The sequence below is a fragment of the Thermobia domestica genome, chromosome 9, assembly GCF_964235325.1.
Source record: "Thermobia domestica chromosome 9, izTheDome1.hap1.1, whole genome shotgun sequence".
Taxonomy (NCBI): Eukaryota; Metazoa; Arthropoda; class Insecta; order Zygentoma; family Lepismatidae; genus Thermobia; species Thermobia domestica.
In genome coordinates, this window is record NC_137462.1 from 162,701,277 (window position 1) to 162,845,455 (window position 144,179).

General features: G+C 34.6%; 2 protein-coding genes and 1 long non-coding RNA gene across 4 annotated transcripts; 1 reads left to right on the plus strand and 2 right to left on the minus strand.

Moving 5' to 3' along the window:
* The first annotated feature begins 5,107 nt into the window (after nt 1-5,107).
* Nucleotides 5,108-53,366, plus strand: Aven (Apoptosis and caspase activation inhibitor). 2 transcript variants are annotated; one of them, XM_081772108.1, is made up of 6 exons: nt 5,108-5,231; nt 19,894-20,402; nt 26,271-26,428; nt 29,946-30,621; nt 41,656-41,819; nt 49,371-53,366. In XM_081772108.1, the coding sequence occupies exons 2-5, from the start codon at nt 19,910-19,912 to the stop codon at nt 41,760-41,762; spliced, it is 1,434 nt and encodes a 477-aa protein (XP_081628234.1). In that variant the 5' UTR covers nt 5,108-5,231; nt 19,894-19,909; the 3' UTR covers nt 41,763-41,819; nt 49,371-53,366. The 2 variants fall into 2 exon arrangements, with proteins under 2 accessions (XP_081628234.1, XP_081628233.1); XM_081772107.1 differs by having other exon boundaries at nt 49,686-53,366.
* LOC145661071 (uncharacterized) lies at nt 7,068-12,463 on the minus strand. The gene is made up of 2 exons (XM_081726512.1): nt 11,962-12,463; nt 7,068-7,159 (listed from the first exon to the last, which is right to left on the minus strand). The coding sequence occupies exons 1-2, from the start codon at nt 12,461-12,463 to the stop codon at nt 7,068-7,070; spliced, it is 594 nt and encodes a 197-aa protein (XP_081582638.1).
* Nucleotides 53,367-63,772: 10,406 nt separating the features above from the next.
* Nucleotides 63,773-119,171, minus strand: LOC145694194 (uncharacterized). Its single transcript, XR_014132956.1, has 3 exons — nt 118,846-119,171; nt 74,719-74,899; nt 63,773-64,194 (listed from the first exon to the last, which is right to left on the minus strand). It is a non-coding gene; the product is annotated as an uncharacterized LOC145694194 (long non-coding RNA).
* Between the last annotated feature and the right edge of the window lie 25,008 nt (nt 119,172-144,179).

Below are 144,179 nucleotides of genomic sequence, written 5' to 3' on the forward strand. Positions count from 1 at the left end.
GGTTTGAAGTCATTGATTCAGAATCCCCAAAACAGTAATTCAGATCCCTGTTTACAATAACATTCGATTTCAATATCTGTTAAACTATGAAAAATTGTAATATATCCGGAACATTGACATAGACTAAATAATAATTTATGTGTTAAAATGGGTTTGTTCATTTGCGATATTTTAATTTTGGAATTCAGGTGTCTACAATATTGAATACTAAAAATAACAAGTAATAAGAGATGTAGTGGTCTCTTATCACATATTTCGCATGACACATTGTCGTGCTGTGGTCAGCCAGCCTATTTTGAAGACTGGCAGCGTTCGAAGATCCAGTCTGTTGTTTCCCCATCCTTGGATTAGGTTGCCCTCATGCACGATGTGCATCTTCAAGTGTGTGCCTTGACCTTGTTTCTCCTTGGCGATGAAACCCCTATACTCCTATACTTTCACAAGAGGCGTGGGATATGCCCAATACGCGGCCAGACCAAAGTGCTAAGTGCCTACAATTAACTACTAGTCGAGTCGATCCTGCTAGTCAGATCCTTTCATACTATGCACACATGATGCTCGAGCATTATTAGACAAACTGACTTCCCACCTGTTCAAGCACTAGCTATTGCATCCCACGGTTTGACTACATCCCGAAAGAGTCCAACCCAATCTGAGAGTCCCAGGCATGCCAAAGGGGCTCTTGATCATTCCCAACCCTAGCTAATTCTATTGTTCAATGGTAACTGCTTTATCAAAGAGGAACCGCGAAAATATTGAGATATTCCAGTATCGCAAGCCGGAACCAACAGTACGTGTTAAGTCACTACTTGAGTTTGATGCCATTCTCTTATCCGAAAGCTTCTTCCCTTTTACTGAGATGGGAAACCTTAACCAGATACCTGGAATCGGCACGTTTCCCCAGTCGCCGTTGTTCAGTGAAATTACTAGATAATAGCAAAACATGTCAGAATTCTTATAATCAGACGTAAGATATTGAGTTGTGAAGATGAATGAACTTTCCGCAAAATTGTGATGCATTTAGAATTTCATTTTGATAAAAGGCAAGTGTTGCGCAGGCGTGGTACGGTGTTTTTGGGAGACATGCATTAAATCCAAAAATGGTTCAGTCGCTTTCGTTACAGAGATTTCGATGTCTAAAATTTCCTTGCAGCGTGCGACCAATCATTGAGAAAGACGATATTCTGACAAAAATCGAGCAAGAACTGGGGTATAGGCAGTCATGACAACGCCAATGGCCTAAACATCCAACGCCAGATACTAATCATTTGGAGAATGCTGGTTAGAAAAAGAAGATCGACGCTTGAGTGCTGTAAAATACAAAAAACGGAAAGTTGATGGTTGTCGCTATACTTTCGAATGTAAAATGTTAATTCTCGTCTCGATTTTGTTTTTTTGTTTTAGAAACGAGATGAGAAATTCCTCTTCTCGTGGGCAACATTTAACAAAATCGAAATATTCTTGTCAGATGTCATGTTTCTGCTTGTAAAGGTATAACCTGAGCTATAATAAGCTCCTAGCCTTTAATCTTCTACGAAATTATTTATTTTTATTATTATTATTATTATTATTATTATTATTATTATTATTATTATTATTATTATTATTATTATTATTATTATTATATTATTATTATTATTATTATTATTATATTATTACTATTATTATTCCTGAAGATTTGATAGTTCAAGTATTGAAGCACGAGTCTTCAAATATCTGAATATAATAAAATGTGTGTCATCGCCGATCAATTGCCATCAAAAATCCTAAAGTAAAAAAAAAAAGTACTTAACTGAAGGGGATTCGATCCGAGAACCTCCAAATTATTGGTCGAGCGCCTTGACCACTGAACCACGATCACTATGCGGTAACTGATTCGTCTTTAGTCTGGTTACGTTAGGTTTCTTTGCCTCCGGTTGCAAAGTTTTACGTTATTTTTCTTCGTTTCAGAACGTCTTTCGTATTTCTTTTATGATGATATGATATAAGTCAATAATCTTCGTCATAGTTTATATTAATAACTTGAGTTGTTCTCAAATCTTTGGTTCACAAGTTTGCTTCTCCTCCAAGCGAAACTACAGATATGACAGATTTAACTCTTGATACTCTGCATTTGTTTCAAAGCAGTCGCCATTACCTGATCAATGAGATCTGTCCGCCACGATACAACATGATAGTGTATAGAATAAACGAAGTTCAATACTACATTTCGGTTTCGTTTTAGGAAAAGTTCACTAACATGTTTTGTTTGTTTACTTTTAGTCTTCCTGCTGTCTTAGGCACTCAATTATTTTGCATAGGATTTTACAGAATCCAATCATGGGCTATCGTAAATGAATCAAGTGATGACCAAAGTAAATCAGACACTGTGGTTCTTACCTTGTAACAATTCATAGCGTATATGGACAAAATCCTGCGAAACATCATCGAGAAAAAATCCCGAGGGTCAAAATCTCAACTGGCTAAAGCTCGCAGGCCGAAATCTCGAGTTTCTGTCAAAATTAATAATAATAGGCCTACATGGAGAAGAATTGGAAAATTCTGAATTTGAACATGAGAAACGAAAAAAAATTACGGTTCAAACTAAATGGATATATAACCTAAAACAAATCCAAATTAGGAAAAATATTATTCATTGAATCCATTTGAGTTAAAGTATTTCTTGAGAGTGAAGTATGAATCCCACTGGTTGTCCAATATTTATGTAAAAAAAATCTAGTATATCACGAATTCCTTAAGTTAAAAGAAACCATCTGAATTCCTCATTAAAATAGGTGGAAAAATGTCCCAGAGTCTTAGAAAATTCAGCTTTCGAAGGAAAAAATCGGTTTATTCTCCACATTGAAATTGACGTTGTTTGTCATCATCGCCTGAAAACGGTTGAACAATTTTAAACGAAATTTTTTTCTACTGCACCATCCAGGGATTTTTTTTTAATTACAGAAAGACAAAGTTTTTTTTTTTTTTTTTGTTAAATATGTCTGAATTGAGAATATTTCCTGTCTATTATGAAGAGATAAAATAATACATTAGTAGCATCTTGAGGGAAAGGGAGGAGGCAGAAGACTGTCTCCAGTATCTGTGATATAGAGGAATCTGTAATAATTCGTATAATTTTATGGGACAAAACAACTGTGTCAATATTACTTAGATGTCCATTAATGGAGGTTTATATATATATAGGGTGTAGCAAAAGCCCATCACCATAAGCCAAGTTTGTTATGTCAGGAGATCTGATAAAAATGTAAAAGGAGCAATTTGCTGCAAATGAAGTGTTCGATCTAAATATTAGGATTTTTCAAATTGGACCAGCAGTTTTGGCTCTAAATTGGTAGTCGCCACAATGGAAATTGAAAATGCGATGTTAGTCATAGTGTTGTAATGTTTACACACGAATTCGGAGATAATTGATTTGTCTCTCGTTTTATAAATTCTTTCATATAGCCTATGGCCATAATACCGTTTTGGTTTATTTGTCACTTTGAAATAGAGGTGCGTTGAGTTTTCTTCAATACATACCGAAGATGATAACTGTTTTCCCTGTTATACTTCCTACGTGCGAGAAAAGTTTCATCTACTTCCACGGTTCTTCAGGGTTCTCCTATTTGTATGTTTTTAAAGAGTAGGCTAATTTTTAAAAAGAGCTCTTTCTTGATTTTGACTCTTGGAAGAGGGGGAGTGTTCTAGAACTTTGGCTCTTTTAGTTTCGTGTTGTAGAGCCATGTATTACACTGGTATAAAACAATGAATTCAGCCCTTTTTGTTTCAATTTGGTACTACGTTTCAGCCCACTCCAGAGTTAGGACTGTGGCAGCACTGGTTGTTCTTTTGTAACAGTGATGCCAATTGAAGGGAAATTTCCCTTGGTGCAGGGAAATTTTGAGTACATTTTAGAGAAAAGGGAAAAAGGGAAATTGCTTGTAATCTCTCAATATTGCAGGGAAATTTGAACCTCTCTTCAATCATTTATAGATTGAATGTATTTACGTATCTGATTAATCTCATTAAAATTCAGTATATATTCAACGTTGTATTTATTCCAAACATAATCCGTTGCACATATTTCATATAAATTCTCACAAGTTATCTTGCTTTGCATTCGTTAATATTTATCAACATTACACATCGATCAATATATTCAGTTAAATTCGGAACATTACAACAATGCTTATTTAAAATCTTTTATAAAAATTAATCTTCCTCTTGTTGAATTAAATGCAATGCAATAAGATTAAATATTTCTCAATTAAATTATCACTCCAACTATTATAACAGTTTGGTTTTCCCAATCAGAAGATATTTTTCCCAACCAGAAAATTGATTATGAAGAGGATTAATCGAAGTAAGAGAAGAAAATCTGCGTGTCGTGAATGTAAATATGTATATATGGGCGAATACTGGGTCATTAGTATGTGTGTGTTTGTGTAAGTTTACAAATTTTCTGGTAACTGTGCGCACACAATTATAAATTCTTAAGAATTCCGCATCTCTGAACTCTGTATTGTGCTTACGAACATTCCAAAGCTTACGAACATTCGTGTACAGCCAAAGACAGTAGCAGCTAGAGTTTTCTTTGTAACTGTTCGTATTCGTTTCAGTAAATATGGGAGTTCTGTTCTTAAGTAAGTACATGCCAAATATATACTTAATATTTTCTTTGTACCTTAGGTTACATTAATATTAAAATCTATCATGATATCTAGGATAAAAAATTAAATTTACATAATATTTATTTTATATTCTTTATGATTTATTTAGGCTGTCCGTCCTGACCGAGGTATTTATAGGGTTTTTCCACAGTCACACCAGGCAAATGCAGATATTGCACCTTTAACATAGGTCCTACCCTACACCTTTCCATATTCTTCCCCCTCCTCTATCGCGACGCCTTAGATACCTAAACAACAAATCAAGTTCAAATTTTGCGTAAGCTCAAAGGAAGGCTGTCAGGTATCTGCTTGTATGTGGTTATAAGATTGGGGTGAGGGGTGGAAGCAAAAACGATTAAAAATATGTTTACTAAATACAGTACTTGAACGGTTTGGATGAAGGGAAATTTTGTCCGGAAAAGGGAAATTCTGAAGCTTGTGAAGGGAAAACGGTTCTGAAGGAATTGGCATCACTGTTTTGTAACTTCCGAAGAGAAGGAAGGAAAATACCTTGAACCTGAACCTGTAAAAGAGGATGAAGAGGTGTAGTCTGTAAGCTTATTCTGATTTGAAGAATACGAGGTAATAAGAAAATTTAAGTAGTAACTGATATAAATACTTGAGAAGAAACTGTATACAAGGATTTGTAATGTTTCCAATCTAGTAATAACGCTAAGTTTATCTATAAAAATAGACCTTGCACTGTTACATATTCCTTGTGGGTTCAGAGACCTACGTGTAGATCAGTATAAAAAAAAAAAAAAAAATGAGCAGAAGGGGTCCAGCTATATTTTCTAATATATGTTAAATTAAATTTCGGTAGTTTCTGTTCTCATTAGGTAAGGTTAGGTTACTTTTTGTTAGATTACATTAATGTAGGAGTCCGGCATAATTTTTGAAAAATGATAGAACTTCGCTTATTTCCATTATTATTACGTTAGTTGAGGTAAATTCAGATTGGCGTGCAGTTTTACTATACGGATCCTTAGTATAAGTAGTAGTAGGAGTAGGGATAGTGGTAACAGTAGAAGTAGGAACGGGTTAGAAGCCTAGCAGTGGCTCCTTGGGTTCTGTTCTTGACATTAAATGGGCAAATTAAAAACTGCACCCAGATTAGTTTTGGTTAGGTTATCTGTTAGGTTAGGTTAGATTTGATTAAGTCTAAGTGCTATTCAACCGAGGGTACGCGAAGGTGTTTCTAGGGTACATATTCCTAAAATGAGCATATTTCCAATATTGCATTATCATAGTTCGAGAATTTTTCCTTCCAGTGGTTTCTCTGCATTAACATCAATAAAATGGAACACACAAATTTCTTGAATCCAGAATCAGCTCTGATTCTCGCACGCTTGAAGATTCGACCAAGAATCGAGGAGTTGGCGTCCCGGAAACAAGCTCAGTCATTTCATTAACAGGTTACTTCTAGCTTTTGAATTTTTAACATTTTCTTAGTGTGCGAATTATCAAGGAAAATAAGGGGAAAATCCCCCTCAGTAGAACTGGATGTCTCCCGTATGCTCTGAAGTTCCCATGTTAATTTTTTTCGGATGTGCATTTTATCCCCCTGTAAATAGTCTTTTGAGTAACACACTTGATTGTCCTTTTTTTGGGTTCTGTTTTTAATCAAAAGATGTGTATTGAGTTTATAAGTTCTTTTCGATTTAAATTTTTTTAAACAGCTTCGGAGGTATACAATTGGTGGCGCACTGTGTTTAGGAATACGCGAGGAAAAAAGGTTGAAAAGCACTGGTCTAAGTACTTTCATTTCTCCCCTAAATTTTGCATTTTTTTATACGTACTTCTGGCCCCGTCTGCTAAACATTTACCGAATAAAATAAAAAGTACTAGTTCACCATGAAGGAAACTAAAAATTATTTCGTGCTATCCTATTTTAATAGGATAGCGTTAATAGTACATTGAATGCTTTCATCAGAAAATTCACTGTTATTGCATTAGAATGTATTTCTTAAAGAAGCTACATTTCTGGGTCAATTTCGTGCATACTCACTTTAGGATGGCTGTATGTTTTGTATATAAATCTAGCGTTCGAACATATGCCATAAAAATAACGGGCTAAGTTCCGTTAAGCCCCGTCGCGATAAATGAAAATCAGCAAAATTTACTGGGAAGAATTGGTGACTGGATGTTGTAGAATTATAGAATAAGAATAGGATTGAAATTAGGGTCCATTTATGAGTAATGGATAAGAGTGCACTTTGTGCAGAACATTCCTAAGAATCAATACTTAAACGAGCCCTGCGAGGCTTCTAAACCCCTTCCCTCGCTCAGCTAAGTTTTGTGAAATAATTAACACTGAAGATCTTATATTCACAAGATTGATGGTGAAATTAAAATATACCAAGATTGATGGTGAATATTGGTGATAGTGAAAACAGATCTATTTTGCTATGGCGGACGTTAATCCGTAAGGTTAACCCATTGTGGAGGAGCTATATTGAGAAAATGACGCATATCTGGTGAGCTGTGATTTAACGCTGTTTTGCCTTGTGCTGTTAAATACAGACAACGAGGAAAATGTACAAAAATTGTGCGAAGTACACGAATTAATGAATGTAATGAGGTCTGTGCTATATAAAGTATCTCTCCATTTTCCTCCTTTATCCGTATACCAACCGTCGCTGACGCGCCTGCTTCCTACGATGTATCTCCTAGCGATCGCTCGGCCTCCACTGCTTCGTCCCTGCTCCGACTCCGCTAGATAGCATTTGTGCTGTATAGTGGCCACCTAGCACATAAGTTGATTCGTATTTTATACTCATCTTCACGAAAAAGATCTGTACAAGTAATGCAATACGTACATTAAAAAAACCTTTTCTGCATATCGTGCTAAAGGAAGATATTCCGTGAATGCGTTCCCTCTTCCTCCCAAATAGGATAGTGCTGTGAACGAAACGTAACATAACCTAACAACCAGAACTTGACAATGCCTTCGGCGGGCGATTTGCAATTTTTGATCAGTTACTTTTGTTTATTAGTTGGCGTGGCTTAACAGAATAAATGCTAAAAAATATCTTTGCGAAAAGCGCAATCAACCTGTGCTAGGTAGCCACTAAAGTCCACGAAAGCTATCTAACCGACTTAGGACAGGACAAAGCTGGTTGTCCCACGCGAGGGATGCGTTGCTAATACTAATAAGAATATGAACGTCAGTGGTTGAAAACTAAGCACTGGACTACGACATACCGTATCGTGCGCTAACCAATGCGCTACGCAATATACTTCCTGACTGGGTACGCATATTTACTCTTGATATCGGTACTAGCTGTTTTATATATATATACTGTTTATAATATAAAGTTAAAAATATACTTAAGTCAGAAGTAATTACTTTGTCACTATCTTAAATCGTGCATATTAAACACCAAAGTCAAGACGAATCTACCTCAACACCGATATCTACTACAGAATTAGATCACTTAAGCCAAGCAAAGTTAATAAGAGGAACAATAAGATACTTCTCGGTTAACCATTAGTGTGCCTGTATACAGTTGCCAATAAATATAATGCTTTTTTGTTAAAAATTAGTGCCTCAATATCTTAAAAGCTTCGGAAGCCAGAGTTAGAAAAACCCAAATCGTTTGGGCTCATGTTTCTTTTTTTGTTTTAATTATTATTAAGTTTGTTTGGGGCAAATATGTATCATGACAACATGGTCGCTATACAATGGTACGTTGTATATTTGTGGGTCATAAGGTATTTTAAATGTGTACTAGGCTGGCTGATTATACTATTAGAAGAAGAGAAAGAAACAGATATAGTGTGTTGTTATAATGTTAATATATAAAGATATAAAAATTGTTTTAAAAAATGAGATTGTGAATAGGAGGTTGTCAGGACAACCAAGAAATAAATAAAACTATTCAGTTTTGTATAGAGGTAGACATCTTGAAGGATAAGTGGGTAACGTAATGTACACTTCTGAATTTTGATTATTAAATGAATTGTGAAAATAGATAAAAAATGTATGTTGTAGAGGCTCAGAAAATAAAAGTGCATCGTTCGAAGAATAGTAAAACGAGCACCATTGAGCCTCACATTAATTTTACAATTGGGGGCGCGGTGGCTCAGTGGTAGAGTGTTCACCTCCGGTGCTTGGGGTCCCCGGTTCGATCCTAGCTCGCGCCTTGTGAACTTCGTGGTGGACAAACACCGTGCTCGTGGGTTCTCCCGTTTCCTCCCACTTTCTTCATTCCACCATTTCACTCATCTCTCATCATCACCGTCTCCTTTAGCCTAACCGGCATAAACGTGGGACGTAAAACTTAAAGATTTCATTTTATAATTTTACAATTTTAAGAAATGGACAAGCAATACCCAGAAATATAATGAGTACGACGAATAGTGAAGCGACGGATATCCAATCTATCCAGACCGAAAGGAATCCAGAGAACTTGATGGATATTTTAACACAGATATCACAACAAATTAAGGATCAAGCTCAGGAACAAGCTCAACGTAGTGATCAACAGTTTGAGAAATTAGACAAAAAAATGAATCTACAGTTCGAACAGTTAGAAAAATAATGAATCTACAAGCTCAAAAGTTTGACGAGAAGCTAGAGCAGTTGCAGAAACGCAACGACGGTAAATGGGACCAAATACAAGAACAATTAAATCAGGTGATGAAATAGATAGTGCAGAGATTCCACGAGGTCCAGGACTCAGTAGGCATTATAGGAACCACGGAGAAAGCAAACTTTGAATCTACGTTAGTGGAATTTACGGAGTTTTCACAAAAGCATACTGCCGTGTTGGTTGAAACAGACTGTCCTAACTTTTCCTCTCAGTCGCATACTTTTGATTGTCTTATGGATGCTGCGTGTAATGGTGATTTCGGTATGCATCAAAGTGTGAAAAGTTACGACCGTTTTCGTTTAGTGAATGCTATTGATTGCTTGTATTCACAATATATTCAACATGATATTAATCCTGTGGTTCATGTAGCAGGAGGTAACTTGATACCAATATTCGTGAAATGCAGAAAGAAAACGTGTGTTCCTATTAGTGCTTGTGTTGATTGGTCGATTGAATTGAATCTGTTGAATTGTTCATTCAACGAAAAGATCAAAATGATGTTAGTAAACAATCCGATGATGTTTTCACAGAACTTGATGCAGTACATTGACTTTAATAATTTAAGCTTGATATTGCAAAGTTTTGAAAATCCATCAATGGTGCAATACAGTGCTAGCTTGAATCAAACTAACCTTCGAAATCACGTTCGAAGTGTCCATGTGAGACTAAAGTGTGATCCCAATGTAAAAGGTGATGTTAAATCCATATGTACCGGTAATGTAACCGAGCCTAACTACAGAAGAAACAGTAACCATGGCAGGACAGATTACCGTGGATGTCATGTAAAGGATAAATACAGAACTATCAGGAGGCACGATATTTCACCTCCAGTAAAACGAAGAAGAACTGAACCTAATTTGGCTGATAATACAACTCAATCACAACCGAAATAATACGATTTTTCAGAAACGCAGATGGCAGGAATTACAGTAATACAAGTAAGAAACAAAGAACTGTAGATGTAAATAACGCGCAAGACTGTATTCCGGTTTATGGCTTTCAATGCAGCCTATACAAATTCATTGGTCATGTAACTTAGACTGGGATTCCGATGTTCGAAAAGACCGTATTCAAGTGATTTTGCTTTAAATAACGTTATAGCTTTGTTTCTTATTCGTACCTTATTTGAGTTCTATAAAGTTAATGTAAATGATACATAACAGATAGCATTTTGTTCTAAAAGAGAAAAACAAAGTATTTTATGGATATGTAACTTGAATATGTAATTTGGTTTAATGTATTTTATTTTATGTTATTTAATCTTTGAGTTCATGTCTATGATCGCAGTTACTCAATTTATGTCAACAAATGTCTTAATGTTATGTTCTGATTATTATCGATATTTCAATCTTAATCTATATTTTGTTTAACTATATCTTATATCCGATCATTCTACGTGCGATGAACAACTATATGAATATCATATACATCTTTTTCAAAACCTTCTCCATGATGCCTAAGTAAATAATTATTAACTTGTAACAAGCAGTTAATGTACCTGAAAAAGGACTTAAATAACTTACAAATCAAATTTCGAATGTGCCTTATCGTCGTTGAAATGTATAAATAAATAAAGGTGATGATAAACAAACAAAACACAATCCTGACCAGAGCAGAATGAAATAAACAAATAAAACACAGTTCTGACCAGAGCAGAATAAAATATATTAAAAACTATACTTACAATGTGTTACAGTTTCAAAGGCCTAACGTCCTCTTCATGAGACACAAACACTCATGAGAAAAGACAGGTGACAGCAGATCTTATATACACGAGAAAGTGAAAGGCCACGCCCTTTCTTCTCTCATTGGTCGGAGGGAACCAATGAGGATAAAGGCAATTCCGCGCCAACAGAAAAATATAACGAGCCCTTTCACTTTTCCTAACAGTTCTTTAAACAGATGACATACAAAGAAAAGTAAATAACAAATAGAAAAATAAATAGCTAAATATATATATATAATATAATATAATATTTTTAAACAAATAAATATTAATAGCCTATATGCACTTTTCTTGTTCCTTTTCTATCACATCCAACAATTTCTCCCATTGCTCGTGTATATTCATAGCGCTTGTCCAATTCATTAAGTTCTCTTGTTCTCTTTATTCTTCTAGCCTCTTTCCACTTTCTAATAATCATCCTGTTCTTTCTCTCTAAACCCCTAGCCTCCTCCCAGTCTATTTTGTGTCCCGTTTCCTTCACATGTTTGTATATAGCGTTATTATCTCTTTTCAGTCTAACATCATCCTTATGTTGTTTTAATCTGTCCATAAGCCTTTCCCTGTCTCCCCTATGTATTTCATGTCAAATTCACTACACTTCACTTCATATATTACTCCTTCTTCCTGCTCCTCTATATGATTTTCCTTTTCTTCCTTATGCACTTCAACAAAGTTTCTCCTCCTTTTCTATAAGTCTTCACACCACCTTTTCTTAATAACTTCTTCAGCACTTCGGTCTTTTCGCCTATGCTCTGAATTCCATACCACTTCTCGTCTTCCTCTTCTTTCCTATTCATATTATCTTCTTTTCTCTTTCTCCTAAACTGTTCTATCCTATATCCATTATTGTTCAGTTGTTTGTAGAATTTTTCCAAATCTTTTTTCTTTCCCTCTTCCTCGCTGTTGATGTTGTCTATCTTCCTTTCCATGTTCCTAATGAAATTCTTTTTAGTTGCTTTGTCTATGTTACTTCTCCAGTGGCAATAAGTACCTGCCCAACACGGTTTCTGATACCAACTGGTAGTCACTTTCTCACCTTGTTTCTCTATCTTCATATCCATGAAATTGATAGAGTTATTTTCTTCAACTTCTAATTCTAACCTTATGCCTTTCTCTTGGTCTTCTATACTTTCAACATATTTCTCCAGCTGATTTCTATTCCCTGCCCATATTCCTAAACAATCATCAACATACCTGCAAAAGAACATTAACTTTCCTCCTGCTTGTTCTGTCACTTTTTTCTCCCACTTGTTCATTACTATTTCCGCTAGAACTGGACTCAGCTTGGATCCAATGCTTAAAACTTCTTTTATCTTCACTAGTCTTTCTCCAATTGTGCAATAGCTATTTTCCCACAAAATCTTAAGCGCTCTTATGACTTTCTCTTTTTTCCACTGACGTATAACTTTCCCTTCCACCTCCTCTTCTATTGTCTTTATGACATAATCCCTTCTTATACTGGTGAACATGGCTTTAACATCTACACTAAACATTAACACCTTCTCCTGATTCCACTTAATCTCATCTATCCTTTTCCTCAATTCTTCCGTGTTCTACACTCTGCATGTCTTTTGTCCTTCTCTGATGTGATGATAAAGTTTAAAATAAATATTATAATAAGTATGATAATAATATTGTTATAAAATTAAATATGATATCATCGTCACTTGCCGCAGCTGAGAAGCTTCCATGCTCCACGGTCCTCCGCTAACTTCTTCGTCTTCGCGTATGATCTTTCTGTTTTTATATCATCCATTAATTGTAGTCTCCTTCGCCCCTCCCTCTCTTTCCCGCCACCATGCCCTCTAGGACGTCCCTCATGATCTCTTCTTAGACAATGTCCCAATCAGTTTCTCTTCCTCTTCCTAATAATATCTAAAAGTGTTCTTTTCTCACCCACCATTTCGAACACACACTCATTCGTTTTCCGCTCGACCCAACTAATTCTTTCCATTCTTCTCCACACCCACATTTCGAAGGCTTCCAGTCGATTTTCATCACCTTTACGTAATGTCCACGTTTCTGCCCCATACAGTACAACACTCCACACGAAGCATTTTATGAGTCTTTTTCTCAACTCTTTATTCAAGGTCCCACAAAACAGACTTTTCTTCCTCCTAAAGGCTTCTTTCGCCATTCCTATCCTTGCTTTTATTTCACGTTCGCACTTCATGTTATTACTAAGAATACTACCCAGATATCGAAAACTATTCACTTGTTCTATTTTCTCCCCTCCTACTTTTATATTTGACACCGACCCCTTCGTTCCAATCACCATGGCTTTTGTCTTTCTAACATTTATTTTCATCCATATTCTTCAAAGCCCTTTCTCATTTTTTCTAACATTTTATTGATTTTCTTTTCAGATTCTGCAACAAGCGCCATATCGTCTGCAAATCTTATGCATCTAATCATTCTACCTCCTACGGAAATGCCATCATCATCATTTAGGCTCTTTTTCACTCTCTTCTAGATAGACATTAAATAGTGTTGGAGAGAGGCAGCATCCTTGTCGAACTCCCCTTCCAATTGCACTCTCTTCCGTCAGTTCTTCCCTATCCTAACACACACTTGTTGGTTCATGTATAAGTTTCTTATGAATCTTCTATCTTTCCATTCCAACCCTATCTTCGTTAGAACTCCCAACAATAATTTCCAATTCACGCGGTCAAAAGCCTTTTCTAGATCAATAAATATAACATACACCTCTTTCCCTTTTTCTATAAATCTTTCACTGATCGCCCTTAATAATCCAATTGCATCTCTTGTGCCCTTGCCTCTTCTGAACCCGAACTGCTCCTCCTCAACTTCTTTATTTGTTCTTTCATATAACCTTCTGTTCAGTATTCGGAGCAGAATTTTAGCTGCATGAGATATGAGACTAATAGTTCTAAAATCCTCACATCCCTTTGGGTTCGATTTCTTAGCCATCGGTATCATGATCGTTTTCAGAAAGTCTTTTGGCCATTCTCCTGTTTCATATATTTCATTGCATAGTCGGAACAATTCTTCCTTCCCTTGTCTCCTATATTTTTAATGAGTTCGATTGGTATGTTATCTATTCCGGTTGCCATTCCATTCCTAATCTCAGATATAGCCTTTTCAAACTCATCCCTAAGAATACTAAATCCTTTATCATCCTCGCCTACTTCATTTTCTACTTCAACATTTAGGCTGTACGGTCTATGCCTACTCTCGTATAAGTCTTCAACGTATTCTTTCCACCTTCCTATGACCTCATTTCTCTCGCTGACTTCCATATCATATATATATCATATACATATAAATATGATATATATGTATAATTATATGAATTGTAATTTTCAAGTATACGAGATGCATTCGAAAACTCGAATGATTAACATGTAAAAGTAAACGGTCCAGAATTCTTTTTCTTTTTATTGGGTAAATAAATAAAGAGAAAAGTCCGTCGAGCGCCATAATATACAACGGTACGTTGTATATTTGTGGGTCATAAGGTATTTTAAATATGTTCTAGGCTGGCTGATTATACTATTAGAAGAAGAGAAAGAAACAGATATAGTGTGTTGTTATAATGTTAATATATAAAGATATAAAAATTGTTTTAAAAAATGATTGTGAATAGGAGGTTGTCAGGACAACCAAGAAATAAAGCTATTCAGTTTTGTATGTAGGTAGACATCTTGAAGGATAAGTGTGTAACGTTATGTACACTTCTGAATCTTGATTATTAAATGAATTGTGAAAATAGAAAATAGATGTTGTAGAGGCTCAATAATTGTTAAAAAAAAAAAAAAAAAAAAAAAACAGTTATTCGTTATAGCTATAAGCTACAACAATTTCTTGTTCACTAATAGATAGACTTCAAGATTTTCCTTTTTTTTTTTTTTCGTTTTTATTCCAATAGTTGAATTTTGTTTTCTGTAGTGTTCAGCGTTTGTTTGTACATTGAAGTTTAGCGTTCCTTTCCAGCACGGAGATCATATGAATCGTGGAACTACAGTTCGCAGTTAAACACGAGCTATTGTAATGTGTTCAAATTTCAATGCACTTTCACTGGAGATCGAACCGTATAGACAGGGTCGTTTAGAGAAAACGTCCAGTGCTTAGAAATCAATGTCAGAGGATGAATCGAATGGAATACTCTTCTTGTTCCAGGATCAAAATTTTAAGTAGCAAGATATGAAATATTTTATAAATCATTGAAGAGAACATGGTCGTGGAGGCACTGTTTGCGAAATGTACACCATTTAATTGTAAGTTCGTGCACAACCAAGTAAAAACGTTCAGTGATTTATAAGTCACTAACTGCTAGAGATAAGGATGAATTAAAAACTGAGGTAGAAAATTATTAAAACGTTCATTGAATTGAGTGCAGCTTGCCCCAAAAACCCTCCTATCATGCCATCCAAAGTCTAAGGTATTTAATTTGATACGTTATTGAAAGATCATGGAAAATAAACAACTTCTATAGGAAAAAGTTTCTCGTGAATGACACCGTTTATGAAATGACCGCCATTTAGTTATGAGTTTTCTGTGCCCATTTCGTAAACGGTATCCCAAATGGAAAACTTTTTTCCTGTAGAAAATTTGTTTATTTTCCATGTTCTTTTCCTCTTGGTCTTTAGATAGGGGGACCTGTGGCACAAGCCGAGTACCCCTTTCGATGCATCCTCTGACCTTTTTTATCTTTTTATCTCCAATTGTTTGTGATTTATAAGCACTAATCGTTTATCTTAAACATCCTATATATATCGAGTGTATCCAAAGTACAAAGCCATAGACCAATTCAGTTGTGAGTAAACTTACGGAAAAATGGGAAGAGAGAAAAGTTGTTGGAAATGGTAGTTTTGAATGTAAAATGATTGAATTTTCCCATCGCACTAGCCGTTTGGTCTCCACACTGGTAAGGCGCCTTATGTTAAATGATAAAGGACCGTTTCCAGTTCAGCAGACTGTTCGAACGGAACATAAGGACACTCAAAAATGACACGGGGAACGTGCACATTCGTTATGTGAGGTAACGTAGAACAGTCGAATCCGTTTCTCAACAATGCTATATTGTTGGCATGATGAGGTCCAAGCAAACAACTTGCTAAACTCGCAAAGTTGAATGTTTATTTAACATAGAGTGCCTTGCCATTGTGGTGACCAAACGGCTGGTGCGGTTGGAAAAAGTCCACCATTTTAGATTGAAAAACTTCCGTTTACTGATAACTAAGTTGGCCTTATGGACCCATGTTTGTGTCTTGAGTCTAAAAGGGCCAATGTCACTTTTTGGCAGAAATGAGGTACTCTTCAATTTTAACGTCTATAAATGGATGTTCTCTTGTTCAAGAAGAGCAAATGTCAACACGAAATAGTTTGGAATGTATATAATTCGCATTAACATTTGCTTTTCTTGCACAAGAACATATCCATGTAAAGGCGATAAAATCTGACAAACATCTCATTTTTGCCAAAAGGTGACATTGGCCCTTTTAGATCAAAAGAAAGGATTGATAAGTTTTAAAAGTTAACTAGCAGATTGAAATTACAATATTTAAATCATGGTTTGCAAATGACAAACTCAGCTACATATTTATTACATATGATGTTTTTGTATTGTAGAAATAGTGTTTACTATCTGTTCTTCTGTTGTATGGTTTGGAGCTCATTATCCTTTTCTGCACCTAGGCCATATGAGACATGGACTTATGTCATAGGATGGGATCAAAACTTTACGCAATCTCATATCGAATCCAGGTCTCCCACCCAAGCGTTCCATACGTTAACCATTATAGCCACGAAAAAACTCTGGTATTTTTTAAGATACTAAATAATACGCTGGTAAAGGTAGTTAATAAATACGTTAAAAATGTGTATATTAAGATCTACAGGGTGTTTCAAAACAACACCGACAACGTTTGGGAGGTGATTCCAGACACCAAGATAAGACAATAAGTATAGACCAACTTGGGTGCACAAATGCTTCCTTTCGGAGTTATAGACTGCCAAAATCGTAAAAAATTGAACTTTGAAAGTCCATAGCTCCAAAACTATGGGACCTACCGTAGTCGGGTCAGGACTTTACTTAGGAACTAATTTGTGCTCTATCCAAAAATCCATGTTTCAAAATCTTGCGGTACTTCCGTAACAGTTTTTATAGATGAAGTTTGGCTACAGGCATATAATTTGAAGTACTCACCAACTACCTCTATAAAAATTGTTGCGGAAGTACCTCTGGATTCTGAAACATGAATATTTGGATAGGGTACATACTTGACCCGACTACGGTAGGTCCCATAGTTTTCGAGCATGATTTCGGCAGCCTATAACTCCGAAAGGAAGCATATGTGCATCCAAGTTGGTCTATACTTTTTGTCTTATTTTGATGTCAGAAATCAGCTCCCAAATGTTATCGGTGTTGTTTTGAAACACCCTTTATAATAATTAGCGCTTAAAAATATTTATCTTTTGCAAGTTGCAGTAGTGTACGCTGAATTTCGTCACGGAGAGGGAAGATTCAAGATCCCAATTTAATCTAGTTTCTGGTATTTGTATACATATCTTTTTTTTTTTTTTTTGTACATAATATTTTGTCCAACGGAAGTGTTACAACCCTGACCCCTCCCCCGTGCGTGCGCCACTGGTAAACCCTTCACTTTCATTGCTACCAATGGTGACCAATATAGATAGGTTTCACAATTATCAAATGATTTTTTTTTCTGTTTTTCTGAACACAGTTTAGCTTAGGGTGACAAGGTTTGGAATAAACTTTTTTTTTTCTCAGAAACAATATACTGATTTCATATACTCAAACGCTCAAAAGCTCTCTTCCTCTGATGTAGTGTCTAGCGCACGCCTTAGATTCACGTGGTTTCTGGTTCGATTCCCGGTGAGATTGCATTAAAATTTGAACCCATTACTGTAGTTTGTATTCCACCGTAAGGCAGAGGTCCACATCTCATATAGTTTCTGTGCAGAAAAAGAACGGGAAGCTTCAATAAACAAACGCTGAGTACCAGTGAAGCACGGAATTTAACCAATAAAATGAAAAAATGGAAAGAAAAAAATAAAATCGTAAAAAAGTCTTTATGTACCAACGGGATTGCCTGGTTTAAACAAATATTAAAATAATTAATAAATTTAAAAACAAAATCCATAAATCTTTTGAACTTCACAGTGACGTTTCCTCATAACACAAACCATCTAGAAAATCTTTTCTCACACATTACAAACCCAGGAAAGATTAATGTGAGTTATTGAAATCAAACATATTTTCTGCGCATGTATAAATATGAATCGTTCAAAGCCAAAGTGAATTCAAATTATTTGGTATATTTATTCACTTTTTTTTTTTTTTTTTTTTTTTTGATAAGCAAATTAATTAAGTTGCTGTATTAATGATACAATGAACTAATTTGGATTAAATTAGATCCTCTGTACTCTTTTAAGATTGTCCATTTATTTTAATAACGTGTATAACTTTATTCAGTGATTTAAGGTGTGTATCTTTGTGTCCTTCAGAAATGATTCTTAAAATAGTCATATGCAACATCAGTACATATTAATTATCTTCAGTGGATAAATCGGTAGATTTGTCGCTTTTGTAATCAAGGGGTTCCAGTTCGAGTGCAGATGGAAGATAATTTCTCTCGGGTGCAAACGGAGTAGTAGTTCGGATCCCTCTGCAAGCTTAGGGTTCCTAGATTTTTTTAGAGAGAAAAAAAAGGAAGATCTTAGCACTTGTAGAGGAAAAACTGTAGATATGTGATATTGAGAATTTACATTTAACAAACGTATATGGTTTCAGGTACTAACGATTTTGATCATAAACTATGTAAATTTCATTAAAACCAATTGCAACACATAAAAATAAAAATATTACAAAATCCGGTGGGTGATCATATGCTTAGAATTCCACGTTAAACTTCAAATTCTCGTCTCGTATAACTTCGGTGTCCAAAGAAACGCTACAATTAAATCCAACCAACCAATCAAGTATATTACAGAAATCTTCATTGCCTTTTAGCTGTGTATTAATGAGGACTACGTCCTCATCCTTTTTTATACGTTCATAAATATTTGAAGGACATAATCGAAATTCAGAAGCAATTGGAGTTCTGTTTTTATTAATTTAAAGTAACTCCTGTTCTTGACAACATATCACTTGACCGATCGAAAATGCGATATGATCGAGGCGATGTTGATAAACAAAGGCTGAGATCTTAAAACCAAATCATTCTTAATCATAAGGTTGGCGTTCCGGGTAGATAGGAGGTGAAAACGGAACCTGTTGGATTTTCTCTCTGAAGACTAAGTTAGATCGTATGGGTTGCGTTGCTAACCACATTAACGAAATCGTATAAAAACATTTCAAAAATGTCCAGAACTAACGTCTTTTGTTATTAAAGACCGGAAGAAATTGTTTTACTGGAAAAGTAAAATCCTATAACTTAAACTGTGCAAGAAAAATGCAAAATTTACGGGAACAATGTAATATTTAGAAACCTATTTAAGATCTAGGTTCCTTCTTCATAATCTTGTTGTTGCAAGGACGTTAAGGCCAAACAAACTTATATTTATCTGTATGTAATCTAGGTAATAAACCAAATTATTTTAAAAAAAATATCTTCCAAACCTGTGTAATTGTTGTAAATTATGATAATGATGATGTCTTCTTATTTAAATCACATTTCAGTACTCTCCCCCCTCTTCCAAGAAACGTAAGAGAGTCTGATAGAAACAATTAAACCCGGAAAAACTTACATGGACCAGGTGGGTTAGGGTTTTTCGTAAACCCTGCCCTGTAGCTTGCGTAAATACTAATGATAGTGATTTCTCTCTTATGACTAATGTCATAATGTCACATATATGTCAATCGACTCTTAATACTAAGCATTTATTGCGCTGTTGCTATAATAATAGTAATAAGTTTTTAATTTGTCTCCTTTTTAAGGTTGTGATTAAACCCAATGAGACCAGATAAGAGGAAATCTCAGAGACAAAAACAGAAATCTGCAACACCGTCGAAGGAGGACGCTCAAACTGAGAATGAACCCACAGATAATTGCAATACGTCCGCCACCTCACCAGTCGTAGCTGATACGACTCCCAAAGGCCAGCGAGAAATAAGGAGGGATAGACGAAGAGATCCGAGAACAGGTTCAGGTTCTAAGAGCGTTCAACAGGAAAGCCCTCCGAAACAAGTTGAGCCAGCAAAACAAATCGAAACAGGAAAAGTTGAAGCTCAAAATAAACAGGGGAAAGAAGAAATTATTAATGACCCAGAGAGGTTTAGTCATCTTCGAAGAGAGACTGAAACATATAATACTAAGAAGAATTATTCTAAGAGGCAGATATTTAGCAATTGGGAGAAATATGAAGAGCCTAAATTACCTTCTGATGATGAAGAGGAGTCAGGGAGGGGAGCCAATTTTTTTGAACTTCTCCAAGCTCCTATGTCACGTGAGTATATTTTTCTTGGACGATATTAAGTTTATTTCCGATGAATATTATTATTAATGTATATAAAAGAAAAATAAAAGTGACTTAGTCATCAACGCTTAGGTCACATTATTGTAGCCAGAAACGTGAAATTCGGTTAGAAAACTTCTTTCATCATAAAACCGAGGAATAAGAAAGGATTTTTGAAATATGTACCCAGGTTTGTTTTTGCTACGAATAGGATGTCTCACGAATCCCTGAAGTTAGGGTGATGTAACTTCATATGAATAATTCATGAAAAATAAGGAAACAACGTTTTGGAAAATTCCACTCCTTAAGGGGAAAAGGAACAGTTTCTGCGTTCGTATTCAGAAAATGACGAATGTGAGGATTTGGTTAAATTGTACATGTAAAGTTGGTATATGAAATCTTCATTAGAAACAAACGAAAACTTGTTGCAGCGTTTTCGAAAATTTCTAATAGGGGCTATTTCTGCAATATTTAAATTTTGATTTTATATTCATTATACCTTATTTTTTCTGTACAAGAAACAGGCATTTCTGCCCAACTCTCAAAAGGTTGTATCTGGTCAGATTGCACGGTTGAACTGATAATGATGTGTGGTCAGTGTATCGATTCTCTGCGTCATTAATTCACAGTTTGTTGCTTCTTCTACCAAGTAGCTGTCGAATTATCTGTCAGCACTCACTAAAAGTTGAACCCGGACCATACCTGGTAACCGTTCCGATGCGTGTGATTTTTTAGTATTGGAGAAATAATCAATTATAAGTACTTCATGGCGAGTTCTTCAATATTGTCAAATGGAACTTGAAGAGTTTGGTTTTTATTGTACATCGTATTTCCACGGTAAATTCATTAGAGCAGTGACAGATAACTTTTATTTTTGTACCACTCAATTTGAACTGACCTTTATGTTTGGGACAACCTGTATCATATTTGGAGAGAGCAATTAATAAGTTTTGATGTATTGTACGTATATTACTTTGCCTTGGTCATGCCATTCTATCTGGATTGAATAGTGTTTATTGCCATTTCCGGATTCATCAGTAGAAAATTACTGAATTGAACATTAGGGAAGCCACTTCTGAATAGAATCCAAATCATTAATCATTGCCTTACGCGAAGAGCTGGAAGGACTAAACATAATCAAGATGGGAGGTATATACTACTCACTTTTAAGTATGGTATAGCATTTATCGAAAAGTCAATAGTCATAATCAGGGTTGAAAAAATCACGATTTTTTTTTTTTTTTTTTGTTTGTTTAAAAAATGTTGATATTTTAAATTTAAATCTATTTTCTTTTAAATCACTTGCACCTAATATATTTAAAGTTAATATAAATTAAATGATAAGTACTAGTAAACTGGTAACTCTTTTAGCTTCTATTTTTCCAACTGGTAAACTACGGGGGTGTCAGGTTGCTTTTATCACGTTATGTTACAATAAAAACGAAATCGAATGTTTCCTGTTAGATATGTTATTTTTTTCCAAGATGTTTCAGCAGTACATTGTTAATCTTCCATCATATAAGAGTGGGTGATTGCAGTGATCCTCAGAATTCACAGTAATTGGACGAAAGAAAGATAATTATGATAATCGTAGTACGTATTTCTTTTTAAGCATGTTAATCAGCAAAGACCAAAGTAAAATATGCGTGTGTAGAATCAGCTACTATTTTGCAAACTGGAAAAAATCTACGTAATTAGTAGGTTTTTTTAATTTTTTAAAATATGTAAATTGAATGCAGTTGTTTTATACTCCTTTCATTATAACTTTCTCATAATGAATAGCAATCTTTTGCTTTAAAATTGTAAAATTATTCAAAATAACTTGCATATTAGCATGAATTGTATGAATATAAATATGTGATTTCAAGTTATCTGTACTCAGTATGGCAAAAACAATACTTTTCCATACTTCTTCCTATTTATATTATTAACAGCTAGCTGAAATGACCGTTCTTAGCACAGGAAGAAGGTTTATGGAAAACTTTAATCCTCTTTATTACTCCTCTAGGATTCGTATTTAAATTGAAATTGAAAGATAGATACCCAATTCGACCCAGTTACTAACTGTCTTCTAAAAGTCCATTCAAATGATGCGGTCGTTAGTGTTTGCGAAAACTCCCCCCACCCCCCACCACCACCACACACACTTAGAATACGAATTTCAGTCCAAATGTAGAGCTAATGATGCATACTCAGGTCAACCAAAGTTATATGTAAAAATTCATTTAAAACGTTTCAATCGTGTCCTCATTATTTTTCGTTATTTTCGGAATACAAATAGGAAGTTCAAATATCACAGAAATCATTTCTGGAGGCAAAATTTTGGAAAACCTGAGACTTTTTCAAATTATTTTTAAGAGGAATTTTATAAAATGAGTTCCGTCTACCTGACTTGAAGGGTTCGTGAGAAACATGTTTTTGCCGTGAATTTTAAACTTCACCCCCCTTAGGGTATGCGGTTTGGTGAAAAGTGACAAGATAAAAACCATGCTTTAGCGAATTGCTAACTACGCTCAAAAATTCAATGCAAACAGCTGACTCGTTTTCCCGTGATGATGAAACAGACAACGTCAATGTTATTTTTATATATATTGAGAACAACATAGAAATTATCCAGGAGCACGTGGCCACTTAGTTATAATGAGGAGATTATATACGAAGTTTCATCTTTCGAACAAGAGAGGCTCGTGACATACTTATTTTATTTTCGAAATTCATTTTAAGCTTGCTCTTCCACTCCCTTTAGACTACACATTTTCATGAAATAACATTAAAATTTGTTCAGTCCAAATGCTATGTTAAAAACTTGATTTCAAACGGTTTAGCCGTTTTCCCTTAATGATGAAATAGAAAACATCAATTGTTGAATATAGAGGAAAAGAATTATAGAAAATTTCCTCTTCCCCCTTAGAAGCGAAATGTTCGAAAACGCTGGGATGGATGTCTTATTTTTAATAAAGTGTTTATATACCAAATTTCATTTTACGAACTTGATGGACTCCTGACACACACTGTTTTTGGCGGGAAATTTGATTTTCCTTCTATCTTAGGATGCACACTGTAATCAGTGAAATGATAAAAACCAGTTTGAGTAGGAACGTTCAAAAATCCACTTGAAATGGTTCAGCCCATTATATGTAATTAAACGTTCCAGTTATGTAAATAGGCTATGGTGTGTATGTCACGGTATGTACAATTGTGAACAACAATTGAATGTTAAATGGATTCAAGCTTTCTTCTCAAGTCTCCTGTACAATACGAAATTATTGAATTGGTACATTGTCAAAGTTCTTGGCCCATTAACTGTAATCTGAGGAACTTTATACTTTGCTTAAGCTTCATTATTAAGATCCTACCATTATACAGATTAAGATGCGAATTTCAGACACATTCGATCAGTGTTCTAGAATGATTAGAAATATCATATGCTATTTCTGTTTTAAGCAAAATAAGTTTGATTTAAATCATTTTTTTTTTAATCATTTGATTTAAATCAATGAACCCTGGCTCATAATTACTGCCTCATAGAAAATAATTTCATTGTATAGGAATGAAAACCAAATACAATTTTTCATTTATCCGAATGCAGGTTTATTGTTGCTTTCCCATAGTTCATTCTACCTTTCAAAACTGTTACTCTGCTTTCAGATTAAGTATAGTGGTTATGTTGGTCTACAAGTATTTATTTCTCGATTTTTGAAAATTTCCCTCTGTGTTATGGTGGTGTGAGTAACTGAATTTCAGTTGAATGAATATGAATATATATTTAGAATTTATTATGGACAGCTTTTTGTTTTCTTCTTTTCCTGAATGCACCTACATCAAAGAAATACGAGACAGCTAAATGTAAAGCTTGTGATATATTCAAAATCAGTCTGACTTTCAAAATTCCACCACAAAGATAATACACGTTTCATCATTCCAGTAATTGTGAATCTTCTGACCTCTTTCGAATTTCTGAATAGAGCCACTGTTAAGTTTCTGTGTATCAGAAACTCTTTCTTAATAATTCTTTCGATCCAAATCAAAAATTACCGATACTCCCGCAAAGCGTCTACCAGTTCCAGAAGACAATCCGACAGAACATATTCACACGGTTTCCATGTATCCCATAAATATCGATGGAACAAAGAAGACTTGAAGCAGGCATGGGAAAAAATTACATAGCAGAAAAGAGTAAAAACTTTATCTCGCAACACCAAAAGAGAACTCTCTAAACATTTCATCAAATAGAGGAGTGAAGAAGTAGGAAGAAGGGAAAGAAAAGTGAAAGAACAGAAAATAACTGAAGCATCCAGACAGGAGTTCATGTCGAAATGAAAGATCACATGAAAATATTGTCAGGCTGGAAGTAGAATGTTTAGTTGAGGAAGATATATCAAACAGAACGTAGAAGGAAGGTTAAATGAATATTTAAAAAAATACTCTATTATTCATATAGGGAAAAGTAATCGACAAATAAAAGTGAAAATTTGTGAAGAATTTAATAAAAGTATGTATTATGAAGAACAATGAAAATAGTGGAAGACAATATAGAACGAAAAAATGTAGGAAAAGCTGGTGAAACAAGGATAAAATAGATGTATAAGAAACAGAGGAATGTTATGAAGTAGGGCATTATAGACAGTTAAGACCAGGCATATGGTTCGTGGAGAGGATGGTAGCGTAAGTGTCTTCTCATCTCATTCTGAGTTAATATAGAAGAATCTGGAGGAAAGAATTTGTAGAATATCTATGTAGAAAGTATGGTCAAATGGACTGTTGTTATCGGTTGTGTCTTCTGGGGTAGATGTTTAAGCATTACAGGGGCGCTGATGTTGGTGTGGAACAAAAATGGAGCTGAAAAATTCGCCAATATCGAAGGGGTTCATTAAATAATGTAAATCATATTGAAATAAGAATGTTTTAAGGTGAAATTGCTGTCGAGCATAGACAAGTTTTACATCTGTATTTCTGGTATTCGATGGAAGTATTGGTTGTTTCAGTGAAGCAGTTCTTGTAATGAAGGTGTGACTATTGGTGAGCCTTCGATAAACGATTTTGGTGGTCGGACATCGTCCTACCATATCTCACATTTGATCAATTGGGTTAAATCTGAAGACCTAGAAGACCACGGTAGAAGCTGTAGACGGAATAGAGCATGCTAGGTTCCCTTGCGGCATGGAAAGGTGCGTTATCGTGCTGTAAGATGAGGTCTTAGAAAGTAGGAGGTCGGACAGAATTGACCACGTCACAATGTACGACTCATTAGTCGTACTCCCCTGAATGAGGACCAGATGGAAGCAGGATATGTAGCTTGTTGTTCCTTATACTACAATGCCAAGTTTGGATTCTGTATGATTTGTACTGGTGGTCCCCTTTCTGTCAATTAAGGGGTGCTTTTAATTCTTCTGTATAGGCGCTCTCCGGAACATCGAAAAAGCACTAGGGGTTGTATGTTTCTAATAACTTTGTTTTTTCCATTGTGTACACCACCGATGGACCACTGAGACGTCACAGCTCACGAGAGCGGCTGTTCTACGAGTACCCTGTCTCTAACAGTCCCAATATATGGCCATGCTCTAAGTCACGCAATTGCACAATAGGCGTTCGCTGGAGTCGTACTGGAATGACTGGCACAGACTGTAACACAGCGGATTTATACACACATGTACACTCTTTGTATTGTCTAACGACCTTTAAAAGATTTCGGGTTTATATCTAAAATTTTGAGTTGCCTTAGTGGGACCAAAAATAAGAAACAAATCACACGATCAGTTTCTTATAAAGTGATTATATTTTAAAACAGAGTAAACTATTGTATTTTCTGTACTAACCTAAGTGCTGTTAATATCTTCTTTGTCTACGTTCTTTTTTCAGAGGGAGGACATTTTAGGTTTAAATCCGAAAAGTCATGGGAAGATAACCCAGCAGCTTTATATAGCGAATATTTCTCACTTGATTTGAAGCTCCTCTCGGATGGACTGGCGTGTATTCCTTTCTATAGAAGACTGAACTTACCTGAGACATATTTCACCGTAAGTATCGATTTATGAAATCCCATTCACACCCTTTTAAAGTGTATTGCATTCGTAATAGATAGACTTATTTCATTTTGTGAAGATAATTGGTCACATGCCAAAATGCTTCAACTCCAGCGGAATTATGAAATCAAAATATTTTTAACTAGAAGATATCACTATAGTGGTTTTGTTGTTGTTGTTGCTTGACCGTTTTTATTTAATTTTTAAGTGTTTTCTCTATACTATTGTCATATTCATTGCCACCACAAAACAAACGGCCCGTTTGTGAGTGGTGGCCGTTTCTGTTGAGCTCTGCGTGCCAATTAGTGACTTTATAGAAGTAGCATAAACTTATATATCACAGCACTGAATTATTCAAAAACATTACAACAATGAAACGAACAGCATTTTCTTCAGCACAGCATGAAAGGCCTTAATTGAGTCTTAATAGGTGAAATTTAACATACTTCACTTTTTAAAGATGAAGTTTATAATGAAGAGGTAAAATATCGAAGTTTATATTTTTTAAATTATAATTAGGATTTTGTATGAAGTGAAATCGGTTATTTCTTTCGCTTATCATATAAACTCGTGATTCCTTCTATAGAAAGGAATGTATTTTCAGTGTAGTAACGCAACATGACTGCATCCCCAAGTAATACACAATTGGACACTTTAGAGCCTTTTCACTGTTCTTTAGTTTTATTTATTTATTATTATTATTCACTCTTTCTCCCTACTTCTTCTTTGCTATCTGATAAAGTGCTTCAGCGAAAGCTCTTTAATTTGTGCGGTAGTGTTTTTCGTGTTGCTGGTATTTTTTTCCGTAGCCGATTTGGGATTCTTGTGTGCCAACCAAATATTAGAATTAACGTAAATTAATTAGAAGTCCGATATAACTTCTGGAGGACATGGTTTACTTCCTCGTTATAACCTAACCATTGTATATAGCAGTGTGATCGTAGAAGTGACAAAAATCAATCTGACCCGTTTCTCCTTTGGTATACATGGTTCATAGTCAACTAGTGAGTGTGGGGAAAGCGAATCTAACGGTAGAATTGTGCTGTAGAACAGCTTTTTGTATAATTTTTACTATTTTAGCTTTCAAAAGTAAATTTTTATTTAGAAAACTACGGTATTCCTTATTGAGAGACATTCTTTTCCCCGCGGTATATTGAGTCGCGTTATATCACGTTTTTACTGTATAATATCCTCAGAACAAGCCAACTCTCAGTTACATAAATATCTTTTATCTTTGTAAGTTTATTAACTTCTACAAAATATGTCTCATCCCACCGGGTTTCTTAAAAAAAATTGGTTCATTTGCCTTAGGAATATCATACTTGTTATTAAAATTCATGTCTTGAAAATATTAAAATGACTTAATTGAGCATACTGAAAAGCCATAGACACCTACGTATAGTCGTTACTAATAAGAGGCGCAGTATTTCACGTAATCCAACTAAGAGTACTCAGGTTATTTAAAAAACAAAGTGCTTTATGAATCTGCCATAGGAATGCGTTACTATAAGAATAAAAGAGATAATTTATTTCTGATATTTTATTTTCTTTGTTTAGTTTCTAATCATATTCCATTTGAAAATATTTAAGGGGGGCGCGGTGGCTCAGTGGTAGAGCGTTCACCTCCGGTGCTTGGGTTCCCTGGTTCGATCCCAGCTCGCGTCGTGTGGACTTTGTTTTGGACAAACAACGTGCTCGTGGGTTTTCTCGGGGTTCTCCCGTTTCCTCCCATTTTCTTCATTCCACCATTTCACTCATCTCTCATCATCACCGTCTCCTTTAGCCTAACCGGCATAAACACGGGACGTAAAACTTAGAGATTTCATTTCATTTTTGAAAATGCTTGATTAGGTTACTCGAAGTATTGTGCCTTTTCAGTAGCATGTTAATAATTAATGGTCTTGATCATTTATTACTTTTAAAGTAATGTTATTTCGATATTTTTAAATTGATAACAAAGACAAGAAGTGTTGTGTGCATGATCAAACCTGAAATATTGGCATAATTAATAGTAGTTAAATAGTGAATCTGGAGTATATTAATAATATCCTATGTTCTTGTCCTTTCGAACAAACAAGCTGTCGGTACTCACCACGCGTCAAAATCCATACGGGTGGAAGAAATTAGCAGGTGCTGTTATCTATTAATCGTATTACTTTTTAAATGTATATAGTATAGTTTTGTTCCAGTTTTCAAATAGAAATTGAAACTCAGAAAATCATAAACAAAACAAACAATAATAATAATAAAAAAAAATGACCAGAGAAAAACAGTTTTTTGAAAATTTCATTAAATATGCGCACCTTCGCTAAACTATCAGAGAAGAACCATGTGAAATGGCGAAATTGGAACAAGACATTGGACATCGGCGACCCCCTTCCCTCCTCCTCTACTTCCCACACATGCACACCGATAGACAATTCTGCCATTCAATCATTGTGGAGTACCTGTCAAAGATATCGAGTGCAATAGAAGGGTCGCCAAGTGTAAATTAGTTTCTCGAAGCGCTGATCTTGTACTTTCAGGGAACAGTTCAACCTTTCATGAACCATATGATTCTCGCGTTCAGCAAGGTTATCTGTCACCATAGTTTTCCACCCTTGGGCGCCCTCGTCGTACATGTCATTAAACTCTCTGCAGTAGTCATGCGCACAGCCATCACTTATAAAATTCTCGCTGTACTCCTTAGAAGAGATAGAGTGGGTCGTGGATCAACAAGACGCGACCCATTGCGACCCACCATCCACCGTGAGACATTCTGACCCACCATGACCCACTACAGTCCACCAATCCACTCTGCTCAGTGCATTGTACACAGCATCTTCTGAACACTGGTGAATTTGTATACGTTTTACTTTCAAAGTCTCCATTTTTCTTCCTTCTTCATTTGTTTGTATTTACTTACCTGAGATGAGTATATCTATGTGAAAAAAGAAATTCAGGCACTTTTGGGTATTGACTCGGATTAGTGATGATTTCACAGACTTGTTTTATTACAAGTGTAAATTCTTAAGTCAGTGGAGAGGAGGGCGTTGATGACGATGGGTTTTGATAGGTGGTAGGTCATGCTGGGTTAGAGTAAATCGCGGTGGGTGGATCGTGGGTCAAGTTTTCATTGACCCACGCCATCTATGCTCGTTACTTATACGACAATGAATTGCGGCTGTATTATGCTCTTTTGCCTGGAACAACCGAATTATAACATGTAATTCATAGTTGGCAGGCGCTTCGATTGCATTTGATATGTTTTCGAACTCGCTAATTTACAATGATTGGATGGAAGAGTCTCTGTATCAAATGGGGAGAAGACTACGTCCAATGAACAACTTTGTCTTGGTTCTCTGATGGCATGATGGATTTAATATATATATATATATATATATATATATATATATATATATATATATATATTCCTCATACCTATTTTTTATTTTTGTTTTTAAAGCATTATAATTAGTTAAGGACAGTGTATCATCTGGGTCTTATTTTATATCGTCGTTGTCTGTTTCAGTATGGTGAATTGGAGAGAATGGACGAGGCTGCTAAAGCTAGTACGAGAAACTACAAACCCACTAGAAAGACAGCTCAAGAAAAGAAAGAGATTGACAAATTAAATTCTAAAATTATTAGTATTTTATCTTATAAAGAGGAAAAAAGTGACGAAAATACTAAATCTGATCAAGAACAATCAACAATAAACGCCAAGCTAACGTTAGATATCAATAATGAAGAAGGCGATGAACCAGTTGAAAATACATTTGTAGTAAATAACAGCGATGAGCAATTTGGAAACGTTGAAAAGACTGATATTTCTGAAAAAGAAATAGCTGAAACTGTATGTGTGGTTGCTGATGAGTCAAAATCTGAAGTATCGAGCAATGTATCAGAAAAAGGTGACTCTAATATTCAAGCACCATCACTTGCTTCAAATGTGAAAAAGGAAGTTGAGGTAGTGAAATCACAGCCAACTGTACAACAGAAAGAAGTGAAAAAACGAAATGAAGCAAATGAAAGAAAGGTAGTTTCTTCTGAAAACAATCCAAAGAAAGAAAATGAAGCACCTCCGAAAGAATCTAAGAAGAAAGTTGAGACTGCTGATGAAGACCTTGATTTTCTTTTGTCTTTGAAATCTCCTGTGAAAGATCAACATATAGCTGCTACAACGAATGCTGGTGATACAGTTACAGGTAAGTATGTTCTTGAAATTATATTCTTAATCCACCATGCCATGTTATGTGCGCACGGGAAACGTTCTCAGCAAGTATGATTTAAATGATAATGTTTTCAATCATATTGATTGCACGACCCTGATAGTAGTATATAATAAAAATATTTATCTTACGTGCGTTGTCATTTATTCCTTATCCAATATTACAACTTCCAATTATTCTAAAGTCTTCGTCGGGGCTGATTGTATTAGAGTATAACTCTTAATTGCTTATCTGAAACGTATACCTTAGATATCAACACCGTAAGACTACGATTTTTATCCTGAATCTATAAAAATTAGTAAACAGACTAAAGACCCATACTTAATTTTGTTATGCCCTAAATCTATGAGCTTTGATGAAAAAATGCGGCTTTTCAGTCTGAATACTAATTTTTACAGATTCAGTATAAAAAGAACACTATACGTATGATTTAGATAAGCAATTAGAGTTTCCCTCTAATACAGTTAACCTCGATGAAGACTTCAGAATAATTGGACGTTGAAATATGAGTTAAGAAATAAATGAAAACGTACTTATATACTACATATAGGTAAATATATACTACTACGGTTTACCTCTTCCTCGAAACATCATTGTAAAGCTCTGGAGAAGGAAGGATGATCAAGTTACAATGATCGAGCGCTCATTATGGCGTGAAAGATCACAGAAGCTTCAGACTATGTGAGCGTGTGACAGCATCGGTTAGTACTTCCTTTCCACCCTTGAATTCTCATTTGTATTTATCTAAATGTGTGACAAAAAGAAGCGGTGACGAGACTATGTGGCGACTGAACAACTTTCCGCTTAATACCATTGACAGAATAACAATGTGTTAATTTGTAAGATGTTCACAATCCATCCAACTCAGTCTCCAAGTATATACCAATTATTTTAGATACTATTTTTAACATGTCTAGTTAAAATCTGTACTGTAAAATGTTACTGTATATTTCAAAATTATGATATGAACATTTTGTGAACATATGAACATTAAAAGAACAGTATGTAGATTGACTGAATTAAGACTAGACATTTTAGGAGGGAAATAATATAATTAATCCTGTCTCCTACCCTAATAATATTCTAGTTCATGTTTACGGGTATTTAGGAATGAAATAGAGTCTAATGTGTGTCAACGTATAAACATACTTGGATATGAAATCCTAAATTTCATTGATGTCCATAAAATATATCCGTCAGTTCGCATTGTCATGTCTAATGTATTTCCAGCTTCTATTCTGTTTATCAGTGATGCCTATTTTATAATACATTGAGAGAAATCCTACTTAAGGGATAGGCAAATAAAAATAAACATAACGGTAGCAATTTAAGAACTTATTATTTCCCAAATATGAAAATAGGAATGTTTAATGCGCAATAAAAGAAGAACCATTTCTTTTAATGGGAACAATGGAATGTGTCAAAATTTTTACAAGAATTTAAAAGTCAAATCATATCTTTTTAGTTTTCATCCGCGACTCGCCATTTCGCCATTACTGCTTTATATGATGTAGTCATCCGATGGATGTGGTGATGTCTGAGTAGCATGAACCAACTAGAATTAAAGCTACTTACTTTAGGGAAACTAGTGAATGATCATTCAACGTGCAAGGCCGTTCAAGGAGCACATTGCTTGGAAATGAGAGGAACATCCGCGTCTTTTCCATGCAGTAAATCAGTATGAAAAAGGATGAAAGCCAGGGATGCTAATGAAATTAAGCATTTTGTTTAACGTAGAAATATATTACAAATAATTACATAAATTATGAAAGGAACTGTATGTAAGAAAGAAAAACAAAGGAACATTCCAGCTACTTAGCTTTAAACAACAAAGTTCTGCATTGTTGTTAGTTCTCCTCCTTCACTTGTCATTAAATATATCTTGATATGAGAGTTTAATTCTTCATTGTCACTAAATATGTCTTGATGGAAGAGTTCGATATTGCCATTAATGCGTTATTAAAAAAATTCGTATATTTCACTCGTATCGAAGCCATATGCTCAGTCGTGATCTGGGACTTTTAATTAAATAGGGCGTTTACTTCTCCACTTGCACAGCTTGCTGCTGACATGGCAAAAAGAGTCGTATTTGTGCTGCCTTTTAAAGGTGATGGGTAGCACGTGGTTTATAATGCTACCAGATTCTTGCAAAAAATGTGTGTTATCACGTCCTACCACACTAACTCGTAGTATATATATATATATATATATATATTTTTTAAATCATCATCTATAAAAATATTTGATACCCATTTATCCAGTCTCTCCAGCCTGTTGGCCTGGGAAAGTAAATAAAATTTAATGTTAATAAATTTATATAGTTGTTTATGTAGAAAACTTAAACAGAATAAGGAGAAAAAGCTCAAGGTTTCCTTAGTTGAAAAATAGTAAAAGAACATTAAAAAAAAAACTTATTTAAATTAACCACTTCCCAGATTAACTCAACTATTGTTTTCAAATATGTAAAATGGATCAACCCGAATTATTTCGGGCGTTGTTTTTTCTTACATCTTGATTTGAATTAACCCGAAATGTTTCCTCGTGATATAAATTATTACACAGAACGACTCTTTGCACTCGATCGAAACGTATTGCCCTATAGTTTATTGATTTAATAGCAGATGGTGGTGGAACGGTTTACTGTTGTAACAAATACCATGTCATTATTAAATTATCGCAGTCAGAGAGCTTAGCCTTACTTTTTTTTCCATTCTATTAATTAAATTTTACTTTTGTCTAGTTTCTGTTCAATAACAAATATCTAAAAAGATTTGTACCAAAGATATTTTATTAGTACATTTTTTTTTCTTTTTGTAAAAAATTTGTGCATATTTTTTCTGCACATACTTTATTCTGTTCTTCTAATTATTGGATTTTTAACTATCCCCAAAATAATTTAGGATAATCCAGAAGTTTTTTCAGCTTTTGTACCCTCTAAATTTACCTCTAAATGAAAATTAGTCATAAAAGGACAGATTTGCGATAGATTTAAATTATGAAGGGGAAAAAAAAAACTGAAAATTTTTCTGTACAAGAATTGACCATTGAGTGTTCATAATGGTTTCCTTTGTTATTCCCCTGTAATGGACTATTTAATTATATGTCACGTCGAATTATTTGCCATGCCAACGCTATGAGCTTTGCTGACATCATACTAGAAATGCACTATGTGCGCAGTAATAACCATGTCCGATGAAGGCAATTTTAACCCTTATCCGGGCAAGCGGGGCCTCCCAGGCCCAGTAGCTTCATTTTTCTAAAATTTCTCAATAACCATACATATTTCGAAGACATAAAATACTGAATTCTTCCATCTTTCGTCGAAGTTAAAATCATGAACATATCTAGTTGGTAAAGCTTTTTTTTTTTTTTTTTTTTTAATTTGAAAATCTTTTCCTGACGTAACCGGGCAACCGGGGCCTAGGAGGCCCCGTATAACTTTAGTGAAATTCCTGTCAAATATTTGATCAAATTGTCACATAATTATATATTGAACACGTGATTATTGTAACCTTTAGTCGGAACAGTATGCGGCAACAGACATTGAATTTTGAGTGTTCTGCACTTAAAATATATACTGGGCCTCACAGGCCCCGGTTGCCCGTTTACGTTACAAAAATGTCTGGACCGGATTTGCTATTCTGCTTGGTCGGCTTACAAAAGCGTGACACGAAGTTTCGCTACTTGACATAAATATATACCGGTACATTCTAGACTAGTCTGAACAGTGAGTGACAATAGGTATTGATTTTGTGTATTCTGCACTTAAAATATATACTGGGTCTCACAGGCCCCGGTTGCCCTTTTACGTTACAAAAATGTCTTGCCCGGATAAGGGTTAAAGTGAAAAATATTATTAACTGTCCATGCGCTAGTTACCATTTGTCACCTGATTCTCTACAGAAGTTAAAAGTGATATTCTTACAGAATTCGTACCAGAGAAAAGAAATATATACTGGGAGTGTATACGCCGACCAAACAATAGTTTATTGTTTTGCGCATTTAATTAAACAGATAATGAGTTACTGAAAACAATAACAATTTATTTTGCATCTGGAATTTTGGACTGTATAAATTCGTATAGTTGTTGGAATTAATATGTATTAGAATAAGAAAATCCAATACACAAACACTGAAGATCCCGCACACGAGGCTTTTGCAGGAAAGCACAACACAACACTGACAAAAGATGCGGGAGGCGGCCTAACGGTATTTTGAAAAGAAAGACAAGAGACCGCCAGAGTAAGATACTACAAATAGAAACCATATTGACCTGCAGAGACATCTCTACAGCAAAACTGACACTACATAAAACATATAGTTTGTTCCAAGTTTTGGAAATGCTCACAATAGGCTCAAACACTGAAAAAACATAAGCCTTATTTTTCTTCTTAATTTTATGAAACAAACAGAGGGCAGAATGGCCCGAACATAGCCCCCACCTTGAAACGCTCTAGTTTCAAATAACACACACACACAACGAATGATCGAGTTTCACACAGGAAATACACTACAAACGAAATAATAATAATAATAATGCGTAATAATTAAAAAAACCAAACAAACAAACACAAGACAAATATTCATATGCAATAATAAGACATGCTTGATGAGCGAGGTTGTAGCGTTTCGCATGACCTCACTTTACTTTGAAGGGTTGAAAGGCAATGCAACCAGCTTCGCAATGGGGCGCTTCAACTCCCCGAAGGCAGTCTTTACAGTAACTGCTCGCACTAAGCCATCATTTTCTGGAAATATGCACCGAACACGCCCTAATCTCCATTGCTGGGGAGGCAGATGGGATTCCTTCAAAATAATCATGTCACCAATCTTGATTTCGGTGTGGAATTCTCTTTTCTGTACCTCATTTACCAAGCACAAAATGCTCTTTTCCACTGCTTGAAAAGTACAAGCCCCCTGGCGTTTCTGCACCAGATTCTTGCAGTTGTAAGCAAACGTGCGACACCAACCCACTACATGCTTCAAACTCACTAGAGACGAGTAACGGTCCAAAATGTTATTTTCATACTGCACACACATAACTGTGACACATTTTTTCTTTTCTCTCACATCTGTAGCTAAGTCAGCGAGAGGATATGGAGGCTCTGGCAACATTGCTTCGCGCAACCACTCTGGACCGCTCCACCACAGGGGATGTTCTAAGAGCTCGCTGGGCTTTACCCCCCTTGACGCACAATCAGCTGCATTATCTTCACTCTTGGTATGTGACCATTGTGACGAAGGCAAAATTCCTTGTATTTTCGCTACCCGATTTGAAACGAAAGTTTTCCACTTGTCAGGTGACTGGGCTAACCAGGCCAACACAACAGTGGAGTCAGTGAAAGCCCTTGTATCCTGGACGTTTACACTGATGGCACTTGCAACTGTTTTTAACAATTTGGCCAGCAACAATGCGGCGCACAGTTCCAATCGGGGTAGGGAAACTGTTTTGATTGGAGCAACTTTGGTTTTTGCAGCGATGAGTCTCACGTCGACACGACCGTTAAGACGCTCTGCTCGTAAATAGGCGACTGCAGAATAGGCCCGCTCACTAGCATCAGAGAAACCTATTAATTGACAACTGACGGCATCAGAGGGCACAATGCATCGTTCGACCTTCACTTCACGGAGCACAAACAACTCATCGCAGTACTCTTGCCAGGCTGCACTTGTTTCAAAGGGGAGGGGGTCGTCCCAACCGAGGCTTTCCTTCCACAATGATTGTAACATCATCTTGGCCCTGATCGTTACTGGGGAGAGGAGGCCAAGGGGATCGAAAATCTTGGCAATCTCTGACAACACTTTTCGTTTTGTCCACACTGCTGGGGGAGAGGGAGGCACTACGTTGAACCCAAACTCGTCACTAACAGGTGACCACTGTACTCCGAGGGTCTTGATGTTGTTATCGGTGTCGAAGTTGAATTGTAGGTCAATTTCACGCATATGGGGAGGAACAGCCTGGAGCACTTCCGGTTCGCTAGATAGCCACTTTCGAAGTTCGAAGCCTCCTTCTCGCAAAAGTTGAATCAGCTGTTGTTGTAGCTCAATTGCTTCGCTCACACTAGCTGCACCTCCGAGGAAATCATCCATGAAAAAATCTCTTCTCACCGCCTTCGCTGCTAAAGGATACTTCTCCCCTTCTTCTTCAACTATCTGGAGCAAGCATTTGGTTGCCAAGAAGCTAGCAGATGCAGTACCGTACGTCACTGTTAACAAACGGTAGTCTTCGATTGGTGCACTTGGAGAATCTCTCCACACAATTCTTTGGAAGTCGACGTCGTCCTTGTGCACTAACACTGCCCGGTACATTTTTGCAATATCCGCACATAAGGGAACACGATGCTCACGAAAACGAATAAGAATCGGGAAAATATCGTCCTGCAATTTTGGCCCCACCATGAGCTTCTGATTCAGAGATACACCCGAAGTTGTTCTTGCACTCCCATCGAAGACCACTCGCACCTTCGTAGTGGAGCTGGTGGGCTTCAAAACAGCATGATGTGGTAGGTAACAACTAGCTTCAGCGGGAACGTTTATCTCGCTTGGGGGAATGAGTTCCATATGCCCTAACTGAATATATTCCCTCATGAAGTCGCGATATTGTTGCTGAAGGGAGGGTTGTTTGGCTAACTTTCGTTCGGTATTTAATAGTCTCTTCACTGCAATTTCTCGTGAGCTGCCTAATGGGGCTGTGTTACCCCTGAAGGGTAGTCTCACCACATAACTTCCGTGCTCGTCACGGTGGTGTGTAGCTACGAAGTGTTCTTCACAGCTCCTTTCTTCTTTTGACATGTGTTTTGTAAGTGGGAGCTCTTCTAACTCCCAAAACTGGCGAAGAGCTTCATCGATCTCGCAGGAAACTCGATGTGAGGTCACAGTTAGCTTCCCACTTGTCGGACCTATATTGCCAGATAGCACCCAGCCGAGACTAGTTTCTAATGCGACAGGCGTCCCGGGTGGCCCCATACACTTCCCGCTCAACATAAGTGATGGAAACACGTCCGCTCCCAACAAAATGTCAATGGGGCCCACTACGTTGAAAGTGGGATCTGCTAATCTTAGGCCCTCTAAATGAGACCAGTTTGTAGCACTAGGACATTTTTGTTTGGGTAGATCAGATGTAACTTTCTGAACTACCACAGCACGACTTTCAAAAGTTTCACTTGTTCCCCCGAATGACTGAAACTCTAAGTCCACCATTGCACTCGCTGTCGTCACTCCTGCTCCTGTAATCCCGGAAATCACAACACTGGATTTCTTTTTCTTGAGACCCAGCTTTTGTACACAGTTCTCGGTGACGAAACTAGATTCACTCGCGCAATCTAGCATCGCTCTGAAGGGGTAATACACACCATTATTTCCTCTTACTTTCACGATGGCAGTACATAATAACACCTGTGGTGCACTTGCGTCCGCTGCAACATGGGTCGTGATATTTGATTCACGCACTGGTGACTCAGCTCTCTCGTAGTGCAAGAGAGTATGATGTTTTTTAGCGCACTTGCGACACGTACTAGATGAGCACGTATCCTTTCTACACGATTTCCGAAGACAATTAAAACACAGTTTCTTCTCTTTCACTAGGGTGACACGATCAGACACTTTGAGTTTTGTGAACTCCGCACATTTGTAGAGGGGGTGGATTGCACTGCATACGTCACACAATGTTTGACCACGTTCACTGGTGGTAACATGGGAGGAAGTTTGTTTTTTGTCGCGATTCTTCACTTGTTCACTACTTCCGGCGACGCGTGTTTTCCCGCCGGCAGACACTGCGAGCGCGCGGGCTCTGTTATCGAGGAACTCTGCGAGCTGCTCAAATGATGGCTGTTCATTTGTTTTCAGTGAAAGTTCCCACTGTCTACGACTTTCACTGTCCAGTTTATCCGCGATATGATAAACTAAGATAACATCCCAGTGTTCGACTGGTTGCTCGAGCACCTTGAGGGACCGCGTGCACTCCATTGTGGTATCAATTAACTTACGTAGGGCGGCTGGCGATTCTTGTTGTATTACGGGTTGCGTAACTAAGCGTTTAATTGTCGCGTTCACTATTTCCCTCTTATTGTGGTAACGTGCGTTTAAAATGTCCCACGCCTCTTTGTAGTTGCTGTCCGTGGTTTGCATCGCTTGAAGGAGTTGTGCTGGTTCCCCTTTCAAGGATGTTTTGAGGTACTGCAACTTTTGAGCACCTGAGAGATTTTTGTTATTGTGTACTGAAGCCACAAATAAATCGTGAAACGATAACCACTCATGGAGGTTTCCCGACAACACTGGCAACTGTAACTGCGGTAGTCTTACGTCATTAGCAAGCTGCCTTTCAGACGAAGACGAAGGCTGAGCTCCTTTACTTCCCTCCAATTGAAAATCCATCAATTGAACACACATCTGAACTATTCTCTTGTCCATTTCCGCTAACTCTTCTTCTTCTTTTTCGAACTCCTCATCTCCTGCCACCGCCGAAATATCATCCAGCAGCTTTGAACACTCTTGCTGGAGTTCACTGACCTTCGCCTGATGCACCAAGATGGCTGCCGCTGCGGTAGCGTCCAACTCTATGATGGCTTTTTCTTCGCGCGTAATTTTTGACTTTAATGTTCTTTTCTTAATTTTTAGCGGCTCCATCTCTAAAACACTGCACTAGGTTCGTGAGAAAAAAAACACTCAATCACTAGTCTATTATTGTTCACAGCAACAGTTCACATAGGCACTAGAAATTTGGCGCGGAGGACCATGTATACGCCGACCAAACAATAGTTTATTGTTTTGCGCATTTAATTAAACAGATAATGAGTTACTGAAAACAATAACAATTTATTTTGCATCTGGAATTTTGGACTGTATAAATTCGTATAGTTGTTGGAATTAATATGTATTAGAATAAGAAAATCCAATACACAAACACTGAAGATCCCGCACACGAGGCTTTTGCAGGAAAGCACAACACAACACTGACAAAAGATGCGGGAGGCGGCCTAACGCTATTTTGAAAAGAAAGACAAGAGACCGCCAGAGTAAGATACTACAAATAGAAACCATATTGACCTGCAGAGACATCTCTACAGCAAAACTGACACTACATAAAACATATAGTTTGTTCCAAGTTTTGGAAATGCTCACAATAGGCTCAAACACTGAAAAAACATAAGCCTTATTTTTCTTCTTAATTTTATGAAACAAACAGAGGGCAGAATGGCCCGAACAGGGAGAGTGAGAGAAGCAGAAAAAAATTCTAAAATAAGGAAAATTTGCAAGATTGAGACATGCAGAAACTTTGAAGAACGCAGCAGCTAATCATCTTCGGTTTTCATCTTTGTACTACAACAGAGGGTTTCTTGTCTTCTATAGTACTCTATAGTTTTCTCATTATTGATGAAGAGTTTGCAGTGAATGCTTTTGAAAATGTCTTTCTTCAGTCCAGGCATTTCGTATCGTTGGAAAATAACCGACCCTTTCATTTCCCAAAGGACGAAAAAGCTGTTGTGCAAAAAGGCGTATCGTCTGCTAACTGATGGAGAAATCTATGTTTTTTTTCTCTCTCTCTTTCTTTTTGTAAATGGAATTATTGCCATTTTGAGGTAGTTAATTGTTATATGTATCACTTTACAAAATGCTGCACTGCAAAAGTCAAAAGTAACAGACTTATAGAACTTCAAAGATTTTGGCATGTCTGAAAATATACTTCGTTCTTAAATCGACATAGTGACGAATTCAACGTAACGAAGTGGTAGAGCGTTCATCTCCGGTGCTTGGGGTCCCTGGTTCGATCCCAGCTTGCGCCGTGTGGACTTTGTGGTGGACAAACACCGTGCTTGTGGGTTTTCTCGGGGTTCCTCCGTTTCCTCCCACTCTTCATTCCTCCATTTCATTCATTTCTCATCATCACCGTCTCCTTTAGCCTCACCGGCATAACCGTAGGACGTAAAACTCAAATATTTCATTTGCAACGTAACGAAATTTCGGAAAGGAATGAGGTACGTCACTATATCAGTCAGCTGACTATAAATTCAGGATGAGATACGAGAGGTAAACACTGAGCATGACGGTTTATGTGAAATGTGCCCATAAGCCAGACACTGCCGAAAATTACTTGATACTTCTCACAACAGAAAGAAGCATGGGAAAATGTAACCAGAAAGATAAAGTTGAATGCACGAGTGAAAAGCTGGAGCATCAGAGAATATGTCTGGAAAGGGAAGTAAAAACGAATGAATTTTGTCTAACACTTAAGAAAACGCGGGGAAAAAAGAAGAAAAGAAAAAAGTGGTAAATATCAGGGACGATAAACTTGTGTGAAAATCGTGCTTTGAGATCGAACAAAAAGACATACAACATAGAAGCAACTGTATTATGTGACTATTTTGCGAAATAACTCCACTGTTATATATGTCTAAGTGTGAAAGTTTTGTCATGTTTATATTGTGATGATCTTCATAATATTATAATCTTTCCCGCTGGTCTAGTGACTAGCGCGTGTGGCTTTGGTGTATGTGGTGCCGGGTTCGATTCTCCCTGGGAGAGCACAAAAAATAATTTCACAATTACTCACTTTCAGTAATCATCCGTTTCCTCTAGCCTAAAGGTTATAACCGAGATACGTTAAGCTACAGCCCATTTCATTTTATAATATTGTTTACTAACTTATATTTTGTTAAGTGCTAGTAGTTAACACTCATGTACACAAATGCCCGATTACTTCACTTTTGAGAATGCTGTAATTATGCCGTCCATGTAAAAGTATATATGGAAATAAGAAGAAAGTGAAGTACATAAAAAAATCTATCAGGAAATTTACCAAATTAATAAGATAAGGTATGCCGTAAAGGAAAAGAAAAATGATTTCATGTGAATTTCCTGTAGGCATAGAATCCCTGGAGCTGTATGTGAGCATGTATTAATAATAGGAATAAAAATAAACTAGTGTAATTTAATGATTATTCCTTTGAAAAATAAATCTTCCTTAGATTTAACCTCTTTTCTTTTATACCTATATTATTATTTCATTTGCAGATGATCTGGAGGAAGAGGAGACAGAGAAGCCACTTTCGTCCATCGTTATTCATGAAACGAAGCATGAAAATCTAGAAGATTGGTTGGATTCTATGCTGGATGATTAAGTGTCATTTTGGAACTAAAATAAACTATCAAATAGGAATTAATATTGCGTTTCAATGGTAAGAAACAAATCAGTTTTTATGAAATTTTTAACATTTCATAAATCTTCAGTCTGACTTAAGTTACCTGGGCAATTCGTTGCAATTTGGTAGTATTTTTTTTTTTTTTTTTTTTTATTTCTTTTGCTTCAACTAATCTGATATTACTAACAACAACAACAACAACAACAAGAAAAAAAATTTTTTTGCAACATGTTAGCAAAATCTTTTTTTCTTTATTTATTGGTTAAAAAAGCCTCATATAACAGTTTAATACATTTTACACTAAAAGGAAAAAAAAAAAAAATCGGAAGGTCCACTAGCGCTTATTGTTTGAAAGTATTTACATGTTGACACGTAGAAAAAACATGTGGTGACTGTCCTTGGAATTTGTACTCACGACTTTCCGATTATCGAACCGAGAACGCTACTAGTTAACCTATGTCCACTCGGGAGCCATGAGGGGGGGAAGAGACTAATTCACATGATGTGTATATGCAGTACCAATGATGTATTGCAAAAACTAAAGGTGGTAGGTAGAAAAATGTGGCGTATAATTTGATACTTAACAGAAATTAATTCCTTATACCTATTTTGAAACTATCATAGGAATGAAAAGTTTTGACATGCAAATGTAAATACAATAAAATATCGGGATTTCGACTTCTCTGTACAGTTGTTCTTCCTTTCATCACTGCAGACTTGGTTAATACCCTATTCAACGTGTTGGTATCAAATGTTAACTTTGCAATAAAGTTGGACCACCAACTTAATTAATATTTTATTATTACTGTTATTATTATTATTGAAGTCATATTAAGTCCCTTACGATTTTTAACATACCGTATTTGCCAGGAATATTTACTTCTATAAACTGTTCGTAATAAAAAAGAAAAAAAATGTTTTAATCTACAGGGTCGCAATAAAAGAATTTAAAAAAAATGTTTAATAAGATGCAGGATCGAGAAAGAATAATAGGCTACGCGGGGCACCTGTAAGATTAATGACACTTGATTGGTTAAATGATACATCGTTTTGTTTGGCAACTCAGATGAATCCACTTTATTCACATTTAAAAAAAAAAAAAAAAAAAAACGAAAGTGTGTTTGTTTGGATGTCAGTATGTTTCAATCTTTGCACTCCGTTGGATTTTTTCTGGCGGAATTTTATCAAAGACACTGTGTACCATGTACGTATCAATAATGTGAACCACTTGAAAGGAAGAATCAACAAGGCAATTAGCACTGTTATGGTCGACGGGTCTGTATTAAATTGATTATCACCTGGACATATGTCGTGCTGTGAATTGTGCACACACAGAAACATACTGACTGGAAAAGGCAGTTTCACTTTTTTGTCACAGTATAGTGGATTCTGGTACACCGCATTTGCTTTTACAATGAATAAATTCTGTGAGTTGCCAAATAAAACAGTGGACGATTCAACCACCCAAGTGCCATCGTTTCTGGACAGCAGCCTCATAAAACCCTACCACTCGATCCTTTATGTAATACTCTGCAAATGCCACAAGATATGGAAAAAAAAAGTTGCAGTATTACGGGTCGCTACTCCTTAATGGAACTTAAAAACGCATAGCGAGAATTCTGAATTTGAAAATAAATCATGTTACCTATTTCAAAATTTTCAGACATAGTAAATACTTATATCAGGATGTCTAAAATGTATTGAATCTTCGGAGATAATAATTGAGGATACATTTATTATGATTTGAAAGCAAGATTATGAAACCTCATATGAACCTTTTGTTTGATGACCTGCCCTCTGTGGTTTCTGGCCAATAGATTGCAACAGATGATTTTTAAGACCCCTTTTGAAAGTAAAACACTACTCAGGAAATTCTGCAAAGACAGAATCAAATATTAGTCTGATGGTGCCAGGTGCAAGGTATACAGTGGATATATTAAATCCTTCCAGGCAAGTTTTCTCAGTTTCTGACGGATCGTTAAAGATGTATGTGGTGCAACGTTGTTAGCATCGTATATGACACCCTTTCTGTTGACAAGTAACAGCAGTTTCTTTTGCATTGCTAGGTGCCTCGCAGTAACATCCGAATCTGCCGTGCGGCAGCAGAGCTCGTGATGCATTATGCCCTCCTAATCCAACCAAACGCGCAGCATAACCTTCCTGAACGTCAGTGTCGACTTTGCTATAGACCATAGAGTTTCTTCTTGCTTCCACCACGATCTTTTTGTCACATTGTTATAGTAGGCTATCCTCTTTTCATCACTTATAATTAAGCGCTGTAGAAATGGCTCAAGTTAGTTTTTCAGTAGAGATTCGCAGATAGATATTCGATCGAATGAATCGACCGAATAAATATGTTTGACTCAAATCAAGTGACACCCAAACGTCAAACTTCCTTCTATAGCCAGTGGGACCGCCTAGCATAGTCGCTAATTCTCTCGTCTTTAGTGCGAGCCGTCGTGGGTTCGATTTTCGAAAAGGTACAACAGATTTTTAAAGCCAATCATCGTGAGTGAGGTTTTTCGTTGTTTTTCCGCATTCACACCAAGCAAATGCCGGGATGTTACGTAACATATAAATCCCATGTTTCTTCCTTTCTCATTCTTTTCTTCCTTCCTCCTTCCCCGGATAGGTGGTCGCCTAGGAACGTTATTCGTCATACGTGACAGGCTTAACGCCATAGATGCAGATAATGTCCAGAAATGTGTATAAATAAATAAATAAAATTAAACGTTTTGTTGCCAGCTTTTTTCCAAATGGTTTAACATTGTTTGCAGATGAATGTTCAGGTCGTTGGCGGTATTATGAGTGCTTACTTGTCGATCTTGCTCGACGTTTGCCAGAATATTATCCAATTTTGCTGTGTTTGGTCCTCCTCTATGAAGAGCATTTTAAACGTCAAAATTTCCAGGACGAAAGCGACTGAACAATTTTTTGGCTGTTGTGTTCGATAACGTATCATGTCCATAAGTAATTTCTATCAGATCCTATGCGCCTTTATCGAAATAAAATTGTAAAATATATCGCAGCTTTGCTGCAAGTTCATTCACCTTCACGGCGCGATACCTTACGTCTGATTATAAAAATGTCAACATTCTTTTTCTTTTACTAGCTTCATTTGTCAGCTGTCAAACGAAATTAACCCTGATGCGGTGCGACTCATATACACAGAGATTCGAGCCATTACGCTATCTCGTGCGCAAAAAGCTCAATCCTTTTTAGACAAGTACTTACCGATTTAACGAAAACACAACAGATATTTGGGTTGACAACGGTTCGACGTCGATCGCAGGGCCGGGATGTTGATGGTGGTGTGTCAGGACAGACTCCGTACTACGCGAGGAGCGGTAGAACGGACAGTAAACTGAGCTGGTTGTGACAGTGTAAAATGACCGACCTCTGTGATTTCCAAAGAGAGCAAATTGTTGGCGCTCGATTATGTAGTACGAACATTACGAAAGTAGTATGTCCAGTGTGTAGCAAGGGACAATATCCAGGGTGATAACTCCTTTGAAAACTTACGGCAAAACTATATCAGCGAAGAGGATCGGGGGTCGGAAGAAAACCTTCAGTAATAAGTCCCGCCGAGCAATAAAGCGGATTTTCATTCAGAATTGTTGTGTGACTGAGGTACAAATGACGGAGGAACTCAAACAGCACCTTCCACAACCTGCGTCTACAGTAGTGGTCTACCGCGAGTTACATGACATGGGCATACGTAGTTATGTCGCCATTTTAGGAGACCATGTGAATGCTTCTTTGGTCAAGATGTTGTTTCCAGGTACAATACCATCAAAGTCCGGGATGATAATATCCTCATTCACATAGCCTGGAAGTGTTACGGCGTGGTTTGAGTAATATTGGGATGAAGTTGAACACCTTCTCGGACCTGAACATAATTGAACATTTGTAGTCTGTTTTAGAAACACGAGTAGGGCTCAGATTGTCGCCTCCATCCTCTCTCAGAGAACTGAATGATGCATTGCACGCAGAATGGTGTCATATTCCACTTGTTACCTTTCATGACCTCTGACTCCATTTCACATCGCATCAGATCTGTTTTGAGGGCAAAAGGTGGTCCAGTGTCATATTAAGCTAGTAAGTTGCACTTTTTTCCATTAAATTGATCTGGATCTGTATGAAATATAATATAAAAAGAGATAAAGGTAACATATTAGTGAGTGTTTCTGATTGTGATCGCCAGAGTTAAACAGAGAGAAAGAGCAGACCAGACATGAGAACCGCAACAGCATGTGTCAAGTATTTTATAGGGATGTAGTAAGTGAATGGACAGTACAATGGTGCCTTAACAGGTTCTAAAACGGCGATGAATACCTTCAGAAAGAACCATGTACGGGAGGAGTCAAAAGGCGTAAATAAAGAGGTACTCAAAGTGGCTGTTGAAGCTAATAATTCCCAAATATGCGAGCCAATAAATGAAGTTCAGCTTCAGTGGTCTTGGGAAACAGTGTAACATAACACTGTGCATTACACACGACTCGACTACAGCCCAGAAAAGAACGCGAGCTATTCCTCCCTTCTTCCCCCCTGTGGAGAAGGATCTGTTTCTGGACAGAGTGCTGGCTTGCGATTTAAAGTTGCTTCGTTACGACACTCTACGACACTGTTATCATTGGTTAGCACCACATGACCTCATTCCCAAACAAGCAAAAGTATTAATACTACTACGTCATTAGATGTACTTTATTTCATGGTTTGTTCGGTGTATGTGCATCGCGAACTTCTGTCATTGCTCAGATAATTATCAGTAAACTTGCAGCAATAATGTGTGCGTGGAAAATTTAAAAGCGTTGAGCCAGTGTTTGTGATTTTCACAAATGATGTTTTTCTTCAGAACAACGCGAAGTCAATGTGGCTAAGCTTATCCGACTTGGTTTGGAAACGAATGTATCCTCTCACATTCTCTGGGCGTTGTACCCTCAACTTCGTTCATTCATTACACAACCATTTTGCAGACTTAGTGTTTACCCCCTTAGCAAGGTAACCATAATTCACACACTAGATGACTTCTTTGGTTCAAGTCCCGTTGATATCTAACTTCGTTATCGGCTTTCTGTTTGTATGATCATAATTCTTTTTTTTTTTTAAATCCAATATATAACTGACCAATAATATAAACAGTCAAACCTCGTTAATCCGGAGCCCGATAGGCGGGACTTCGCTTAGTCTGGACAATCAAAAATAAAAATTAACGCAGAATGCAAGGTTTTAAGTGTGGCTAGAAGCCAGCAATTGCATTAGTCACATAGTTCCATGACAGTTAAGAATACTGTGCTATATTTGTTCGTTGTTGATAATACTACAGGGTGTTTCAAAACAACACCGACAACGTTTGGGAGATGATTCCTGACACCAAAATAAGACAAAAAGTGTAGGCCAACCTGGGTGTACAAATGCTTCCTTTCGGAGTTATAGGCTGCCGAAAACACGAAAAACTGAACTTTAAAGGTCCATATCTCCAAAACTATGGGACCTACCGTAGTCGGATCAAGACTTTACTTAGGAACTAATATTGTTCTATCCAAAAATAAATGTTTCAGAATCCTAAGGTACTCACGCAACAATTTTTGTACAGACAGTTTGGTCACGGGCATATAATCTGAAGTACTCACTAACTACCTCTATAAAAATTGTTGCGGAAGTACTGCAGCAGCCTATAACTCCGAAAGGAAGCATTTGTACAGCCAGGTTGGTCTACACTTTTTGTCTTATTTTGGTGTCAGGAATCACCTCCCAAACGTTGTCGGTGTTGTTTTGAAACACCCTGTATATACGAAGGTAATTTAACTCAAATTGGCAACGCTGCTATGATTGGAATGTCGTGTGGGCAGCAGACAAATGACGAACGTAGTGTGTTTCGTGGATGTGTACGAGTCAATTCAATGCTGCTGCGATCCCATATTACAGTGTGTGGTGAGTAGACATTGTTAAAATGATTGTTGTGTGAAATACCACCGTAACGCAATGTTCACGCGTGCAGAACAGCGTGTGTTTATGAAATTCTAGGTGGCACGAGGGTGATATGCTAGACGATTCACAGAGGATTAGTAGAGATCTGTGGTGAAGCTGCTCTAGCGTATCGGAGAGTGGCGAGATGGGTTGCAGCATTTCAGGTGGGACGACAGTCAAGAGACAAAATCCACAGTGAAGGGCATATGCGAACAGCTACGGACGAAATTCATCTTGCAAACCTACGGACACTACTTGACGGTGATCGGCGCTCGACTTGTAGTGAATTGACGCAGGAGATGAATATTTCTTCCGGATCAGTGTTCCGCATGCTAACACAAGATCTTGACATGCGGAAAATTGCAGCCAGATGGGTACCCCATGCTCTGACCGAGGTTCAAAAGTGGCATAGGGGGAAATGTGCACGTCTACACCTTCAACGTTACACTGAGGAAAGTGATGACTTCTTGCACTGCATTATTGCAGGTGACGAAACGTGGGTAGATCCTACGAACCTGAATTGAAACGTCGTCCAGTGAATGGCGCCACCCAGAATCTCCACGACCGAAAAAGCTTAGGCAAGAGCTAGCAAGCGTGAAGGTGATGATGATAATGTCATACGACCACGAAGGCATTATTCTGTCACATCAAGTTCCACCGGGCGTTATCGTCAATGCTGCGTACTATGCTTCACACCTCAGTCACCATTTGCGACCAGCATTGCGGCGCAAATGTACACACCTTCTGGAGTCTGGACCAATTCTCCTACACAACAATGCCAGATGCCAAATAGCCAATCCAGTACAGACTCTGTTACGACGATGGGGTTGGGAGGTACTGGAGCACCCGCCATACTCCCCGGATATGAGTCCCTACGATTTTGATCTTTTCCCTAAAATGAAAGAATCTATCAGAGGCAAACGTTTCAGAGACATTCCCAGCATTGTTCGCGCCGTAGGGTGCACTGTCAACACCCTCTCACAAAGTGGGGCTTTAACAAGTATTCAACGGTTCAACAAGCGAAGGGTTCAACAGGCTGGCGGAGACTACATCGAAGGACTGTAAGGTTCTTGAAGTGATTCACTACATTCCATTTCACAACTATGTTGCCACTTCGAGTTAAATGACCCTCGTATATATATATATATATATATATATATATATATATATATATATATATATATATAGATAGATAGATAGATAGATAGATAGATAGATAGATAGATAGATAGATAGATAGATAGATATATATATAGATAGATAGATATATATAGATAGTCAAGCACAAAAAAATAGCACCACTGAGAACAATCCTGATACTGATTGCATTGAATCTGTGGATAATAAGGTCACTTAATGTATAAAGCTTAGGATTTTCTTTTAATATTCATATGTGTACTACAGTAGCAACGCATAAGCAATAGAGTACTATTGGAAGAACAAGAATAGTGCTAATATTAGAAATATAAGTTTTTTCAAAGTGTTGCTCTATTTTTGTGACGGACTGTATATATATAGTATTTGTATAAAGATGTACGGCCTTTAAATGGTCATAAATAATAAACATGTTTTGTTGTTATAAACAGAGATTTAATGCACTTTCTACTGTTCTTTTAGGTATTTCAGTAAATCCTGTGAGTTCTCTCGTGGCTAAACGCTTAGTGTACGCGCCTTTGGCGTGGGAGACTCGGGTTGGATTCCTGGCGGGAGCTCATGTGGTTCGGATCCCACGTTCAGCTGCAAGTCCATGTCTCATATAGCCTCGCTGCTAAAGGGAACGCTAAACTCAAAAATCAAATCAAATCAAGTTAATCCAGTCAACTTGTTTCTCAATAAGTCCGCATTAACGAAGTTTTACTGTACATTATTATTTGTTGTCATAGGTACATGTATGTGTGTACTGTACATTTATAACTATATTTTTATTTTCAGAAACTAAGAATTGTCGTCATTATAAAATTATTCCTGTGTTCTCTGAAATTTTGTTAAACTATTGTCACATGCATTTCTTCATATTACGTCAAGTGTGTTGATTTCTGACAGTAGGATTGATGACATATATGTAAGCTGCAAGGAGCGAAGGACAAATCAACTAAATTAGATAACACCAAATTTATAATCCGGTAAATTGCACAGGAAGAAGGATGGGGAGAACGAAGGAATATGTATGCACTTGAATGTAAAGATGTGTAATATAAGATAATATATTGCTTATTGTGACGTTTTCTTTTCAAGTATATTTCCCCTCAGCAATAGTTTATTTGAAAAATTCTCTTTCACATATTCAATACAGCTGATGCTTTATTCTCAGATTGTATCTGATGAGAAAGGATCGTATATATTTTCCTTTGTACATCTATACATTTGTTTTCTTCATATTTTGACGTTCCTATTGACGCTATCATATACAGGTAGGTAACAGAAAGTTACATAGATTCAGACATTTAACTTTGTTTCGATCGTAAAGTTATCTCAGATCTCCCGAGATATTATCTTGTGTATTCACATTTGATGTGTGTCGGTACTTAGCAGAATATTATATTTTACTTAAGTTATGGTGTGAGAATTTTTGAGCATTAGGCAATTTTTTTGTATTGACTTTCCTTTTTTTTTTCGTTCATTTGGTTGTACATCTCAATCATTGATAACGTTAGTCTGTATTAAATGTATGAATTTTGATTAAAATAATATGTGAAATCAGTGAGGTTTGGTGGCCAACTCTACCAGATTGAAACGAGAAAGATCTGTTCTAGTTAGTCATATAATTGGGAATTCAAAAAAGACAAATATGAGAATGAAATTTTCGTTAAAAACTTGAAATATTTCTTACTGAGAAAGATAATCAGATAGAAATGAGACTGCCTTATATCCGTTTATTGACACATATGAAATAAAAATTAAATAAAAGAGAAAAGAGAACAGTAAATTAATTTAGTCATCTGAAGACGCTTTGTTCTGATACCATACTAAAAATACCTGAAAAAAAATAAATATTCGTTCCTGAACGTTGATATTTTCAGAAGAGGCAGGGTGAAGTTAAGTAAAAGTAAAATCCTTATATTCGTTCCCAAACGTTGGATATTTTCAGAAGAAGAGGTAAGGTAAAGTTAAGTAACATGCTAAAAAAATAAAAGTCTCGATGTGTCTACATAGATTAGCATTATGAGTGACGAACCACCACTTTTCATCTGATATAAAACGAAACTTGCGATATTGTGATCAAACTATTGGGCTTAAGTGCATCAAGTATCCTTGTTTGCTTTTACCAATTACTTTCTTGCACATTTATTATCAGTATACTCCTAATACGGTACGGAGGTTCAACATCAGACAAAAGTTTTCTCTCCTCAACTTCAGCGGTAAAATATATCCATTACAAATCTGAAATTAACTCAGTAATATAATGTAATAATTTGGGCGAACGCGTGTCAAATGCAGGTCATAATTCTCGGAAATAAATGTGAGTTGTCATTTGTCTCCTATGATGCCTATTCGATTCTCTAAGAGCCCATGTAATTCAGATTTCACGTCAAATTATATATTTACTCTTCATACGACCTTGGTTCTGATAAGACCTTAAGCGCAAAGCAAACAATTTTCTGTACTACAAAAGAAGATCTAGAAAGGAAGAATTCCAGGGGGTTTGTATTTCTTTTCTCTTTTTAGACTACTAAACTATGCTGTTCACAAGCCTCGGAAGTCTTGTAGAACATCAGTCCGTCCGTCTGTGGAATAGCATCAAAGCAAAAACGGTAAGAGGAATTGAGAAGCGTTTTCCTGCAATTAATTCAGCGTCCTAAAAATAGATTCAGCCTCCTCCGTAAACCCTCTATTCAATTCGGAAGTGGTTCAAATTAGCAGCTTCCGGCTTTAACATGTACCGCTATAGAACGAAAACAGTAATAGATAGTAAGAAAGCGGTTCTATGGAAACGATTCAGTGTACCAAAGCAACATTCCATGGCTATCCGCAACTCTCTACCGAAACCGAAGTGGTTGAAATTTACTATTCTGGTTTCAATAGTAATTTCCAGAGCAAGAACGGTAAGAGATACCGACAAGCTGTTTTTTGCAATCGTTGAGTTGTTGAGTTGATTTTAGTTTAGCGTCCCTTTCAGCAGCGAGGCTATATGAGACGTGGACCTACTGATTAACATGGAATCCGAACCACATGAGCTCCCGCCGGGAATCGAACCCGGGTCTCCCACGCCAAAGGCGCAAACGCTAACCGCTTAGCCACGGAGGAGCTCTTTTTTGCAATCGATTCATCGTCCCAAGAATATATTCCATCTCCTCCGTTAACACAATATTCAAACCAAAAGTGGTTTATGTTAACCATTTCTGGTTTCAGCACTTATCGCTATAAAATAAAAGTGATAATGGATAGCGACAAGTGGTTTTCTGTAAGCACTTCAGGGTCTGAAGTGAACATATCGTCACAACACTACCAAAACTAGAAATGATTGAAATTTAGTACTTCCTGTTTCAATACTGATTTCCATAGAGCAAAAACAGTAAGATATATCGGGATGCAGTTTCTTGCACTCGAATAAACTTCTCAAGGATACATTCCGTATCTCCCGTTAAACTATTCAAATGAGAAGTGGTTCAAATTAAGTATTTCCGGTTTCAGCATTTATCGTCATAAAATAAAAATGGTAATAGCGACAAGCGGTGTTCTGCAGTTGATTCAGAAACTCAAAGGAACATATCACAATTTGCAGTATTTTACCGAAACCAAAAGTTGTTGAAATTTACTACTATCGGTTTCAATACTGATTTCCATACAGCGTATGGTAAGAGAGATCGAGTTGCAATCATTTGCAATCGATTCAGTTTCCAAAGAATAGGTTCTATGTTCTCTGTTAACATTCTATTCAAACCGTCTATTGAAACTGGAAGTGGTTCAAAGTAACGATTTTTGGTTTCAACCTTTATCGCCATAAAACGGAAACAGTAATAGATAGTGAGTAATGGCTCATGGATATGGATTCATAGTCCGATAAACAGGCTCTATCTTTGATCATCTTAATCTATTGCACCCAGTAAATATACTACTTCAGCACTGAGTACTGAATTTGCATAGTTTGGAAGTCAACAGTGGTTTCACACTGTGAAACGAAAATCACTTGTTTCAGTACAATTTTAATATCTTTATTTCTTTTCCATGTTTGTACACAAATTTCTGATAACTATATGCCGTTGTAAATGTTTGTTCACTGCTCTAACACGTTGGTTTCATTTTATAAAATTTGATTAAATATTAGAAAAAAATATTTTCGGACATGTATTTTGTATTATTTAGTATTGTTGAAGAATAAATAAGTTTTTACCCGTAAGTTACTTTTCTTTTTGAATAAAATTATAACATATATCGGGAAGGTTTAAGATGATAGTACATGATATTATTCTAAATACAAATTTACGTACCAGTCAGTAAATAACGAATTATTTAAATATAAGTTATTATTTAGGATATAATAAATAAAGTTTAAGAAGGTGCTATTGTTTGTAAAATGTATGTTGTCAAAGTTTTTCAATGATGTTATTTTTATGCTGTATTACGATATGTTAATGTAACTTTGAAATGAAATAAAGTATTTTTAAGCAACTATCTTCGTAAATATAATTTGTGTGTATGAAAGTAATTGGAAAAATTGTCATGTAGAAAACATTTCGCACTTTTGCAGTTACTTTTTTTTTAATACCTATACATTATTATTATATAATGCTTTTTAGTTTCACACAAATAGCAAACAAATTTTCTTCAGATTGGGAAAATGATACTGTAAATGAAAAATCTCGTGGTGCCAAATCGCATTAATAAAGTGGGGACTTAAGTACATTGAATTGTGTCATTGAAACAAATGAAAATCACAATAGTTATTTATGATGAAATAGAAGTTGTGTCATTGCAGGTTTTGCCCAATTCTTTCTATACACTGCAGTTTAGCCAATTAAAAGTTTAAAATAAAGTAAAATATAGCGCCATAAGAATTTCAATCAGTTTGAGCCATTTTTTATGTGATAGAGATTAAGTGTGTTTTTAGTATTTTTATACAGGTTAACAATCATGAATTGAATCTTTTGTGTATTGCGATAGAGCCATTTGACGGCATTTCTACAAAATTTACAGTTGATGTCGCTTTAGATCAAGCGTCAATATTCATCTTGCATATTATTTTCCTTGGACAGGAAATCAAATTTGCAGATACATAAGCTCGACAATTTCAAGTAACTTCATTATTGATTCTTCGAAATCAATTATGTAACTTTCAATGGTTTGTGCAATTTTAAATTTCTTCAAAGGTTGCCTGAAAAACTCGCAGTACCACTAAAAAGTCATTACATACTTGGACATAAATTCATTTTTTTTTTTAATTTTATTTTTAAAGAGTACATTTTAGTATCAATATGTATTTATATCGGGCCAAGCACTTAAAGATTGCAGAACAATCATAATTTGTTTGTATTTCCAGATAAATTTATCTTAAATTCGTCAGCTGGTTGTATATATGAGACGTGTTTTTAAGTAAGTACCGTTTTGAACTCAATGAAAAAGTATACTTTTCGTAACAATTTTGTTGTTACATGAAAGCCAGTACCTTGATCTATTTTTCTACATAGTTTCCACGAATATTAAAGCACTTCTCGTATTGTAAACGAGCTTTTGAATACCATCCTCATAGAAGTCTGCCGCCAGATTTGACAACTACAGCAACACGGCCGTAGTGACATCATCACCGTTATGGCGCTGACCAACCAGATGCTTCTTTAAATGTAGGAACATGTGGTAGTCACTTACCAGATAACGACGAAATCGTAAATCGACGTCTGTTCTCTTTGACGTTTTCATCAGTTTTCTACATCAAGTTTTCAGTGATGATAGTATGTAGACCACTTCGTTCATCATCATGGACATCCGTGAAGCCATCTTTAAAGGCTCTAACCCATTACTGTATTATTTCATCGCTCATAATGTTTTCTCCATACAGTTTACTAATCTGGCGGTGAATTTCAGTCGCTTTCACGCCTTTGACATTAAGAAAACGAAGTACAGTTGGCGGGATTCTTAATCGGCAAAGGTAATTGAACTACTCACAAACAGACATAAACACGGTCGAATGTTTCCTTAATGGCGTCTGTGGCTTGTCAACAGATGTAGGTACACAGCGTGCATGACCGGAATGCTGACCGAATTTCAAAGCGGTACTTATTTAAATACGCCTCATACAATACTGCTTGACGTTTCTAGTTACATTGGCCACGTGTTTATTCTAGGGATGGCCAGAACTGGTTTCTGAAATACCCGGGTAATAATGGATCTGGTACTCTGTTCCGAAGCCGGGTACTTAACACTTTCAATCCTTCTGTAGTTCCGGAACGACAAACGTTAAATCCGAGGGTCGTTCGGGAACGACACGGCCATTTAAAATTTCAAATACCAACCAGAAATGAATCTTGCTTGTTGTTTTATTTGAGAAAGTAATTTTGGGTGTTTTTGTGAATTAGCTAGTGGCAAAACTGATCATTGCAGATAGAAATAAAGAAGGCGTTATCATTATCACTCACAACATCCAAGCCTTTTGTGTTGCGCAAGCAGCAAGAATCTTATGCAGGGGAATTTGTTTATTGCGTATTGTACCACGTGTTTATAAGAGCGCAAAGTGTATTTCCAAGCAGAAGTTACCATGCATTTGGATTGTCACTGTCCGTTTTCGAAACATAATTGTGGCTGAATTAGTGTCCCATACAAGCTCATTCTTCTGATTCGTAGACATGTATCTTCCATCAACAAGTAGAAGTATAATTTCCCATTTGATTTTTTTTTTTTTTTTTTTTTTTTAGTGACGATATATTCGCATTCATAAGAGATGAGTCACACAGGAATGTACGACAGCAAATTGCAAAGAAAAAAATAGAAGATTCCTTGAAACAAATTCAATATTTGCAAAATGAAAACCAGTTACTTTGCAAGAAATATATATATATTTTTTTTCCAATGATTATTCACATGTGTCTTGTACGGAAACCGACATTGAGGAACTACTGGAATACAGAACCCATTTTGCATAAAACATATTCAATAGCAATAGGCATATCAAGGTATTTCAAGGGTACTTTCTTTATTATGAAATATTTCCTCAAATATGACTCATGCAATTTTGTTGATATCTCATAAACAAATATTTCATGAATAACCTTACTACCTAATAAAAAGTTTGAAAATTCACAAATGGTAGTTTACTTTTGAGGATAAGTTTTCTTCAAAGTTTTCCGAAATATAATTTAGTTAGTATTTCATAAATAAATGTTTTAGTAATAACCGCATCATAATTGATTTAGTTTAAGAAAGTTTAGTGCTGTGGTCTGCACCCTTTATTTACACCCATGAAGGCAAAAATCAAACAAATGAACTTTCTATAATATTTTTTCCTTTTCTTATGAATAGTTTATTATTACATTTCCTTCCACCTGTGATTGTAATTTTGCATAGTGTCAAACCCAAGTTTCAACTGCAAATAATAATAATAATACTATTAAGAATAATAATATGTGTAATATTATGCATAATGGGTTATTAATGCTTTCACCTTCTGAAGCTGGACTTTCAGTTCGCTTTTAATAGCTCTAATAGTTAATAGCTACTGTCACTTCCTCGTTCCACACTACGCCTCTTTTTCTGTATTGAAACTCTTTCCTGAAGTTCTACCCAAAGTCTTCTCTGCGGCAGTAAATATTAACTTAATGTTTATACATCTTGCTCACCCTCTTGTAGATTTATTCCTTCCGTAACATTTTCTTTGAACGATAATTTCCTCTTTCAATTTCAACCATCAAATTTATGGCTCTGCAATTCGTTGCCTCTACTGAAGAACTTCCAATCTACACTCACTATTCTATCAGTGGCGACTCAGCGGGTAGGCACGGGCCTACCCAAAAATTTTGAAAAATATATAAATGCTAAAGAGATACAATAAACAGTAAATATATTTTCCACTATTTATATTAGTGGTAGATAATTATTTAACAAATAGCATTAACCACTACTGTAAAAGTAAGGGTCTAGGACAAATCTGCCAATGACCAAATGCGCCAATTGTAAAAATGGACAAATCTGCCAATTGACAGATCTGCCAACTACCAAATCTGCCAAACGCGAAAATGACCAAATGCGCCAACCGTGAGAATGGCCAAATCTGCCAATGGATAAGTCACCGAACTATCATTTTATCATGTATTCTGCAATCAACATTCCACAGTATTACAAAATAAGAATAATTATTATTTATGAAAGAAAGCGGAAAAGGGTATTTTAATTTTAATGAGTGTTACTTTTATAAATTCGCAATTATGTTTCAAAATGAATGTTTATTGATGTTGGCAGTTGGAGTTTAGTATCCCATTGCTGTACTTTGGTTATATGAGACGTGACGTAACGCGTTTGAATTTTAATGCCCTCTCACTGGGAATCGAACCCGAAAAGACTAATGTTTGTTGTAATTATTGGATAGCCAACAAATAATTTCACTGGACAACAAATTTTAACTTTTTTAATGCTTCGGAAAAGAAAAGTACATTTTCTTATGCAAATGAGGATGCTGAATACGAAAATAAAAATTAAAATGATGAATTGGTTCGAGTTTAAGAAGTAATCGATAGAAATGTGTGTTATGTAGTGTTGACACTTAGATTCTTGAATTTTCTATTTGGTCTTTCACTTAAGTAGCTATGGCTTCAATTCTGTTCATCCGATTATTTTGGTTCATATGCTATTCACTTCAGAATAAACCAAGCTTGCAAATTGTACTATGCGCATGTGTACATGATGTATAAGAAGAAAGCAATTTAAGGTAAAATTGGGAACTTACCGTCCAAAAGTCCCTTTTTTCAAATGTAACACCCTCTGGTACGGCTCAGACTAAAGGCACCCAAATATAATATACCTTTAAAAACTACTGTAGTTTATAAGTAATACATGTGCCAAGTTTCATTGTAAAAAAAAAATGAAATGAAATCTTTGAGTTTTACGTTCCATGGTTATGCCGGTTAGGCTAAAGGAGACGGTGATGATGAGAGATGAATGAAATGGTGGAATGAAGAAAGTGGGAGGAAACGGGAGAACCCCGAGGAAACCCACGCATACGGTGTTTGTGCACCACAAAGTTCACTTGGCGGGGCTGGGATCGAACCCGGGACCCCAAGCACCAGAAGTGAATGCTCTACCGCTGAGCCACCGCGGCCCCAGGGTGCCCTCAAAATATAACCTCAGTGCAGAAAGGGTTCAATCACTTCAGTAAATAACAAGAACAATAATTTTTAAGTTGGAAATTCATCAAAATTAACAAATAATTACAAGCAAATTATCTCTCATTGCGTTAGAGCATGTACGATTTATTGAACTTTTACATCATATGTCTCTCCTGTCTTCACAAAATAACCTACTTTTTAAACATATAGGGAAGACCGGGGCTGGTTGGCGAACTTTTCATTATTTTTTTATGAGCAGATTGTGCACTGTATTGCAATGTAATGGATGTGTACGGACAAACCAATGTTTCCTCTAATAAATTCAATTTTTGTTTTTGTTTTGTTGCTTACAGTTTTCGAGAAATATTTTTTCTTTCTTTTAAAACGGAGTATATTAACCGATCCCTACTAAGGGACTGGTTGGCTGATATTGTGGGACTAGTTGGCATAGTTTTTAAATATAGCAAAACACAAAAAAATGGATTTATTAGAAATAAACGTTATTTTTCTAAATTCTATTATATATATATATATATGTATATTGCAATGAAGTAGGCTATTTGAAGTTTGAAATGACTTTTATTCACATTTAAAAGAATCAGCATTATGAAATATAAAAACTTCTTTCTTTCATTCTAGCTTTATTGTCATGACATTGAAAGCTACAAAATTATCAAATCACATTTGTTTTAATATGATTTGGTGTAGGTTAATTCTTCATATTATTTCAAAATGTAATTAAAATAACTGAACTATCAAAAAAAGTAGTTTATTTCCCGCTGTTCACAAAGTAGCTAAGAGAAACTAAGATATGTTTTAGCTGAATTATCGAGAAATGCAGTTTATTTCCTACTTTCCACAAAGAAAGAAAAAAGCAATAGCTGGGCTTCTATTTTTGTAACAAAAGAGCACATACAAAATATTCTTGATCCTTAGGCCTATTCAGGAAATTCAGAGTCCGGCATACAGTCTTATCTCGATTTCTAAATTTTGACAGTAATCTAATACGTGCATGCTATTCTATAACATTGAAGTAAAATATTAGTAGAACTATAAACTACATAACAATAAAACGAACAAGTAACAATAAAGTAAAATGAAATAAAATTTCAGACGAGGTTGTTTGGCGCACTTGCAAACCAACCCCAAATGCTATATGCCAACTAACCCCAAGCCCATGTTGCAACAAAGTCGTAATTACTCAGCAATTTTTGGCATTTACGTTTTATTGTTTGAATATCCATAAAAACAAAGTTCATATCTAACTAATGCTATATTACTTACCTCTGTACTCCAAGTAGTGACGATTCTGTGATGCTGTGACGGAGAACTGAAAAAATGCCTCAGACTGACAAAAACACACTTTATCTAATATACGCCATAATCCGCAAGTTACAAATTCCATATGAAGGTGGCAGCTGCATCCATAGGTCACTTTTTTATTACAGCAACAACAGCTCATTATGTTAATTAATGAAGGAGTTGTATGCAGTTCGTCAACCAGCCCCGGTCTCCCCCACTAAGTAAACGTTAATGTTATTGTAAATGGTTACCTCGTTCAAATCCTCAAACATTTGGGCATTTGATTACTTTCTATTAACTACTCTTAATTTCTTCCTTGATATTCATAAATACTTTCTATATGCTTTTTACTAGATTATACAGTTATTTGATGATAATACAGAGTTTGGTGTTTTCCGTTTGGCAGATTTGGTAGTTGGCTGATTTGTCCATTCTTACGATTGGCGCATTTGGTAATTTTCGCGTTTGGCAGATTTGGTACTTGGCAGGTTTGGTAATTGGCGGATTTGTCAATTGACAGATTTGTCCATTCTCGCGGTTGGCAGACTAGGTAATTGGCAGATTTGTCCATTTTCACAATTGGCACATTTGGTCATTTTCGCGTTTGTCGCATTTGGTAATTGGCAGATTTGTCATTTGGCGGATTTGTCCGGGTCCCAAAAGTAATATCCGAAGCAAGCAGCAGACGGCGAACACCATAGGTAGCCATGGTATCTTTTTTCGGTCGCGTTTTACATTTGACTATTTCATAATCAGGGCCCGTTTTTAAAAACTTTTACTTCGTTAAACATGAACATTTTTTTTTAAATATCTATTGGATTTTAATTATCATTTCTCAGTCATTTTCAAAAGTTTTGTTTCAGTTAGTTGCAGCCCATTGATCAAATGTTGTGTTCAACGATCAGTCCATTGTACGGTATTGTACGTAATGAAAGTGTCAATTTACTCCCGAGCTGAAACTAGGAAGTGCACTTGAAGAATAAAAGTTCGCAAGTGTAGACTGTATACACGAGAATAAGAGATTTAAAAAAAAAAAATTGTTTGAACGCCTTCTAATTTATTTTTAGTTATTCACCTGATCATATCCCTTGTGGTCAACAACCCAAAACCATCTGTTTGACCATCTACCAACCCCCACTCTTCGTCAACCAGCTACTGCTTAGTGCTCATTAGCTTGTTAGGAATGCACTTTTTCCACCCCAATAGTCAGGAAGCAGGAAAAGAGATCATTTAACTTTGTATTTTTCAAATCCGTAAATAGTGTTCATTTTAAGATTTCTTTATGTAGAAGAAAAAGAATAGAAAGACCATAAGTAACCTAAAAGTTAACTTAAAATATTAAAAAAATACCTAAAACTTCAAAACAGCAAAAAGTGACTAAATGTTGACCCTAAAAAGATATATTTTTAGAACCTAGAGTTGATGAATAACGTTTTCATTTCAACTTGCCTTGTCCTATACGTAACAGAAAAAAAAGTTGACTTGTCAACAAGATCCGGGCCCTGTTCATAACCCATTTTCCTCTTCTCCCTTCCCTTTTAATCGCTACAATAACGTAACGCCAAGACTGAACAAGAGTCCAGGCATCTAAACTTAGTCTAGGACTCTCCCGACAAAATCAGTATGGATGGTTGGTAACAACAAGCGACAAAGAAGCTGTTGTTTTGAGAGCTGCTTAATTACAGTCGTAAAATGGCATTTCTTGTAATTTGATCTTTATTTCAACAATCTATAGTTAAAGCGTTTTGTTCTGCGTTTTTACTAGTGCTATTATTTGCATCGTTCTCGATAATAATACTTGGCTCTCTCTCTTTTAAATATTGGTAACATAGAATTAATTGTATCTTTATTTTTGTGTGTGATAACGAAAAGCTATAAACAGGTCAAGATGATCTCCATCGCCATAATTTGATAAGTCACAGGTGACAGTATATTGTTGACGTACTTAAGTAGTGAGTAAACACTTCTCTGCTCTGTTAATAACTGTAGCGAGTGACAAGTTAACAGTAAACATTACTTACTCTTACGAGTGTAATGCATGTATCTGTTTCCCAGGTGTCTGTTCATAAAATCTTTGATCAAGTTTAGGGTACGCAATAGTTGAACACGGAAAAGTATTTGATCAAAAAGAAAGGCAGTTTACCTATGCAAACGTTAGTTACAGTGGTGTTGAACAAAAAATACGTGAGATTGAATCAGATAAATCTTATGAAAATCCTATGCTTTTAAACTACTTGCAGTGAAGAGGAATATGCGCATAAAAAATTACGATCAAGCAAGCCTATGCCCTGTACCAGTGGAAATGTACTTTACGAAAGTGCTAGGCCTACTTGTGTTTACATAATTAACCACGATGAAATAAGCCTTACCATCAGATCTAAGTGTTGATTGTAGTAGTGCCCCAACACGACGTAAAATAAATTTTCCTTAGGAGAAATACAGGGGTAAAAAACCGGTCCTTTTAAAGTAATTGGTACGATAAATTTTCTTGGTTAGAATATTCACTACAAAAAGATGCCGTGTTTTGTTTTCTTTGTCGCCATTTTTTCAATTAAAGTCCGTGCTAGAAATGAAAGCGTTGTTACAAGAAAAAACTAGGGAAAATGTTAGAGAAACACGGAAATTCAAATTCACATAAAATATGTTTAGTCAAACACAAGGGGTGTTTAGATGCACAGAAATCTACCAAAATAAATGGGCAGTTGACAGTAAAAGCTAACAGAAAAACATTAATATCAATTATAAGTAGTATATTATGATTTCTGCGTGACAGAATATTGGCTTAAGAGGACAGGAAAGTCAAGCGTTTCGCTAAAGAAATAAGTTCAGAAGAAAGTGATGATGAAGATAACGAAAACAGAAAGAAAAAGGAAAAGCTGTCTCGTGACTATAATTTTGGAAATTTTAAAACAATTGATCAAAAGAGTTAACAGTCGCCGACAATTGGGACTGACAAATGTCTCAAACTAATAAAGGCAACTACAGAAAATCTTGCCAAAATGGAAACAGAAGAATATCTATTTTCACTTGGTAATGACATTGAGTACGGTTTCAGCAGAAAAAAGTTTATCAAAAATGAGAAGAATAAAATCATTCCTACATATTACAATGAGTGGAGAAAGACTACACAATTTAGGTGTGTTAGCTGTTGAAAGAGAGGAAAGTTATCTTTTATTATGTTACCCTGAGACAGTGGTGAACAAGTTTGCATCACAAAATGGAAGGTGTTTACAATTTAGTTGCACTAGGCGTATCTTTCAAATTCAGTTTCATTTCGTGCTTTTCAAGGTAATTTGTAATAATGTAAGTTTTCATAATCTATACGTATGCATTAAAATAGTCTGAATTTTTTTGTCCAAGTTTAAAGCTTTAAGGCGTTTGACTCATTAGATGATTACCTTTTATATTAATCATACGAGATTATTATTAAAATTATTCAATGGTTTATATGTATATACCTAAAAGTATCATGAATACTTACTACTGTTATTAATCAATCAAATGTATAAGTATCCATGAGTGAGGTAGCAGGCCTACCCAAAATTAAACTCTTAAAGCCGCCCTTGCATTCTATACTTGCAAGACCATGCTTTCACTATTTGTCACCTTAGAATTTTTAATTTCTTTGAGAAATTGTCCTCGGCACAAAGTGTAATCGATTTTACTTTCATTTCCACTAAGCTTGTAAGTAAAAAAATGCTCTTTCTTCTCTTATAAAATATATATTACAACTCGCCAAATCGAATGCCGTCGAAAGTCTATCACATAATTCATTATTTTAGATCAGAACTTCCAAGCTCGCGAGTGTGGCTCTTGAGCCAAAATATGAACAACAAACCCTGTGACCAGTATAATCAGAGCCCAAGTCCGAGCAAGCGCGAGGATGAGCTTCATTGAAAACAGCGAGCCCAAGCCCTCAGTGAACATGAGTCCAATAAGTTTAATGAGCACGAGTCAAATTGATATTAGAGAACCCGAGCGAGTACAAGTCTGTGATGGCACAAGCCTCATTGAGAATATTAAGCCCAAACTCTTCAGTATGTAATTTCAATAAGATTAATAAGCATAAATCCAATTAATATTAGAGAGCTTGATCTCGAGCGAGTTCGACCCTATGATAGCGTGAGTCTCGTTGAGTTAGTGAGCACGATCCCCATTGAGAAGAGTGAGCCTGAGCCAGCGCGAGTCCAAGTGAGCCCCAACTGCAAAATGGCCACCTCTGTTTCACACTACATCTATCATATTTATTGGTTTGCCGCGGGCCATTCCCCTGCCATTTGCCGTTTCCCCTCTCTTGATACCTCTTCATATTTTAATCGTGCCTGTGATGATGGGACATGTAGTCTTGAAAACTAACTGCCTTATTTACTTTATTCTGTGAGTGTTTATTCATAACCATCACTTAAGTACTTTTGATTTCTAGGTATACATTCATAAAGTAGACTAAAATTATATTGCAGTAATATTTGTTTATTAACATAGTATAGAGCATAGACAGTAATATTTGCTTATTAATGCAGTTCAGTTCTATTTTATCAATTATTTTATTGGCGCAATATCAATTGCATTTCAGCTAATAATTCAAAATCTTAAAATATTCAAAATGATGTTCTCTTCCTCTGAGCAGAGTTAGAACTCGTAGATGTAGAATGGTAGTTTCTCATCGTACTTCAGGACCATTTTTCAACTTAAATTCTGTTTTATTCTGTCTTGTCAGATGTTGACTTGCTTAAGTTGACGAATGAGTGAAATGTCTTCAGGAAGGGACTTCTCATTTTACTGTTGCTAAGGTAAATCTTTATTTTTTTTTTCTTTCTTGGTAACGGATTCAAGATTAGAAGAAATTCTTTGTTGTATTCATGGCAGCAGTTGTCATGACTTTGTGTCACCTGAAAAATAATAAAAGATGTAAAAAAAAAAATATATTAATAACAAGGGAGTATTGTTTGAAGTTTGTTCCCTTCATTAAACAACCATTTGTGGAGACTTAGTTTCTACTCTGTCTCCAGCTCCCAGAGTCTGTTCTGTCTTATTCTACTGCGTGTCAAATTAAGTTCTATGTGATCAAAACGTTTCAAGTGTAGAACGATTTGCAAGTTTAGTTTCGTAGTGACAATTAAGAAAGAAATCGGAATATCCTTTTGTTTGAGTAAATATATCGTCGCATAGCTTTCTTAGTAATAAAAATGTATTATTGTAGTAAGACAATGAAATCTAACGAAGGAAATATGAGATGAAATGAAATATTTTAGTTTTACGTCCCACGATTATGCCGGTTAGGCTAAAGAAGACGGTGATGAAGAGAAATGAAAGAAATGGTGGAATGAAGAAAGTGGGAGGAAACGGGAGAATCCCGAAAAACTCATGAGCACGGTCTTTGTTTACCACAAAGTCCACACGGCGCAAGCTGGGATCGAACCAGAGACCCCAAGCACCGGAAGTGAACGCTCTACCACTGAGCCACCGCGCCCCCAGTGTAATGAAGGAGTATAAAGACCCTATTTTGGTGTATTAATTCTACAATGCACATTTTATGCTATATTTGCAATTTAATTTTGTTCATTTTTAGTGTTTTGACAACAAAACGTTTTATTAAAGCAACTGAAAATTGTGTATAAATACCTTATTAACCCTTTCATAACCAATAGTTTAGCTAATGTACCAAGTTTCTGACACTACAGTCGTGACACTTAAGCATTTTCCAAGCTAATTTGTAATGTAAGATGTTGGGAATGTAATGGTAGTAGTGTATATTAGTACATCACAGACTGTGTAATAATAATAATAATAATAATAATATAACAAAAATTAGTAAGAAAATGTTGATAATTTAGTAGACAACAGGTTACAAAACTGGAAATGAAGGTGCAGGAATCGAGATTGACATGATCTGGACACATACTGAGAAGAGATGAAGAACACATGATGAGAATACTCATGCAGTCAAAACGGGGAGAAAAGACAAATCTAAAGAAAAAAAAAAAGGAATGAAATCTTTTCGTATTGCGTCCCACGTTATACCGGGTAAGTTAAAGGAGACAGTGATAATCAGAAACGAATGAAGAAAGTGAGAGAAAGCATGAGAACCTCGAGAAAGTCCACACACACATTGTATGCTCACCACAAAGCTTGCTTGGTGCGAGCTGGGATCGAACCAGGGACCCCGTGCACAAGAGTTGAACGCTCTGAAACTGAGCCACAGCGACCCTAAACCTAAAAGAAGGTGGCGAGATGTAGTGGAGGAGCCTGAGTGAAAAGGAACTGACGACTATAATGTCATTAAATAGATCACTATGGCAAACTTTCATCAAAAACAGCGACCTCAGCCGATAGCGAAGAGCTGACGAACAAAATAGCAACACCATTTCTTTCTGCCTCTATCACCCGAAGAGTCTTTAAAAATGGACTCCAAGAGGAACGTTGAACAATATTTACTCATTAATTAACGAAGTTGTTTTACCACTGGTTAACAATCAATTACATGACAAATATTCTCGTTTTTCTTCTCCCCCAAACAAGCCATTTTGCATGTGTTGAAGCTATTGCATTTGCCCGGACGACAAAGAGTTTGCAACTAGAAATATTTCTGTTATCATTTATTTTTATCTTTAAGACCCCATACACATACATAGAGGATCATTCCATCTACCTGTTTTCTTTTTCATTCCTTCCCAACAGGAATACAGCTTCTCTTTATGCTGTCTATTCGATTCATCTTGTGCTAGGAGGTCCATGACGCAAATAAACCGAACACTTAAGAGTAAACTGTGTGCTGAACATATGTTCGTGTGTTTGCGGAACGGAAAATCTCAGAAAGAAATGAATGTTTCTGTGCTTCAGTCCAAAGTAATAAACTGGAATAAGGAGACCTTATGTTTCTATCGAAATAAATTACACGCAATACGATGAAAGCACAAAAAGTAAGTTTATATGCTTATACTTACCAACATCTGTATTATTCATCAATGTGTGGTAAATTTTCGGGATGTTTAAGGAATATATTCCAAGTAGAGGATAGTCGCTGTCCATAGAATATGAGACAAGTAGACATTCAACCTTACATTCCATTGCTTGAAGGTGATAGTAATATGTTTGCTATGAGAGTATGCAATATCTAGAAGCGACACAGAAAATGTAGGTTACAGATGTTCAAGGAGCTTGCGACAGTGAGAAACAACTGGAACCAGAGATGCTCGCGAGTTAAGGGCTCGTCCTCAACCAGTTTCAACTGAACGAGTCTCGAGCTAGTGAGCCCCAGTTCCATTGAAGTTAGTGAACCTATGCCGAGTGAGCGTCAGCTTTATTTAGAGTAGTGAACCCGAGAGGGTGCGAGCCGAATGAGGGGTTAGTGAGAGCTAGCTCAAGTGACCTCGATCTTCAACGGGTTAGCAAGATGAAGCCCAATGCGAAGTGAGTAATTCATCATTTTGCATATATCTACCTGTTTCTTTCAATTTTTTGTTTGTTCTAAAAGTTGTTTTTCCTTTTGAAATCAATTATGTATAGTTTGTGAACAAATTTTTAATACTTAGAAGGAGTCGATAAATTCCAAAAGTTTAGTGGGTCCTTTTCCACAATTGTTTGTTTGTTTGTTGTTTCGTTTCAGCATTTGGAATCCTTTGTTTACATATTTTGCACGGAAGTTATTTATTTATTTTTCATTGAACTACTGACACACACGCTTAGATAATTTGTCGACTTGATTATGCATATCTGGGCAATGGTTCCTCTTACATTTTAATGCTAGGCTATTATACTGAATCGGTATAGGAGTATAAAGTTAAACATATTGTTCCTGCTTATCCACAGCCTTATAATTCACCTGATTTGTTATGCAATTCCTTTTTGTTTCTTCATTTGAAAATGTTGTTGAAAAGGAAACACCATCAAAATATTCCGATAATCCAAAAGGCTGTAAAGATATGCGGGTTGTTCTACGAGGGAAGGAGGGGCATGAATTTTCCAGAGGAGGCTTACTTTCTAAATCTCAGAAACGCTAGCAACTGTGCACAAATAGAGGGGAGTACAATATATAGATATGTAAAAGAAACATTTTGTGAAACATCCTGATGTGAAGAATTCATTAACAGCCCATTGTAAGTAACGAACTTGATTATCTGTAAAATCATCATAAGTTTACTTACTTACTAGTAGAATATACACCCTGTTTCAAAAAGAATATACGTATTTCGAATGCATATATTTATTAAACTTTAAGACATACGAGTATGAAATTTTACACACATATTTACGAACATCTCAAGTTCAAATTCAGTTCAAAGTTCAAATTACAGAAGTTCAATATGTCCTCCATCAGCGACACGAACAATATCACATCGATACTCAAATTCCTCCTATACTCGGACAAGCATGTCCTGCGTCACTGATGTTATGGTAGTACGGATCCGGCTCTTCAACTCTTCCAGGTTCTGTGGGAGTGATGTTACATAAATGTTGTCTTTAACGAAACCCCACAGGAAGAAGTCACAGAGTGTCAAATCCGGTGACCGTGGAGGCCAGCTGAGACATGCTAAGTCTCCAGCTCCTTGACGACCAATCCAATGGTTCGATAGAGTTTCATTCAGATATTCACGCACTTGGCGACTCCAGTGAGGGGGTGCCCTGTCTTGTTGAAAAATGAAGTTGTCTTCATGCCAGTTTTATAACAATGAGATACTGCTGACTGTTAACCGTGTTTCCATTAAAGAAGAACGGGCCGTAAACAGATAATCGGGATATCGCACAAAACACATTGACTTTGGGCAAATCTCGTACATGTTCAATGACTGCATGTGGGTTCTGTAGGCCCCAAATTCGAAAATTTTGTTTGTTTACCTGACCACTAACACGAAAGTCGCTTCATCACTGAACACGATGCGTTATGCAAAAATGTTATCATTGTCAATAGCATCCAGAATCTCGTTACAAAATGCCACACGTTTGCGTTTTTTTATCAGGACGCAGAGCTTGTAAAGCTGTAACTTGTACGGCTTCATAACCAACCGACGTCTCAAAACACTCCAAATTGTTGTTGTCGGCACTTGCAACTCCCGACTGGCATGATGAGTTGATTTTGAAGGACTACGTTGGAAAGCAGTTTGAATTCAGGAACACGAGGGTGGCCAGGACTCTTTCCTTTACATACACATCCTGTATCTACAAACTGTCGATACCATCTGCGAATGTTCCACCCATTCGGAGGATCAATTTGGTACCTCAACCTCAAACGTCTTTGCACTGTAATCACGGAATTGCACTTCGCAAAATCGAGAACACAAAATGATTTCTGCTGCGGAGTAGCCATTTTAAACATATGACGGTTACCAAGCAAAACAGAAGACAACTTACATCTAACAGCTATTAATATAAACTAAACTATGCATTCGTTAATCCAATAGCCGAGCCGAGGCGCAGCGATCGATAGTTTGGACAAAATAATTCTTCGTAATACGTATATTCTTTTTGAAACAGAGTGCTAATAATAATAAAGTGTAATCATTTATGTAAATTGTGCCAGCTGACAGGAACATCCTTACAAATGCTAGAAACGAAATTTTACTTAAAAGTTAAGATTTATTATTATTTTGCAAGAGTAATCTAAATTATCATAGACCTGCCAAAATTTTAATTCAGAATATACTCATGTGTTCCACGTTCGTCTTTGAACGTTTGAGAAGCCTACTGCTATTGCTAATAATAATAATAGAAATCATAATTACTCATAATTGAAAATACACTAAAGAATTATTATTAAAAATCTTTCAAAATGCCAAGAAATTATCTAGCTAAATACGAAAATAAAAATTGTGTATTGATTAGGTTAATCTTGATTCACAGCAAAATATATATGGATATTGAAAAAAAAAAGAGAAAACAACTCTGTAATAAACATTTCGTCAAGGATTTTATAATATAAAGGATCTGTCCATACTTTTCTTCATCCTATAAACTCAACGAAGCCAAAAAGCAACCGAGCATCGTCTGATTGGCTACTTTCGTTTCCGTCATGATTGTTGGCTCAAAACCTTGCGATCTTAGTGGCGCGGAGTGGGCAGAGTAGGTGTGGCGAAGCTGTGACGTATAACTTCACGATTTTGTTGTATGGGCAGATTCTCTATTTTATAACATCCTTGCATTCTGTAACAGCTGATCTGGATTAATTCCTAATGTTTTTAATAGTTGTCGCTGCAAAATAGATTTTCAATAGTTATGTAATTATAAAATTAGTAATAAAATAAATTTCACGTTTTCTCACAAGATTGTGCTTAGGTGTCTACATAAATAGTTTCTGAAATACTAAATCGTTATTTTCTATTATGCAATGTCAACATAAATATCAAATCAATGTTATGATAATAGAATTGCATGCTTCCTACACATTTTATAACGTACACCATTAACTTACTCTAACTTTGGTCCATACATAAATAGAAATTACATACCATTCGTATTCTATAATTCACATTCTATTACTTATAATTAAACACAAACATTATCAATACGCAATTTAACCTGGGTCACTAAGCTTGCATCTGTACAAGAATCAAAGTAGAAAGGTAATTAGATATAAATATTTGTAATAATTAATTCCTTAAATCCCAACAAAGAATAATTTTAAATAAAAGTATCCATCAAACTGTACTTGTTCCACTGATATTAATTTGCTAACCGTATCAAGAAGTGATTATTCAACTCACGTTTAGAATCGACTTATACCAAGTTAACCGGAGGTCGAGCATGACACATAGATCTCCAATTTTGACTTATCTCATTTTGGCTAATTTCTGACTTATACTGTTTCTCCCGTGCAGTCTAGAGCAATAATAAGTAGCATTCAATGGAACAAAACTGGTTTGGAGAGTTTTACCAATACTCGTATAATTTTGAAGGAGAGACTAAAACAAAACTAGCCACAAGTCATGTTAGTTACCTTATCCGTACTTTCAAAATGTAAGTTTTACCAGTAAATGTAATTTGAACTGCAATATTCAAACCTCCAAAACGCTATATGTAGGTTTATCTTAATGTTGAAATTTCTAAGTCAAAATAAGGGTTCAATTTACAATAATGCTAAAAATTTATTAATCAGCAAGCTAGTTAAACAAGTTACATCACAGGTGAAATAGGAGGTACTTTTTCTCACTTATATTTTTCCAAATTGTTTTATTTAATAGATTTTTTGCAGCAAATTCAGTTCAATACTTCTTTCTGAGCTTTACTAATTACAATTCAGTTGTCAAGCATACTTTACTTTTGATAAAATTAGCAAAACCGCTAAAAAATTCCGGGACGAACATTATACATGACTGGCTTTCATTTGCAATCATTATCAATTAACTAATCTCAATCCCAGACGTTCCTCAAATCAAGGGTCCATTTCCTATTTCCTGGCAATGTTTACATTAAAACATATGGAAATATAAACATATAAACAAGACAACAAATATAATCCGCTTATTTATAATTATCATTTAATTTTCTGATTGAATAATTTTGTAAGTATTTATCCCAATTAAAGAAATCAAATATTTAGAATACGATAATACTAGAATGATGTAAATTTACATAATTTAGAAGAATTTTCCGAAATATATGTATCTCAAAGGGTAACAAAATTGATCATTTGAATCACTACGTCAGCATACACACTAGTCGAATCAAAACATGATTAACTAATTGACGTAAACGAAAAATTGAAAAGATTGAATAAATATTATTAATTCACGAAATTTTCAACAAATTATGACAATATTATAAGAAAATTAACACCGTAGAAAAAAATAGATCCCTATAATTATTGTAAAGCTTAATCAAATAAAAGTAAACTAATTTTTGTTTCTGTTTTCTACATAAAATATTACTTCAGCTATTACCTCGAATCATTTTAACAAGACAGGCACACATGCACAGCAAGTTGCCATAACAAGAAACTGAAGAAAGTAGAAATATAACAAACTTCCTCTTATAAACTCCCGAATTTAAAGAATTAGGGAAGGGAATCACCAGTTGCCAGATGAAGCTATGTCGCTCTTTAGTCCAATTTAGGCGGCATTGAAGGCCTGTTCTGGTCTTTGACATCAATCAAAATTATACAATATGCAACTGAGGAGGAGAAGGGCTGATAAATGTATTTTTCGCCGTTCATTAAGTATTCGAGACTGAATAGTAGGATTTTGAAATTACCTTGTACACCAGGCTGAGAACAACACAAAGTTTTTACGAAATGCGACCCTTACGGAAGAAGAGGAGAAACTTAAAAATATTTACACCATTCACCGGATAACTAAAACTGTTAAATTTAGGAACTTAATTTTTTTTGGGGGGGGAGGGAGTAAAAGTATTCTTCTTAAATCTTAAGCTGGGAATAAGACAAAATTTACGAAATGTATAATCTCTTAATAGGGTGAGGACAAAGGGATTGAAATTCTTTTAGGTGTTCACCAGGTCTCCGAAATAATACTGCTCGCAGAAACTTGAAATTTTATACGTACCAATGTCGTCAAGGAACGTTAAAGAACCCTTGACTAATGATGAATCTGACCTTTACGAAATGCGTCTCCTACTGGAGAAAAAGGAAGCGTTGAAGAGGAAAAGGATCTTGAAGAATTTTTCGTCATTTAACATCGACGAAACAGTTAGAGAAAGAATTTGTACAAAGTTTCTTATTGAACACATGGCTGAAGACAAAACAGACTTTGACGAAATGCAACACCTAAGGGAAAAAGCGGGCTTTGGTTTTCAACGAACTTAAAAAGTTCGTTACTGAATTCTGTGTCTGTCCGTCCGCCTGTCTGTTATTTGCGATTATTATTTTTTTTTTTTTTTTTCAATTTTGAACCCTGCATTCGATAAAGCATCAAGAACTATCAGAGAAAGTGGTTAAATTTTTCGCGTCACTCTTACCATTCCTGAGATATTGGCCAAAAAATGGCCGACTTCCAGACATTTAAGAAGCCATATCTCGGGAATCATACGTCATAGAGAGATGATATTGGTGTTGATCAATATCTGAAAGGATGGTGAATATTTTGGTACCAAATAGTAATCGGTGGCCACTGTCCAACTGGTCACTGGTTTGGCCAGTGACCAGTTGGATAGTGGCCATCAACTAATATTGGTACGAAAATGTTTAACATTCTATTATTGATTGATTAACACCAATATCATCTCTATATGACTTACCGTTCCCGTGATATTGGCCAAAAGATAGTTCCGATTTCGGGAGATTTAAGGAGCCAAATCTCGGGAACGGTAAGTCACACAGAGATCATATTGGTGTTGATCAATATCTAAGAGAATGGTAAACATTTTGGTACCAAATAGTAGCCGGTGGCCACTGATTAACTGTCTATTGGCCAACTGCCACCGTTCCCCAGATATTGGCCAAACTTTTCGAATTTCTAGATATTTAAGCAGCCATATCTCGAGAACTATGAGTCATAGAGAGATGATATTTTGCTAATTTTTGCGAGAAAGAGAAGAAGGTGCGGATAAAAAAATCCTTCTACATCTTGGAACAATGACAGTTATCCTTCCAGCTTCATCTTCCATTCTTTTTAAGTTCGTTCTGGCAATGCTCTTGGAGCATTCTCAACTGGTTTTATCTTCGTTCACCAAATATTTGAAACAACTTGACGTAGGTAAATGAAATTTTGTACTAATGTTCTTCTCAGATACTTCACCATGCTAAGACACACTTTTCTGAAACTTAATCTCTAAGGGCGTGGAAAGAATGGTTAAACTTTCTTTTTAAAAAATAAAATTGATTATTTAATATAAATATATATTCTAAATTCTGTGTAACATAGACTTTATATTATTTCCACACCAAGGAATATCCCCGTATGTTGGTTAAAATATTTTTTCTTTATTATCACCAATTTCTTTAGAAGTGTTCAGCATATGGCTATGAAATTTATATACTATATATTTGGCGTTCAGAATATTAATATTTCATGCGAGAGGTCTATTTGGCTAAGTTTCGAAACTGTGAAAAGACATTAAAAGAAAAGTCATTTAGAAGTGATAATATCAGAGTTTATGCAACTCCAGTGGTCAAATTTGGATCAAGAAGAATTTTAACCTTCCCATCCCCCCCCCAAAAAAAAAAAAACTACGTATATCTATATATCAAAAATTTTCCATAAACCTTATTCTCGTGTGTAGGAAGGACATTCTTCTAGTTACACATAATACTATATGGCATAGTTAAAAGAGTCAAATTTTAGCATGTTGTTATGAAGTGAGAGAAAGCTAACTACATCCCTTTATGCTCTCCTCTTACGTACTACATATCTCATTTTTGGATCAAAAGATCCAATATATTTCAGGCAAAAATTTTCTTGTAAGCCTTGTATCTGGAGAATTACATATTGTGGAGCCAAGCCCAAACTGTCACTTAATTCAGTATAATGTGCTCATTCCGTAAAAAAAAAAAAAAAAAAAAAAAAAAAAAAAAAAAAATTAAAAAAAAAATAAAAAAAATAATTAGGAGCCGGTCAAAAATTTTTGTGGACCAGGATAAAAAAAATGAAATAAATGAAATTTTTGATTTTTATGTCCCACGGTTATGTCAGTTAGGCTAAAGGAGACGGTGATGATGAGAAATGAATGAAATGGTGGAATGAAGAAAGTGGGAGGAAACGGGAGAACCCCGAGAAAACCCACGCACATGATGTTTGTCCATCACAAAGTTCACTTGAAGGGAGCAGGGTTTGAACCCGAAACCCCAAGCACCAGAGGTGAACGCTCTACCACTGAGCCACCGCGGCCCCAGGATCCAAAAAAATCAATATGTTTCATTCAATCAAAAATTTTCTTGTACGTCTTATATCTGGAGAACTATATATAGTGAAGTCAAACTCTAACCAGTAGCGGATCCAGAGGGCGATCGCCCCGACCCTCCCCCCAGAACAGGAACTTTTCTGATTTTATGTATAAATAAAATCCATCCCAGAGTTTGGAGCTCTTAAAAGTAGCTCTAAGTAGCAGTATTACAACCTACCGCCTCCCCCAGAAGTCCGTCCTGGATCCGCCCCTGACCAAAACTATCACTTAACTCAGTATGATGTGGCTATTCCGAAAAAAAAAAAAAAAAGCGAAAACTTGATTTAGGGGCCGTTCAAACATTTTATGGCCCTTGATCCAAAAACTAATTATTGGGGAAGAGATCGCAATCTTTTGATGCATTTTTTGGATCATTCCTAAAACTCTTATTTAGTGTTTCGATGAATCATAAGAAACATCTATGATGCATTAACATACAAAATTTTATTTTCTTATCCAGAACAATTTTAATTCATATTAACATTTTAAACATCATGGATTTTTGCCAAAATGCTGAGAACAATTAGCGAAGGCTAGAGCCTTAACAATTTAAAAGAATCGTAGATATTAATCAAATAGGTACTTACATGCACATGATTATGAAGATAAGAGTTTGATTACTAGATGAATGTGTTCCAGCTGAGTGGCAAAAAGTAATTGTCTTTCAATACTGTGACAGTTCTTTCATATTTGTTAGTAACGTATTACTAAGATATTCATCTTTCATGTGTCTAAGACTGAGGAAAGAGATGGCGAGTCTCTGTGTTCCTGAAAATGTTAAGAGAATAATGATTTAGTACACTGAAAAAAAATGTAGATGGCGTACTTAAAAAGATAGGTTACATGCGTAATTCCTGTAGTTTTTGGACTTAACGTACAGCAGGCGTATAACTGAAAACGCATGTTTTATAATACTTTCTGTATAAGTGTTCCATCTATACGTACTTTCAGTATGAAAATGTAGGCGATAAGGATCTCACATACAAATGGACGTATATAACATATAGCCGACGAAGGTAACAGAAGTATATGTATGTGATATACGGAAAACTGTTAGATGTCAGACATCCTGCAACAGCATGATGTAACATCTAAGGGCAGTACCTATGTAGCATACGGATAACGTATGCTCCGTACTGATTTCTATAGTAAGCAAGAGGATACCGTATATTTGTACAATATAACGCTGTCCGGAGAATAGATTTTTCTGTGTGTAGGTGTAAACTTTCGTGATGGGGTCGAATGTTGTTATTTCGACAAAATAACACTATAACCTGTGTTTGCAAGTTTGTGATTTGAAATTGTCTGAAATAGTTTTATTATTTTGTGTGTAAGAAATCCTATTACATGTTGATAACCATTTAATAAAAATTAAAATTGTATTATGGTCATAAAATATCGCAAGCAATAATATTTCGAGAATTAGCATTACAGTAATGTATAGATAGAAAATGAATAAAATATGTTTGCCAAAAACTTTAACACTCCCATTCCTTAAATGAAATGAATGAATTGAGTTCTTTATGTTTTCAATCCTACGGTTATGCTGGCTAGACTAAAGGAGACGGTGATGGTGAAAAATGAAGGAAATGATGAGATGAACAAAGTGGGAGCAAACGAGAGAACATCGCGAAAACACACGCACATGGTGCTTGTCTACCACAGAGTTCACTTGGTGCGAGCTTCCTTAAATGAAAGCGTGACATTTTTATTTATTTATTTATTTATTTATTAATAATTTGAATAATCAAAGTTGGACTAACCAACATTTTAGTCAAGTGCTATTCGTGGACTATATAACAGTATGGTTCAGACATTAGACATTAGAGAAGTGACAGAACAAATATTTCGAGAGCTTCGAAATGTAGTGTTCACAGAAGACGAAGAAGCCAAAATGGACAGAGAGCGTTAAGAAACGAAAATCCTTAAACACAATAGGAAATATGAGTTCGGGTTAAACAGCATCCTTCATAGGGAGTAATAATGCATCGAACACAGCTTGCAAAGGAATTCTTTTCTTTATATCGCCACATAATAAAAGGTGGAAAAAAAAACTAGGAATACGAAGAAGAGTTATAATTCATCATTCACTTGAAAATTGAACAAAATAAACAAAAGTAAAAGAGGGAGATGGAGATAAAGTAAAAAAACAACCAATACTATTCAGTTCCAGATATAAAATTAAATCTAAACAGTTGGACAAATAATAAAAAGAATTATTTCCATCACCTGGCAATAGATACAATACTTAATACTAATAATAAAAATGGAAGTAAACAGTAACCATAAATAGGAAAAGAAGAAGCTATAATAATATTTCACACCAAAATAAAGCATTCAAAATTTTTTTGAATGTTACAAGGAAATGAAAGATGTTATTTCTAAAGATGATATCTTAGTACTAAAGCAGGGCACTGGGTTTTATTCCTAAATAATAAGTAAAGCGAACGACGAAGAAAACATTCACATTTATTCTTAAATAATGCTACAAAACACTCAGGATTCTTGTTAATACTAAAGTAAAGTATTCACTGTATTCATTTGGAAATAAAATAGTCCAATCACTGTTATTCTTGAACATTAACTTCCCTCGGAGTAATAACCTTATTCGGTACGATAATATACGGAGATCTATTTTTAAACACTAATCTCGATCTCTATGAGCTATCTTTAAATATAGGAAAAAGCCATCAAATATTTTTAAAACATTAAGTCGGTGCATTCATAACTACAGTAAACAAAAAGACATGGTATTCATTGTTATTCCTAACTCCTACACAAGAAATTCAGAGTTGTTCTTACACAATAATACAAGCCACATAGGATTTTTTTTGAAAACTAAACCAAAGCACCTGTAATTTGTTACAAGAGAAAGAGAAGGTATTAAGACTTAGCTTAGAAATGAAGAAATAGCACTCAGGGTTATTGTAAAACACTTTAACAATCCACTCAGGGTGGTCATTTTACAATAAGAATATTCAGTTTCATATTCTGCTCTTAATCTACCAAAATATTTTTACCATTCAATTGGAAAATAAGTCAGAAAATAATTGAGGAAACCGTTGTAAACGGGAGATATCGGTGGGTGTTTCCCAACCTGTTTCACGAATAAAATTGGACTAACCAACATTTTGGTCAAGTTTTATTCGTGGAGTATATAACAGTGAAATTCAGACATTTGCAAAATAGGGAAGTGACAGAACAAATATTTCCAGAGCTTCGAAATATGATTTTGAAGGAAGACGTACAAAACAAAATTAAGGTGACAGTTAAGAAAGGAAAATCCTTAAAACGAATAGTAAAGATAAGTTCGGTTTCAAAGAGCATCCTCCGTAGGTAGTAATATTGTATTGAGCACAGTTTGCTAAGGGATTCTTTCCTTTATAGCACCACACAATAAAAGGTGGAACGAAACCTAGAAGTAGGAAAAAGAGTTATCACTGATCATTCGTTTGAAAAATGGAAAAGAATACAAGAAAGTAAAAGAGGAAGATGGAGATCAAAATAAAACCAAACAGAACTATTCAGTTAAAGACAAGTCTAGTATTAATAAATTAAATCCAGAAAAACGGACAAATAATAGAGAAGTATTTCCAGCATCTGAAAATGGATGCAATACTTAATAGTACTAATAATAACAAAAAATAATAAATGATAATCATAAATAGTGAGAGAAGACGCAAGAATAATATTTAATACCAAAACTGGGCACTCAATATTTTTTTAAAAAAATTTACAACAAAACAAGCAATGTTATACTTAAAAAAGTTACTTTAATATTAAACAAGACACCGAGGGTTATTCTTAAATGGTAAGCGAACTCAACGACGGTTTTTTCTCAGTAAGAAAAAACACATTCATATTCATTCTTAACTAAAGCTACAAGGCACTCAGGGTTTTGGCTAATACTAAAATAAAGCATTCACTATGATAATTTGAAAATATAATAATCCAATAACTGTTATTCTTCAACGTTAACTTCCCTCTCACTAATAGCCTTTTTCGGTAGCATAATATACAAATATATTTTTCACCACCAATTTTGAGCTCTATGACTTATCTTTAAATATAGAAACAAGCCATCAAGCATTTACAAAAACAGTAAGTCATTCTGTTCGGAATTATATAAACACTACGGCAAGACATTGTATATTATTCATAATACTCCTACAAGGCTTTCAGAGTTATTGTTAGACAATTACACAATCCACGAAGGATGATTTAACAACTAAATCAAGGCACTCAGGGTTAAGCTTATAGAATAACAAAAGGTATTAAAACTTAGCTTAAAACCTTAAGACAAGGCAGTGAGGGTTATTCTAAAACACTAAATCAATCCACTCAGGGGGATCGTTTGCCACTAAGAATATTAAGATCTGTTTTGTTGCTCTTCAACTGCGAAACCGATTTCGACCAGTCAATTGGAACCAACTTCAGAAAATATTTGACGAAGCCGACGGAAACCAGAGATATTGATGACTCTTTAACACCCTCTATATTAGACAACACTTAGTGTAGAGTTTGAATGTAGGAGAAACCCACAATTTGTGTTAGAAGAGAATTCATACATGTATATATGATATCGAACAATTATTCAAAATATCCATTACATGTGAGAAACATTAGTGAAAGATGGAATTAAGTAACAATGATTACTAATAATTTGCACAATCAAATTGGACTAAGCAACATTTTAGTCAACTACTATTCGTGGAGTATATAACGGTATGGTTCAGACATTTGGACATTACAGAACTGAGAGAACAATTATTTCGAGAGCTTGGAAATGTGGTGTTTAGGGAAGACGAAGAACACAAAATGCACGGAGATAATTAGGAAATAAATATCCTTAAAAAGAATAGGAAAAATGTGTTCGATTTTAAAGAGCATCCTTCGCAAGTAAAAATATTGAATGAACACATGTTGCTAAGGAATTCTATTTCTTATAACATTATATACTAAAAGGCGGAAATTAATCTAAAAGTGGAAAGAAGAATTAAAACTGATGATTGATTTGAAACATTTAAGAAAATACAGGAAAGTAAAAATAGAAGATGGAGATCATGAACAATCCAAACAAAACTATTCAGTTCCAAACATATTATTAAGCCCAGAAAAATAGACAAATAATAAAAAGAAGTATTTCCACCACCTGAAAGTGCATGCGTTACGTAATAATAATAACGAAAACAAAAAATAAATAAATAAATAAATAAAATAAATTAAACAATAACCATGAATAGTGAGACAAGACGCGAGAATTATGCCTAAATTTTTGCCTAAATAATCCTAAACTGAGCACTCAATTTTTTTTAATTTACAACAAAACAAGCAATGTTATACTTAAAGATGTTAGTTTTATATTTAAACAAGACACCCAGGGTTATTCTTAAATGGTAAGCGAACACAACGACGGTTTTTTCTCAGTAATAAGAAACACATTAATATTCATTCTTGAGTAATGCTATAAGGCACTCAGGGTTTTGGCTAATACTAAAATAAAGCATTCACTATGATAATTTGAAAATATAATAATCCAATCATTGTTATTCTTCAACGTTAACCCAATGAACAGATCTATTTTTCACCACCAATTTTGGGCTCTATGTTTCTATCCTCAAATATAGAAACAAGGCATCAAGCATTTACGAAAACAGTAAGTCGATCTGTTCGGAATTAATATAAACACTACGACAAAACATTGGATATTATTCATAATACTGCTACAAGGCTTTCAGAGTTATTCTTAGAGAATTACACAAGCCAAGAAGGATGGTTTAAAAACTAAATCAAGGCACTCAGGGTAAGCTTATAGAATAAGAAAAAGTATTAAAACTTAGCTTAAAACACTAAGAGAAGGCAGTCAGGGTTATTCTAAAACACTAAAATAATCCACTCTGGGAGATCGTTTGGCACTAAGAATATTAAGATCTGCTTTGTTGCTCTTCAACTGCGAAACCGATTTCGACCAGTCAATTGGAACCAACTTCAGAAAATATTTGACGAAACCGACGGAAACCAGAGATATTGATGACTCTTTCACACCTACTACATTAGACAACAATTAGTGTAGAGTTTACATGTAGAAGAAACCCATAATTTGTGATCGAAGAGACTTCAGACATGGATATATGATATCGAACAATTATTCAAAATATCCATTACATGTGAGAAACATTAGTGAAAGATGGAATTAAGTAACAATGATTACTAATAATTTGCACAATCAAATTGGACTAAGCAACATTTTAGTCAACTACTATTCGTGGAGTATATAACGGTATGGTTCAGACATTTGGACATTACAGAACTGAGAGAACAATTATTTCGAGAGCTTGGAAATGTGGTGTTTAGGGAAGACGAAGAACACAAAATGCACGGAGATAATTAGGAAATAAATATCCTTAAAAAGAATAGGAAAAATGTGTTCGATTTTAAAGAGCATCCTTCGCAAGTAAAAATATTGAATGAACACATGTTGCTAAGGAATTCTATTTCTTATAACATTATATACTAAAAGGCGGAAATTAATCTAAAAGTGGAAAGAAGAATTAAAACTGATGATTGATTTGAAACATTTAAGAAAATACAGGAAAGTAAAAATAGAAGATGGAGATCATGAACAATCCAAACAAAACTATTCAGTTCCAAACATATTATTAAGCCCAGAAAAATAGACAAATAATAAAAAGAAGTATTTCCACCACCTGAAAGTGCATGCATTACGTAATAATAATAACGAAAACAAAAAATAAATAAATAAATAAATAAATAAATAAAATAAATTAAACAATAACCATGAATAGTGAGACAAGACGCGAGAATTATGCCTAAATTTTTGCCTAAATAATCCTAAACTGAGCACTCAATTTTTTTTAATTTACAACAAAACAAGCAATGTTATACTTAAAGATGTTAGTTTTATATTTAAACAAGACACCCAGGGTTATTCTTAAATGGTAAGCGAACACAACGACGGTTTTTTGTCAGTAATAAGAAACACATTAATATTCATTCTTGAGTAATGCTATAAGGCACTCAGGGTTTTGGCTAATACTAAAATAAAGCATTCACTATGATAATGTGAAAATGCTCTTTAACTGCGAAACCGGTTTCGACCAGTCAATTGGAACCAACTTCAGAAAATATTTGACGAAACCGACGGAAACCAGAGATATTGATGACTCTTTCACACACTCTACATTAGACAACAATTAGTGTAAAGTTTGAATGTAGGAGAAACCCATAATTTGTGATCGAAGAGACTTCAGACATGGATATAGTATATCGAACAATTATTCAAAATATTCACTACATGTGTGAAACATTAGTGAAAGAAGGAATTAAGTAACAATGATTACTAATAATTTGCACAATCAAATTTTACTAAGCAACATTTTAGTCAACTGCTATTCGTGAAGTATATAACGATATGGTTCTGACGTTTGGACATTAGAGAAGTGAGAGAACAATTATTTCGAGAGCTTTTAAATGTGGTGTTTAGGGAAGACGAAGAAAACAAACGGACGGAGAGAGTTAAGAAATAAATATCCTTAAAGAGAATAGGAAAGATTTGTTCGATTTTAAAAAGCATCCTTCGTAAGTAGAAATATTGCATTGAACACAGGTTGCTAAGGAATTCTTTTTCTTATAACATCACATACTAAAAGGTGGAAATAAATTTAAAAGTGGGAAAAAGAATTAAAATTGATGATTTGAATCATGGAAGAAAATACAGAAATTAAAAATGGAAGATGGAGATCATAGAGAAACCAAACAAAACTATTAAGTTCCAGACATATAATTAAGGCCAGACAAATGTACAAATGATCAAATGATAAAAAAAAGTACTTCCACCACCTGAAAGTGGATGCAATACTTAATAATAATAACGAAAAAAAAATAATAATAAAATAAAATAAAAAATAAACGATAACTATGAACCGTGAGACAAGACACGAGAATAATATTTAATACTAAAACTGGGCACTCAATTTAAGAAAAAAATTACAACAAAGCAAGAAATGTTATACTTGAAGATGTTACTTTAATATTTAAACAAAACACCCAGGGTTATTTTTAAATGGTAAGCGAACACAACGACGGTTTTTTCTCCGTAATAAAAAACACATTCATATTCATTCTTAAGTAATGCTATAAGGCATTCAGGGTTTTGGCTAATACTAAAATAAAACATTCATTACGATGATTTGAAAATGTAATAATCCAATCACTGTTATTCTTCAACGTTAACTTCCCTCTCACTTATAGCCTTTTTCGGTAGCATAATATACAAATATATTTTTCCCCACCAATTTTGAGCTCTATGAGTTATCTTTAAATATAGAAACAAGCCATCGAACATTTACAAAAACAGTAAGTCGATCTATTCGGAATTAATATAAACACTACGACAAGACATTGGATATTATTCATAATACTGCTACAAGGCTTTCAGAGTTATTGTTAGACAATTACACAAGCGACGAAGGATGTTTTAACAACTAAATTAAGGCACTCAGGGTTAAGCTTATAGAATCACAAAAGGTATTATAATTAGCTTAAAAACTTAAGACATGGCAGTGAGGGTTATTCTAAAACACTAAAAGAATCCACTCAGGAAGATCGTTTGCACTAAGAATATTAAGATTTGCTATGCTGCTCTTCAACTGCGAAACCGATTTCGACGAGTTAATTGGAACCAACTTCAGAAAATATTTGACGAAACCGACGGAGACCAGAGATATTGATGACTCTTTAACACCCTCTACATTAGACAACACATAGTGTAGAGTTTGAATGTAGGAGAAACCCACAATTTGTTTTAGAAGCGAATTCATACATGTATATATTATATCGAACAATTATTCAAAATATCCATTACATGTGAGAAACATTAGTGAAAGAAGGAATTAAGTAACAATGATTACTAATAATTTGCACTATCAAAATTGGACTGACCAACATTTTAGTCAACTACTATTCATGGAGTATATAACGGTATGGTTCAGACATTTGGACATTAGAGAAGTGAGAGAACAATTATTTCGAGAGCTTGGAAATGTGGTGTTTAGGGAAGACGAAGAAAACAAAACGTTAAGAAATAAAATAGGAAAGATGTGTTCGATTTTAAAGTGCATCCTTCATAAGTAAAAATATTGCATTGAACACAGGTTGCTAAGGAATTCTATTTCATATAACATTATATACTAAAAGGCGGAAATTAATCTAAAAGTGAGAATAAGAATTAAAACTGATGATTGATTTGAAACATGGAAGAAAATACAGGAAAGTAAAAATAGAAGATGGAGATCATGGAGAATCCAAACAAAACTATTCAGTTCCAGACATATAATTAAGCCCAGAAAAATGGACAAATAATAAAAAAAAAAGTATTTCTACCATCTGAAAGTAGATGCATTACGTAATAATAATAACGAAAAAAAAAATAAACGATAACAATGAACCGTGAGACAAGACACGAGAGTAATATTTAATACCAAAACTGAGCACTCAATTAAAGAAAAAATTACAACAAAACAAGCAATGTTATACTTAAAGATGTTACTTTAGTATTTAAACAAGACACCCAGGGTTATTCTTAAATGGTAAGCGAACACAACGACGGTTTTTTCTCAGTAAGAAAAAAAAACATTCATATTCATTCTTAAGTAATGCTATAAGGCACTCAGGATTTTGGCTAATACGAAAATAAAGCATTCATTATGATAATTTGAAAATATAATAATCCAATCACTGTTATTCTTCAACGTTTACTTCCCTCTCACTAATAGCCTTTTTCGGTAGCATAATATACAGATCTATTTTTCACCACCAATTTTGAGCTCTATGAGTTATCTTTAAATATAGAAACAAGTCATCAAGCATTTACAAGAGAAGTAAGTCGGTCTGTTCGGAATTAATATAAACACTACGACAAGACATTGGATATTATTCATAATACTGCTACAAGGCTTTCAAAGTTATTGTTAGACAATTACACAAGCGACGAAGGATGTTTTAACAACTAAATCAAGGCACTCAGGGTTAAGCTTATAGAATAACAAAAAGTATTATAATTAGTTTAAAAACTTAAGACATGGCAGTGAGGGTTATTCTAAACCACTAAAACAATCCACTCAGGGAGATCGTTTGGCACTAAGAATATTAAGATCTGCTTTGCTGCTCTTCAACTGCGAAACCGATTTCGACCAGACAATTGGAAGCAACTTCAGAAAATATTTGACGAAACCGACGGAAACCAGAGATATTGATGACTCTTTCGCACCTACTACATTAGACAACAATTAGTGTAGAGTGTGAATGTAGGAGAAACCCATAATTTGTGATGGAAGAGACTTCAGACATGGATATAGTATATCGAACAATTATTCAAAATATCCACTACAAGTGTGAAACATTATTGAAAGAAGGAATTAAGTAAGAATGATTACTAATAATTTGGACAATCAAATTGGACTAAGCAACATTTTAGTCAACTGCTATTCGTGAAGTATATAACGGTATGGTTCAAACATTTGGACATTAGAGAAGTGAGAGAACAATTATTTCGAGAGCTTTTAAATGTGGTGTTTAGGGAAGACCAAGAAAACAAACGGACGGAGAGAGTTAAGAAATAAATATCCTTAAAGAGAATAGGAAAGATTTGTTCGATTTTAAAAAGCATCCTTCCAAAGTAGAAATATTGCATTGAACACAGGTTGCTAAGGAATTCTATTTCTTATAACATTATATACTAAAAGGCGGAAATTAATCTAAAAGTGGGAATAAGTATTAAAACTGATGATTGATTTGAAACATTTAAGAAAATAGAGGAAAGCAAAATTAGAAGATGGAGATCGCGGAGAATCCAAACAAAACTATTCAGTTTCAAAGATATAATTAAGCCCAGAAAAATGGACAAATAAAAAAAAGAAGTATTTCCACCATCTGAAAGTGGATGCATTACGTAATAATAATAAGGAAAACAAAAAATAAAATAAAATAAAATAAAATAAAATAAAATAAACGATAACCATGAATAGTGAGACAAGACGCGAGAATCATATTTAATGCCTAAACTGGGCACTCATTTTTTTTTTTTTTTTTTAATTTACAACAAAACAATCAATGTTATACTTAAAGATGTTAGTTTTATATTTAAACAAGACACCCAGGGTTATTCTTAAATGGTTAGCAAACACAACGACGGTTTTTTCTCAGTAAGAAAAAAAACATTCATATTCATTCTTAAGTAATGCTATATGGCACTCAGGGTTTTAGCTAATACTAAAATAAAGCATTCACTATGATAATTTGAAAATATAATAATCCAATCACTGTTATTCTTCAACGTTAACTTCCCTCTCACTAATAGCCTTTTTCGGTAGCATAATATACAAATATATTTTTCACCACAAATTTTGAGCTGTATGAGTTATCTTTAAATATAGAAACAAGCCATCAAGCATTTACAAGAGCAGTAAGTGGATCTGTTCGGAATTAATATAAACACTACGACAAGAAATTGGATATTATTCATAATACTGCTACAAGGCTTTCAGAGTTATTCTTACAAAATTACACAAGCGACGAAGGATGTTTTAACAACTAAATCAAGGCACTCTGGGTTAAGCTTATAGAATAACAAAAGGTATTATAATTAGTTTAAAAACTTAAGACAAGGCAGTGAGGGTTATTCTAAAACACTAAAAGAATCCACTCAGGGAGATCGTTTGCACTAACCAGGGAACTGTACGAATGGGGCACTCGAGTTGCCGGACGAGGTGCATCACATGTGAAAGAGGATGTAAAAAGATGTCCATATGCAAAATTGTAGTTGCTGAGGGCAACATGGACGAGCGTGAGAGGCGGAATAAGTGGCGCCTACAGTGGGACTTAATAACACAGAAATATGCAGAATCACACGTTTCGCTCCCGAATGGTGAAAGAAATGCATGTCAAATGTATAAGAAGTGGAACATGAGAAGAGGTGCTATATTGTGGAGGATACGAGCATCATGGGCGCCATCTTGAAAGTAGCCATCTTGAATTTGAATTCAAAATGTTAAATGAAAAGTGGGGCATGTGGTATATCAATTAAGACTGAATTTTTTCCAGAAATTCATTGGTGTGAATAATTTTATAGTTTCTTTATTGTAAGTTGAGAAATACGAACATGCAACAACGTCTGGAGGGGATATATGGACATAGGCAACATAACAAATGTTTCATTTGAGTCCTGTTAAGATACAAGTCAATTGTCCAGCAAAGAATACATGACAAAAAGATATACTGTACGCGTATGACAGTGATCGTGTGGAAAACCATATTATCTAAACCATTCGCAGAATGTAGTCACTGGATGCACCTCTATAAGAAGAGTACAGCATTATAATATCAGTCACTTATACCGACATTCTTTGTGTTGTCCAATGTTCAAGCCCCTACGTGCCAAAATTCCATCATTGTAAGCTTGTAATGCAACAAACAATACATACGAATCAGAAACTGTCGTCAGTCTCAACATAATTACCTTTAGATTTTTTATTCTTAAGATTTACGTGTATTTCATGGGTATGTGACGTTTGTTTACCCATCTCTGTGCTCTTTCCTACCTGCTCGTTTTTTCTAATTCACAACACAGTTACAATAGCAGTTTTCACACCAATGAATTTCTGGTAAAATTTCAGTCTTAATTGATATACCACATGCCCCACTTTTCATTTAACATTTTGAATTCAAATTCAAGATGGCTACTTTCAAGATGGCGCCCATGATGCTCATATCCCCCACAATATAGCACCTCTTCTCATGTTCCACTTCCTATACATTTGACATGCATTTCTTTCACCATTCGGTAGCGAAACGTGTGATTCTGCATATTTCTGTTATTAAGTCCCGTAGGCCCCACTTCTTCCGCCTCTCACGCTCGTCCATGTTGCCCTCAGCCGCTACAATTTTGCATATGGACATCTTTTTACATCCTCTTTCACATGTGATGCACCTCGTCCGGCAACTCGAGTGCCCCATTCGTACAGTTCCCTGGTAAGAATATTAAGATCTGCTTTGCTGCTCTTCAACTGCGAAACCGATTTCGACCAGTTAATTGGAACCAACTTCAGAAAATATTTGACCAAACCGACGGAGACCAGAGATATTGATGACTCTTTAACACCCTCTACATTAGACAACACATAGTGTAGAGTTTGAATGTAGGAGAAACGCACAATTTGTAAAAATGAAAGGAAATATTTAAGTTTTACGTCCCACGGTTACGCCGGTTAGGTTAAAGGAGACGGGGATGATGAGAGATGAGTGAAATGGTGGAATGAAGAAAGTGGGAGGAAACTGGTGGACCCCGAGAAAACCCAAGAGCACGGTGTTCGTCCACCACAAAGTTCACTTTGGCGGGGGCTGCGATCGAACCCGGGACCCCAAGCACCAGGAGGTGAACACTCTACCAGTGAGCCACCGCGCCCCCACCCACAATTTCTGTTAGAAGAAAGTTCATACATGTATATATTATATCGAACAATTATTCAAATTTCCATTACATGTGAGAAACATTAGTGAAAGAAGGAATTAAGTAACAATGATTACTAATAATTTGCACAATCAAATTGGACTAAGCAACATTTTGGTCAACTGCTATTCGTGGAGTATATAACGGTATGGTTCAAACATTTGGACATTAGAGAAGTGAGAGAACAATTATTTCGAGAGCTTGGAAATGTGGTGTTTAGGGAAGACGAAGAAAACAAAACGGACGGAGAGACTTAAGAAATAAATATTCTTAAAGAGAATAGGAAAGATTTGTTCGATTTTAAAGAGCATCCTTCGTAAGTAGAATATTGCATTGAACACAGGGTGCTAAGTAATTCTATTTCATATAACATTATATACTAAAAGGCGGAAATTAATCTAAAAGTGGGAATAAGAATTAAAACTGATGATTGATTTGAAACATGGAAGAAAATACAGGAAAATAAAAATAAAAGATAGAGATCACGGAGAATCCAAACAAAACTATTCAGTTCCAGACATATAATTAAGCCCAGAAAAATGGACAAATAACAAAAAGAAGTATTTCCAACATCTGAAAGTGGATGCATTACGTAATAATAATAACGAAAACAAAAAGAAGAAAAAAATAAATAAACGATAACAATGAACCGTGAGACAAGACACGAGAATAATATTTAATACCAAAACTGAGCACTCAATTAAAAAAAAAAAAAATTACAACAAAACAAGCAATGTTATACTTAAAGATGTTACTTTAATATTTAAACAAGACACCCAGGGTTATTCTTAAATGGTAAGCGAACACAACGACGGCTTTTTCTCAGTAATAAAAAACACATTCATATTCATTCTTAAGTAATGCTATAAGGCTTTCAGGGTTTTGGCTAATACTAAAATAAGACATTCATTACGATGATTTGAAAATGTAATAATCCAATCACTGTTATTCTTCAACGTTAACTTCCCTCTCATTAATAGTCTTTTTCGGTAGCATGATATACAAATATATTTTTCACAACCAATTTTGAGCTCTATGACTTATCTTTAAATATAGAAACAAGCCATCGAACATTTACAAAAACAGTAAGTCATTCTGTTCGGAATTATATAAACACTACGGCAAGACATTGTATATTATTCATAATACTCCTACAAGGCTTTCAGAGTTATTGTTAGACAATTACACAATCCACGAAGGATGATTTAACAACTAAATCAAGGCACTCAGGGTTAAGCTTATAGAATAACAAAAGGTATTAAAACTTAGCTTAAAACATTAAGAGAAGGCAGTCAGAGTCATTCTAAAACACTAAAACAATCCACTCAGGGAGATCGTTTGGCACTAAGAACATTAAGATCTGTTTTGTTGCTCTTTAACTGCGAAACCGGTTTCGACCAGTCAATTGGAACCAACTTCAGAAAATATTTGACGAAACCGACGGAAACCCGAGATATTGATGACTCTTTCACACCCTCTACATTAGACAACAATTAGTGTAAAGTTTGAATGTAGGAGAAACCCATAATTTGTGATCGAAGAGACTTCAGACATGGATATAGTATATCGAACAATTATTCAAAATATTCACTACATGTGTGAAACATTAGTGAAAGAAGGAATTCAGTAACAATGATTACTAATAATTTGCACAATCAAATTTTACTAAGCAACATTTTAGTCAACTGCTATTCGTGAAGTATATAACTGTATGGTTCTGACGTTTGGACATTAGAGAAGTGAGAGAACAATTATTTCGAGAGCTTTTAAATGTGGTGTTTAGGGAAGACGAAGAAAACAAACGGACGGAGAGAGTTAAGAAATAAATATCCTTAAAGAGAATAGGAAAGATTTGTTCGATTTTAAAAAGCATCCTTCGTAAGTAGAAATATTGCATTGAACACAGGTTGCTAAGGAATTCTTTTTCTTATAACATCACATACTAAAAGGTGGAAATAAATTTAAAAGTGGGAAAAAGAATTAAAATTGATGATTTGAATCATGGAAGAAAATACAGAAATTAAAAATGGAAGATGGAGATCATAGAGAAACCAAACAAAACTATTAAGTTCCAGACATATAATTAAGGCCAGACAAATGTACAAATGATCAAATGATAAAAAAAAGTACTTCCACCACCTGAAAGTGGATGCAATACTTAATAATAACAACGAAAAAAAAATAATAATAAAATAAAATAAAAAATAAACGATAACTATGAACCGTGAGACAAGACACGAGAATAATATTTAATACTAAAACTGGGCACTCAATTTAAGAAAAAAATTACAACAAAGCAAGAAATGTTATACTTGAAGATGTTACTTTAATATTTAAACAAAACACCCAGGGTTATTTTTAAATGGTAAGCGAACACAACGACGGTTTTTTCTCCGTAATAAAAAACACATTCATATTCATTCTTAAGTAATGCTATAAGGCATTCAGGGTTTTGGCTAATACTAAAATAAAACATTCATTACGATGATTTGAAAATGTAATAATCCAATCACTGTTATTCTTCAACGTTAACTTCCCTCTCACTTATAGCCTTTTTCGGTAGCATAATATACAAATATATTTTTCCCCACCAATTTTGAGCTCTATGAGTTATCTTTAAATATAGAAACAAGCCATCGAACATTTACAAAAACAGTAAGTCGATCTATTCGGAATTAATATAAACACTACGACATGACATTGGATATTATTCATAATACTGCTACAAAGCTTTCTGAGTTATTCTTACAAAATAACACAAGCCACGAAGGATGTTTTAAAAAATAAATGAAGGCACTCAGGGTTAAGCTTATAGAATAAGAAAAGGTATTAAAACTTAGCCTAAAACATTAAGAGAAGGCGGTCAGGGTTATTCTAAAACACTAAAACAATCCACTCAGGTAGATCCTTTGGCACTAAGAATATTAAGATCTGTTTTGTTGCTCTTCAACTGCAAAACCGATTTCGACCAGTCAATTGGAACCAACTTCAGAAAATATTTGACGAAACCGACGGAGACCAGAGATATTGATGACTCTTTCACAACTACTACATTAGACAACAATTAGTGTAGAGTTTGAATGTAGGAGAAACACGTAATTTGTGATGGAAGAGAATTGAGACGTGGATATAGTATATCGAACAATTATTCAAAATATCCATTATATGTGAGGAACATTAGTGAAAGAAGGAATTAAATAACAATGATTACTAATAATTTCAGAATCAAAATTGGACTAACCAACATTTAGGTAAACTGCTATTCGTTGAGTATACAACGGTATGGTTCAGACATTTGGACATTAGAGAAGTGAGAGAACAATTATTTCGAGAGCTTGGAAATGTGGTGTTTAATGATGACGAAGAAAATAAAATGGACGTAGAGGGTTAAGAAATAAAATAGGAAAGATGTGTTCGATTTTAAAGTGCATCCTTCATAAGTAAAAATATTGCATTGAACACAGGTTGCTAAGGAATTCTTTTTCTTATAACATCACATGCAAAAAGGTGGAAATAAATCTAAAAGTGGGAATAAGAATTAAAACTGATGATTGATTTGAAACATGAAAGAAAATGCAGGAAATTAAAAATGGAAGATGGAGATCATGGATGAACCAAAAAAAACTATTCACTTTCAGACATATAATTAAGACCAAAGAAATGGACAAATAATAAAAAGAAGTACTTTCATCATGTGAAAGTGGATGCAATACATATTAATTCTAAAGAAAACAAAAAAAAAATAAATAAATAAATAAAATGAAAATAAAAATAAACGATAACCATGAATAATGAGACAAAACACGAGAATTATATTTAATATAAAACTTTGCACTCATTTTTTTTTTAATTTACAAGCAAACAAGCAATGTTATACTTAAAGATGTTAGTTTTATATTTAAACAAGACACCCAGGGTTATTCTTAAATGGTAAGCGAACACAACGACGGTTTTTTCTCAGTAAGAAAAAAAAAACATTCATATTCGCTCTTAAGTAATGCTATAAGGCACTCAGGGTTTTGGCTAATACTAAAATAAAGCATTCAATATGATAATTTAAAAATATAATAATCCAATAACTGTTATTCTTCAACGTTAACTTCCCTCTCACTTATAGCCTTTTTCGGTAGCATAATATACAAATATATTTTTCACCACAAATTTTGAGCTGTATGAGTTATCTTTAAATATAGAAACAAGCCATCAAGCATTTACAAGAGCAGTAAGTCGATCTGTTCGGAATTAATAAAAACACTACGACAAGACATTGGATATTATTCATAATACTCCTACAAGGCTTTCAGAGTTATTGTTAGACAATTTCACAAGGGACGAAGGTTGTTTTAACAATTAAATCAAGGCACTCAGGGTTAATCTTATAGAATAACAAAAGGTATTATAATTAGCTTAAAAACTTAAGACATGGCAGTGAGGGTTATTCTAAAACACTAAAACAATCCACTCAGGGAGATCGTTTGCACTAGGAATATTAAGATCTGCTTTGCTGCTCTTCAACTGCGAAATTGATTTCGACCAGTTAATTGGAACCAACTTCAGAAAATATTTGACGAAACCGACGGAGACCAGAGATATTGATGACTCTTTAACACCCTCTACATTAGACAACACATAGTGCAGAGTTTGAATGTAGGAGAAACCCACAATTTGTGTTAGAAGAGAATTCTGACATGTATATATTATATCGAACAATTATTCAAAATATCCATTACATGTTAGAAACATTAGTGAAAAAATGAATTAAGTAACAATGATTACTAATAATTTGCACTATCAAAATTGGACTGACCATCATTTTGTTCAACTACTATTCGTGGAGTATATAACGGTATGGTTCAAACATATGGACATTAGAGAAATGAGAGAACAATTATTTCGAGAGCTTGGAAATGTGGTGTTTAGGGAAGACGGAGAAAACGAAATGGACGAAGAGAGTTAAAAAATAAATATCCTTAAAGAGAATAGGAAAGATGTGTTCGATTTTAAAGAGCATTCTTCGTAGGTAGAAATATTACATTGGAAACAGGTTGGTATGGAATATTTTTTTCTTATAACATCACATAGTAAAAGGTGGAAATGAATTTAAAAGTGGGAACAAGAATTAAAACTGATGATTGATTTGAAACTTGGAAGAAAATACAGGAAAGTAAAAATAGAAGATGGAGATCATGGAGAATCCAAACAAAACTATTCAGTTCCGGACATATAATTAAGCCCAGAAAAATGGACTAATAATAAAAACAAGTATTTCTACCATCTGAAATTAGATGCATTACGCAATAATAATAAAGAAAATAAAAAAAAATAAACGATAACTATGAGCCGTGAGACAAGACTCGAGAATAATATTTAATACCAAAACTGGGCACTCAATTAAAAAAAAAATTACAACAAAACAAGCAATGTTATACTTAAAGATGTTACTTTAATATTTAAACAAGACACCCAGGGTTATTCTTAAATGGTAAGCGAACACAACGACGGTTTTTTCTCAGTAATAAAAAACACATTCATATTCATTCTTAAGTAGTGCTATAAGGTACTCAGGGTTTTGGCTAATACCAAATAAAGCACTCATTATGATGATTTGAAAATGTAATAATCCAATCACTGTTATTCTTCAACGTTAACTTCCCTCTCACTTATAGCCTTTTTCGGTAGCATGATATACAAATATATTTCTCCACTAATTTTGAGCTCTATGAGTTATCTTTAAATATAGAAACAAGCCATCAAGCATTTATAAAAACAGTAATTCGATCTATTCGGATTTAATATAAAAACTACGACAAGACATTGGATATTATTCATATTACTGGTAAAAGGCTTTCAGAGTTATTCTTACTAAATTACACAAGCCACGAAGGATGTTTTAAAAACTAAATCAAGGCACTCAGGGTTAATCTTATAGAATAACAAAAGGTATTATAATTAGCTTAAAAACTTAAAACAAGGTAGTGAGGGTTATTCTAAAACACTAAAATAATCCACTCACGGAGATCGTTTCGCACTAAGAATATTAAGATCTGTTTTGTTGCTCTTTAACGGCGAAACCGATTTCGAACAGTCAATTGGAACCAACTTCAGAAAATATTTGACGAAACCGACGGAAACCCGAGATATTGATGACTCTTTAACACCCTCTTCATTAGACAACACATAGTGTAGAGTTTGAATGTAGGAGAAACCCACAATTTGTGTTAGAAGCGAATTCTGACATGTATATATTATATCGAACAATTATTCAAAATATCCATTACATGTAAGAAACATTATTGAAAGAAGGAATTAAGTAACAATGATTACTAATAATTTCAGAATCAAAATTGGACTAACCAACGTTTTAGTCAACTACTATTCGTGGAGTATATAATGTATAGTTCAGACATTTGGACATTAGAGAAGTGAGAGAACAATTATTTTGAGAGCTTGGAAATGTGGTGTTTAATGATGACGAAGAAAATAAAATGGACGTAGAGAGTTAAGAAATAGAATAGGAAAGATGTGTTCGATTTTAAAGTGCATCCTTCATAAGTAAAAATATTGCATTGAACACAGGTTGCTAAGGAATTCTATTTCTTATAACATTATATACTAAAAGGCGGAAATTAATCTAAAAGTGGGAAGAAGAATTAAAACTGATGATTGATTTGAAACATTTAAGAAACTAGAGGAAAGCAAAAATAGAAGATGGAGATCACGGAGAATCCAAACAAAACTATTCAGTTCCAAAGATATAATTAAGCCCAGAAAAATGGACAAATAAAAAAAAGAAGTATTTCCACCATCTGATAGTGGATGCATTACGTAATAATAATAACGAAAAAAAAAATTAAACCATAACCATGAATAGTGAGACAAGACGCGAGAACAATATTTAATGCCTAAACTGGGCACTCAACTTTTATTTTTAATTTACAACAAAACAAGCAATATTATACTTAAAGATGTTAGTTTTATATTTAAACAAGACAACCAGGGTTATTCTTAAATGGTAAGCGAACACACGACCGTTTTTTCTCAGTAATAAAAAACACATTCATATTTATTCTTAAGTAATGCTAAAGGCACTCAGGGTTTTGGCTAATACCAAAATAAGGCATTCACTATGAGAATTTGAAAATATAATAATCCAATCATTGTTATTCTTCAACGTTAACTTCCCTCTCACTAATAGCTTTATTCGGTAGCATAATGAACAGATCTATTTTTCACCACCAATTTTGGGCTCTATGTTTCTATCCTCAAATATGGAAACAAGGCATCAAGCATTTACGAAAACAGTACGTCGATCTGTTCGGAATTAATATAAACACTACGACAAAACATTGAATATTATTCATAATACTGCTACAAGGCTTTCAGAGTTATTCTTAGAGAATTACACAAGCCACAAAGGATGTTTTAAAAACAAAATCAAGGCACTCAGGGTAAGCTTATAGAATAAGAAAAAGTAGTAAAACTTAGCTTAAAACATTAGGAGATGGCAGTCAGGGTTATTCTAAAACACTAAAATAATCCACTCAGGGAAATCGTTTGGCACTAAGAATATTAAGATTTGTTTTGTTGCTCTTCAACTGCAAAACCGATTTCGACCAGTCAATTGGAACCAACTTTAGAAAATATTTGACGAAACCGACGGAAACCAGAGATATTGATGTCTCTTTTACATTTACTACATTAGACAACAATTAGTGTAGAGTTTGAATGTAGGAGAAACCCATAATTTGTGATGGAAGAGACTCCAGACATGGTTATAGTATATCAAACAATTATTCAAAATATCCATTATATGTGAGAAACATTAGTGAAAGAAGGAATTAAGTAACAATGATTACTAATAATTTGCACAATCAAATTGGACTAAGCAACATTTTGGTCAACTGCTATTCGTGGAGTATATAGCGGTATGGTTCAGACATTTGGACATTAGACAAGTGAGAGAACAATTATTTCGAGAGCTTGGAAATGTGGTGTTTAGGGAAGACGAAGAAAAAAAAAAACGGACGGAGAGACTTAAGAAATAAATATTCTTAAAGAGAATACGAAAGATTTGTTCGATTTTAAAGAGCATCCTTCGTAAGTAGAAATATTGCATTGAACACAGGATGCTAAATAATTCTATTTCATATAACATTATATACTAAAAGGCGGAAATTAATCTAAAAGTGATAAGAAAAATTGGAAATGATGATTGATTTGAAACATGGAAGAAATTACAGGAAATTAAAAATGGAAGATGGAGATTTTGGAAAAACCAAACAAAATTATTCAGTTCCACACATATAATTAAAGCCAGAGAAATGGACAAACAATGAAAACAAGTACTTCCACCATCAGAAAGTGGATGCTATACATAATAATACAAAGGAAAACAAAAAATAAATAAATAAATAAATAAATAAATAAAGTAAATAAATAAATAAACGATAACGATAAAGAAATTAAATGTCGACTAAAAGCAGGGAATTCGTGTTACTATTCGGTTCAAAATCTCTTGTCGTCGCGAATTCTGTCGAGGAATTTGAAGCTTAAAATATATAAAACGATAATCATGCCTGTTGTTCTGTATGGTTGCGAAACATGGTCGCTTACTCTGAGGGAGGAACATAGACTGAAAGTATTTGAGAACAGGATCATGAGAAGAATATTCGGACCCAAGAGGAACGAGAATGGGGAATGGCGGAAGCTTCATAACGAGGAACTACATAGTTTATACGGTTTACCCAACATTGTTAGGGTCGTCAAGTCTAGGAGGCTTAGGTAGGCAGGTCATGTAGCTAGAATGGAATAAAGTAGAAACACATTCAAAGTCTTGGCTGGTAGACCCATAAAAAAACGACCATTAGGAAGACCTAGGCGCAGATGGGAGGATAATATTAAGATGGATCTCGCAGAGATAGGAATACAAAGTAGAAACTGGATCCAATTAGCTAAGGATAGAAGTCAGTGGAGAGCTTTTGTGAACGCGGCACTGAACCTCCGGGTTCCATAGGCCATAGAGTTAGTTAGTTAGTTAGTTAGTTATAAACGATAACCATGAATAATGAGAAAAGACACGAGAATTATATTTAATACTAAAATTTTCCACTCATTTTTTTAATTTACAACCAAACAAACAATGTTATACTTAAAGTTGTTACTTTAATATTTATACAAGACACCCAGGGTTATTCTTAAATGGTAAGCGAACACAATGACGATTTTTTCTCAGTAATAAAAAACACATTCATATTCATTCTTAAGTAATGCTATAAGGCACTCAGGGTTTTGGCTAATACTAAAAGAAAGCATTAATTATGATGATTTGAAAATGTAATAATCCAATCACTGTTATTCTTCAACGTTAACTTCCCTCCCACTAATAGCCTTTCTCGGTATCATAATATACAGATATATTTTTAACCACCAATTTTGAGCTCTATAAGTTATTTTTAAATATAGAAACAAGCCATCAAGCGTTTACAAAAACAGTAAGTCGATTTGTCCGGAATTAATATAAACACTAGGACAAGACATTGGATATTATTCATAATACTGCTACAAGGCTTTCAGAGTTATTCTTAGAGAATTACACAAGCCACGAAGGATGTTTTAAAAACAAAATCAAGACACTCAGGGTTAAACTTATAGAATAAAAAAAGGTATTAAAACTTAGCCTAAAACATTAAGAGAAGGCAGTCAGGGTTATTCTAAAACACTAAAACAATCCACTCAGGTAGATCGTTTGGCACTAAGAATATTAAGATCTGTTTTGTTGCTCTTCAACTGCGAAGCCGATTCCGAACAGTCAATTCGAACCAACTTCAGAAAATGTTTGACGAAACCGACGGAAACCAGAGATATTGATGACTCTTTAACATCCTCTACATTAGACAAAAATTAGGGTAGAGTTTGAATGTAGGAGAAACCCACAATTTGTGTTAGAAGAAAATTCTGACATGTATATATTATATCGAACAATTATTCAAATTTCCATTACATGTGAGAAATATTAATGAAAGAAGGAATTAAGTAATAATGATTACTAATAATTTCCAGAATCAAAATTGGACTAACCAACATTTTAGTCAACTACTATTCGTGGAGTATATAATGTATAGTTCAGACATTTGGACATTAGAGAAGTGAGAGAACAATTATTTTGAGAGCTTGGAAATGTGGTGTTTAATGATGACGAAGAAAATAAAATGGACGTAGAGAGTTAAGAAATAGAATAGGAAAGATGTGTTCGATTTTAAAGTGCATCCTTCATAAGTAAAAATATTGCATTGAACACAGGTTGCTAAGGAATTCTATTTCTTATAACATTATATACTAAAAGGCGGAAATTAATCTAAAAGTGGGAAGAAGAATTAAAACTGATGATTGATTTGAAACATTTAAGAAACTAGAGGAAAGCAAAAATAGAAGATGGAGATCACGGAGAATCCAAACAAAACTATTCAGTTCCAAAGATATAATTAAGCCCAGAAAAATGGACAAATAAAAAAAAGAAGTATTTCCACCATCTGATAGTGGATGCATTACGTAATAATAATAACGAAAAAAAAAATTAAACCATAACCATGAATAGTGAGACAAGACGCGAGAACAATATTTAATGCCTAAACTGGGCACTCAACTTTTATTTTTAATTTACAACAAAACAAGCAATATTATACTTAAAGATGTTAGTTTTATATTTAAACAAGACAACCAGGGTTATTCTTAAATGGTAAGCGAACACACGACCGTTTTTTCTCAGTAATAAAAAACACATTCATATTTATTCTTAAGTAATGCTAAAGGCACTCAGAGTTTTGGCTAATACCAAAATAAGGCATTCACTATGAGAATTTGAAAATATAATAATCCAATCATTGTTATTCTTCAACGTTAACTTCCCTCTCACTAATAGCTTTATTCGGTAGCATAATGAACAGATCTATTTTTCACCACCAATTTTGGGCTCTATGTTTCTATCCTCAAATATGGAAACAAGGCATCAAGCATTTACGAAAACAGTACGTCGATCTGTTCGGAATTAATATAAACACTACGACAAAACATTGAATATTATTCATAATACTGCTACAAGGCTTTCAGAGTTATTCTTAGAGAATTACACAAGCCACAAAGGATGTTTTAAAAACAAAATCAAGGCACTCAGGGTAAGCTTATAGAATAAGAAAAAGTAGTAAAACTTAGCTTAAAACATTAGGAGATGGCAGTCAGGGTTATTCTAAAACACTAAAATAATCCACTCAGGGAAATCGTTTGGCACTAAGAATATTAAGATTTGTTTTGTTGCTCTTCAACTGCAAAACCGATTTCGACCAGTCAATTGGAACCAACTTTAGAAAATATTTGACGAAACCGACGGAAACCAGAGATATTGATGTCTCTTTTACATTTACTACATTAGACAACAATTAGTGTAGAGTTTGAATGTAGGAGAAACCCATAATTTGTGATGGAAGAGACTCCAGACATGGTTATAGTATATCAAACAATTATTCAAAATATCCATTATATGTGAGAAACATTAGTGAAAGAAGGAATTAAGTAACAATGATTACTAATAATTTGCACAATCAAATTGGACTAAGCAACATTTTGGTCAACTGCTATTCGTGGAGTATATAGCGGTATGGTTCAGACATTTGGACATTAGACAAGTGAGAGAACAATTATTTCGAGAGCTTGGAAATGTGGTGTTTAGGGAAGACGAAGAAAAAAAAACGGACGGAGAGACTTAAGAAATAAATATTCTTAAAGAGAATACGAAAGATTTGTTCGATTTTAAAGAGCATCCTTCGTAAGTAGAAATATTGCATTGAACACAGGATGCTAAATAATTCTATTTCATATAACATTATATACTAAAAGGCGGAAATTAATCTAAAAGTGATAAGAAAAATTGGAAATGATGATTGATTTGAAACATGGAAGAAATTACAGGAAATTAAAAATGGAAGATGGAGATTTTGGAAAAACCAAACAAAATTATTCAGTTCCACACATATAATTAAAGCCAGAGAAATGGACAAACAATGAAAACAAGTACTTCCACCATCAGAAAGTGGATGCTATACATAATAATACAAAGGAAAACAAATAATAAATAAATAAATAAATAAATAAAGTAAATAAATAAATAAACGATAACGATAAAGAAATTAAATGTCGACTAAAAGCAGGGAATTCGTGTTACTATTCGGTTCAAAATCTCTTGTCGTCGCGAATTCTGTCGAGGAATTTGAAGCTTAAAATATATAAAACGATAATCATGCCTGTTGTTCTGTATGGTTGCGAAACATGGTCGCTTACTCTGAGGGAGGAACATAGACTGAAAGTATTTGAGAACAGGATCATGAGAAGAATATTCGGACCCAAGAGGAACGAGAATGGGGAATGGCGGAAGCTTCATAACGAGGAACTACATAGTTTATACGGTTTACCCAACATTGTTAGGGTCGTCAAGTCTAGGAGGCTTAGGTAGGCAGGTCATGTAGCTAGAATGGAATAAAGTAGAAACACATTCAAAGTCTTGGCTGGTAGACCCATAAAAAAACGACCATTAGGAAGACCTAGGCGCAGATGGGAGGATAATATTAAGATGGATCTCGCAGAGATAGGAATACAAAGTAGAAACTGGATCCAATTAGCTAAGGATAGAAGTCAGTGGAGAGCTTTTGTGAACGCGGCACTGAACCTCCGGGTTCCATAGGCCATAGAGTTAGTTAGTTAGTTATAAACGATAACCATGAATAATGAGAAAAGACACGAGAATTATATTTAATACTAAAATTTTCCACTCATTTTTTAAATTTACAACCAAACAAACAATGTTATACTTAAAGTTGTTACTTTAATATTTATACAAGACACCCAGGGTTATTCTTAAATGGTAAGCGAACACAATGACGATTTTTTCTCAGTAATAAAAAACACATTCATATTCATTCTTAAGTAATGCTATAAGGCACTCAGGGTTTTGGCTAATACTAAAAGAAAGCATTAATTATGATGATTTGAAAATGTAATAATCCAATCACTGTTATTCTTCAACGTTAACTTCCCTCCCACTAATAGCCTTTCTCGGTATCATAATATACAGATATATTTTTAACCACCAATTTTGAGCTCTATAAGTTATTTTTAAATATAGAAACAAGCCATCAAGCGTTTACAAAAACAGTAAGTCGATTTGTCCGGAATTAATATAAACACTAGGACAAGACATTGGATATTATTCATAATACTGCTACAAGGCTTTCAGAGTTATTCTTAGAGAATTACACAAGCCACGAAGGATGTTTTAAAAACAAAATCAAGACACTCAGGGTTAAACTTATAGAATAAAAAAAGGTATTAAAACTTAGCCTAAAACATTAAGAGAAGGCAGTCAGGGTTATTCTAAAACACTAAAACAATCCACTCAGGTAGATCGTTTGGCACTAAGAATATTAAGATCTGTTTTGTTGCTCTTCAACTGCGAAGCCGATTCCGAACAGTCAATTCGAACCAACTTCAGAAAATGTTTGACGAAACCGACGGAAACCAGAGATATTGATGACTCTTTAACATCCTCTACATTAGACAAAAATTAGGGTAGAGTTTGAATGTAGGAGAAACCCACAATTTGTGTTAGAAGAAAATTCTGACATGTATATATTATATCGAACAATTATTCAAATTTCCATTACATGTGAGAAATATTAATGAAAGAAGGAATTAAGTAATAATGATTACTAATAATTTCCAGAATCAAAATTGGACTAACCAACATTTTAGTCAACTACTATTCGTGGAGTATATAATGTATAGTTCAGACATTTGGACATTAGAGAAGTGAGAGAACAATTATTTTGAGAGCTTGGAAATGTGGTGTTTAATGATGACGAAGAAAATAAAATGGACGTAGAGAGTTAAGAAATAGAATAGGAAAGATGTGTTCGATTTTAAAGTGCATCCTTCATAAGTAAAAATATTGCATTGAACACAGGTTGCTAAGGAATTCTATTTCTTATAACATTATATACTAAAAGGCGGAAATTAATCTAAAAGTGGGAAGAAGAATTAAAACTGATGATTGATTTGAAACATTTAAGAAACTAGAGGAAAGCAAAAATAGAAGATGGAGATCACGGAGAATCCAAACAAAACTATTCAGTTCCAAAGATATAATTAAGCCCAGAAAAATGGACAAATAAAAAAAAGAAGTATTTCCACCATCTGATAGTGGATGCATTACGTAATAATAATAACGAAAAAAAAAATTAAACCATAACCATGAATAGTGAGACAAGACGCGAGAACAATATTTAATGCCTAAACTGGGCACTCAACTTTTATTTTTAATTTACAACAAAACAAGCAATATTATACTTAAAGATGTTAGTTTTATATTTAAACAAGACAACCAGGGTTATTCTTAAATGGTAAGCGAACACACGACCGTTTTTTCTCAGTAATAAAAAACACATTCATATTTATTCTTAAGTAATGCTAAAGGCACTCAGGGTTTTGGCTAATACCAAAATAAGGCATTCACTATGAGAATTTGAAAATATAATAATCCAATCATTGTTATTCTTCAACGTTAACTTCCCTCTCACTAATAGCTTTATTCGGTAGCATAATGAACAGATCTATTTTTCACCACCAATTTTGGGCTCTATGTTTCTATCCTCAAATATGGAAACAAGGCATCAAGCATTTACGAAAACAGTAAGTCGATCTGTTCGGAATTAATATAAACACTACGACAAAACATTGAATATTATTCATAATACTGCTACAAGGCTTTCAGAGTTATTCTTAGAGAATTACACAAGCCACAAAGGATGTTTTAAAAACAAAATCAAGGCACTCAGGGTAAGCTTATAGAATAAGAAAAAGTAGTAAAACTTAGCTTAAAACATTAGGAGATGGCAGTCAGGGTTATTCTAAAACACTAAAATAATCCACTCAGGGAAATCGTTTGGCACTAAGAATATTAAGATTTGTTTTGTTGCTCTTCAACTGCAAAACCGATTTCGACCAGTCAATTGGAACCAACTTTAGAAAATATTTGACGAAACCGACGGAAACCAGAGATATTGATGTCTCTTTTACATTTACTACATTAGACAACAATTAGTGTAGAGTTTGAATGTAGGAGAAACCCATAATTTGTGATGGAAGAGACTCCAGACATGGTTATAGTATATCAAACAATTATTCAAAATATCCATTATATGTGAGAAACATTAGTGAAAGAAGGAATTAAGTAACAATGATTACTAATAATTTGCACAATCAAATTGGACTAAGCAACATTTTGGTCAACTGCTATTCGTGGAGTATATAGCGGTATGGTTCAGACATTTGGACATTAGACAAGTGAGAGAACAATTATTTCGAGAGCTTGGAAATGTGGTGTTTAGGGAAGACGAAGAAAAAAAAACGGACGGAGAGACTTAAGAAATAAATATTCTTAAAGAGAATACGAAAGATTTGTTCGATTTTAAAGAGCATCCTTCGTAAGTAGAAATATTGCATTGAACACAGGATGCTAAATAATTCTATTTCATATAACATTATATACTAAAAGGCGGAAATTAATCTAAAAGTGATAAGAAAAATTGGAAATGATGATTGATTTGAAACATGGAAGAAATTACAGGAAATTAAAAATGGAAGATGGAGATTTTGGAAAAACCAAACAAAATTATTCAGTTCCACACATATAATTAAAGCCAGAGAAATGGACAAACAATGAAAACAAGTACTTCCACCATCAGAAAGTGGATGCTATACGTAATAATACAAAGGAAAACAAAAAATAAATAAATAAATAAATAAATAAAGTAAATAAATAAATAAACGATAACAATAAAGAAATTAAATGTCGACTAAAAGCAGGGAATTCGTGTTACTATTCGGTTCAAAATCTCTTGTCGTCGCGAATTCTGTCGAGGAATTTGAAGCTTAAAATATATAAAACGATAATCATGCCTGTTGTTCTGTATGGTTGCGAAACATGGTCGCTTACTCTGAGGGAGGAACATAGACTGAAAGTATTTGAGAACAGGATCATGAGAAGAATATTCGGACCCAAGAGGAACGAGAATGGGGAATGGCGGAAGCTTCATAACGAGGAACTACATAGTTTATACGGTTTACCCAACATTGTTAGGGTCGTCAAGTCTAGGAGGCTTAGGTAGGCAGGTCATGTAGCTAGAATGGAATAAAGTAGAAACACATTCAAAGTCTTGGCTGGTAGACCCATAAAAAAACGACCATTAGGAAGACCTAGGCGCAGATGGGAGGATAATATTAAGATGGATCTCGCAGAGATAGGAATACAAAGTAGAAACTGGATCCAATTAGCTAAGGATAGAAGTCAGTGGAGAGCTTTTGTGAACGCGGCACTGAACCTCCGGGTTCCATAGGCCATAGAGTTAGTTAGTTAGTTAGTTAGTTATAAACGATAACCATGAATAATGAGAAAAGACACGAGAATTATATTTAATACTAAAATTTTCCACTCATTTTTTTAATTTACAACCAAACAAACAATGTTATACTTAAAGTTGTTACTTTAATATTTATACAAGACACCCAGGGTTATTCTTAAATGGTAAGCGAACACAATGACGATTTTTTCTCAGTAATAAAAAACACATTCATATTCATTCTTAAGTAATGCTATAAGGCACTCAGGGTTTTGGCTAATACTAAAAGAAAGCATTAATTATGATGATTTGAAAATGTAATAATCCAATCACTGTTATTCTTCAACGTTAACTTCCCTCCCACTAATAGCCTTTCTCGGTATCATAATATACAGATATATTTTTAACCACCAATTTTGAGCTCTATAAGTTATTTTTAAATATAGAAACAAGCCATCAAGCGTTTACAAAAACAGTAAGTCGATTTGTCCGGAATTAATATAAACACTAGGACAAGACATTGGATATTATTCATAATACTGCTACAAGGCTTTCAGAGTTATTCTTAGAGAATTACACAAGCCACGAAGGATGTTTTAAAAACAAAATCAAGACACTCAGGGTTAAACTTATAGAATAAAAAAAGGTATTAAAACTTAGCCTAAAACATTAAGAGAAGGCAGTCAGGGTTATTCTAAAACACTAAAACAATCCACTCAGGTAGATCGTTTGGCACTAAGAATATTAAGATCTGTTTTGTTGCTCTTCAACTGCGAAGCCGATTCCGAACAGTCAATTCGAACCAACTTCAGAAAATGTTTGACGAAACCGACGGAAACCAGAGATATTGATGACTCTTTAACATCCTCTACATTAGACAAAAATTAGGGTAGAGTTTGAATGTAGGAGAAACCCACAATTTGTGTTAGAAGAAAATTCTGACATGTATATATTATATCGAACAATTATTCAAATTTCCATTACATGTGAGAAATATTAATGAAAGAAGGAATTAAGTAATAATGATTACTAATAATTTCCAGAATCAAAATTGGACTAACCAACATTTTAGTCAACTACTATTCGTGGAGTATATAATGTATAGTTCAGACATTTGGACATTAGAGAAGTGAGAGAACAATTATTTTGAGAGCTTGGAAATGTGGTGTTTAATGATGACGAAGAAAATAAAATGGACGTAGAGAGTTAAGAAATAGAATAGGAAAGATGTGTTCGATTTTAAAGTGCATCCTTCATAAGTAAAAATATTGCATTGAACACAGGTTGCTAAGGAATTCTATTTCTTATAACATTATATACTAAAAGGCGGAAATTAATCTAAAAGTGGGAAGAAGAATTAAAACTGATGATTGATTTGAAACATTTAAGAAACTAGAGGAAAGCAAAAATAGAAGATGGAGATCACGGAGAATCCAAACAAAACTATTCAGTTCCAAAGATATAATTAAGCCCAGAAAAATGGACAAATAAAAAAAAGAAGTATTTCCACCATCTGATAGTGGATGCATTACGTAATAATAATAACGAAAAAAAAAAAAATTAAACCATAACCATGAATAGTGAGACAAGACGCGAGAACAATATTTAATGCCTAAACTGGGCACTCAACTTTTATTTTTAATTTACAACAAAACAAGCAATATTATACTTAAAGATGTTAGTTTTATATTTAAACAAGACAACCAGGGTTATTCTTAAATGGTAAGCGAACACACGACCGTTTTTTCTCAGTAATAAAAAACACATTCATATTTATTCTTAAGTAATGCTAAAGGCACTCAGGGTTTTGGCTAATACCAAAATAAGGCATTCACTATGAGAATTTGAAAATATAATAATCCAATCATTGTTATTCTTCAACGTTAACTTCCCTCTCACTAATAGCTTTATTCGGTAGCATAATGAACAGATCTATTTTTCACCACCAATTTTGGGCTCTATGTTTCTATCCTCAAATATGGAAACAAGGCATCAAGCATTTACGAAAACAGTAAGTCGATCTGTTCGGAATTAATATAAACACTACGACAAAACATTGAATATTATTCATAATACTGCTAACAAGGCTTTCAGAGTTATTCTTAGAGAATTACACAAGCCACAAAGGATGTTTTAAAAACAAATTCAAGGCACTCAGGGTAAGCTTATAGAATAAGAAAAAGTAGTAAAACTTAGCTTAAAACATTAGGAGATGGCAGTCAGGGTTATTCTAAAACACTAAAATAATCCACTCAGGGAAATCGTTTGGCACTAAGAATATTAAGATTTGTTTTGTTGCTCTTCAACTGCAAAACCGATTTCGACCAGTCAATTGGAACCAACTTTAGAAAATATTTGACGAAACCGACGGAAACCAGAGATATTGATGTCTCTTTTACATTTACTACATTAGACAACAATTAGTGTAGAGTTTGAATGTAGGAGAAACCCATAATTTGTGATGGAAGAGACTCCAGACATGGTTATAGTATATCAAACAATTATTCAAAATATCCATTATATGTGAGAAACATTAGTGAAAGAAGGAATTAAGTAACAATGATTACTAATAATTTGCACAATCAAATTGGACTAAGCAACATTTTGGTCAACTGCTATTCGTGGAGTATATAGCGGTATGGTTCAGACATTTGGACATTAGACAAGTGAGAGAACAATTATTTCGAGAGCTTGGAAATGTGGTGTTTAGGGAAGACGAAGAAAAAAAAACGGACGGAGAGACTTAAGAAATAAATATTCTTAAAGAGAATACGAAAGATTTGTTCGATTTTAAAGAGCATCCTTCGTAAGTAGAAATATTGCATTGAACACAGGATGCTAAATAATTCTATTTCATATAACATTATATACTAAAAGGCGGAAATTAATCTAAAAGTGATAAGAAAAATTGGAAATGATGATTGATTTGAAACATGGAAGAAATTACAGGAAATTAAAAATGGAAGATGGAGATTTTGGAAAAACCAAACAAAATTATTCAGTTCCACACATATAATTAAAGCCAGAGAAATGGACAAACAATGAAAACAAGTACTTCCACCATCAGAAAGTGGATGCTATACATAATAATACAAAGGAAAACAAATAATAAATAAATAAATAAATAAATAAAGTAAATAAATAAATAAACGATAACGATAAAGAAATTAAATGTCGACTAAAAGCAGGGAATTCGTGTTACTATTCGGTTCAAAATCTCTTGTCGTCGCGAATTCTGTCGAGGAATTTGAAGCTTAAAATATATAAAACGATAATCATGCCTGTTGTTCTGTATGGTTGCGAAACATGGTCGCTTACTCTGAGGGAGGAACATAGACTGAAAGTATTTGAGAACAGGATCATGAGAAGAATATTCGGACCCAAGAGGAACGAGAATGGGGAATGGCGGAAGCTTCATAACGAGGAACTACATAGTTTATACGGTTTACCCAACATTGTTAGGGTCGTCAAGTCTAGGAGGCTTAGGTAGGCAGGTCATGTACCTAGAATGGAATAAAGTAGAAACACATTCAAAGTCTTGGCTGGTAGACCCATAAAAAAACGACCATTAGGAAGACCTAGGCGCAGATGGGAGGATAATATTAAGATGGATCTCGCAGAGATAGGAATACAAAGTAGAAACTGGATCCAATTAGCTAAGGATAGAAGTCAGTGGAGAGCTTTTGTGAACGCGGCACTGAACCTCCGGGTTCCATAGGCCATAGAGTTAGTTAGTTAGTTAGTTAGTTATAAACGATAACCATGAATAATGAGAAAAGACACGAGAATTATATTTAATACTAAAATTTTCCACTCATTTTTTTAATTTACAACCAAACAAACAATGTTATACTTAAAGTTGTTACTTTAATATTTATACAAGACACCCAGGGTTATTCTTAAATGGTAAGCGAACACAATGACGATTTTTTCTCAGTAATGAAAAACACATTCATATTCATTCTTAAGTAATGCTATAAGGCACTCAGGGTTTTGGCTAATACTAAAAGAAAGCATTAATTATGATGATTTGAAAATGTAATAATCCAATCACTGTTATTCTTCAACGTTAACTTCCCTCCCACTAATAGCCTTTCTCGGTATCATAATATACAGATATATTTTTAACCACCAATTTTGAGCTCTATAAGTTATTTTTAAATATAGAAACAAGCCATCAAGCGTTTACAAAAACAGTAAGTCGATTTGTCCGGAATTAATATAAACACTAGGACAAGACATTGTATATTATTCATAATACTGCTACAAGGCTTTCAGAGTTATTCTTAGAGAATTACACAAGCCACGAAGGATGTTTTAAAAACAAAATCAAGACACTCAGGGTTAAACTTATAGAATAAAAAAAGGTATTAAAACTTAGCCTAAAACATTAAGAGAAGGCAGTCAGGGTTATTCTAAAACACTAAAACAATCCACTCAGGTAGATCGTTTGGCACTAAGAATATTAAGATCTGTTTTGTTGCTCTTCAACTGCGAAGCCGATTCCGAACAGTCAATTCGAACCAACTTCAGAAAATGTTTGACGAAACCGACGGAAACCAGAGATATTGATGACTCTTTAACATCCTCTACATTAGACAAAAATTAGGGTAGAGTTTGAATGTAGGAGAAACCCACAATTTGTGTTAGAAGAAAATTCTGACATGTATATATTATATCGAACAATTATTCAAATTTCCATTACATGTGAGAAATATTAATGAAAGAAGGAATTAAGTAATAATGATTACTAATAATTTCCAGAATCAAAATTGGACTAACCAACATTTTAGTCAACTACTATTCGTGGAGTATATAATGTATAGTTCAGACATTTGGACATTAGAGAAGTGAGAGAACAATTATTTTGAGAGCTTGGAAATGTGGTGTTTAATGATGACGAAGAAAATAAAATGGACGTAGAGAGTTAAGAAATAGAATAGGAAAGATGTGTTCGATTTTAAAGTGCATCCTTCATAAGTAAAAATATTGCATTGAACACAGGTTGCTAAGGAATTCTATTTCTTATAACATTATATACTAAAAGGCGGAAATTAATCTAAAAGTGGGAAGAAGAATTAAAACTGATGATTGATTTGAAACATTTAAGAAACTAGAGGAAAGCAAAAATAGAAGATGGAGATCACGGAGAATCCAAACAAAACTATTCAGTTCCAAAGATATAATTAAGCCCAGAAAAATGGACAAATAAAAAAAAGAAGTATTTCCACCATCTGATAGTGGATGCATTACGTAATAATAATAACGAAAAAAAAAAAAAATTAAACCATAACCATGAATAGTGAGACAAGACGCGAGAACAATATTTAATGCCTAAACTGGGCACTCAACTTTTATTTTTAATTTACAACAAAACAAGCAATATTATACTTAAAGATGTTAGTTTTATATTTAAACAAGACAACCAGGGTTATTCTTAAATGGTAAGCGAACACACGACCGTTTTTTCTCAGTAATAAAAAACACATTCATATTTATTCTTAAGTAATGCTAAAGGCACTCAGGGTTTTGGCTAATACCAAAATAAGGCATTCACTATGAGAATTTGAAAATATAATAATCCAATCATTGTTATTCTTCAACGTTAACTTCCCTCTCACTAATAGCTTTATTCGGTAGCATAATGAACAGATCTATTTTTCACCACCAATTTTGGGCTCTATGTTTCTATCCTCAAATATGGAAACAAGGCATCAAGCATTTACGAAAACAGTAAGTCGATCTGTTCGGAATTAATATAAACACTACGACAAAACATTGAATATTATTCATAATACTGCTACAAGGCTTTCAGAGTTATTCTTAGAGAATTACACAAGCCACAAAGGATGTTTTAAAAACAAAATCAAGGCACTCAGGGTAAGCTTATAGAATAAGAAAAAGTAGTAAAACTTAGCTTAAAACATTAGGAGATGGCAGTCAGGGTTATTCTAAAACACTAAAATAATCCACTCAGGGAAATCGTTTGGCACTAAGAATATTAAGATTTGTTTTGTTGCTCTTCAACTGCAAAACCGATTTCGACCAGTCAATTGGAACCAACTTTAGAAAATATTTGACGAAACCGACGGAAACCAGAGATATTGATGTCTCTTTTACATTTACTACATTAGACAACAATTAGTGTAGAGTTTGAATGTAGGAGAAACCCATAATTTGTGATGGAAGAGACTCCAGACATGGTTATAGTATATCAAACAATTATTCAAAATATCCATTATATGTGAGAAACATTAGTGAAAGAAGGAATTAAGTAACAATGATTACTAATAATTTGCACAATCAAATTGGACTAAGCAACATTTTGGTCAACTGCTATTCGTGGAGTATATAGCGGTATGGTTCAGACATTTGGACATTAGACAAGTGAGAGAACAATTATTTCGAGAGCTTGGAAATGTGGTGTTTAGGGAAGACGAAGAAAAAAAAAAACGGACGGAGAGACTTAAGAAATAAATATTCTTAAAGAGAATACGAAAGATTTGTTCGATTTTAAAGAGCATCCTTCGTAAGTAGAAATATTGCATTGAACACAGGATGCTAAATAATTCTATTTCATATAACATTATATACTAAAAGGCGGAAATTAATCTAAAAGTGATAAGAAAAATTGGAAATGATGATTGATTTGAAACATGGAAGAAATTACAGGAAATTAAAAATGGAAGATGGAGATTTTGGAAAAACCAAACAAAATTATTCAGTTCCACACATATAATTAAAGCCAGAGAAATGGACAAACAATGAAAACAAGTACTTCCACCATCAGAAAGTGGATGCTATACGTAATAATACAAAGGAAAACAAAAAATAAATAAATAAATAAATAAATAAAGTAAATAAATAAATAAACGATAACGATAAAGAAATTAAATGTCGACTAAAAGCAGGGAATTCGTGTTACTATTCGGTTCAAAATCTCTTGTCGTCGCGAATTCTGTCGAGGAATTTGAAGCTTAAAATATATAAAACGATAATCATGCCTGTTGTTCTGTATGGTTGCGAAACATGGTCGCTTACTCTGAGGGAGGAACATAGACTGAAAGTATTTGAGAACAGGATCATGAGAAGAATATTCGGACCCAAGAGGAACGAGAATGGGGAATGGCGGAAGCTTCATAACGAGGAACTACATAGTTTATACGGTTTACCCAACATTGTTAGGGTCGTCAAGTCTAGGAGGCTTAGGTAGGCAGGTCATGTAGCTAGAATGGAATAAAGTAGAAACACATTCAAAGTCTTGGCTGGTAGACCCATAAAAAAACGACCATTAGGAAGACCTAGGCGCAGATGGGAGGATAATATTAAGATGGATCTCGCAGAGATAGGAATACAAAGTAGAAACTGGATCCAATTAGCTAAGGATAGAAGTCAGTGGAGAGCTTTTGTGAACGCGGCACTGAACCTCCGGGTTCCATAGGCCATAGAGTTAGTTAGTTAGTTAGTTAGTTATAAACGATAACCATGAATAATGAGAAAAGACACGAGAATTATATTTAATACTAAAATTTTCCACTCATTTTTTTAATTTACAACCAAACAAACAATGTTATACTTAAAGTTGTTACTTTAATATTTATACAAGACACCCAGGGTTATTCTTAAATGGTAAGCGAACACAATGACGATTTTTTCTCAGTAATGAAAAACACATTCATATTCATTCTTAAGTAATGCTATAAGGCACTCAGGGTTTTGGCTAATACTAAAAGAAAGCATTAATTATGATGATTTGAAAATGTAATAATCCAATCACTGTTATTCTTCAACGTTAACTTCCCTCCCACTAATAGCCTTTCTCGGTATCATAATATACAGATATATTTTTAACCACCAATTTTGAGCTCTATAAGTTATTTTTAAATATAGAAACAAGCCATCAAGCGTTTACAAAAACAGTAAGTCGATTTGTCCGGAATTAATATAAACACTAGGACAAGACATTGTATATTATTCATAATACTGCTACAAGGCTTTCAGAGTTATTCTTAGAGAATTACACAAGCCACGAAGGATGTTTTAAAAACAAAATCAAGACACTCAGGGTTAAACTTATAGAATAAAAAAAGGTATTAAAACTTAGCCTAAAACATTAAGAGAAGGCAGTCAGGGTTATTCTAAAACACTAAAACAATCCACTCAGGTAGATCGTTTGGCACTAAGAATATTAAGATCTGTTTTGTTGCTCTTCAACTGCGAAGCCGATTCCGAACAGTCAATTCGAACCAACTTCAGAAAATGTTTGACGAAACCGACGGAAACCAGAGATATTGATGACTCTTTAACATCCTCTACATTAGACAAAAATTAGGGTAGAGTTTGAATGTAGGAGAAACCCACAATTTGTGTTAGAAGAAAATTCTGACATGTATATATTATATCGAACAATTATTCAAATTTCCATTACATGTGAGAAATATTAATGAAAGAAGGAATTAAGTAATAATGATTACTAATAATTTCCAGAATCAAAATTGGACTAACTAACATTTAGGTCAACTGCTATTCGTGGAGTATATAACGGTATGGTTCAGACATTTGGACATTAGAGAAGTGAGAGAACAATTATTTTGAGAGCTTGGAAATGTGGTGTTTAATGATGACGAAGAAAATAAAATGGACGTAAAGAGTTAAGAAATAGAATAGGAAAGATGTGTTCGATTTTAAAGTGCATCCTTCATAAGTAAAAATATTGCATTGAACACAGTTTGCTAAGGAATTCTATTTCTTATAACATTATATATTAAAGGCGGAAATTAATCTAAAAGTGGGAAGAAGAATTAAAACTGATGATTGATTTGAAACATGGAAGAAAATACAGGAAAGTAAAAACAGAAGATGGACATCATGGAGAATCCAAAGAAAACTATCCAGTTCCAGACATATAATTAAGCCCAGAAAAATGGACCAATAATAAAAAGAAGTATTTACACCATCTGAAAGTGGATGCAATACTTAATAACACTAACGAAAACAAAATAATAATAATAATAATAATAATAATAATAATAATAATAATAATAATAATAATAATAATAATAATAATAATAATAATAATAATAATAAATTAAAATGAAAAATAAACGATAACTATGAACCGTGAGACAAGACACGAGAATAATATTTAATGCCTAAACTGGGCAATCAAGTTCTGTTTTAATTTACAACCAAACAAGCAATGTTATGCTTAAAGATGTTAGTTTTATATTTAAACAAGACATCCAAGGTTATTCTTAAATGGTAAGCGAACACAACGACGGTTTTTTCTCATTAATAAAAAACACATTGATATTTATAATTAAGTAATGCTATAAGGCACTCAGGGTTTTGGCTAATACTAAAATAAAGCATTCACTATGATAATTTGAGAATATAATAATCCAATCACTGTTATTCTTCAACGTTAACTTCCCTCTCACTAATAGCCTTTTTCGGTAGCATAATATACAGATCTATTTTTCACCACAAATTTTGAGCTCTATGATTTATCTTTAAATATAGAAACAAGCCATCAAGCATTTACAAAAACAGTAAGTCGGTCTGTTCGGAATTAATATAAACACTACGACAAGACATTGGATACTAATCATAATACGGCTACAAGGCTTTCTGAGTTATTCTTACTAAATTACACAAGCCACGAAGGATGTTTTAAAAACTAAATCAAGGCACTCAGGGTTAAGCTTATAGAATAAGAAAAGGTATTAAAACTTAGCTTAAAACATTAAGAGAAGGCAGTCAGGGTTATTCTAAAACATTAAAATAATCCACTCAGGGAGATCGTTTGGGACTAAGAACATTAAGATCTGTTTTGTTGCTCTTCAACTGCGAAACCAATTTCGACCAGACAATTGGAACCAACTTCAGAAAATATTTGACGAAACCGACGGAAACCAGAGATATTAATGACTCTTTCACACCCTCTACATTAGAAAACAATTAGTGTAGAGTTTGAATGTAGGAGAAACACAATTTGTGATGGAAGAGAATTGAGACGTTTATATACTATATCGAACAATTATTCAAAATATCCATTACTTGTGAGAAACATTAGTGAAAGAAGGAATTAAGTAACAATGATTACTAATAATTTGCACAATCAAATTGGACTAAGGAACATTTTAGTCAACTGCTATTCGTGGAGTATATAACGGTATGGTTCAGACGTTTGGACATTAAAAAAGTGAGAGAACAATTATTTCGAGAGCTTTTAAATGTGGTGTTTAGGGAAGACGAAGAAAACAAAACGGACGGAAAGAGTTAAGAAATGAATATCCTTAAAGAGAATAGGAAAGATTTGGTCGATTTTAAAAAGCATCCTTCGTAAGTAGAAATACTGCATTGAACACAGGTTGCTAGGGAATTCTTTTTCTTATAACATCACATTCTAAAAGGTGGAAACAAATTTAAAAGTGGGAAGAAGAAATAAAATTGATGATTTGAAACACGGAAGAAAATACAGAAATTAAAAATGGAAGATGGAGATCATAGAGAAACCAAACAAAACTATTAAGTTCCAGACATATAATTAAGCCCAGACAAATGTACAAATGATCAAATGATAAAAAAAAGGTACTTCCACCACCTGAAAGTGGATGCAATACTTAATAATACTAACGAAAACAAGATAATAATAATAATAATAATAATAATAATAATAATAATAATAATAATAATAATAATAATAATCATAATAATAAATTAAAATGAAAAATAAACGATAACTATGAACCGTGAGACAAGACACGAGAATAATATTTAATGCCAAAACTGGGCTCTCAATTTAAGAAAAAAAATTACAACAAAGAAAGCAATGTTATACTTAAAGATGTTACTTTAATATTTAAACAAGACGCCCAGGGTTATTCTTAAATGGTAAGCGAACACAACGACGTTTTTTCTCAGTAATAAAAAACACATTCATATTCATTCTTAAGTAATGCTAAAGGCACTCAGGGTTTTGGCTAATACTAAAATAAAGCATTCACTATGATAATTTGAAAATATAATAATCGTATCACTGTTATTCTTCAACGTTAACTTCTCTCTCACTAATAGCCTTTTTCGGTAGCATAATATACAAATCTATTTTTCACCACCAATTTTGAGCTCTATGAGAAATCTTTAAATATAGAAACAAGCCATCAAGCATTTACAAAAACAGTAAGTCGGTCTGTTCGGGATTAATATAAACACTACGACAAGACATTGGATATTATTCATAATACTGCTAGAAGGCTTTCTAAATTATTCTTACAAAATTACACAAGCCACGAAGGATGTTCTAACAACTAAATCAAGGAACTCAGGGTTAAGTTTATAGAATAAGAAAAGGTATTAAAACTTAGCTTAAAACCTTAAGACATGAAAGTCAGGTTTCTTCTAAAACAGTAAAACAATCCACTGAGGGAGATCGTTTGCACTAAGAATATTAAGATCTGTTTTGTTGCTCTTTAACTGCGAAACGGATTTCGACCAGTCAATTGGAACCAACTTCAGAAAATATTTGACGAAACCGACGAAAAACAGAGATATTGATGACTCTTTCACACCCTCTACATTATACAGCAATTAGTGTAGAGTTTGTATGTAGAGTAAACCCACAATTTGTGTTAGAAGAGAATTCACCCATGAATATATTATATCGAACAGTTATTCAAAATATCCATTACATGTGTGAAACATTAGTGGAAGTAGGAATTAAGTAAGAATGATTACTAATAATTTGCACAGTCAAAATTGGACTAACCAACATTTTTTTCAACTGCTATTCTTGGAGTATATAGCGATACAGTTCAGACATTTGTACATTAGAGAAGTGAGAGAACAATTATTTCGAGAGCTTGGAAATGTGGTGTTTAATGAAGACGAAGAAAACAAAATGAACGTAGAGAGTTAAGAAATAAATATCCTTAAAAAGAATTGGAAAGATGTGTTCGATTTTAAAGGGCATCGTTCGTAAGTAGAAATATTGCATTGAACACAGGTTGCTAAGGAATTCTTTTTCTTCTAACATCACATACTAAAAATGGAAATAAATCTAAAAGTAGGAAGAAGAATTAAAACTGATAATTGATTTGAAACATGGAAGAAAATCCAGGAAAGTAAAAGAGGAAGATGGAGATGTAGTAAAAAAAAAAAAAAACATACGACACTATTCAGTTCCAGAAATAAATTTAAATCTGAAAAGGTGCACAAATAATAAAGAGAATTATTTCCACTACCTGGCAATAGATTCAATACTTAGTACTAATAATAAAAAAGGATATAAAGAGTTACCATAAATAGCAAAACAAGAAGCTATAATAATATTTCACACTAAAACAGAGCACTCAAAATATTTTTAATTTTACAAGGAAAAGAAAAATGTTTTTTTTTAAAGATATTTTAGTATCAAAACAAGGCACTGAGAGTTATTCCTAAATAATAAGCAAAGCGAACGACAAAGAAAACATTCACATTTATTCTTAAATAATGCTACAAGGCACTCAGGCTTTTTATTAATACGAAAGTAAAGTATTCAATGTATTCATTTGGAAATAAAATAGTCCAATCACTGTTATTCTTGAACATTAACTTCCCTCTCAATAATAACCTTATTCGGTACGATAATATACGCATATCTATTTTTAAACACTAATCTCGATCCCTGAGCTATCTTTAAATATAGAACAAAAGGCCCTCATGCATTTTTAAGACATTAAGTCGATGCATTTATAACTATAGTAAACGACAAGACATGGTATTCGTTGTTCTTTCTAACTCCCATACAAGGCATTCAGAGTTATTCTTACACAATAATACAAGCCACATAGGATTTTTTTGAAAACTAAACCAAAGCACCTGTAATTTGTTACAAGAGAAAGAGAAGGTATTAAGACAGCTTAGAAATGAAGAAATAGCACTCAGGGTTATTGTAAAACACTTTAACAATCCACTCAGGGTGATCATTTTACAATAAGGATATTACGTTTCATATTTTGATGTTGAGCTACCAAAATATTTTTATCATTCAATTGGAAAATACGTCAGAAAATATTTGAAGAAATCGATGTAAACGATAGATATCGGTAGATGTTTCACAACCTGTTGCACGATCAAAATTGGACTAACCAACATTTTGGTCAAATGCTATTCTTGGAGTATATAACAGGAAGGTTCAATCACTGTGACAATAGAGAGGTCACAGAAAAAAGTTTCGAGTTCTTCAAAATATGGTTTTGAGAGAAGACAAAGAAAAAAAATGGACGGAGATTTTTAAGAAACAAAAATCCTTAAAACGGATATGAAAGATAAGTTCGGTTTTAAAGAGAATCCACCGTAGGTAGTACTATTGCATTGAGCACAGTTTGCTAAGTAATTGTTTTCGTTATACGAGCACATAATGAAAGGTGGAACGAAACCTAAAAGTAAGAAGAAGAGTTATAACTGATCATTCATTTGAAACATGGATGAGAATACACGAAAATAAAAAAGGAAGATGGAGATCATGGAGGAACCAAACAAAACTATTCAGTTCCAGACATAATTGAGCCCAGAAAAATGGACAAAAAATAAAAAGAAGTATTCCACCATCTGAAAGTGAAGGCAATACTTAATACTACTAACAATAACAAAAAACAATAAACGATAACCATAAATAGTGAGACAAGACGCGAGAATAATATTTAATACCAAAACTGGGCACTCAATTTAAAAAAAAATTACAACCAAACAAACAATGTTAATTTCAAAGATGATACTTTAATATTTAAACAAAAACAGTAAGTCGATCTGTTCGGAATTAATATAAACACTACGGGAAGACATATTATTCATAATACTGCTACAAGGCTTTCAGAATTATTCTTAGACAATTACACAAGCCACAAAGGATGTTTTAAAAACTAAATCAAGGCACTCAGGGTTAAGCTTAGAGAATAAGAAAAGGTATTAAAAGTTAGCTTCAAACATTAAGACAAGGCAGTCAGGGTTATTCTAAAACACTAAAACAATCCACTCAGGGAGATCGTTTGGCACTAAGAATATTAAGATCTGTTTTGTTGCTCTTCAACTGCGAAACCGATTTCAACCAGTCAATTGGAAGCAACTTCAGAAAATATTTGACGAAACCGACGGAAACCAGAGATATTGATGACTCTTTCACACCCTCTACATTAGACAACAATTAGTGTAGAGTTTGAATGTAGGAGAAACCAATAATTTGTGTTGGAAGAGAATTCAGACATGTATATATCATATCGAACAATTATTCAAAATATCCATTACATGTGAGAAACATTAGTGAAAGAAGGAATTAAGTAAGAATGATTACTAATAATTTGTACAATCAAAATTGGACTAACCAACATTTAGGTCAACTGCTTGTAATGCTACGGAAATTGTAATTTGGAAAACGCTTGGCAATATTGTGTTTTTGCGTTGTCTTTTTTTTATTATTTATAAACGTACTAGCCCAGACATAAAATGCTACTTCTATTTTTAGCATGGGTCGCCACTTCTTATAAAAAAGGGAAAAAACTTATCAAAGAACTAATTTTTACTTCACGTATTTAGGTTCGTTGCTTCAAGACTTGTGCTATTATAATTTCGTTGGCACATGACACTTTATATTAAATCTGAACCATAGTCATTGAAAAAATACTAGCGGTCATTCCTGAAGGACAATAAAATATCAGTTATTTAACACTTACTGTACAGTTTATACTGTACGCCGAAGATCTTACCGTAGTAAGTTTACACCTGTAACACTTTGCAGCTGTGCTGTAATACTTAAAGAATGCAGATGAGTCTTTAGTATTTTCCGATTTTTTTTAATAATACTATTATTTATAAGTGCAAAAACCACATGCTAGCAGCACTATAATGATATCAATACCCGTTTGCTATTTTCACTTTGAGTTTCCGTTAGTTTTTATTCATAACTTTGAAGATTAAAATTCACAAGGAATGTTGTATTTAAAATGTTCTATTTCCTTAAAAGATATACTTATCCTGTTAATGCATTTATGAGTTTTAAGGCTAATTATTAGATAAGTAACACGCTCCAATCTCTCTGCCTTACTTGCCACACAATTCAGGACGGTGAACAGTTCAACTTACCCTCTTTCTTTCCGGAAATTCTTTTCAAAAGCACAGTATACAAATTATAAAAACTAATTTTGACAATTGTAAAGACACTAGTTAAACAATCTCAAAAACACCCCAAACCAAAAGAGTGAACAATAATAATTACATAAACAAATGAAAACAGACAAAAACATTATGAACAGAATACTCAAAATATTGTAGGGGAAAAACTGAACGCTACATCCTCCCCTGCCACACAAAAAAAATAATATGAGTAAAAAAATTAACAGTTTTTAAATCGTCCTTGTTTTGCTTATATTATTTAACCTCACTTAAATATTTCACTAAATATACTTAGTTTTCAATATATAAAAGTTTGTTGAAGAATAATGGAAAAATAATTCACTATTTCAGTGTCCAGTAGATACACAAATGCTATCAAAGAATATCTATATCACGAAGACGAAAACAAACTATAAATTTACTAAATATTGATATATATATAAAAAGTGCACAAAACAAACTAACTTCATGTAACTACAACATAGTCCTTTAACAGTTCTTCTCGTTTCTCTCGGGAACAATCAAATATTTTTAAATTTGAAAAATTCTGAATGCCAGCAGCATTTCCTTTAAGATCCTGCAACATAGCACTATTCTTCATAAGTTTAGCCACTACATACGGTCCTGTGTAAGTACTCATGTATTTGTGTATTCTCTTCTTACAGGATGAGGAAAGCGCATGTGTTTTCACCAAAACCAAATCCCTTTCTTTGATTATCACTTCCCTTCCTGATGACTTCACCGTGTTTTTGTCCTTTTTAGAATTTGTTTCTGACACAACTTCTAGGAAACGATCCTTGATATCCACATTCTCCATTTCCTTAGGCCAGGGATAGTTAGATTTAAAACGTTCTGATGCTGAATACGAAAGAAATAGTTCAGATGGAGTATACCCCGTGCTGCTACAAAGTGAATTATTTATTAGATCCTGCGCTCTTTTCAATACTTTACTCCAGTGTGTGTGATTATCATGACAATACACTCTGATGATAGTATTTAAGTCTCTATGTTTCCTTTCCACCAAACCATTACACTTTGGATTATAAGGGGATGTCATGATATGCCGCATTTTATATTTTGTACAAAATTCCTTCCACACTTTCGAATTGAACTGAGCTCCTTGATCAGTAATACAACATGCTGGAATAGGATAATGATGGAAATATCTCTTTTCTAATATTGCAACAATTTCTTTCGTTTTCGCTAATTTTAGTGGGTAAAAACAAATGAACCTTGAAAAAAACAGCCAAAACGGAAAGTATAAAATAGTATCCGGAACTGCCTGGAAGTTTACCAACAATATCAACACAAATCTTCTCGTGTGGTTTCTCACCAGTAATGTGATAGGTTTCTCTAGCTATTTTTCTATTAGCGAACTTAGACGTAGCACAATCAAGGCAGTCCTTTATGCATTTCGCGAAGGCAGACTTCATACCTTTACAATAAAACACTGATTTAGCGAACGCTAAACATTTTCGTAATCCCAAATGTCCGTTAACATGTATCTTTTGTGCCAAATCGGAAATCATCTTAGTGGGGATCACTAACAACCAATTTTGAGTTTTAGGATTTCTTTGATAAATTATGCCATCCAAAATTTTAACTTTACCTTGAAACTTAAAATCTGCTGCCAAAGATCTTAGCTTTACACAATAATCATCTGAAGCTTGACCTTCTTTTATTTCATCAAAATTTAGAAATGTCATCTTCTTGAGACATGAAGTTTACTCGGTATATTTGAGGTTCCTTTTCTTTTACATCAGGTGGATACCTGCTCAAAATGTCCGCAAATCTGTTTTTTACTCCTGGCAAATGTACAAACTCCAAGTCAAACATCTGTAGTTTTAGAATCATGCGGGTCGTGCACGGATCCAAGTTCTTAAGAGTCAACGCATGTTTTACTCCGGCATTATCACAATGTATGATAGCTTTTCTTCCTAATAGATAATATGAAAACTGCTCGCACAAAAATAACACTGCCAGTAGTTCTAACTGAAATATTGATAATGACATCTCATGGGCTTTAACACGTCTGCTAGCGTAACCAATTACATTCATTTCTTCTTGTTCTTCAGGATGTTGTACTATATTACCAGCGAGATTTTGGGCAGTTGCATCAGTATAGACATGGAATGTTAGATTAAAATCTGGCTGAGATAACGCAGGAGGTGAACTCAATATGACTCTCAATTTGTCGAAAGATTCTAAAGCTTCAGGTGTCCATTCAAATTTATTGACTTTCTTTAATAGGTCGTACAAAGGTGATGTTAGCTCAGAAAAATTACTGACGAAACGTCTTCTCCATCCAACAAGCCCTAAAAATGCTTTTAAGTGCTTCTTGTTTTTGGGAACTGGAAAATTCCGAATAGCCTCGTTATGTTTAGGATTCACCTGTATGTAATTTCCACTTATTACATGTCCTAAGAACAAAATTTCGAATTTCAGAAATTGACATTTCTTAAAGTTCAATGAAAAGTTTCCTGTTCGAAAAATTTCTAATACTCTTTCCAAGTGAGAAAAATGATTCTCGTACGAAGGTGAGAAGCACATCACATCATCTAAATAACATATGACAAAATCCTTAGTACTAATATCAAAATAATGATTCATAACACTTTGAAAAACATCCTGAAGATTTTAATCCCATTGGCATTCGTAAAAAGATGAACTGTCTTCCTAAATAAAGGAAACTAGTACAAAGAGATGACTGGGTGAAGTGCAATACCATAGTATGAATCCGTAGAATCCAATGAAGAAAAAATAGTAGACCCTGACATACGATTTAAAATGTCTGTTATTGGTTCCACCTGTACCCTTGGTGATATAACTTTAGTATTCAATTGTCTCAAATCTAATACAGGCCTCACGCTTCCTGGTGACTTGCGAACGCAATGTATTGGATTTTTATAAGGACTAACACATTCTTTCACTACACCAATACGTATCCATTTACTCAAGGTTTTCTCGAACTCGCCCTGCATGTGTTGAGGAATTGGGTAAGATTTACCTACTACGGGCTCGTTATCCTTTAACCGAATTTTATACGGCTCTGTTTTAATTTTTCTCGGATACCCACAAAACAACGTACGATATTTCAGCAACAATGATAATAATTTTGACTTCGTCTCGTTATCCAAGTCATTTCTTTCACGAACGTAATTCTCGATTTCTTCTTTGGATATTACACCCTCTTCTTCTTCTTGGATCGGATCATGCACTTCTAACTTTGCCAAAAAGATATTATATTCATCTAAGTTTACAGTAACTTTTGTTTCATTAGAATCCTCGAAGGACAGGATTTTGTTTTTCCAATCTAACACAGCATTATATCTTTTAATGAATGGGACACCTAGTATCATATCAGTCTTCAGGTTTTTCACCACATACACTGGCGTCTCGAATATCTTGCCCTGGATATCTAGATTCAAAAGTTGGTAACCTTTCACTAAGTATTTCTCGTTTCCAGCAAAGCCACACAAAACAATATTAGGATCTGGGCGTAATTTGGCGGAAGGATATTTATTCTTTATTTTATTCCAAACAGATAAACTGAGTAAATTTAACTCTGAGCCACTATCAATTATGCACTTTATAGGAAGTCCAGCTACTTCGCAATCTACAGTAGGAGGATGACACTTTGTTATTTCTACCCTAGAATTACTTAACTCACTCTCTTCATCGATAACAAAACGTATTTGCAATGGCACGTTTCGGCTTCGCGGTACAAGTGGATAATTATCCTGCCAAGGTTTGAAAACCAATTCTGAGGACGATTCTGAAATTTTACTTGATGCACAACCGCTATCCACTGAAATTTTATTAACTTGAACTTCTTCACCCTCTTCTTGGATATTGTTAACACAAACAATAGATTTATCACCATGCAAAGTGTTCGTTAAATCGAAACATCTATTACCACAAGTATTTTCGGAATTTGAGTACTGCCGGGGACTCAAACTGCAGTCGAAATCGCCCCCTTCTAATGTCGACTGCACGGGAAGTTTCCCTCGCGCGAGTGATGAACAACAGCATCTGTCACTACCATATTTCTGTTAGGATTTCTCTGAGTGGAATCAGCTCCCATACAATAATTTACATTCCTTTCGCCTTCGTTATTCTCTGATGAATATTGTACTCTTGGCGACTCATTAGGATACGAATTAAACTCGGGGTCGTCACGTCTCCAATTTGAATTATAATCCCTAATATTATCATTATTATACATCCTTTTCCTACCACGACCATTTCTTCTGAACTTATTATTCCGTTGGTAGCGGTATGGCTTGTAAGAATACTGATAACCTTCACGGTCAGAAGTTTCACTGTTTCCATTACCAAGAAACTGCTCTGTTTGCACCGAAGAATCAATTTTCGTCTTTTTTCTCTCTTGAACATTAACATTTCTAACAAAAGCTCTTTTTGTTTGCTTCACACTAGAGGATTGACACTCTGCAACGTCCGTCTGTGCTTCTAATTCCATCAAATGAGCAATTAGGGATTCCGTATCCTGACAACCTACTAGTCTTAACAATTTTGACTCCCCTTCTGGTAAACACTCGAGTATCAGATCTACTAGTTCTGTTTCATTTACCGTATCGCAAATACTGTAATACTGATTTACAATGTACCATACAAAATCTACCATTCGCGGGAACTTCACTTTGTCGTAACGAAGAGCTTGTAACTGTCTTTTCTGTGCACGTTCCAGGCGCGCTGAGAAATACTGCTTTCTAAACTGATATACAAAATCATTGAATGAATTTATTTCTCCTGAAACTGACTTTAGCCACGCTGACGCCGAATGTGTCAACAATCTTTGAATTACTAACAATTTCTCCCTTTCTGACATATTATACAATTCCATGCACTGAACTAAATCTCTTAAAAAGTTTCGAGCGGCACCTTGCGTTGGATTACCATCATATTTTGGAAACGCATTTAAATCTCTTAAGGAAAAGCTTGTATTGTTACCATTTTCTCGTTTACTAGACTCTTGAGTTGAATATGGGAACATACTTACGTTTCGACTCAAACCAGTATCACTTTGATTCATTGGTCGAAAGTAGAAAGGATTGTTAACACTATTAGCACTAAAAGTGTTAGTATTTGGTTGAAAAGAACTTAAACCAGACCATGCAACAGCAGTTGAACAACCTAACTGGCTCTTAGTAGTGTTAAAAGGATAAAAACTATTAGCATTACTATGAACGTTTGTCGCTTCAGTACCATATACTGTATTTGCCCTAAGTGGTTCAAAAGGCAAACAAAAAGGCGATGTAACATTAATTCGTTCATTGCACGGAGTAGTACTAGCTATTGTAGTAACAATACTTGTAGTAGTACAATCTCTGTAAGTACTTGCGATTGGAATTTCTCGCACCTCAACTTCAGAATTTCTAGAACCTACAGTATATTGCAGTTGTTTTCGATTATCAATGCAATTACTTTCTGATGTAGCTTTATTTTCACCTGAACTAAAGATTTCCACCTTCTTTTCTAATTCGTTCAAACGTTGGTCTAGATGTTGACTTCTCTGCCTACACAAATGGATATTTCTTTCAATGCTTTGCTCTATTTCGTTATTGTTAACCATATTTCCTTCTTCTAATGAATTTACACGTGCATTTAACTGACAAATACTAGACTCATGTCTCTTGTTATCGTTTTCTAAAGTCACTAAACGGTCATTCAGGTCTTCTACTTGTGAATCTACTTCTTCACACTTGTTCTTCAAAGTTTCAACATCGTCCTGTACAAGTTCTAAGTCCCTACGAATTTCAACGCAAGTCTCTAACTGAAAAGCCTTTAATTCACCCTGTAACTCAATTATCTTTCTATCAAAATTATCACTTATTGCTTTAACCTGGGTTTCTAACCTTTCACTAAATTCCCTTGCCTGACAGTCTAATCTTTCAGTTAACACTTTTGACTGATTATCCTGTTTTATCGACATTTCGTCTAATTTCTCTAACAGCATTACAAACTCGACGTTTGAACTGGTTTGATTACTAGCGTTAACAAGATCTTCCGTTTCATTTACTAAATCACTGCTTACTTTTTTATGGTAACGTTTGAAGCACCATCTATCTCAATTTCCTTACCGGTAACTTGAATTTCCTCGACACTGTCCCCTACAACGTTATCATTATCTGTGATTTCGGCATTATGGCGATCTAAATTCTTTTCTCTATCTGTACCGTGTTTTGACATACACTCTGAGCAGCTCCATTTTACACTTTTCATTTTTAGTATTTCATATTCCGTATTTGGTATCCCCTGACACCTTAAATGATACCAGCGTTTACGGGTACTACAAGCTACACTGTACCTATATTTTCGATTGCAACAACTATGTCCAACACTTTCGTCGTAAGAATTTTCTCCACTACTATTATCGCTCGACATTTTGATATTTACTATTAAATTTCCTTCAGAAGCTCACTTAAAAGTTCAGTAAACACAAATTGTTCATAACCGTACTATTAAAAATACTTTCTATCTTGGCTTGTTTGAAACAAAACCTAGCAGTCAACGTCTAGAAGCAAATATCCTGGCTGGGTCGCCATTTATTATGTAATGCTACGGAAATTGTAATTTGGAAAACGCTTGGCAATATTGTGTTTTTGCATTGTCTTTTTTTTATTATTTATAAACGTACTAGCCCAGACATAAAATGCTACTTCTATTTTTAGCATGGGTCGCCACTTCTTATAAAAAAGGGAAAAAAACTTATCAAAGAACTAATTTTTACTTCACGTATTTAGGTTCGTTGCTTCAAGACTTGTGCTATTATAATTTCGTTGGCACATGACACTTTATATTAAATCTGAACCATAGTCATTGAAAAAATACTAGCGGTCATTCCTGAAGGACAATAAAATATCAGTTATTTAACACTTACTGTACAGTTTATACTGTACGCCGAAGATCTTACCGTAGTAAGTTTACACCTGTAACACTTTGCAGCTGTGCTGTAATACTTAAAGAATGCAGATGAGTCTTTAGTATTTTCCGATTTTTTTTAATAATACTATTATTTATAAGTGCGAAAACCACATGCTAGCAGCACTATAATGATATCAATACCCGTTTGCTATTTTCACTTTGAGTTTCCGTTAGTTTTTATTCATAACTTTGAAGATTAAAATTCACAAGGAATGTTGTATTTAAAATGTTCTATTTCCTTAAAAGATATACTTATCCTGTTAATGCATTTATGAGTTTTAAGGCTAATTATTAGATAAGTAACACGCTCCAATCTCTCTGCCTTACTTGCCACACAATTCAGGACGGTGAACAGTTCAACTTACCCTCTTTCTTTCCGGAAATTCTTTTCAAAAGCACAGTATACAAATTATAAAAACTAATTTTGACAATTGTAAAGACACTAGTTAAACAATCTCAAAAACACCCCAAACCAAAAGAGTGAACAATAATAATTACATAAACAAATGAAAACAGACAAAAACATTATGAACAGAATACTCAAAATATTGTAGGGGAAAAACTGAACGCTACATGCTATTCGTGGAGTATATAACGGTAAAAGTCAGACATTTGGACATTAGAGAAGTGAGAGAACTTCTATTTCGAGAGCTTGGAAATGTGGTGTTTAGGGAAGACGAAGAAAACAAAATGGACGGAGAGAGTTAAGAAATAAATATCCTTATTGTTCGATTTTAAATAGCATCCTTCGTAAGTAGAAATATTGGACTGAACACAGGTTGCTAAGGAATTCTTTTTCGTATAACATCACATTATAAAAGGTGGAAATAAATCTAAAAGTAGGAAGAAGAATTAAAACTGATGATTGATTTGAAACATGGAAGAAAATACAAGAAATTAAAAATGGAAGATGGAGATGATGGAGAATCCAAACAAAACTATTCAGTTCCAGACAAAAAATTAAGCCCAGAAAAATGGACAAATAATAAAAAGAGGTATATCCACCATCTGAAATTGGATGCAATATTTAATAATACTAACGAAAACAAAAAAAAAATAAATAAAATAAAATAAAAATAAATAAATAAATAAACGATAACCATGAATAGTGAGACAAGACACGAGAACCAACTTCAGAAAATATTTGACGAAACCGACGGAAACCAGGGATATTGATGACTCTTTCACACCCTCTACATAAGACAACACTTAGTGTAGAGTTTGAATGTAGGAGAAACCCATAATTTGTGTATTAGAAGAGAATTCAGACGTGGATATAGTATGAGTTTCAGAGTTATTCTTAGACATTTACACAAGCCACGAAGGATGTTTTAAAAACTAAATCAAGGCACTCAGGGTTAAGCTTATAGAATAAGAAAAGGTATTAAAACTTAGCCTAAAGCATTAAGACAAGGCAGTCAGGATTGTTCTAAAACACTAAAACAATTCACTCAGGGAGATCGTTTTGCACTAATAATATTAAGATTTGTTTTTGTTGCTCTTTAAATGGCAAACAGCTTTCAACCTGTCACTTGAAACAAACTTTAGAAAGTACTTAAAGAAATGAAGATAAACTAGTAATATTGATGACTCTCGCTTTCTGTACATAACTCAATGCCTAGTGTTGCGTTTGAATTAAGGAGAAAGAAACAGTTTAGAGTAATAGGAATCAGACGATGCTGTAGCTTGTCGCCCGAATTTTTCAACACTTCTATTGAATGTTAATGACAGAATTACAAATGGGAATTGCAGATTCCATGATTGGAAGGAGATCATTAACAGAATCAGATATGTAGATGACACGATTATTATAGCCAGAATCGTTGAAGGACAACAGGAAAGAGTGGATAAAATAGTTACAGTAAGGATATCAAAAGTCTTGAGAATATTCCGTGGAACGCACCTTTATTTTTCATAGTAGAACAAAGAGAATTTGGGGAGGTCAATTATTTTAAGTATGTGGGAAGTGTTTTGTCGAGAGATGCTTACTTCACTACAAGGATGAGGTCAAGTATTGTCATAACAATGAAGAATTCGACAAGAAACGATTACTCTTAACTTGCACAATTACTTTTGGACTAAGAAAGAAGTTGATCAGTTGCTATATATGGAGTATTGAACTGTATGATTCAGAGGTTTAGATATTACGAAAGTGAGACAACGAATATTTAGAGTTTCAAAATGTATATTTTGTGGAATATGGAGATTATGCAATGGACGACAAGAGTAAAAAACTAAGATTTTTAAAAATGGATAAGAGAGATGAGGATGCTTTTAGATTGCATCCTTCGTAAGAAGGCCAATTGCATTGAAAGAAGTTTTCGGGAAAATTATCTTATTCATACTGCCAGAGAAGGAACAATGAAATAAAGCAAAAAGTAGGAGAACACAACTGATGGGTGGTTTGGAACACAGAATAAAATACAGGAAAGTAAAAGAAGATACCGAAGGTCGAGCAACGTGAGAGAAACATTTCCAGTCCCAGACATACAATTAAATTCAAATAATTAGATAAATAATAAAACCCTCATTAGTCCCTGGACCTGCCAACAGGTGAAATACTTAATAGTAATAGTAGTAAGACAAAGCTTTTAAGGTTAGACTTAAACATTAGTACAAGGTACGAGATTTATTCGTAACGCTCGTACTCAGGTTTATTCTTAAATGTTAAGGGCAGACATTTAATACTATTTTTAAATACTAAGAAAAAATATTCAGGCTTATTCATAAACTCTCAAACAAGGCACTCAGGTTATTCTTAAACACTAAGACAGTGCAGCGAGTGTTATTAGGACAATACTAGGACCAGCCATTGTAGAGTAACATTAAACAATAATAATACACCGCACTCAGGGTTATTGTTAAATTATAAGGCTTAGCACTCAATGCTATTCTTAAATAGTAAGGAAAGCAAGTCAGACTTGTTCTAAAACACTAAAACCAGGCACTGACAGTTATTCTTAAACAGTAAAACAAGGTACTGAGTGCTATTCTTTAGGAATAGATCAAGATCTTCAGGGTTATTAGTAAACAAGGAGACAAGGCACTCAGAGGTATTCTTAAATACTAAGACAAGACACTCAGTGTCTTCCTTGAATCTAAGATAAAGTAGTCAGTGGTGCTCTTCAACACTAATATGAGACTTTTGAAGATATTCTTAAGCACTAAGATAAACAACTGAGATCTATTCTTAAATACTAACATAAGATAGAGCATTCAAGTTCATCCTTATAGACTAAGAGAAGGCATTCAGGGTTTTCTGATACACTATGACAAACCATTCAGGGTTATTTGTAACACAAAGACAAGGCATTCAATGTTTTTCAGAAACACTAAGACAATGCACTCAAGGTTATTCTTAAACACGAAGACAAGCACTATGAGTTATTCTAGAACACTAAGAAAGGACACTCAAGGTAATTCATAACACAGATACAAAGATCCCGGGGTTATTTTTACATTAGACAATGCTCTAAGTGTTTGCTTAAACACTAACAAATAGCACTCAGGATTATTCTTAAATAGTAAGACAAGGCACTTCGTGTTATTCTTAACCAATAAAACATGACACTCAGCGTTATTCTAAAACAGTAAGCCGATGAAGGACTCTATCCTATTAATAAATACCTAAGAAAAGGCATTTAGAGTTATCCTGAGACATTTAACAAGGCACTAATGACTAATTTGATGCAAGTAAAACAAAGCAGTCAGCCTTTTCTTAAACTCTAAGACGAGGCACTCCGAGTTATTGTGAACACTAAGACAATGCATTGTTATTCCTAAACGTGGAAACAGGGCACTCAGGGTTATTTTTAAAACTAAGAGAAGCCACTGGGGTTATTCTTGAACATTAAAAAGACATTCGGGATATTCTTTAACTCTAAGATCAGATACTCAATATTATTCTTAAATACCTACGATAAGGCACTCAAGGTTATGTATAAACTCTAAAACAAATCAGAAAAGTATAATCGGGGTTTTCTCGTTTTCTGGAGAAAATGATCATCAAAGGTAAATGGTCTCTACTTGCACTCATCGCAACAGTTACAGTCATAAGCTTGCCTCGTTCAGCAGATGACAATTTACCAACTTGCTTCTTTCCTTTCAAAGCGATTGTTTTAGTTTTTCTTTCTTCCTTGTAAAGTATGGATACTCCAGCCTCATTAACATTCCAAATTCTATCAAGTGTAAATTGTGTTTTTGATAGGCCTATTCCTGGGATAACAACTCAAAGGAAGTTGCTACGGATACTCTGATGAACCAATAGCTCACGCAAGCAACGTGGCTTCTGGAATCCTTAATGACACTTCTAGATTTCGTTTTACAAATTAATAATACTGACACTTTCTTGTTTTCCTCTTTCGGTCATACAACGATACTTTCTTCTATGACATTTCCAAGAATTGATAGGGGGCCGCAGTGGCTCAGTGGTAGAGCGTTCACCTCTGGTGTTTGGGGTCCCGGGTTCAAACTCTGCTCCGCCAAGTGAACTTTGTGTTGGACAAACACCGTGTGCGTGGGTTTTCTCGGGGTTCTCCCGTTTCCTCCCACTTTCTTCATTCCACCATTTCATTCATCTCTCATCATCACCGTCTCCTTTAGTCTAACCGGCACCATTTCATTCATCTCTCATCATCACCGTCTCCTTTAGTCTAACCGGCATATCCCTGGGACGTAAAACTCAAAAATTTCATTTTATTCAAGAATTGATAGATAGAGAATAGTACTTTTGAAGTAGGCATATAGTTTTTAAAGCGTGCTAATAATTGTATGTTTCTTCGTATCATCGTATGATAAAAAAATACTCCAAAGGAATTCTGAGTAAGAAATCACTGAAATCTGATTACAAAAAGTGAAAGAAAGCATAATTTAAATTAAGGGAAACTAAATCTTCCTCATACATATAAACGCACATTTGTGTAAATATAACTTTGTAAAATTTGTCTTCAGTTTAAAGATTTCAGTTGGACAAAATGGGAATTCTCGTTTTATCATACTTTTTGACATCTTTAGAGTGATTATGAGACATCTTATCACTTATTAAATTCTTTCATGATTTGTGTTATAGCTAAATGATAGTATCACATAACAACGCACTTACCTTTTTCACTTGAAATTTACATAATGTAGAATTAAACACCAATCACCATTCACCAATCAATAATTTATTGACAATTTTCGCTTCACTCCACTTTCCACGAGACATCGTACACTTAGATTGCGTGCCAATTACATAATCTTGTTCCCTTTGACCGTAGAAAATATTTACATGTATTTCCAGCAAATGGCACTATTAGTTTCGTTGAAACAGTGTATCTCCCCGTTTTATCCGACATCCCCGTTTTGTCTAACTTTCTCCTATACATAGTTTCAAAATGCTGTATCATTAACTATTTCAATGAATGTTACATTCTCCTACAATTCAAAACATTTCAACATGTCTTATTATACTTAAAAAAAGAAAAACACATCTGAACATTTTTTCCCCTAATTGCAAAGGTTCACCCTACTCTTGGAGGCTCGAACCTGGCATCTTTAACCCTTATCCGGGCAACCGGGGCCTTCCAGGCCCAGTAGCTTCATTTTTCTAAAATTTCTCAATAACCATACATATTTCGAAGACATAAAATACTGAATTCTTCTATCTTTCGTCGAAGTTAAAATCATGAACATATCGAGTTGGTAAAGCTTTTTTTTTTTTTTTTTTTTTTAATTTGAAAATCTTTTCCTGACGTAACCGGGCAACCGGGGCCTAGGAGGCCCCGTATAACTTTAGTGAAATTCCTGTCAAATATTACATCAAATTGTCACATAATTATATATTGAACACGTGACTATTGTAACCTTTAGTCGGAACAGTATGCGGCAACAGACATTGAATTTTGAGTGTTCTGCACTTAAAATATATACTGGGCCTGACAGGCCCCGGTTGCCCGTTTACGTTGCAAAAATGTCTGGACCGGATTTGCTATTCTGCTTGGTCGGCTTACAAAAGCGTGACACGAAGTTTCGCTACTTGACAAAAATATATACCGGTACATTCTAGACTAGTCTAAACAGTAAGTGACAATAGGCATTGATTTTGTGTATTCTGCACTTAAAATATATACTGGGCCTCACAGGCCCCGGTTGCCCGTTTACGTTACAAAAATGTCTTGCCCGGATAAGGGTTAATTTACTGTTTCCAAAGACACCCGAAGTTGGACTTCGAGAATTTTCAGCTCAAAACAGCCATAATCAATGCGGTTATCCTTTTTGGAATAGGGTGTACCAGTAACAAATCATTCAGTTTAGATTCAGAAGTGCTAATGGGCACACAGTTTCAATGAAAAATCTATAGAAATACACACTTTATGCATGTAGTATTCAATATATATTATATTATGTTTTACTATATAATATTTGGTTGATTGATTCATAATTAAACATTACTTTCAGCACCCACGCTATATGAAACATTGACCTACAAGTGAATGTAGAATCAAAACCACTGAGCTCTTATTGGAAGTCGAACCCGGGTATCCCGCGCCAAAACTGCATACACTAACTATATTCCACGAGGAGAGCTCAGTGGTTTTGATTCCACATTAAGTTGTAGGTCAACGTTTCATATAGCGTGAGTGCTGAAAGAGAGATTAAATTATGAAACAACCAACTAAATAATATAAAGTAAACCTGTACATGTACGTAGTAAGTATTTGTATGAGTTTACCATTCGTACTCTATTATTGAAATATTGCGATTTCAATGTAACAATTACCTACAAACCTTACGGTATATCATTTATTCTGTCTTCTCTTTCACCCATTACAATAGATTGAGATAAGAATGGCAACTTTAGGTAAAACCGGAACATCCATGTTGTCTTACAACCATTAGCTTTTAGTTCTGAGTTCACAGACTCATTCTGTTATTGTGGTTGATCACGAAGAAGTGGAAACGAGTCTTTGTAACATTATTCCGATTATCATTTGATATAACTTTCCCAATTTTCTCAGGCGAGAAAGCTTCGAACATGTGACGAAAATAAATACACCCATAGCTCAATAAATATTTGGATAATACCAGGGAAGCAAGAAAGTTCGTGCGCTTTTACACTATGAAAGAAAACTGTCAATTACAGGGTTTTAACGGTTTATTTATTCGGCAAAATAGCCTCCATTTGCTTCTACAACCTTCTCCCAGCGCTCAACAAGCTTGTAAATGCCAGTTTTGTAGAGTATTTGTTCCGGAGACTCGAGAAACTAGGGATGAGCACGAAACGAGTCGAGACAGGATTTTCCTGACAAAATTCGAGTCGAGACACGGCTCTTCCAGTAGAAAAATATACATTTTTCGAGTCGAGACATCACTTTTACAGCACATTTTCGAGACGAGACAGCCACAAATCTTGTTTTGTGAGCATCCCTACGAAAAACTCAGCAACTGCATTTTTGACGTCTTGTTCAGTCTTGAACTCCCTGCCACACATAAAGTTGTCCATGCCCAAGAATAAATGGTAATCCGAAGGGACGACATCTGGGGAGTAGGGAGGATGAGGTAGAAGCTCCCAACCAAGTTCTGAGATTACCTCCAGCGTCTGTTTTCCGGTGTGAGAGAGTGCGTTGTCCTGGTGATAGAGCACACCTCTTCTGTTCACTAGTTCTGGCTGTTTCCGGGTCAGTTTGGTGGCTACCGTTCTCAGTTGTGATGGGTACACAGCTTTGGTAATTGTCTTACCACGTTCCAAGAATTCGTAGTGCACGATACCATTTGTAGTCCACCAAACACAGAGCAAAACTTGCATTGATGGATGTTCGGTTTTGCAGTCAAAGGCTTCGCGTCATTCGGTGATAGCCTACGGTATGACCATTTTTTATTGTCATACATGACCCACTTCTCGTCACAAGTTAATATACGGTCCAAAATTGGATAAATTTTGTCTTGTCAACAAAGATGAACAGACATTTAGTCTTAAAATTTGGCTCGTAGCGGTCAGCTGGTGAGGGAACCACTGACTCAGTTTCCAGGTCTTCCCCAACGGATGCAGACTTACCCGAATGGTTTCTCTGCTTACCTCGAATCGATGAGCAAGTTCCTACAGTACATGCTAGACTGAAATCATCTTCAATAGCGTCCTTCAGGTGGTCCATATCCACTGATTTAGGCCTCCCAGAGCGAGGTTTATCTTGCAAGGTCTCGTCACCATTTGAAAAGGTCTGGAACCATTTTTGTGCTTACGTTTACTTATTACACCCTCTCTGAACGCAACACATATTTTTCTAGCTGCTTCTGCACCATTTGTCCCCAATTTAAACTCGTAAAGCAAACAAGGTCTAAGAACTTCATTTAACACTGACATGATCACGAGCGAATTTTACACACCACACTAACATATGCGTTGTTGTATCCACCGTGGCTGATGCGTCAATGAATAAGCTTTCCCAAACAGTCAAAACTTTCATGCTACGGCGACAGATGTCACCGCAGCAGCCAAATGGACGCGGGAGTGGTTAAAAAGCACACGAACTTTCTTGCTTCTCTGGTATATATATATGGACTTATATATCTCAATAAATGTATTATGCATGTATGTATGTTCCAGCATGACTAGAATGCATGGACCAATTTTAACTAAACTTGATTCACATATGACTTAGAACCTAGAAACAATTTGTGGGGTAAGATATCCCTAACCTCCTTAGGAACTCCCTAAGGACGAAATATAAAAATAATCAAAAACGATCAACACTAGTGTTGAGTGTATAGTGACACTGAGACGAATAGTGACACTCTTAATATCATTTAAGTCCAAGTTTAGCCTCCAGTAGGGGTAAAACCTTACTAGGACTCCCGTAAGAGAAAGGAGAGAATATGTAAAAATAATCGAAAACGACCGATATTAGTGTAAACTCATTATATTTAGGCCCGCTAATATGAATAGTGATACTCCATATGACGTTTAAATACAAGTTCAGCCCATAATAACATCCCTAGTGAAGTTGAACTAGCAGAGAAGAGAAAACAGGCAAAATTACGTTCGCTACAAAATCCGAATGAAATAACTACACAAAATTTCGTAGACATGAGGCGGGGAACTTCGAAAACTTTTAGAACAAAGAAGCGCAATTTTTTAAAAGCTAAAATTAAGGAACTTGAAGATAATAGTAAAAATAAAATCATTCGGGATATGTATAAGGAGATCAATGAATTTAAGAAAAGCTATCAACCTCGTGCTTATATATTAAAAAAAAAAAAAAAGCTGACGGAACAGTTTTCAAGGATACAGATAGCATCTTAGATGGATGGAAAGATTTCTTTGACGATTTGCTTAACACACAGCCAAAAACTAATATGCGTGGAAAAAGAGAAATACACAACGCAGAACCATATATTCCAGAATCCAACCGAATAGAAGTAGAAAACATTATAAATCTCAGGGTGTAGACGAAATTCCGGCTGAGTTAATTTTAGCTGGAGGCGAAAAATTGTGGAACAAGATACACAAAGTCATTCTCCTTATCTGGAACAAGGAAGAATTGCCACAAGAGTGGAAAGAATCAATCATTGTTCCAATTCACAAGAAAGGCGACAAAACTGACTGTAATAATTTCCGAGGCATTTCTCTTCTGTCAACATCCTATAAAATACTGTCGAACATTCTATTAGCAAGATTGACCCCATACGCAAATGAAATTATTGGAGATTATCAATACGGATTTAGACGAAATCGATAAACTATCGATCAGACATTTACCATTTGCCAAATACTCGAAAAGAAGTGGGAATACAATATCCCGGTACATCAACTATTTATCGATTTTAAAAAGGCATACGACTCGATTAGGAGAGAAACATTGTACACCGTTCTTACGGAATTTTGGAATACAGAAAAAGCTAATTTAGATTAATTAAGTTTAAATTTAAGTTTAAGTTTAAGCTTAAGTTTAAGTTTAAGATGTTTAAATGAATCCTAAGGTAAAGCCGGGGCAGGAAAATTTTTCTCCATGAGCTTTCACGTCGAGAATGGCCTGAAACAAGGAGATGCGCCGTTATTATTCAACTTTGTCCTGGAATGTGCTATAAGGAAAATAAAAAATAGCAATCAGGGCCTAGAGTTGAACGGTGTTCACCAGGTTATGGCGTATGCTTATGATGTAAATTTAATAGGGGATGATAGGAGAACAATAGAAAGAAATGCAGAGGTCTTATTAAATGCTTGCAGTGACTTGGGCTTAGAAGTAAATGCAGAGAAAACTAAATATCGGAAGTTCATCGGGATTACGGAAGTTCATCGGGACCGTAATACCGCAAATTATGGATGCGTTAAAATATTAAGTAATACTTTTGATAAAGTGGATACTTTCAAATATCCAGAACCAATATTATCAGACGAAAATCATATTCACGAAGAAATTAAATGCCGATTAAAAGTAGGGAATTCGTGTTATTATTCAGTTCAAAATTTCTTGTCGTCGAGAAATCTGCCGAGGAATTTGAAGCTTAAAATATATAAAACGATAATCATGCCTGTTGTTTTGTGTGGTTGCGAAACATGGTCGCTTACTCTGAGAGAAGAACATAGACTGAAAGTATTTGAGAACAAGATCTTGAAGAGAATATTCGAACCCAAGAGGAACAGGAATAGGGAATGGCGGAAACTTCATAATGAGGAACTACATAATTTATACGGTTTACAAAACATTGTTAGGGTCATCAAGTCTAGGAGGCTTAGATGGGCAGGACATGTAGCCAGGATGGGAGAAAGTAGGAACGCTTTCAAAGTCTTAACTGGAAGACCAATAGGAAAACGACCATTAGGAAGACATAGGCGCAGATGGAAAGGCAATATTAAGAATGATCTCGCAGAAACAGGAATACAAAGTATAAACTGGATCCAGTTAGCTAAGGATAGAAGTCAGTGGAGTGCTTTTGTGAACGCGGCGTTGAACCTCCGGGTTCCATAGGTCATAGAGTTAGTTAGTGAAGTGGGTGACATGAAAAAATAATTCAAGAGAACCGATATTATTGTCGAATTCATAGTTGTTAGGGTCGCTGATACGCATACTGGCGTTCCTAATGCCATTTAAGCCCACGTTCAGCCCCTATTGACATGGTGAATGAGGTGAAAAATAAAGTATCCTAAATGACCTAGAATTATGTTGAAACTATAGTTTTTGGGGTCGGCAAAACCACTGACCTGTGTGCAGGCCCGTGCTGGGATAGTAATGAGGGCGGTGGACAAGTCTAATAAAAGGGCGCCCATACAAACAGGTATATTATATATATATATATATATATATATATATATATATATATATATATATATATATATATATATATATATATATATATATAGAGAGAGAGAGAGAGAGAGAGAGAGAGAGAGACTATGAAAGAAAGTATGGGTGTCATTTTATATCAAAATCATCATCAAATTTGTTTTAGTAGTAACGTAAATAGCTAATTTGTGGAAAAATCGAATCGAAATCATGTTTACTACACAAATACTTTTTACGTTCCTGTAATAACATTTCTGTCAAATAAAAAGAAGCTAAATATATCAACAAATTAATATAGCTGTATGGCCTATGGACACAGGAGGTTCAGTGCCGCGTTTACAAAAGCTCTCCATTGATTTGTGTCCTTAGCCAATTGGACCCAGTTGCTACTTTATATTCCAATCTCTGCGAGAACCATTTTATTATTGTCCTCCCATCTGCGCCTTGGTCTTCCTAATGGTCGTCGTTCTATTTAGATTTCCAGTTAGAACTTTGAAAGCGTTTCTATTTTCTTCCATTCTGGCTACATGACCTGCCCATTTGAGCCTCCTAGACTTGATGACCCTAACAATGTTTAGTAAACGTATAAAGTATGCACTTCCTCGATATGAAGTTTCCGCCATTCCACATTCCCGTTCCTCTTGGAGCCCGAATATTGGTCTAAGAATCTTGTTTTCAAATACTTTCAGTCTGCGATTTTCCCTCAGAGTCAGTGACCATGTTTCGCAACCATACAGCACAACAGGCATGATTATCGTTTTATATTTTAAGCTACAAATTCTTCAACAGAATTCGCGACAAAAAAAGATTTTTAACTGAATAATAACACGAAATCCCTGCTTTCAGTTGACATCAAATTTCTTGGCGATTATAGTTTTGGTCTGTTAATAATGATCCTAGATATTTGGAGGTATCCACTTTCTCGAAAGTAAGTATTATTTGATATTTTAACGCATCCATTCAATATAGTACTATTACGATCGCAACAAACTTCCATGTATTTAGTTTTCTCTGCATTTACTTCTAACCCTATATCCCTGCAAACATTAGTTAAGATTTCTGCATTCCTTTCTATTGTTCTGTCATTTCCTATTAAATTTACATTATCAGTGTACGCCATAACCTGGTAAATACAATTCAGCTCTAGGACCTGATTGCTGTCTTAGATTTTCCTTATAGTGTTCTTCAGAACAAAGTTAAATAATAATGGCGACAACGCATCTCCTTGTTTCAGGCTATTTTCGATGTGAAAGCTCGTGGACATAAATTTTCCTATTCGGGCTTTACTTTGGGATTCATTTAAACATATATTATTAAATAATCTACCTTTTTCGGTATTTCAAATTCTGTAAGCATGCCTCCTATCCAAGACTAAAGTCAATATTTGATATCCTAGGATATTGCATTCCCATTTCTTTTCAAGTATTAGTCGAATGGTAAATATCTGGCCCATAGTTGATCGATTTTACCTAAATCCGCCCTGATAATCTCCAATAATTTCATCTGCGTATGGCGTCAATCTTGCTCATAGAATGTTTAAGAGGATTTATTGGATGTTGACAAAATAGAAATGTCTCAACAATTATTGCAATCAGTTTTGTTGCTTTTCTTCTGAACTGGGGCAATGCTTCTTTTCACTCTTGTGGTAATTTCTCCTTGTTTCAGATAAGGAGAATGAGTTAGTGTATCTTGCTCTATAATTTTCCCGCTCCAGCTGAAATTAATTCAGCCAAAATTTCGTGTACACCCGGAGATGTGTGTTTCTTTAATTTTTAAATAGCGATTTCTGTTTCTGTCTGGTTAGAGTCTGGAATATACGGTTATGCTGTTTGCATTTCACTTTCTCCATGAACATTAGTTATTGGCTATTTGTTAAGTAAACCGTCAAAGAAATCTTTCCATCTATTTAAGATGCTATCCTGATGAGTGAGAACTGTTCCGTTGGTTTTCGTTAATGTATAACCACGACGCTGATAGTCTTTCTCAAGTTAATTGATGCATTTATACATGTCTTGAATGTTTTTGTTTTTACTATTATCTTCAAGTTAATTAATATTAGCTTTCAAAACTCGCGTTTCTTTGTTCTAAAAGTTTTGGAAGTTTTCCGCCAGATGACAATGAAATTTTATGTGGTTATTTCGCTCGGATTTTGTAGCCAACGCTGTTTCTTCTGTTTTCTCTTCTCTGCTACTTTAGTGCATTCCTGGTTGAACCATGGTTTTTTCCTACGTATTTCTGTGTGCCTCAATATTTCTTTTGCTGAAATTTGAATGTTATCTCTAATTTCAACCAAGTATCCTGAACACTAGTGCACTCCAAACCTTCTAAAACCGAGAATCTATTCGACAATTTAATTTGGCTCCACTTTCACCTGACTCTCCTGTAATTTAATTAAATTAAACCGCTCCTTTTTCAGATATGGAATATTTCGTTTATTCAACGATAGTCTCCCTCTTATTATCGCTGCTACCAGGTGGCAATTAGTATCACAATCAGCTCCTCCGAACGACCGAACATCAGTTGTGCTAAACTGTGTTCTTCTGTCTACTAAAACGTGATCAGTTTGACTACGTGTTTTTCCATCTGATGAAGTCCAAGTATATTTATGAATGTCCCGATGTGGGAATATTGTAATCTTCACGATAAGGTTTCTGAGTGTTGCAATGTTCACGAATCTAACGCCGTTGTCACAACCTTCCTTATGAAGACATTTATTCCCTATAAACGGTTTGAAAATAACCTCTCGTGCTACCTACACATTGAAATCGCCTAACAGAATTTTCATATGGTATTGCCGGAGATGATCAAATACCCGTTCTATTCTTTCGTAAAAACTGTCTTTTTTTAAAAAATCGTAATCCTTATTTTCTGTTGGGTTGTGTTCATTTAAAACAATAATATTATATCACCGACCCTTAAGAGAAGTAAAAGAAAATCTATCATTAACAAATTCAACCCATGTAATTGCTGATATTATTCGTTTATGAACGAAAAGCCCTGCTCCTAATTAGTTGGTAATTTTTAATTCGCTTCTCGTAAATGAATGTCAAATTTCCCGACTTGATTCCTCTGTTTCCTTCTCATCTAACTTCCTGATATCCCACTAGGTCCATCCTCTATTTTTAAACTCATTCGTTACAAATTTTAACCCGCCGTCCCTATAGAGACTTCTTACATTCCATGTTCCAAATCTCATGTCGATTTTACTTTGCTAAGTTCGTGCCAAGTTAGCAGTTCTGATCCGAGGATTCTGCGAATATATCTGAAAAATCCTCTTTTTACAGGATGAGGTTGTTGGCCCCACACCGAATCCCCAAGCTGGAGTATCACCCCTTATCGTCTGTCCGCGACTGCTTATTCAGTATATTCGCAGCTAACCTCTAGAGGCCTTCTCCTTGATCCACAACCTGAGGACGCGCCATGCCGTGGTGAGAGGAAAACCACATTTCACGGAAATTTATATAGCTATATTTTAGAAATACAATAGGTACTGATTATCTGAACACTCTTTAAAACACATAGGAACAATCAATATGCTGGATATATGGATGCATATTAAGACTGTGAAAGCTTCGATGCCGTGAAAATCGTAAATTAGAGACTAGTGTCAATGTAGTATTTCATGAATACATCGTATGTTTGACTATCCGAACTGTTCTTGATGTATCACATTGTTTCGTTTTATAGCTACATAACTTTATAATATTTTTGTAAGAGATGATATTCATTATCTGTTCTCTGCCAATAGCAACTGTAAGAATTTATAATATAAAACTGAAATACAGAAGAATAATTTTTTTTAATATACTCGTAATGTGAAATTTCTCAAGGTATCTTATGTAAAGGGCGCCTTGTATTCTTCACAGATTCTTTATTAAAAATCACTCTTTGAATTTATTATACAAAGCTGGTATACAGGATAACTAAAACCACTTATCTATAATGTGATGTTTCATAGGGCGCCTTATGTAAAGGGCCCACTGTATTTTTCAAGGGTTCTCCACCAACAGTAACTGTATGTATTTATTGTAAAGAACTGTGGTATATAGAAGAATAAATAAAATCGTTCATCTTTGATGTGGTTTCGTAAGGGCGCCTAATGTAAAGGGCACACTGCACCTTTCACGGGTTCTTTACCAATAAAATTGTAAGAATTTATTACTAAAAGCTTGTACCTTTATTTATATCGTGATGTTTCGGGGGGCGCACCGGGACACGTCCCGGTGTCCCGGTGGGCCAGCACGGGCCTGCCTGTGTGAAATAAATTTTGGAACATAGTATCAATCTAAAGCTGGGTGTTCCATGTGTCACCTTGATTAAAGTCAGAGAAGTGCGGTGACTCATCAAATTATATAAGCAGCAGAGTAGTCAAGGTTTTTTTTTTTTTTACTATTTATATTTGATAGTAACTTATAATATTACTAAGAAAGGTACATTGGTATTAATACTTTAACAAAACATTAACAAAGATTTCTGTTTCGTTTTCCTGGGAGTTCAACATCGGAAACGTTTTTCATATACCTCTTGAAAACGATTTCTAAGAGATTTCTGCCTTTCTATTATCTTTTTTTCTGCAGTAAGCAATAACTTACGATGAATCCTGTAGAACACTGAACGAAACGTCAGTTATACTGTGAAAGCTGCAAAAAGAAAGCAGAACTCAAAGTTCTTTAAATGTGATAAATGTCCTTGAATAACATAAAGAGTACCATGTTCCATTTTTGACTGAGGTTATAACATGGTTAGAAATACTAAGTAAAACTCGCATTTTTCATAAACAGCAGGGCCGGATTAATGGAGGGGCTTAGGGGGCTATAGCCCGGGCCTCCAGGTGGACAGAGCCCTACACTCTGATCAAAATTTCAACTGGCTATCTAAAAAGAATCATAAAGATACAATCATCTTCATAAAAATATGACCAAAATATGAAACATATTCCCTTAACTTCCTACCGTACTTTCTCAGAAATGTATTAGGTTAAGTCAGCAGCGGCCACATATTTTTTCTAGCCCAGGCCTCCAGATGAGTTAATCCAGCCCTGATAAACAGTATTAAGAAATCGTGCTATCTCGTTAGACCAATACGTGGTAACCCTTGACCTAAATTCAAGAAATTTTGGCGCTTTGCTGATTTGGAGAAAAACGCTGCAAGCTCACTAAGGGTAGCAAAAAAGATACGGCATTCAGGAATAAGTGAAGCACCTTGGAACAGTGCTAAATTTAATCAGCGCGCATAGCAGTGAACAAAGGGAGCTTGTGGAAAAGCTGTCTTAATATTAGCTTGTACATCGTGTAATGAAAAGACTTTCACTGGACTTCAATCATAGCTCTGAGCGACTTTTCTCTAACTGAAATTTGAAAAGCCTTGAATATTCCTTAACATAAAATCTCTTAAGTTCTGTCACTGATTTGTCCTCACTTACATCTTGGAAGCATATAAATCTTTCTACCACCCTTCCTTCAGTCTCATATTGATAAAATAGAGACGTCATTTATTATTTATTCGAGACGTCAGTTGTCTCGTCAGCTAATACGAAAAGAAGAGTTTTCCTAACTGCTTTTTATGCACTGGCAACAGATTCAATTAAATAATTTTGAAAACGATTTGATACACCTTTGAATACCATGGAAGTCTCCAAATGATTTTTAAAGGGTCATACGGTGCAGTACAGACCAAAATCTCTGAATCATTACCATGGTTCTTGGACATTTTCAACTCACTGTAATCTCTAAAGGGAAGTTCCAGTTTCGCAAGTAAACAAACAGGGTGTGTTTTTTTAAAAAATTTCTCTGTTGCGCTTTGCAGAATAATGTAGAATAATGCTTTGTCGTCTTTGGTCACTTAGCTCACTTTCAATACTCTCCGCTCCAAAAGTTGTAGTGTGAGGGAGGCAATAATATGTGCAATAGCAACATCATGATGTTGTACGTATTGCATTAATTAAATTATTTGGTTTGTTGTACCCTGTAGTTGTCCAAGTGGCGGTTTTGTCACTCCTGAACAACAAACAATTCCAACATGACAGTCTGTTATACTTAACACTTCCAGTAAGCCAATCGTGTCTTTCGAAATTTGTATTCTAAAAATGGCGACTAATATTCTTTTGTTTCTGAATTAAATTTGCATTGATCTTCCATTGGGGAAACAGTATTTCTAACAAATCAGCTGTATCAACACTAGAGCGACACAAAATATGAAATTTCATATTTTAAACCATGTCTCGGAAGGAACGGGAACAAGAATCCTAATATTTCATATTATTTGAACCGGAATAGCGGACGATATTTAAATTTTCATATTTTAAAATATTTTGACAAAATTTTCATATTTATTAAGAAAAACATATTTCTTCATATCCTCTACGCATCGTATGACTAAACTGATCTGTAACGTTGAATTCAGTGACCTTGCACCACTTTCAATGATAAAGACACCTTCTCTCCCATTTGTTTGTTTGTTTATTGAAGTTTAGCAGCCCTCTTCAGAACCGAGGCTATATGAGATGTGAATCTACAATTTAAGATAGAAACTGTACCGGTGTAATGCATTTAATGCTCTCCCTTTGGGAATCGAACCGAAACCCTCTGCACTAGACTAGCAATGAGGACTCCTCTTTCCCATATAGGAGGAGAGATTCTTTTCTTATACCCAAAGATCATAAGATCAACAGCGTTGGAGCGGAGTTCTTCTTCTGGGTGGCGGGAACTTCCTTATCGAGTGAC

Bases quoted from the DNA above. Each gene is read 5' to 3' on its own strand.
- LOC145661071 (XM_081726512.1), bottom strand. From the start codon at position 12,463: ATGTTTAGTGTAGATGTTAAAGCCATGTTCACCAGTATAAGAAGGGAT. The intron at 7,160-11,961 runs GTACTTATTGCC...TGTATTTAACAG, and splicing joins TCAGAAACCGTGTTGGGCAG to CACAAGGCAAAACAGCGTTA.
- Aven (XM_081772108.1), top strand. From the start codon at position 19,910: ATGAGACCAGATAAGAGGAAATCTCAGAGACAAAAACAGAAATCTGCA. The intron at 26,429-29,945 runs GTAAGTATCGAT...TGTCTGTTTCAG, and splicing joins TACCTGAGACATATTTCACC to TATGGTGAATTGGAGAGAAT. The intron at 30,622-41,655 runs GTAAGTATGTTC...TTTCATTTGCAG, and splicing joins TGCTGGTGATACAGTTACAG to ATGATCTGGAGGAAGAGGAG.